General features: G+C 33.0%; 1 protein-coding gene across 2 annotated transcripts; it reads left to right on the top strand.

Moving 5' to 3' along the window:
* The first annotated feature begins 18,064 nt into the window (after positions 1–18,064).
* LOC124369342 (CTD small phosphatase-like protein 2) lies at positions 18,065–87,710 on the top strand. 2 transcript variants are annotated; one of them, XM_046827314.1, is made up of 11 exons: positions 18,065–18,157; positions 47,329–47,382; positions 50,213–50,423; positions 54,051–54,164; positions 56,055–56,208; positions 57,786–57,934; positions 65,412–65,579; positions 71,717–71,946; positions 72,875–73,001; positions 74,484–74,579; positions 86,094–87,710. In XM_046827314.1, exons 3-11 carry the CDS (start codon positions 50,235–50,237, stop codon positions 86,157–86,159), a joined length of 1,293 nt encoding a protein of 430 aa, XP_046683270.1. In that variant the 5' UTR covers positions 18,065–18,157; positions 47,329–47,382; positions 50,213–50,234; the 3' UTR covers positions 86,160–87,710. The 2 variants fall into 2 exon arrangements, with proteins under 2 accessions (XP_046683270.1, XP_046683271.1); XM_046827315.1 differs by lacking the exon at positions 18,065–18,157 and adding an exon at positions 36,587–36,725.
* Positions 87,711–115,698: the final 27,988 nt, after the last annotated feature.

The raw sequence follows: 115,698 nt of genomic DNA on the forward strand, positions 1-115,698 counted from the left end.
AAACTTTGGGTTAATGACGTAGTAAACTTTAGTAAACTTTGGGTTAAAAATAACCCATTGGATGATCTTTTAAACAAAGTCAGCAAAATTGATGAAATATCCAAAGACATTGTTGGGATTAAATCTGAGGTTACAGCAATACACAATACTTTGTCTAACCTTGAGCCAAGAGTGTCTGCAGTTGAGGGTAAGATCGTGGAACTTGAAGATAAAATAAGCACCTCACTCCAACTAAACAATTCATCTAATGCTGAAGAAACCATAGCAGAGATTAACGACCGTGCTCGTCGTGCCTCTAATCTTATGATCTACAATTTGATTAAATCAAAAGATTCCAATGTTGAAAACAGAAAAAAGCATGACACCAACACTACTACTAGTTTTCTTCGAACCTTTCTACCCAACTTTGATCCCGTTGCTTTGAAGACTTTTCGAGTTGGTAAAGTAACTAACAAAACAAAACCGAGACCTTTAAAAGTCGTACTGAGTAATGAGTCTGGTGTTAAACTGGTTCTGCAAAACTTCACCCCTGAAGCTTCTGCCGCTATGGATGACGATTTCGCTGCTGTAAAGCTCTCAAGGGACAGGACTCCACGTGAACAAGAGTATTTCCGCCTTCTGAAAAATGAAATCCACGATCGTGAATCGGGCGGGGAAAGAGGTCTTGTCACCAAATACAGGAACAATGTACCATATATTACAAAAAAAAAAAAAAAAAAAAAAAAAAAAAAAAAAAAAAAAAAAAAAAAAAAAAAAAAAAAAAAAAAAAAAAAAAAAAAAAAAAAAAACTAGAAGTCATCAACGGGCCACCAAAACTGCTGACTTGTTTTTTCCAGAATGTTAACGGGCTAAGAAGTAAGTTGAATTTGTTCTCTAGATCTGCAGCTTCCTGTGCATATGATATCATTGCTCTTGTTGAGACTAATTTGGCACCAGACATTGGCGACTCTGAACTCGGTCTGTCAGGATATTCTGTTTTCAGATGTGACAGATCTCTACTTACCAGTCGCAAATCAAGTGGAGGAGGTGTCCTGATTGCTGTGCGGGACTCTATCTACAGCTGCAGGTTATCAATAAGTATCAACACATTTGAAGGAGTTTTTGTGTCATGTGCCAAGTCCTCTTCTTGTTTTGTTATAGGCAATGTCTACATTCCCCCAAATAGCCCCTCATCTCATTACACCAATCTTTGTGATGCTTTCGAGGAGGTCTCAGCGCAGGCGGGGAACCCCGACAATGTAATGTTAATGGGTGATTTCAATTTGCCTGATCTTTATATGGATAATTTTGCCTGCTCTGGGAGCAGCGATTGCTCTCGTCCCATTATTGATCTGGCGGCTACACTTGACTTAAGACAGTACAATTCTATTCGCAATTACCGCGGTGTTTGCTTAGACCTCGTTCTATCCTCCATTCCTTCGACTAAGGTTACTGCTGCTGAGGATCTTCTGTTACATGAAGACAAACACCATCCTGCGCTTTCGATTTCCTTTTCTGTTGATTTGCCATCTGCATCAAGGGAGCCTAAACAAGTCATGGACTACAGAAACTGTGATCTTGACTCTGTTTTTCGGCAGGTACAAAGCCTTGATTACCCAAGCCTAACAGACCTATCCCAATCGGAGATAACATTCAACTTGTTCTTTTCTAAACTTAGTGAGGTAGTGATGTCAAATACTCCTCTAAAAGTAATATATCCTACTAAATTTCCAATATGGTTTACCAAGGACCTTAAAACCTTAACTTTAAGGAAGAAAAGACTTCATAAGAAGTATAAACTATCAGGAGACTTTCATGACTATGAACATTTTAAAAAGGCTAGGAGAGAGTGCAAAATACTTTCACACAAATGTCATGATGATTATATAAGTAGAATAGAGAAGAGCATCCCGGGAAACATCAAGTCCTTCTGGTCTCATGTAAATAGCCAAAAGGGCTCTTCTAATCTCCCACCAATGTTTTATGGCAATGCTGAGGCACATGAAGCTCATGGCAAATGCAATCTTTTTGCTGAATTTTTTACATCAGTTTATAGTGACTCTGATGTCATCGCACCTTCGTTCGATTTTGAATGGAATATGTCTATCTCTAATTGTCCTGTTTTTGCCACAGACATCCAACGGAAGCTTGAGTTATTGGATCAGCACAAAGGAGCAGGTCCTGACGGCGTACCCCCACTGGTACTTAAGCATTGTGCTCACATTTTGGCACCACACCTTGCTCTGCATTTTGGGGCCTTACTTAGATCAGGTGTCTTTCCTGCCGTTCTCAAGCAGAGTTATATTGTTCCGATTCACAAATCAGGTGACAAAGCAAATGTTATGAACTATCGTCCTATATCTATTCAACCTGCCATTGCTAAAGTGTTTGAAAGTGTTGTTCTCGACTTCCTCTACTTTCGGCTTAGCCGTTGTATGGTAATGGAACAGCATGGATTCATGAGAGGACGCTCGACTGTGACGAATCTTCTTCAATTCCAGGAAGTCGTCACTTCTGCGCTTGTTAGCGGTCACCAAGTGGACTGCGTCTACCTGGATTATGCCAAAGCATTTGACAGGGTTAATCATCATATTCTGCTTGCAAAGCTGCATGGATATGGGATTTGTGGGTCCTTGTTAAAGTGGCTGGAAAGTTATCTACTGAACAGAGTGTTTCTGGTCAAATGTGATGGCACTACATCAACGCCTTATCCTGTCCTTTCTGGCGTACCGCAGGGATCCCACCTTGGACCCCTGCTGTTTAATCTATTAATAAATGACATTGGAGGTGTTATTACCACTAAATTTTCCATGTTTGCTGATAACATCAAAGTTTATACCTGTGTGCTTAGTGAGCAAAATCAACTAGATCTGCAATCATCATTGATCAGTATAAGTGATTGGTGCAACAGCAACTCCATGGAATTAAATCTTTCCAAGTGCAGGGTAATGACATTCAATCGTGGCAAGAGCTGTCGTCATTTCAACTACAGCATCAATGGCAAACAGCTTGAAAGAGTGTTCAGGATGCGTGACCTTGGTGTTATTCTAAACTCTTCCCTAAGTTACAATGACCATATTTTGAACGTCACTTCTAGAGCCAATGCTCTCATCGGTTTCATTGTAAGATCTACTAGAGACTTTAGATCCCCAATCACCATGGTCAATCTATACAAGACCCTAGTACCCCCTGTTTTGGAATACGGTTCTGTAATTTGGTCACCCTATCAAATTGGCCACAATGAGATGCTGAGCAGGGTTCAGGTACGTTTTGTGCGTCTCCTCGGAATACGACTTGGATATACCTTTCTGGGTACTCCAGTGGCTGAAGTGGAGGACATGTTTGGCTTGCAGTCCCTCTCTCTCCGAAGGAAGTTCCTCGATCTTGTGTTTTTGAACAAGATCGTGAGTGGTGTGCTGGATTGCCCGGTCATCTTAAGCTACATCGACATCTCCATCCCAAGAGGTACTAGGTCGAGAGCAATCTTCCAGAGAAGATCCATGCCCTCATACTATGCATATAACTCATCGGTCCCAAGACTCCTCCGCTGTGGCAGTGACGTGGCTCCACTGATTGACTTCTTCATGAGGCCAACTGGATTTAGAAATGAACTGTTTCAAATTATTTATAAGAAACCCTAGTTGGGCTTTTTTATGGCGGTATCATAGGTATGGCAATTTCTGTTTAGGGTAAAATTTTTACACTCTTTTGTTACTTTCTGTATGCCTAACTCATTGTTTGTTTGTTATTGTCTTGGTTGTTGGAGTTTGTTCTAGGTTTATCTTTTGTTATTTCTTTAGGAAATTTAATTTTGTTATTTTTAAAAATTTTATTATATTGTTATAGTTTGTTTCAAGTTTATCTCTTGTTATTGCTTTAAAAATTTTACTGTTATAATCGTCCAAGTTTTATTTTTGATTGTTGCCCTCTTTTCTTGTCTGGACACTAGTCTTGTTACACTTGCTGTTTTGCTCACCAGCTCCTGACTTTTTTTGTCTTAGTTGTTGTCCACATATTTAATGCATATATTATTGTGTATTCATATAGTATTAGTAGGCCTATATTGTATTGTGTTATTCAAATATTATTAATTATTATTGTAAAAATGGTGGATACCGTTGATGAATAAATAAATAAATAATAAACTAGTCTACATTAGTTAAATTCATGTCATAAATGAATTTAGTTAAAATAAAATGAAATAAAAAAATACATACTAAATAAATACTAAAATAAAATGAACTTACTCTTATAAAGTAGTTGACAAACGTAAACAATTAATGACTGACTATACATTAAGGTGACTTTTTTAAAAATCAATTATTATTTTTAATACGTACTGGAATAGGAATTGGCTGTATTTATGAATTTTATTTGATATTTTATAAACCACTCGTGCACACATAGTCATACACGGACGCTTACAAGTATCAAATAAAGGAATTCTAGTTCATGGGTCACGTAACAGGCTTCATTCAGTTTCAAGTCCATGGCATCCTTGTGGGGATATTGTTCATCCCGTTACCCCGAAAGCTACCTTGACCTAAGTACTAACAGATGTATTGGTACTAATACGTCAATTTCATCAAAACAGATAATCAAGTTCCACATTATACAGTGTTGGCACACAGCTGCTTGGCTACCTGTGATTAGGGCACTGACCTAGAAGCCGCGTCAGTACTATCAACACCGACCCACAGCAACACGACCAGCTACTTTATTGCTTATCGGCACGGGACTTGGCTACAGGGGTATGATTTTTATTTGGTTTTAAGATTGTGGCTATGATAGATAAACCGTGACCCAAATTCACTACCACCCGAAATAGAATCACTGTCATAACCTAAAGGGGTTTGTGGAGGGGGGGCACGAATAGAATAACCACCCGGGACCGGTACCTGACAGACCAACTCTTCTTTGCGATCTTAACAGGCACACGACAACCCCCAATGTTCTCTGCTATATAGCAAGAACTTGGGGATCTTAGATGCACTGCGAGAAATCCGCGACAGAAGGGTTCGAATTTCCCACAAGAATTAAAATTTGCCGCGAATATCTCAACCAGATGGGATTGCTCCATTGTTCATAAAATATACAAAGTTATGAATGAATTACCTGTTATAGTTTTATAGGAAGGCTCAGATTGCACGCTTGCCAAACTAAATGTCTGTGGGTTTAGTGATTCATCATAACCTTAGGAAAAAGGGATAGGGTCGAGGAATGTTCCATCGTAACATGTTATTACCTAATCATAAGGTAACATCATTGAAAATGTATAGGTTCGTGTATCAGAAAAAGTTCAGTCTGACTAAATGACACGGCGCTTCCAATTTCATTTCTGTTTATGAGTGGTGCGTAATTCATGATTTTCTTTATATTCTATAAACCTAATGGTTGGCCCAACAGATGTGTTTTTCCGGGAACGACGTTAAGTAAGTGGAAATCCCTTTCCTAAGGCCGGGTTTACACAACTTTCTTCAGAACCAGATATTTCAGTTACAAAATCAGAAGGAAATATAAAACTGGATTAGCTTGTACCTTTATTTAGCTATATTTTATATAATACATATATTCGCAACCATGTTACTCGTTACTGGTTAATATAATTTACATCCGATGTTCTTGGAACTAAATTCTTGTTGGATTAACAACCTAATTATAACGCTTATTAATTTTTTTCTCTCAGGAACTTAGTTGCTGCCGTCCCTGCTACCGAGAAACAATCTCGCGCGCCTTGTCCACGAGTTCAACTTCGAGCCTCTTATTTAAACTTCTAGTGTCTGTTTCAACTTCGAGTCACTTTTTGTAACTTCGAGTGAGTTTTAACTTCTAGTTTACTAATCTTCACTTTTTCTTACTACAGCTGCAACGTCGAGTCACGATGCTGGCGCCCGCCATTAAGAGTTGACATCAAAGTGAAAGAAAGGCAATTTTAAAGTTTTAATAATTATTAAGTTTGTATGCACAATTTCCATAGAACATTGGAAACATTAAGCCCGCCCTTATGATATCATGTAGTTCATTATCACTCTATTTGGCAGCAACGTGGCAATACATTATACTATTTTTAACATCTAGAAGTGGTGCTTTTATGTTTATTTGCCACAATTAAACATATAAGTAAACTTTGCAAATCAAGTAATCATTACTACGACCTCAACGCGGGATGGTTTGTCACCAGTCGTACCTTGCATGGAGTACACGAGCCTTGTCTTAGAGGTATCCCCCAGCTAACCGCAATGCTAAGCAAGTTTCTGTGTTTTCATGCCCAACTACGCTATCGCTTATCTAATTATAACATGCTTTTTATTCTATTGGATTTCGTTCAGCATCTGTATGCTGTAACGCAGAAAATGTTCTACCATAAAGCGTGACACACGTGCTTTCTGTTATCAAATCGGTTCTCATCTCTTTCCACACGTCAAAAAAATATGATCGGCTGGATCCACTATCCCACTTCTTCCAGTCTTGTATTTCTTGTGAAGTAAAAGCTCCGATTGTCTCCTTTTTCATGAACCTGTTTCACTTATTCCGTTTTGCACTGATATTTGGCTCTCAAAATACCATCAGTTTTACAGTAAAGTCAGCGCAATATCACAGGAAGCCGACAAAACCTCGCTGTGCCCCCGTTTCCTAAATTTACAGTAGACATATCTCTCATACGGCCGTTGCTTACCAGTCTCCTTGTGACTACCATACTGTACATATCTTTCTAAATTTATTTTTCATTGCTTTGGTTTTTTGTCTCTTTATGAATTATATTGTACGCGCACAATGAGTACAAAGACTTTTTTATTCTGAGTACCGCCGTACATATAGCCATTCGACGGTGCACATTGCAGTACAAGCGAGGATTAGCGTACATTTTATTTACGCTATTGAAAATATCACTAAATGTGACCTTAGTAGAATTCACAAATCTATTGTTATTACATATTTTTTAATGAGATATCCTAAATAGGAAATCTAATTCTTACATCCAGGGATTCGCTGTGTTACTGAGAAGGGTGTTCTTGTAATATATAAGTTAAATAGTGTCTTGTTGTCATGGAGTCTGGGTTAGGAGACATCCTAAAATTTCCTTAGCACTCCACAAATTTAGGATTAACATCCGATAGGCTATAAGATTCAGATTTTCCTTCTAAGTTTAATTAAACTCAGATCTAAGATCAATTCTAACACTACCAAGCGTAGCATGAAGCCTTTGTGCCGTACACAGTGACATAGGCCTCAGTATAACATTGTCAACGGTCAAGAATTCAGAGATTGTCAAAGATTTCTAATACTGAACTAGCATTTGCCTAAGTGGCGTAGCTGTACCTGTGTCTCAATACTGTATTTTGATATACCAGCAACTGACGTAGTTTTGTTTAATTCCTATAAGCAACTGGCGCTTGGATCATTCGTAGTAGTCCAAGTGCAGCCATCATAATAATCGTCGGACGAATAGAAGCTGTAGTACAATTCAAACTTACTGTCTCCGAAGTTGGCGGTATTAACATTTGAGCTGACAGGATCATAGTACTCACCAGTTTTTTAAGCATAATATCACTATTGGAAAGAGAAGGTACCTTGTTGGGTTTACTTTTCATCTAACGTGATCTAACGTTTACTTCACTACTAACGTGAATAGGGATGCACGTTACGTTAATAATTTGTTATAAAGTATTGCTCGATACTCCGAAAGGTTAAAAGTTACAAAATAAATAATAACTACGTATATAAATCGAGATCAAGGGGCCCAGTCGGGAGGAACGAAATATGAAACACTAGGTTTATCATAAAACCCCCTGAAGGGCCCGCCGCATAGTACTTAGCTCATATGGAAGCAATGGACAAAAATATAAAGTACTTTCCAAACTATTGATCAAATAAATACTTTCCCATGAATTGTTCATTTTTTATCTATAGAATCTAAATTGTGAATATATATATATATAATATAATATTTATTAAATACTCACTGTAAGTTATCATTGGACATTTACTAAGTAAAATAAGTTTATTCTCCATTTCAAATTGTAATAGCGTTGTTTTATTTTCGTGAGGTAAAATATATCATTTTTTAAAACTGATTGTTATTATTATTTAGGTTGTGAGAATATATTAAGACCATAACATGATACTATTGATCGAGAATTGCAACAATACGAATAGAATAGAGAAGAAGAGAAGAGAAGAAATAGAGAGATTACAAATAAGAAAATATTAAAGTGTTATAATATTGGTAATTACTTAGATATAAGTAATAAGTGTTATTGCCCAAGAATCTTCTAGCCGTATTACCGTCATTAGTGAAACCGTATTCAGGTGTAGGGTGGTCTAGATTGAATCCCATTTTCGTTTTGAAATCTGAGTGGATTTTTGTTCAGTCAAGTCAAATTGCTATTTGGTGTTTTCTTTTACTTGGCACTGTTTAAGGGAAGTCTGTACGCAATATGTAATAGGTATCAAAAGAATATAGTATAAAGATGGAGTGTTGACAGTATAAATTGAAAATGTTCGGCTTCAAGAAATGTTTTGGCAATATCTGAATGGTTTATTACAAATGTAACACCTCGCTGCCGAAATTTTACGCTATAGTTAGTCCCATCTGACAGAGTAAATAAGATATATAATTCAATAAAAAAACTGTTTAAATCTACCAAAAGTTCAAAACAAGATAAATCAATTTAAACGTTCATTTATAATTATTTCTTCAGAACAAACTGTTTCACCATTTCTTAAAAAAAAACCAACTTACAAATGTGAAAAAAATACCTGTAAAAGAATGTTGAGGTTGAATTAATCTTTCTCCAAATAATATTACATCAATCAGTGTCTTTTAAAGTTAGCGATACCATAACGATTGCAATCAAAAACATACCTGCGTCTACTATTTCAGTAGTAAAGTTTTGTTGATATGTGCTTTCACACTTGCTGCTATCAAACCCCTATTTACAAATAATTAAAGACTACAGTCCTTGGATATATTAGCACTATTATATAGCAAGAATACTTTCAGTAGTTCCTGGAAACGAAATATGCACAAATAAATTTCAGCAGATGTTTATGTTATGTTCAACCCAATATTACGTGGTTAAAGTATCTTTTTATACTTCTGTCATTTATAATTATTGACTATAAAAGCAATTATTATGCATATTATTTAGAATCCCTGTAAGGATATAATATTTCCACTCAGAAAGATCTAAATCTAGTTATATAAAAGTATTATGTCCCGAGGAGAAGCGTGGACCTTTGCGGAAGTTTTGTGCGAAGATGAACTCGATGAATACAGGTAACAACAGTTCGCCAGAATCTCTTTGCTACCAAATCTGCAACTCTCTCCCAAATGTTCTAGTGCAAGAATCCTAAAATGGCTCACTGTAATCCTAGATGACCTTATTGTTTTAATTTTGTTTTGAAGGTTTTATGTTTACAATAACAATCCTTCCATTTATTGCTACATTAAAACAAAAGAACCGAATGCTTGCTTTGTATTTATATTTCTAAAACTCGTCAAAGTTCTTGACGTAGAAGAAGTAATAATTAAAAATGCACTCTTTACTTTTATCTGGTGCGAAGTGCTATACTTTGATAAATCTTTCTTGATAGGAATCTGACATAAACAACAAGTTTGTATAAGTAAAATATTCAGAATTCTTCAAAAGGTTTTTCAACTTATAATAATTTTAATAAACTACATATTTTTGTGAAAGAAAATAGTGGGGTGTTTGGAAAAATATTTTAAAACGTATAAAGATAGACAAATTTTAACTAAGAAACTACACCTTTAAAATAATATTTTATGATGTATATTTTGTAATTGTTATGAAATATGGTAAAGATATCAACTTCTCTTAGCACAAACTCTGTCGCTACTGAACGATACGGTTAGGGACTTAACCGTCTTATATTGATCAACTGACTCTCAAAAAGCAAATTACGTTTTATTAAGTCTTGGGTCCATTAATTATTGACCTCAGAATAATACAGGTAAAGCTGCCTGTTTGGCTCACAGTAGTTATTGTTTCATACTTTAGGCATGGTATTTAATAGAATCTAAATTAAAAATAAAGTTCTATTTTTGTCCATTGTTCAAATACTGTAGGCCGGGGCTGTAAGGAAAATCAATCTGTCAGGATTTGGTTAACTCCAAAAGTTTTATGGGCCCTGCCAGGTCTAAACGGAAAATACAATCTTCAGGTATTAGTTTATCACCAAAGGCATGAGGGATCCGCCGAGGCTCAAAGGAAAGTAAATCTTTCATATTTTGATTTGTCACCAAAAGCCCAAGAGCCCTAATAAGTAAAAGTCGTAATATTAATCTCTCTATGTTTGGTTTATCACCACAACTAAAAGGGTCCAGTCAAGACTAAATGCAAAATAAATACCGTGGTAACTAAAATCCTGTAAGTTCCACCTGGGGCAGAACCAAATTAAAATAATTTGCAGTATGTTCCAACACGGTTACTGATAATAAATAACGAAACTTGACTTGAAATATAATCAACATAATCGGAACTTTTAGTTTGGCCTTGTAACTGTGATATCTGTGACATATTATATAGTGCAGGACTATATCGATTGTTACAGTGTATGTAATATGTTGGCAATAGATATCGTATAAATAAATCCTATTGGCCAAGGGATGACGCTCCCCCCTCCTTGTCCTACCACCACCTCTAAATACCGCAGTCATGAACCGTAACCTCGATACTCCGGTCCAGTGTGTTATTCCCACGGCCGTTATTATATACTAAAAGTAGTTTCATTCACCCAGTTCCCGTTAAGTAGTACAAGATAGTACAAAGTGGCGACGAGACAATCGGAGTGTTTAGTGGTCAGTTCGGCAGTTATTGTTACAATTGCGATCTGCACCGTGTAAGCGTCGGTCGAGTCAGCGACCGCATGCATCTCAAGGCGTCAGTAAACAAAATGAGTGTTTCAGCCTAGGAGGAAGGGAAGTGAATGTACGAATTCGATATTAGTTCGTTATTCAGTGACATTGCACCAAGAAAAATGACGGGAATTATTGGTAGCGTGGGTGAGTTCGACTCCAATGAAGAAACGTGGGACTCGTACATAGAGAGGTTTGAACTATTTTTAAGTTGTAACGATATCGATCATTCTAAGAAAGTGAGTACCTTGTTGACAGTGGTAGGAGTAAAAACGTTCAAGCTATTACGGGATTTGTGTACACCCGATAAGCCTTCTACAAAATCGTACGATGATTTAGCGAAGCTATTTAAGGACCATTTATATCCGACTCCATCTTTTGTATGTGAAAGATATAAGTTCAGTTTACGTAACCAACATGACGCTGAAAGTATAGCTCAGTACATTGCTCAATTAAAAAACTTATCTAAATACTGTGAGTTCGGTGCTAGTCTAAATGACTATTTGAGAGATCGTCTTATTTGTGGAATCCGTTCAGAATCTACTAAACAAGGACTTTTGTCAGAAGCTAATTTGACCTTCGACAAGGCTGTTCAACTGACATCGCAGATTGAGATGGCAGAGAAAAGCGCGGCAACGTTGGCGTCAGGCAGCCATGACACGCCAGCCGTCTCCGTTCGCAGCGTCCATCGGCTAGCAACGTCATCGGCTAGGCGTCACTACAACGGACGTGAGTCAGCGCCGAGCGGGAGAGACAACGCTTCGCGCCACCACACCAACGCTTCGTGTCACCACGCCACGCCGAGTACCACACACGCACATCAGTCCAGCAGCACTAGTGTAGTGAAGTGTAACTGTTGTGGCGCCGTAGGTCACTTCAGTAAGCAGTGTAAATATTACAGTTGTGTTTGCCATAAATGCGGCAAAACAAATCATTTAAAGAAGGTATGCCGATCTCAGGCTAGGGGTAAGTCAGGCAACAATTATTCTCATTACAGCAATAAGGGTAATTTCAATAATGGTAAACATAATTTTGTCGAAAGTGTACTAGACAATAATGACGATGAAACAGATGTAGTAGAGTGTATTGGTAATTTGTTTGAATTAGCCAAAGTCTCTAGTAGGGTTGATCCCTTGAAAACTAATGTAACTGTTGAAAATAAAGTAGTATCTTTTGAAATTGATACAGGTGCTTCTGTAAGCGTAATCAGTGAATCCTTTTATCACGAGAATCTAAAGTTCCTTAACTTGTTACCTACTGATGTAAAGCTTAGTTCTTACACTAATGTACCCATACTTCCAATAGGTAGGTTAGAAGTAAATGTTAAGTATGAAAGTCAAAATAAAGTCCTGAGTTTATTTGTAATTAAAAATGGTGCACATCCACTCATGGGAAGAGATTGGATCAAGGAGTTAGGGGTTGTAATTTCTTTCAAGAATAAAGAAGAGTTATTTGTAGCTAAAAATGACGATGATGTAAAATATAACTTAGTAAATAAGTTAGTTTCAGAGTATCCAGAAGTGTTCTCTAAAGAGTTAGGTCAGTGTAATCGTGATCCTATCAGACTGGTGCTGAAGGAAAATAGTAAACCCAAATATACTAGTCCTAGACCATTGCCTTTCACATTAAAAGCTAAGGTAGAGCAAGAGTTAGAGCGTCTAGTAAACGCTGATGTTTTGATGCCTGTAAGTAGTTCAGAGTATGGATCTCCTATAGTTCCTGTACCAAAGAAAGATGGCAGCATTAGAATTTGTGGCGACTTTCGTTATTTAAATTCTCAGCTAGAGATAGATCGTTATCCAATACCTAGAGTAGAGGATCTTTTCTCAGAAATGCAAAAGGGTGAATTGTTCAGCAAAATCGATTTGAGTCAAGCATATATGCAATTGAGACTAGATGAGTTTTCGCAGAAATGATGTACAATTTCAACTCACAAGGGTTTGTTTGCTTATAAAAGACTTTCTTATGGAATAGCTAGTGCAGTAGGAACTTTTGAAAAAGTAATAGAGCAAACTTTACAAGGCTTACAAGGTGTGAAGTGTTTTTTGGACGATATCATCATTTCCGGTCCAAATGATGAGACTCATTTTAGTAGACTAAGAGAAGTTTGTGAACGACTTCGAAGGGTCGGTTTTACAGTAAAACAAGACAAGTGTAAATTCTTTGCTTCTAAAATAGAGTTCCTCGGATTTACAATTGACAAAACCGGACTACACACCTCGGAAGCCAAAATAAAAGCTATTGTAGAGGCTCCAGAACCTAAGAATGTAACAGAAGTAAAATCCTTTGTAGGATTAGTCAACTACTATGGCAAGTTTGTACCAAATATATCAATAGTTCTAAGACCATTGTACAAGCTGTTAAGAAAAGGTATAGAGTTTTCCTTTGATAAGGAATGTGTAAAATCCTTTAAGCAAATCAAAGAGCTATTGTGTACAGCTCCAGTGTTAGCACACTATGATCCGCAAGCTCCAGTAATACTAACGACCGATGCCAGTGCATACGGTATAGGTGCTGTATTAAGTATTGTAGATAGCAATGGACAGGAAAGACCGGTAAGCTATGCTTCACGTACGTTAAATCAAGCAGAACGTAACTACTCTCAGATTGACAAAGAGGCATTGTCATGCGTCTTTGGTGTCAAACGTTTTCACCAGTATTTGTATGGACGACACTTTACGTTAAGAAGAGATCATAAACCATTAGTCAGTATTTTTGGACCTAAAAAGGGTTTGCCAGTGTTCGCAGCAAGTAGACTTCAACGTTACTCTTTGTACCTCAGTGGTTATGACTTTGACATAAAATATGTTAAATCAGATGACAACAGCGCAGATGCTCTGAGTAGATTACCATTGACAGTGTCAAAACCAGAAGACAGTTCTGAATTGCTAGGGTTAGGGACCTATTTACATTTTGTAAAAGAGAGTTCTTTGCCAGTATCATGTGAACAAGTAAAACTTGAAACCCAGAAAGACCCAATACTAAGAAAAGTGTTAGGCTATGCTATGTATGGATGGCCAAGCCATATTCCTAAAGACAATATAGAATTGTACCCGTTCTTTGTAAGGAGAGAGGAAATAGCTGTTGAGCAGAGTATCTTGATGTGGGGTTACAAAGTAATAATTCCAAATAGTTTACGTAATTATGTTTTAAACGAGCTCCATGCTTCTCATCTCGGTATAACAAAAATGAAAGCAGTAGCTAGAGCTTATCTGTGGTATCCAAATCTGGATAAGGATATTGAAAATCTTGCTAACAGTTGTTCATCCTGTCTTCTTGAAAGACCGAATCCAAGTAAAAGTGAGTTACACCATTGGCACTATCCTAGTAAACCATTCGAGAGAATACACTCAGATCATTTCTATTATAAGAATAAATTGTATTTAATTGTCATAGATGCGTACACAAAATGGTTGGAAGTTTTTGAGACAAGTTCAACTTCCGCTAGTCAGACTATTAGTCATTTTTGTGAGTTGTTTTCAAGGTTCGGAATAACAGTCACTTTGCATAGTGACAACGGTCCACCGTACAGTTCAATTGAATTTAATAATTTCCTCAAACACAATGGTATCAAACATACAACTAGTGCCCCGTTTTACCCTAGAAGTAACGGCCAAGCAGAAAACTCAGTGGCTTATGCCAAGTCTAAACTGAAATGTGCTTTCAGAGAAAATGTAAATATTCAAGTAGCTTTAAGTAGGATATTATTTGACTATAGAAATTCAATTCATATGACTACAAATGAATCACCAGCAATGTTAATGTTTGGTAGACCACTTAGAACCCGATTAGACATTTTAAGACCTAATTTATCTAAGGTCGTTGAAGAAAAACAAGGTAAACAAAAGTTCTATGCTAGAGGTAGTAAAACACGTATTTTACCAATTAACCAAACTGTGTTAGTAAGAGATTACAGTAGATCTCAAGAGCGATGGGTAGAAGGATGTGTAGTAAAACAACTAGGTGCAACAATGTATTTAGTGAGGTTAGCGTCTGGTATTGTTTACAAGCGTCATGTTGACCAGCTGATAGCAGTCGACACTGCTCCAGTGACAGATCAAACAGCTGAGGTAATAACAGCTGAGAGCCAGCAGACAGCGCGCTCTGACTGTGCAGACGACAATCCAGTAGGCAGTAACCGCACAGCTGATGCGCCGCGGCATTCTATTTCTGTCCGCCCCAGTACAGCTATGTCACCCAACGCCTCTCATACTCACACTACCTACACTAGTCCTATTACTCAGCGTTCACCACTTGCTCGTTCCACTCCTGTTCGCAGGTATCCTCAACGAGAGCGAAAGCCAATTACAAGGCTAGATTTGTAATAGTAGTTTAGAAGTGTATTACGGATAATGAATTTATAATGTGTTTTATTCCAAATATTTTATTAATATAATTATTCCAATAGTTGATATAACAATATTCTTCTCATTTTGTATTAAAAAAGGGTATTACAGGTTGCTATTTAAAGGGGTTGCCGGGTGTGATACAGGTGGATGGGTCAGGGTACCTCTACGCTGACGATACCAACATCACAATTTCAGGTAAAAGACAAGAAGAAATTGAGCTTAAATCATTTCTATGTCTTACAACTGTAAAAGAATTTTCAGACACTACAAATCTCCTACTAAATATAAATAACTCAAATTTTATTTCATTCTGTACAAAATAAACTAGATCAAAATTAAAGCCAAATATTTATCTAGAAAATTCAAAACTGAATCAAGTAGAAAACTCAAAATTTCTTGGACTAATATTGGACCAACACTTAAGTTGCGATAAACATGTTGACCATGTAGCAAATAAAATGTCCTCTGGTCTTTACGCTCTACGACAAATGTCAAGGGTATGTAATATTGAAACCTTAAAAACTATTTATTTTGCATTAATCAATTCACACATGTCTTATGGTTTAAGAATGTATGGAGCTACAAAAAACAATCTAGACCGAATTCTTCACCAACAAAAAATGCTATTAGTATAATGTTAAATTTGGAACGCAATGAATGTGTCAAACAGCATTTTTATAAATTAAGAATCCTTACCATATATTATGGTCTAAATATTTTTCAAACTATCATGCTTGTGAAATCAAATGAAGATAGTATACCTAAATTAGGAGCAAATCATGATTATAACACTCGCCATATAAATTATCAATTAATCCCAAAACAAAACTTAGAACTTTTTATTAAAAACCCACAGTTATAGGATCCAAATTCTTGTTATTTCTTCCAGAAACGTTTCTAAAAATTTTACAAATTTGCATATTTAAAACAAAGTTAAAATCATTTTTAATTAAAAAATCCGTATACCCATTTAAAGAATATTTTGAGGTAACTTAGTTGATCTTACAATTTACTAGTTAATATGACATATTATAAATAGTGGCCAAATTGTAAAATCAGTATTGTCATTTACATAACATTTTGAGGCAAACTTCTTTATTTAATGATTTATGTAGTCACTAAATATACATATTGTAATGTAATGGTTGACGCTATTCTGTATTTATACTGTATGTGTACATTGTATAAGTCTTGAAGAAAGTTAATTTGAATTGAATCCCACCGAGTAGTTAACAATATTTTTAATATGTGGGGCTACAGACTAAGCATTACTTTGTGAATACGTATGGCGAGTACCGCTTCACGTACTAACAAAATTTAGAAGACTGACTACTTCGCATGAACTGGTCGGAAGGGCTGGTGAACTGCCATAAACTGGTGTGACTGTGTTAGTACGAGTAATTAGCCGGAGTGATCAAGACTGGCGAATGATGGGCCGACCGCTCTAGGCATGCCTCCTGCCTCGCTGCCAAACTTCCCGCTCGCAGCATCACTGTTGACTCTACTCTGCTACCCTTGGACGTAGTGTACGGCCAGAAATCTATAATACGGTCGATCCATACGGGAGGAATGTCCCAACTCAGTATCACCCAAGTTGTTGTAGTGTTGATACTCAACCTTATATTACCGTCTCTGTACCCCGTACTCCCTCTTCCCTTGTCGTCATCCTTCCTCGCACACCTTGCTCTTCCCGCCCAATCTTTACTCCAAAGGGTCTGTTCTCGCTCACGCTCGCTGCTCTGTCCCATTGCAATTATTTATATGAGCTTTATTCTTAGGGCATGTAGGCACTTCCATTTTCACTTTTTAATTTTATGATATTGAAATATCAAAATCCATAATGTTAGAAACAAGAAGAAATACTCATTATACTATGTATGTTATGTTCTGCATTAATAAGCCGAAACAAACAATTAAACAATGCAAAGACTTGTAAAATAGTATGTTAACAGAAAATATAGTTTTCTTCATAAAACTCGGGTTAAATATATAGTACACTATTAAAAGTCAATGTGTTAATTATTTTCAAAATTTAATAATATTATACAAATTTCATACAGAAAATAAATAAGGTATCTACGGTTACGATATAGTATATTCTATTATAGGTCTCTGGTACAGCCCTCGACTCAACTCACCCTGTGTCTAAATCCGCTGATTCGAGTCAAATTGACCCTCTCCCCACTGACTCATTACGAAATAGTTTGGATTAGGTTTGCAGCACTTATGACCAATCTTCTATATCCATAGTAGGAACTTAGACCATACATATCCTAGGTGATCCAGCAACCAGAAGTCTCCCAACTATATTCTCACACACGTAGCCTTTTCTTAGAGTTTTATAAGGTTTATAAGTTTCATTGAAGAATTTTCTCAGTAATTTTAATCAATCCTTTTTGAAACAAAACCTTTTCAGTGATTCTTTTTAATAAAATAAACTTTTTATATGTAGACATACTTATATAAAAATTCGAAATACAAAGTTCAGTTGAAGGGGTAGAGATATGCCAATGATCTAAAGGTGCATTTCCTAGGTGATCTTTTTCTAATAATATATGTTTAACCTCAAAACATTAAAAAGTTGAAGTTTTGTACCTTTTAAGTATATAACTTCCTTGTAAAATATTAATAATATAAATAGGCTTATATGGATATCACGGATTTACAGATCGCATTAGTTCTTTAATCGTAACAAAAGCTAACAGTAAAGAAAAAACACTAAATTAATTAAACTTGTTTTATTTTATATATATATAATATTGTAACACCTTCCTCTGCTTATTTTATGTAGTTGCGTTGGTACAGAATCGTAGTGGCCTTGACAGAAGGAGATGTTTATGTTTTGGTTTTGTTGTGATGAGCAACAACTTCTTTCAGAGACTCAACGCCGAAAAAAACTTGTGGAGCTGTTTTGTCAACTGAACACAATGTAAAACCTATGGGACAAGTAAGTTTAGAATTTTAAGTATATGCAACTTTATTATACCTGGTTGCGTGATTTGGATGATTATTTTAAATTTCGTATTCAAAAACACATCTTTGGTCTAAACTGAGTTTTAAATGTATACTGCTGTTTGGCGGGTTGAATGTTCGTTTAGTTTGACGGCCATTTTGACGTACTGAAGGTTGAAGTTCAAATATCAGGAAATGCAGAAATCTCATTTAAGTCTGTGTTACTTAATGGCCAATCCAGAAATGTTTAAAAAAAGTTAAACTAAAAACAGAATGTTGTATGTAAATAGAATTTGTTGCAATTTCTGACCAGAAACATTAATAATTGTTTAATCTGGAATGAGTTAGGCATAGCTTGTATTTATTTTATACTTCATAACATAAAGTAAGAATAGTATAAACACTTTCAAATATATTAAATGTCTTTATCGGGGATTTTAAATAAAGTAATCATATGCTATTACAGAAAAATTGAGGAACAATCCTTCTTTAGAAGGACCTTTCTCAGTATCCTTGAGTAATGACCAATATATCCTACATTCTTAACAGAAAAATGTTTGCACCTAAATAAATATTCTTAAATCATTACATTAACCTTCCATTAGTGAAGAAGCAACTTGATTTATATTTTCTACTGATCAAATATTATTCTGGTTGTTCCATTTACAAACCAATAATCAATCTGCTTATAGTGTAATTATAAGTAGGCTAATTAATACTACATGAGGCAAGTTGAGATTTTCCACTTTTTAAATATTGTTTCTCAGAATACATAAGATGAGTAAGAGAATGAAAGTACAGGATATGATTTGGACATTGAAGAATATTAAAAAAGAGAGGAAATACCTGCTTGCATGTATTGTTGCATTGATTACTATAACGGAGAGTAACATTTTAATTTGGTTTAATGATCATATTAATGCATAAACCCTAGTGTAGACAGACATACAATAATACAGAATTTGACACACAAATTACGCTCAGCCAAATTCCATGGTTAGAAATGCACCATCCTAGAACACCTTGTCTACATGAAAATGAAATTTCGTGGAAAATTTAAAGTTCAGGGACAACATTTTTCTCGGGACATCTTGTCACATCATACATTCAAATTTTTGGTCAGTAAGTTACGTTTCATAGCAGTGTTTAAATAATAAAATTTCTGGTGAGCTAGGGAGAGTACTACAATGCAAGAGTGGACTAAAATCAAACCCTGTAACCGACTTTTAACAGTGACTTTCCCCTGTATAACTTTTGTATTACCATTACTCTATGAATACAAATGTCACATGTCTCATATGATTGAACTCAATTTGTTTATAAATTTATTCTGTAATTTCTTGTTGCCATCATGGTTATCCATAAGACCAATGTAAAAGGCTTGCTTAAGAGTTATCAATAACAAGTACAGTAGACTCCCGCTTATCTGAGTCTTCGTCAATTAACCGAGGCTTCGGGTTAACTGTGGCCTTCGAGGATAAAAAATGTTTTTTTATAGACCAAGCAGTTGCAGTACAATAATAAGATAATGCATGTGTGACTAGCGGCTATATCAATTTGTGATGCGTGTACTCAGGCTGTTGCTTGGTCGAGTACTACAGCGCGCCATTACTGGCTGTTGCTAGGTCGAGTGGTGAATTCTTAGAATACGCATCCTTTTGGTGATGTAACAGTTTATTATAAATCATTTGTTTGAAGGAGGCTCGTCTGAGCGTAGCCTATAAGAATGAACTTTCACTGAGTTATACTGCAATGTTGCCATATTTCTGAAATGCCACAGACATTTCTATTAGTCAGTTGCAAAAGTTATTTGGACGTTTTCGTTTCGTTTGTTATTTTCGTTACTGTGGTCTACCCGTGTTTTTAGCTGTGGAAAGTGTACAGTGTTAGTGTTACATCATGAGTGGAAAATGAAAAAGACATGTGATTTTTTTGGAAGAAAAAATGAAAGCATTAATATGTTTAGACAACGGCGAGACAATTAAAGTGGTGTCTGTAAATCTAGAAGTTGGTGAAGTGACTATTGGTGATTGGAGATGGAACCGACAAAACATTGAGAAATTTCTTAAAAAAGTGTGAATGCGGAAAACAGTGAAGAAAGGCAAATATGAGTTGACATCAGAAGCCTTGTTTTTATGGTTTACTCAAATGCGCAGTTTGGGCAGCACTATAACCAGCGTAATACTACATCGAAGGCAATAGAATTTCATAAAAAGTTTAAGGATGGTGATGACAGTTTTACAGCCAGCGATGGATGGTTAGACAGGTGGAAAAAGCGGCACGGTATTAGACAGTTTAATATTGTTGGTGAAAAATTATCTGCAGTTTCTTTAGAAATTACAAAATTTCAAAATAAATTGGCAGAAGTTGTTTTGAAGTCTGGTCTAACATCTGACCAAATATTTAACTGCGATGAGACTGGGCTCAATTTTCATATGCTGCAGACTAAAATTTTGGCGGCTAAATCTAAAAAATCCGCACAGGATTTAAAAGAAGAGCAAAGAGCGTGTTACAACCTTAGCATGCTCCAATTTATCAGAAACATTTAAACTGATACCTCTACTGATTGGAAAGGCCCACAAACCCAGAGCCTTTAAACACATCATCAATGTTAACTGTTTGCCCACCATGTACCGAATCAAAAAAAGTGCATGGATGAACAACCAGATATTCAAGGAATGGTTTTATAAAGAGTTTGTCCCTGTTGTGAGAGTGTGTGAGAGTCCACACTTCTAACCCTTTGAAGAGTATGGACGTCATATGACGTCTTCTTTTGATAGGCTTAAATGAGTAATGGATGAAATCCAAAAAATTACCAAAAGGAGTAAAAATTTTAAATCTTTAAAATCTCTTAAAAATGTTTATTTACATTTGAAAGCTTAATAAAAAAAGGACTACACGTTCCACAAGTCAATATTTCAGTACATACCTTTTAAAAATCAAATGTCTTATTTTCTCACTACGGCAGACTCAATCAATATTGTCTGCCATTTGGACATCAGTAACAAACTAGATTGTTGCTCTACAAATATGTCACTCTCGCAAGATTTATCTGCTGTATTTATACAGCGACAGTATGCAGTATACAAGGAATGGCTACTATAATGTGGCGGCGTATTCTGACAGTAAAGCGATGCGCGTGCGACGCGACCTTGAGTCAGTGGCTTTTACCAGGTGGCTACTGTGATCTGGTGGTGAAATCAGATTACAAGTGAATGCGAGCACAAACATGGAAGTTAAGTATGTTGCTGATAGATGGAACCACTTTAAAGATAAATATACTTAAAGGCAATCAGTAATAGCAATGCATTTACGATGATATAAAAATACAGAGGCTAAACGTCAAATGACGTTCATACTCCTTTGGGCCACTTTAAGAATATATGTCATATGACGTCCTTACTCATTATGTAGAGTTTACACGCACTCCTTAAAGGGTTAAATAACAGAAAACTTCCCCGAAAAGCAATCCTATTGATGGACAACACACCTTCACACCCCGATGAGGACAAGCTTTGTAGTGGTGACATTAAAGCCATGTTTTTACCCTCTAATGTGACCTCACTACTACAGCCCCTTGATCAGTCAGTTCTTGAGACCATGAAAAAATACTGCAGACGTAGACTTCTTCCAACGCTTATTTCACGTATAGACGCTGGGATGAGTGTTACAGAATCTCTGGAAAAAAAATAATCAAAGATTCAGTTTTTTTGATTGCAACAGCTTGGGACCAAGTTCAAAGGCAACACTACAAAAATCTTGGAGAAAACTTTTTAACTTGACAGGGCGTAAAGAAAATGTATCAGCAGTCAGCAGAGGACAATGAAAGCCTATTTGAATTAGTGCAACTAGCTAATCAGCTTCCTTGTGATCAGCAAATAGAAAATGAAGATATCTGTGTGTGGTACAATGAAGATGTTCAAATGGAACTTAGTGATGACGCAATTGTGCACATTGTCAACAACCCGCAAAGAACATGAAGAACCTTACACAGACGATATCACCTCTAAATTGTCTCATTTCGATGGACTGAAGGCGATCAATACTGCCATCGAACAGCAAGAGGAGTCCACGCCTCACTTGACCTTTTAACACTGCAGCGGTGGCGCTACATCGCAGTGACCAAAAGGGGAAAGAGGTTAGTGCAAAAACCAATCAAAGGCTTTTTCACAATTTACAGATTTTTTTACATTTTCTATATTACTGTATACTATATAACAACTGTTTGTAATTAAGTGTAAATACGAATTTGGCACATATATAATAGGGTACTGTCTTTAAGATCCAACATGTTTGTTGTTATTTATAACCTATTTAACATTGTCTGTAGATTACCCGAGGTAGCCTCGGTCCCATTTGCCTTGGATAAGCGGGATTCTACTGTACAAAATTATGTAGAATAACTCGTCATTTATGAATCCGGAAAGCAGAAAGTTTTTTGCATGTCAAACTTTATATCTTTACAGTTAGAAGCAATGTTCAAATTTTCTTCTCATTAGAACAAATAAAATTTTATTTAACCACTAAATACATTCTGTATTGTGAAAACATATCCGTGATTGTTATAAAAGTGTATTTACAAAAATGTGCAATTATAAACCTAGTTTCCGTTGGGGCACTGACATCTTACACTAGGCCTAATAAAGTTCACCACTGTTGTCATGGTCTACTGGTTCACTTTCTAACAACTCTTTTATATCACTAGATTGGTCTAATAATAGTTCCTATCCATTTCAACAAATGCATACAATGTTGGTAAAACTCAACATATCAAATAAATAAAACTTGCTAAAATACAAACTAAACACTCCTAACCTAGACCTACATAGATTATGAAAGTTTTGTTATTTTTAAACAAAACACTAGTTATATGTTCCACTACATCACTCCCGTGAAAGAGAAATACTTTTCAAATCATGTTTATACCAGTTGACTAAATAATAACTATAAATATATTATTGCAAATAATATTACATACTTGCAACAAGAAACAAACTAACTAACTAACTAACCAATAAGTAAACAACAAGAAATGGCAAGAATGAAAATTAAATACGATATTCTTCTCCTGTCCGACTTGTTTTCAAAGATTGAAAAGTACTGAACTTCATACTAAACGATTCATATATTTGTCTGATATGGAATAAATCGTTACCAGTTGTTGAGAGCGATAGACCGTGGCTTCAGCGATCCTCACCAGAACCTGGGGTAATCTTCCTTCAAAAGTAAATCTTAAAAAATCGTATGATTAGTATGACTAACTGTGTTGCAGAATATACTTCTTTAAATTAACTGCAATTAAAATTTAATGTTAATAAAAAAAATCATTACAAGTTGGCTACTTTACAATAAAGTATAGACTCCGCGGGAGGTCATGTGTAAGCAAATGCATTTCCTTAAGAATGTAAATAATAAGTTGTTTGTATTTCAAGAGAAAATGTGTCCAATAAAAGAACAACGTGTGAAATGTAACTTGAATTATTGTAAGTGAGTTATTGTATTTATAAATTATATCCTTGACCAGGGAATGTCGCCGAATTGGGTGCAGGGGACAAACAAATTAATAATTTAAAAAACTAAGTGAGTAAAAGACTAAAAGATGTTAACATCTTGTGAAGAAATATCTGAGAAGAGATAAGACAAGTTCCTAAGTTGCTGATATTGTTATTCATAATAATAATAATATAGAATGTTGAAAATTGTGGTAAACTGTCATATGTGTGACCTCTGGCATGCTATATAATTTGTTAATGTCTACGCCAAGAGCTAAAAATAATACAAAGCCACATAACTGAGATCTAGGTAACTGATTACAGCGAGCAGCTCCGTGACAAACTTTGATCTTGTGATAAGAGATTATGCTGCATTTTAAATTATAAATTTAAAAATTCTGACAAATCCAATAATCAATTTATTGTAAAAAAAGCAATGAAAATAAAAATGAGGCTGCCACGGGAATAATTTTAAAACTTTTCAATGTTTGAAAAAACCTCGTAAAAGCTGTTTTACTAATAGGCGATAGTTTTCATGGCCCTCTACTGTGGATAAGTTATAGTCTAATGTAAAATAATTTCATTTAATTCTTTTGAACGTTTCCCAAACTTGTTACAGGCCAGTCTCCATATTAACTTAAAAACACACTAAATTTAACTAACCATTTTGAATTTTGTATACTTAGTAAGTGCTGAGACATAAAATAACAAACTTTTAATTGTTATCAAATCATTTCCGAAATACAGCGATGAAGATTTTCCAAAAACACAATTTCTCTTGGAGCTGTCCTAATTCACCTAGAGAGCTAGGAGGGGTGTCATTTTGCCCAATCTTTAATGCTCTTTTAGTAATATTTAATACAACATAAGAAAAACATTTTGTCAAAATACATATAAAGGTTGATTTGATTTTTTTTTCAAAAAGTATATTAAAAAAAAAAATAAAGCAAATATTAAAATGAAATGGTTTGATGTAATTCAAATTTGTCATTCTCTTGCAAATCGTAAGTAGTTGATACTTTTCATGAGTAGGTCTTCATATAGTTTCTGGCAAAACCACTGTATTATTATACACATAGATGCTTTGTTTAAAGTTTATTATTGACAATGAATGATTTTAAAAGGTAACATTTTTTCAAAATTTTCTATTGTATGTTACAAAATAGAACACTACATTTTGATATTCGGTAGAACACAAAGGAATTTATCCTCTTTTTCTGGTGTCAAAAACACTTAAGACAGGCATTAACCTTAAAAAAATTATAAACATAGCTCACAAAGAACTTGTGAAAGTCTAACTTAAATTTAGGAAAACAAGTTGGTTGTCAAATGATCAAGCATATACCTTTAATTCAGATAGTTCAGCATAAACACAAACCATGTCTTTGCCCAAAACATGTACACTTTACACATACTGCACATATCACAGAGTGTGAGAGACTTATTGTTTTGTAATATAATTTGAGTTTAAACACAACTCTTTGTTTTATAGTTTACTGACTATGATTGTTCTGATGAACTCAGTTAGATGAAATCTCTTTTATATTACAGATTGCCCTCTATTTAATACTCAACACACACACTTTCCATGCAGTAAATTTTTTTTATTATGAAAAATCTTCATCAATTTGTAACATAAGGGTTCAGATGAGGTTTATTTATCCAATAATCTAGAGTGTAATACAAATTGCATTACATTATTTCAAATTAATAATTCTACACACCTTCTTAGTTTGAAGTTTGTTTTTGATAATGGAAGAATTGTGAAGGAAACAGGATTTTTCCGGACATTTGCCATCGTTCAGTGATACAAAAAATCAGTAATCTGCAATTTGATATCTCCTTCAGGTAACTAACTAATCTACATGATTACAAACTAGGTTAAAATAAACAAATTATACCAGAGCATTGTGACACGTGTAAGTCAGGAATCACAACCACCATGTAGTGTGTCAACTTCACTAACTCATGTACTTATTAAAAAACTAAACACAACACTAATTATTAAAACTGAACTACAGAATACAGGTCATAATAGGTCTGCATTCGTCAACAGTCTGTAGTCATAGGCGGTTGGTCTTTGAATGATTGACTTCAGAAGCTTGGATATGAATGTCTTAATGCTAACAAATTGTTAAAAATACGATTCTCTGGTAATACAAATGATTTATAATTTATATTCAAAATAGAGTTTCTTATGGGAAAATTTATACTAGTTTCTATTTATAATGCAGTTTTAAACTTGAGTCCCATGTTATGAACAAAACCCCTAATACATGGCCAGTAGCTAACTAACAACCATTTTTACCAAATACCTGAACTTCCCATTTCATATACAACACACCAAGATAGTCTACTAAGCGGACTATAATAGAAGCTCTGGCAATTAAAAATCCCAAATAATACAAAAATTGCACCAGGAAAAAATTACTTTACTTATTATTATACAACAGTTTTATTGTTTATCGCAAATATTCATTATTACATTTACAACATTTTTCAATAATTTTCCATTTTATATTTAAAAATCTGGATACTTATTTATATATTTCTATACTTTTGTGCACATATCCTATGCTTAGCAATTCTCTTTAAATTTTATTTTTTTATAAATTATTTAAGTATATAGGCCAAGTTTTTTGTAATTTATTATATAACTCACTTTTGTTTTATGTTGTAATCTTTTTTTACTTGGCAGTGTTTCTGAAAATTATAAATTTCTTTTGTATAGGAGTAAAATTACAACATTATAAAAAAATTACTAATATAACGGAACACATTATTTCCCATGTAGTTGCTTTTAAAATGTCTGTTTTCAAGACAGACTTTAACACAAACTTTTTGTAGTGTCTTAAAATTTGAATACAGTTATAATTATTATGTTTTATACATGTATAATCTCTATTTGCACTAAAAAAACCCGTACCTAATATAAGGGTAGGCAAAAAAAGAAATGTGTTTTTTGGTCCACTGACCAAAGAAAGAAATAGACTGGGCATGGGCGAGTGGCGTTTGATGCCAAGCCAGAGCAATGTTACCAAAAGGAGTGGGGAGGAAATACAAGAGTCACTTTGAAAGTTTTGAGATATGTGAAGAGTTTTTGCTCATCTGTCAAATCATGAAGTACCCATTAAGAAAATTTGTTTTCTGAATTAAAAATTCACTCAATATTATTTGCATTGCTTTGGATCTAATCCCTACAGAAGCTTCAAACATTAAATATGTGCAGTGTCTGTCTTCTTGGGTCATAGCATGCACTTTTTCTTGACTTTCAGTGGTATGTTGAACGCCTGAACATTCGTCGTCTTGACATGAATTATGGTTCCTTTGAAATTCTGAATACCACCTAAAACAGTAGCACAGGATGGTGCTTCAAAATCAAGACAATTTTGAGACGTTTGACACACTCCTCTTGACTCAATTTGAAAATCATTGTCCTAAAATGCTTTCTGAATAACTTGCATGACTTCATGAAATTGATCTTTCCACACAGACAACACAAGTACACTGATGAACCCAAGTTATTGTAAGGTTCTGTTAGGCACTCAGAGAATGAGATAACATCGCCAAGATTATTGCAGTACACATTGTCTATTAAACAATGTTACTATTTGCATTCTATTTGTTAGGTAACTTTAAATCAACTGTAATTCTTTGTTTCTTACACCGTAGAAATTAAGTTTTTCAAAAAGAATTGCGTGAATAACAACATCAAAAGCCTTTGTTAGCGTGAATAACAACATCAAAAGCCTTTGTTAGGTCTATAAGGGTAGAACGAAATACCTGTTTGTCTTCTAGACCCCTTAGAATTGAATTTACTAGACATTCTATAGCCTTAGTAGTAGAGTGATTTGGCCTAAATCCAAATTAGTTTTTGTACAGTAAATTGTTTTCCATAACTATTATTTTGCTAAGGGTTGGTATAATAGTAATAGGTATATAGTTCTCGGGCATTTCTGTTCGGCCTTTTTTAAAAATAAGTGTAACTTTACAATATTTTAGACAATCTGGGAAATTCACTTACAGTTAAGATTTGGTTTATAAGTTAGGTTAGGGGTGATAAAATTTCATCAACTATATTCTTAAAGACAAAATTGGAAAGGCCATAAATATCTTCACTCCTCGATATACTTAAGTCAATTACTGCTGCTCTTTCTTCACTAGTATTAAAAGCTTCCCAACTAAAGTTACTTCTAAAACTGTTATGATGGCGAGAAAAGTTATGCAACAAATTACGGTAAGACTGAGTATTGGTTTCAAAGTTCAAGCCAAGATTAACAGGAATATTTACAAAATGATTGTTCAAAACATCAGGAGTTATTGGTATTATACTGTCTTTACTTTTGGAAATAAAATAATACAGTAGCCTTATTACATACATAATGTTATATACATTTTAAAAGTAGTAGTTCATATGAATAATAATAATAAGAAATGTCCTGTCTTTTGAATATTTTATGCAAACAACATCAAAGAATTTGTTATTTTTTAATGTAATTTGATGTTTTTATAATATTTTCTATGCTACGAAATTTGTAAAATATATACACTTCTTTGTTTTCATCACCCATACTCATCATGTAAAGGCAAAACATCACTATATTATTCCTATTAACTTCAATAGGTTTGTTATAGTACTGATATTTAATTTTAATAATTCAATATAACCATAGTTATCCAATTAGCATTTACAGATTTTAGTTCCCATTTAATTGACACATGCAGGTAAGAGAACAATTCATTGCAGAAGACTAAGATGATAGTTTGATCACGATTTAATAGATGTACAATACTAGGTTAGTTGTATTGCAGCACATTCCTGACAACCAATTCATGCTTGTAATGGCTCAGTTCCAACTGAATTTGCTGCTAAATTTCACAATTTTGAAAAATATGAAAAATACTATTCTTTATTCATTTTTTTCCAACAAATTTCCTGTTGACAAAAATTACCCCATCGGGTGCACAGCACGCTTTACAAAAGTCCAGTGTGTACCTAATCTGGTATACAACGGCAATTGTGAAAGATGGTGTTTACCCAATGGAGGACATGTTGTGAATGTGTCAAGGAAAGTTTTGTTACTAATCAGAATTTATTCTAATAAAATTGAGAAGCATACTAGACTTTCTAAATTATTTATCATCATGCGAATATAGACAAAATGAAATTAATCTTTGTTTTATTGGAAGTGAATATACTTCTGTATATGAGTAAATAATTCCAGAATGTTGTATACATATATGTTACTATGCTGTACAGCAGTGTTAATAAAATGGTGAATTGAAACTGAGTGCCAGTTTTGGACATTAGTTCATTGAAACCACCAATAAGAGGTGTTGTTCGGCTTCAATTTCTGCACGGCAGTTATAAGAGATGCCCAGTCATCTCTTTTTTAGTCTGTGGATTTTGTCAGAGAAGTTCCATCTATAGACAAATTTGAAGTAAAGTTGTAAATTTTGGTTTAGGCTGCTTTAAACCTGAATTGTTTATGGCAGCTGATTTATTCACTATCAATTGGTATTTTAATGTAAAAGTATAGTGTTAATTCATTGTGAATGTTATCAGTCATCAAAATACTGCTAGTTTGTAATCTGTTCTAATTTGTAAAATAAATTTTCTGTTGTATCTTTTTATAAAATACATACACATGGCTGTAATATTATGAAGGATACAAAACATAATATATTATAAAATATCAATATTTTATGCTAAATTTGTTAATAAATTAAACTAAGGTTTCATAAAATATTTTGTCGAGAATACGTACTTAGACTTTTATTAGATAACTTTTTATTGAAATTGGAATGGAACCAATAAGATTAGTTTTCATGATAACACAGTCTTGTGTTACAGTATTTTTGGCTGTGATTAAATTGAAGATGAACATGTTTTTCTAACTATTTCTGTTTGCCATTATTTTTGCAACAGGTAATTAATTTTTTTTTTTATTTTGTAATATAAGATGTAATGAAACAAGGTTCATTTGGGAAGTTCTTAGGGTTCAGAAAGCTATACTTTGTAGATAAACTATTATGTGGAATAGAAATATAAGGTGATATTAATTACATTTATCACATATTTATATAAATTTTATAGTTTTACAATATAAAGTATTTATTAGATATTCTTCTTAACTGGAATTGTAGACTATCACAGTGGCGGTCTTAGTATTTGCAGAGCTTTAGGCAACATTTGTAGACCCTCTGTGTGAATATAAATTGCCTTCTCCATTAAACTTACCTGACAATAAATGACATATACATCAACTGGCATGTACATGTAATATGAAAAATAAAATAAAATAGAATAAGAAAAGTTCAACGCAATTTATAATACTAATTGTATTGTAACTTGAAAACTTCAAGGGTATTTATGCTATATAGAAATACATTTTTTATCTCAAAGTACTGATGTAATTTTATACAACTGTTAGTAAATTGTTGCCTTTTAATAACTAATTTCTTTTTTAGTACTAAACTAATCAGTAAATGCTCTTTCAATAGCTAAAACGTTAAAGAAGAAGAACGGTTTTCTTGAGACATTATTGAACAAAAACCATTTTTAAGGACTAAGTTTGGGAAAGACCATTCTGCAGGGGCGACAGATACTGGTGTGAAAAAAATAAACAAATAAAGCCCCATATAAATTTGGGTATACCTACACTAAGTTCTTTTTAATCATATGCTGAACTATTTTACTGGTTTTCTATCTTCATATAAGGAAGGTCCTGCTGAACATTTTCAATTCTTGATACAATGATTGACCATCTCCATCAGAGCAACTTGTTTTTTTATCTTCATTGTAGGTGTTTCCTGAAAGCAATTATGAAAGCCAAAAGATCTTCTGAAGTATTGTGTACTTAAATCTGTAGAAGAAACCAAAGTTTTATTATATTTTTAACTAAGGCTGAATATAAATCTTGATTCAGTGCTTTGAGTTATCATATCAGTGATCATATTAAACTAGCCAATTCTAAAAAGACATGCATATGAGCTTATTTCATCTTCCTGTTCGTGAACAAGGCTAGGTTTTATTTCTAAGGTATACATGGTTTCTTAAAGTCTTTTGGAATATCCAGATCATATGCTAATTCATTTCCCGTGACTATTATTGACACTAGGCCAAATATTATTGTTTCTCCAAAATGCAAAATTGTTGTTAAGCTTGATTGTGCAAACATAAAAACTAAGTTAACTGTACAAGGTTGGAAGCATATAACCCAATTCATGTGTTAACAACAACCCCAATAAAACATTTCAACACATTTTAGAATCAAACTCAAAATCCTTCCAAATACTACTAAAGAATGCTTAAGTCAAACAATAGATCACTCCTGGTCTAATTAATTCCAAAAGAGTTTAGAAAAACTCAGAAATTTTTTTAAAACAGCCTTGTTGTAAATTGTAAGTTAAAACAAACTTTAATTTACATACCAGATTTATTCAATTTAAAAATGTACTATATTGCTTGTGAAAATTAACCAAGGCTAAATCAATGGAGCAGGTTGTGATCATAGGACTTTTTTAGTGTGGTCAATAATGCCACTGGATAATGGATGGGACACTGTTTTCGTTGGAGGGTTTCTGTGGGCACAGTTGAGTCAATTTGTGATGGGCCCTATATTTCTCAAAGAACTCTTTGGTACCATTAATGGTTTAGTTCCTGTTCACCTTCCTCTTAATGCAACATCTAGAATCGGAAAAAAGTCGACGACAAAGAAGCTTAAAACAAAAAGTTTACATAGTTTTGACATTGGAGACACCTATATTACAAAACATAAAATATAATGTAATCCATGAGAGACTTGAGACAATGAAAATGCCAATGCATCAATGACAACCCCATTATAAGAATTGACATGTAGGACCAAGGAACAAGCAGTTAGAGTATCTCTAGATGTCAGATTAGACTTTATATGTTGCTTCCAATTTTTAGAATGCTCACTTTCTACAGTGATCCAGTTCTACTCTAAGCCCTCTTCCAGGTTAAAAATAAATTACAGTGTCATTTGCAAATCCCAACAGCTGTTAAATTTACTAGAAGCCGAATGCTTCCTCCTAAGCAAAGTGAAGAAGTACTCAATATACTTTTCTTTGGTATATCTGTTATAGATTAACAAATTTTTCAGTTAAAAGTCACAGCAAGAGAAGTATATCTGTTTAGTTACTTGATGAAGACTAGTGGTATAGAATAAGCTTTTAGTAGAAAGTGAAAATTTAAAATGGGACAGATTTTCAGCCAACTGACACCATGGGTGCAAATTTCAAGAGAGTGACGGATAATTGTTGTCTTGACAGGTGTAACACCACCAAAGCAAATATCAAATTGGTTGTAGTTCTTAAGTTAAAGATGCAGGGGAGGACATCCTAACCTTAATAAAGCTGTGACAGATTCAAATGATCCATAAATCTTCTCCTTCAGGAGTGTGCAAAAATGGTACATAATGGATGTAGATGTAATGTGACGTCTGTTTTAGAAGTGGGCCAAAATAGTAAGGATATCATATGGTGTTCATAAACAGATTAGTCTGCACAGAGTTTTTATCCGTGTTCTAGACTGTTATGTTATCACCTGCTTCTGTTTGTCAGAATTTACCGCCTGTTTGCAATAGCCACTCCTTGTTTCATGGCAAATCTGCTACTGCTACTTAATTTGCATTAAATAGTGTACAATACAATGGAAAGACACCTCATACAAGTGCTGAATCTGTGGTGTCATTATATTTTTATATTTACATCCTGTTTTTAATGTAAATACACATGTTTTTGGATGATTTGAACATGTTATTTTTCACTGTTTTTGGTGAATTGGTTTGTATCAATTACTCTTTTCAAATGGACTAATGTTTGTCATATGTCATCCATATTCCTGAAATGGCCAAAAAGGAACTTTTTTTCAACACTGGGAAAAAAATTATAATCAGAAGAAAATGGAGCTGTAATTCCATCACATCGCTCATTTACATAGCCCTGAGGACTGAAATCAACCTGCATCAAAATATAATATTTTATGAATATAAAACTTCAATGACGCTTACCCAAATTCCATGCTCGGATATGCATCATCATACAGCTCATTCTTGTCTATGTAGAAATGAAGTTCATACAAAAACAGATGAAGATTTTCTCAAGATATGCCACACAATACATTCAATTTTTTTTCATTGAATTAGGTTTCATAGCAGTATTTAAATAATAAAAGTTTCGGTGAGGTAAGGAGGATACTACAATGCAAAGCTGTGCTGAAATCAAATCTTGTTACCAACTTTTAGTATTGATTTTCCATGCTATTATTTGTTATTTTTGCTGTTTCAATAAGCTACATGTATTAATATGTCATATGTTAAATTCTCACAGGATTGTACGCAGCTGATGTACAAATTTATTTATCGTGCCGTCTTGTTACCATCATGTACCAATGTAAACTCATATATATATTTATATTATATATAATATATAAGTTATATATATATATATATATATATATATATATATACAGGGGTGTATATTATGTCTGGAAACACCCAAATATATCCTTTAATAATTTAAATATAAATTTGAAACCTCTTACAATCGTGATAGAGATTGGGGCATCTACTTTTTGGAACAATGTTTTGTTATGTCACACCAACGGGGGACGTCCTGCCCGAGGGTATCGTGAATATTCTTAATGGAAAGCCTATACCTTGTGATACATAATTTTAAAGGTAATAGCTTACTGAATTGAATGCCACAAACCGCATCTCAAGGGAATTATTCTACCAGAAAATAGAGCATTTTTAGTATTGAAAATTTACTGATGTTCAACAATGTAATTTTAAACATGGTTCTTGCCACAAAATGTGTTACACTAATTTTTTAGCATTTTTTTAAATGTTCAATTAAATAAAACAAAAATTTCATTTTAAGCTGGTTCTATTAGCACAAATTTGCCAGTTTTATTACAGTACAATTATGGAAATACTTATGTTATTGATTTCTTATTACAAATAAAAAATAATGTATGCTGTTAGAAAAGTCTTTACAACAAACGTTTTACCTGCATTTGGTGTCAAAGCAATTGTTTCGAACTGTGTTCCTTCTCTACGGTTTGACAATGAGCCAATCTTGTGTAAAATGATTCGACAGAGTTTGTCTAACATTTCTTCAGTTATCAAAGCAATCTCCTCTATAATCCTGTTTCTTAGGTCTTCCAAATTATGAGGCTTTCTTCTATAAACATTGGATTTTAAATGACCCCATAGGAAATAATCGATTGGTGACAAATCCGGAGATCTTGGAGGCCATTCGATTTCTCCTCTTCGGCCAATCCATTTATGAGGAAACCTTAAATCCAAATACTCTCTTACCTGTCTCCCATAATGGGTGGAGCACCATCCTGCTGAAACCATACATTATCAAAGTATTCTCCTGATGCAATTTTGAATAGCTGGGATTATTTCATTTTGGAGCATATTGTAGTAAAGTTCGGCATTTAAATTTCCATTGATGAAAAAGGGTCCAACAATTTTGTTACCTAAAATTCCACACCATACGTTCAGTTTTTTGTGGTTGCTGTGAATGGGACTCAGTAATCCAATGTGGGTTTTTTCACTAGCCCAGTAACGGCAATTGTGCCTGTTAACATTGCCATTTAGGAAAAAAGTTGCCTCATCAGAAAATAGTATGTTGGTCAGAAAATCTCTATTGTCATCACATTTGCGCATCACAAGTTCACAAAACTCAACTCTTCTGTCGTAATCATCCTCACTTAACTGTTGGACTAAATGAACTTTAAATGGTTTGTATTTATTAATTTTCAAAATCTTACTCACAGACATAGGGTGCATATCATGTTGCTGTGCAGCTTTTCTGAGCGATGTATGTGGGTCTTCAATAAATGTTTGCAAAACATCTAGTGCATGTTCTTCATCTGTTGCAGATTGTATCCTACCCGACTTTGGGCCGATTACGTACACTCCCTGTCATTTCAAAACGCTCAATAGTTTTTGATATTGTTGAAACACTTATGGGATTCCTTTCTGGGAAAGTGTCATTAAACAAATTACAAACTTCCCGATAAGATCTTTGACGAATCGCCATATCCTCGCATTCATCAACAGAGTAATTCGTTCTCTTTCAGAACAATTCCATTAAAATGCCAAATAAAAACTGAACTACTATAATTAGATAACTTGTTGACAGCAATGCTTCAGAGACACTGATTAACTCGACAGGAATGATATGACCTTTGTCCATTTGTAATTCCCAAGCTTAGACCTGTCTAGTGAAAGCTCCATGCTCAACAAACTGAAACCTGTAGACCAGATGATTAATAACACAATAATGCTTCTCATAGGCTAGTGACCTTTGTCTCTTTAAACCTTCCTGCTGACTGGAAAACACCAAGTACAGATTCATAAGTAATCAGAGAAAGTGACTCATAAGTTTTATTTATTGTAATAAAAAACTGGTAAATTTGTACTAATAAAACCAGCTTAAAAATAAATTGTTTTATTTTATTTTAATTGAACATTTAAAAAATGCTAAAAAATTAGTGTAACACATTTTTGTGGCAAGAACCATGTTAAAATTACATTGTTGAACATCAGTAAATTTTTTCAATACTAAAAATGCTCTATTTTCTGATAGAAATAATTCCTTTGAGATGCGGTTTGTGGCATTCAATTCAGTAAGCTATTACCTTTAAAATTATGTATCACAAGGTATAGGCTTCCATTAAGAATATTTCACGATACCCCTCCGCAGGACGTCCCCCGTTGGTGTGACATAACAAAACATTGTTCCAAAAGTAGATGCCCAATCTCTATCACGATTTGTAAGAGGTTTTCAAATTTATATTTAAATTATTAAAGGATATATTTGGGTGTTTCCAGACATAATATACACCCTGTATATATATATATATATATATATATATATATATATATATATATATATATATAAAAGTTAAGGCTAAGCCACATCCCATGGAGTGACATGCACCATCATTGAAGTCAATATTGTCTATATAAAACTAAAGCTTCATGCAAAAATTCAAGTCTGTAGGTCAGTTCATTTTTGAGTTATTTTTCAGAGAGACAGAAAGAAATGAAATTTTTAAGCACTAATTGCTATACTAATACTCAGGCAATTATGAATATCCTTGTCTTTTCTGGTGTTGTTCTTTAAAAACGTTTAAAAGTAGTTAGTTGTGATAACTCTTCTTGATCATATTGGGTTATAAAATAGGTTTTATTTATATTACATAATGTGTATTAATATAAATAACTGGACTAAAATTATTTAAATGTGAGCTAAAATATGTTTTTGAGAAAACAGGGAAACAAAAGTACAAACTCCTCTCCATTGGTGATTCTTAACCCCTTGGACTAAGAGATACTCCTTTGGTTTAATAAAAATAAACATGAGAACAGAACAACTCTATCAAGGATACCAATTGACTGTTGCTCAGACAATTTTACAGTTGATTTTGTTGTATTTTACAACACAATGTTTTAACTTCTTTAAAACTAAGATTGAGTTATTTGTTATCAAATGTTATTATTTTAAATGTACTATAGATTTTTCACTGGATAATATCTTTATAAGTCTAGAAACTGTATAGATATACTCTTCTACACAAATACAACAAAGGTTCGGAAAATCTCCATTCATAAATCTTTTAAAATGACTACTTTATTATTACATGATATCTGCTCTAACTAGTGAATAAAATATTTTGGAGAAGTAAATGTGTTTTCTCTATAATGGAGGGGGAATCGCTCCAATCATTGCAATGTAGTTACGGCACTGCCAGTACAAGATGTGGCCAAGCTTAGCGAAGGTTGCGGCGTGGGGTCACGTGACGATATTACGTCACTCACTCTGTGTTTGTTGTCTCTCTATTGATTAATCTGGAGGAGTCGGTCGGTCACTCGGCCGTTTCCGTCAGTGCTCGGCTCCTAAGGTCAATCCATCAACATGGTGCTCTCTCTGTCTGTGTTTTGTATGTGTTTTACCATGAGGAATATTATTTGACTTGGCCGTGAGATCCTCTGTCTCTCTCGCTCCCCCGACTGCCAATTTTCAGTAAGACAATTCATTTTAATCAATAATCTTGTCTTTTCATTATCGCGTTATGTTGCTTTTTGGCGGGCTTCTCACGCCGCCGGTCTTTTGCGAGATCAGAATGAAATGTCACTGTTATTACTGTACTATAATCACTCATGTGTTGCTTGCTTCGCTCTCTTATCACTTATTCCTTGTTCCTTTGTATACCAATATAGCCTTCTATGCAATTCCCGTGCCTTGCAAGCGTTTATACGGTAATAACGTACACGTGTGACAAATGGAAATAATAATATTTACAATTGTAGGCCTCAAGTGCATTATGCTTTTACCATGTGTTGCTTGTTGCCAAAACAATTGTAGTAACGGTGGTATTTAAAACAGTAATTTATTTAATTTTCAAAACACTACATCGAATTATAATACTCCAGTAATTTACGAAGATAGCCTATAGGCGTTAGGTATCCACGCTTTAATGTACCATTTCCAGCGAATATTATGTTGTGGAAATGCATTTCCCGCGCTTATTTTATATCAGTGACCAATTATAGGGGACTAGTTTATATTGTAAACTTTAAGTAATCTATTTATTAAATCCAATGCGTATATTAAAAAAGGTAAGTTTTAAAGGAGTTTCAATTGTAGACAATAATACATCAGTAAAATGTTTTGAAATACGACTAAACTGTAATAGCTGTATATGAGATATCATTATAAAAATAACAAGTGACACGTTATCTGTTAAAAAAAATTTTGATTAACGAATCAGAGATTTGAGGACTAAAGTCATCATGAGATATTGTGAAAATTTTCCCTTTAATTTAAAGGGAATTAGACGGAGTTCATTAAAGAGTGTGTGTTTGTTCTTATACTGGTAATGTAAAATACTTGAAACTATATATTTTAACACAACAGATAATGCGAACAGCAAAATACAAACCTGCCAAGTAATTTTATTTTATATTTTAAAAACATTGTTTTTTCTCTGCGCGCATTGTGTAATTTAATTGTGTAGAGTCATAAAACTTTGATTAAAAACTGAAAACCGATTGCACCACATTCATTTTTACCTTTAAATTTAATGAATTCTGTTAATATTGACAGGCTTGTAAATATATGTAAACCGACACGAGGTGAAGTATCCGTCGTTTACGTTATTTAACGCCAGAAAATGGTTGGCAGATAATATTTTTAATTACAAAGAAGATATCAATGCCAATAAAAATACTAAGACTGCTTTTGTTCTAAAGAGTTCTGGTGTAGTCGTTTCCCACCTTACTGAACAAACACTTATGCACGCGTTCCAGCTGAAACAATTTAATGCGGAGCATTTTGACATGCCCGTTTAATTGTATTGCTCCGGAGTGTGCATTACGGTACAAATGGACAGACAACGACTCAAAACTATCAAAGAGATTTCAACACATGCGTCGCGTCGCGCTCTCTGTATTTTATTCCATATGTTTAATGGATTCGATATTTTGGGTGCGGATTAGGCTAGGCGACGCGTACTTGATGTGATTGTACAGTCCGACGCGAGTGCGGATTAGGCTAGGCGACGCTTGCTTGGTGCTACTGTACAGTCCGACGTGAGTCCTACCGGTGAGTGTGGATTAGGCTAGGCGACGCTTGCTTGGTGCTACTGTACAGTCCGACATGAGTCCTACCGGTGAGTGCGGATTAGGCTAGGCGACGCGTACTTGGTGTGATTGTACAGTCCGACGTGAGTCCTACCGGTGAGTGCGGATTTAGGCTAGGCGACGCTTGCTTGGTGTGATTGTACAGTCCGACGTGAGTCCTACCGGTGAGTGCGGATTAGGCTAGGCGACGCGTAGTTGGTGTGATTGTACAGTCTGAGATGTATGATGTGCCTGTTAATGCGGAATAATCGATTTTCTGTTGAATTTATTTATAAAAAAAATTGGTCACTCCCATTTCCTTAGACAAGAAATATATTAAAAAATTTTTGTGCATTCCACGAGAAACGGTGACATGTGAAGCAGAATTTCGGCGCATATTGCTTATGAGGCCTAAAAAACTGTCGAAGATAAGTATATACACTTTTTTCAGTATTTACATGGAAGATGACTGAAAGGAGTGGCATGTATTATATTAATTAAAAACAAACATTTCCTTAAAATATGTGTATAAACACGTTTTCTTAACTCGTGTTTAATTTAAAAGTATAATTTCTTTTTTTATGCAAATACAATGAGTAAAACATGTTACTCTCTAAAGTTAGAACTTACTGTGATGATTTCTTAATTGTCATCTTCATCCGTTTTTATTTGTGCCTGAAAAGAGATCGGTCTATAGATACTACAGACGTCTTTAGAAATAAGTACAGTAGAGCGTAAATAATTCGGGCACCAAAAATCCTGATTCGATTCCAGCAAAAGATGTATTATTTTAACAACGCGTCGAGCGCTGCGGTTACGAGTTACGTGCGTGATTGTGTTGGGTAGTGGCTGGAGCGGCATTTATGTCGGAAACATCATTGTTTGTTTACTTAGGCGTTTTATTTAATTTAAAGGTGATACATAAACAATAGAATCGCACGAAGACAAGCGTTGTGGTGACGTTGAAGAAGCACAGCCTACACTTTCTGAAACATTGAGATCAGCCGAGACACTGATGACATTGCTTGAAAAGTAAAGTAAGAGCGCACCAAACTGAATTTGTTTTTCTTAAACTAATAAGGGGTGTAGCTGCAAATAATTAACGACTACTTCAATTCTTAAGGGGAGACGTCACTGAAAGTGTTCCCATAAGAAATACATGCTAACTTAAAGAACATAAATATAAAGAATGGAATGAGATATGGACTAAAATGTTCCTTGGACATATTACTACATTGTGTAGCAACTTTAATAACCTGCTAGTTATTAGAAGTACTTACAAAATTTTTATACGTAATTTTTTATAACTAATTGTTTATAAAAATTACAGTTTTGTATAGCTATAATTTATTTTTCTATTGTCTAAAAACTATGATTTTGCTACCCAGTCTTCATTTACTTGTTCAAAGCACACACCTAAAATTTCAAAGCCTTATCTTGAATACTTAAAAAATATGTGTTCCTAAATAATAAAAAATACAACTTTCGGAAAACCTTAAAATAAACCAAAATGTACTATTCTTACCTTCTTAAAAGGCTCCAGGGCCATATTCTTCACTGTTTACGAAGCCCAATTTTCAATGTTCTGTAGCCAACAAAGTTAGTTTTGGAAACTCTGGCCCAAATCAAATTATTTAAACTTTCATTTGGGTTTTAGGTTTTTCCATGTGTACACTTGGCCAGCAAATTTTTGTCATATAAATCCCTGAAAATAGGTTTGATGGTTTCCATGACTGCTAGTGGCAAAGAATTTCTGTGTTCATATTTTTCATTATTTATGTTCTTACCTAAGTCATTTAGTGCAATATGTTTGTTGAACCGACACCAGCTATCTTCTCCGGAAGGGCACAAGCCATGATTGGGATCAGTGTCAGTTGAAGTTTTATGAAAATATATTGCCCAAACCTCTTTCTGCATTTTTCTTACATCTCCAACATTCCTTCTAATAGTTAGGCCATAGTAGTTTTGTAATTTATCTACCTCACTATCAGTAAGCCTACCTTTCCCTCCCAAAACCTTTCCATCTGCCAACTTATTTCCTTTCATTTTATTTTTTAATCGCCTTAGCCTCGTCCCAAGTCTTTTTTGTATATGGCCTATACATTCCAGTTTCTCAATAACAACTTCACCATAAGGTTTCTGTGCACAAACTGATGTGTAGCTGTTTGAATCACCGTCTCCAAAATATTTGAGGTAGCACACACCACGGGACTCAACGGACCGAGCAAAGATATTTTGTACGCTAACACTCTCCATTCCCCCACTAGAGCCAGAGTAGTTTTTAGAACAACCTTCCTTACACTGTTTTTTTATTTATTGCACATTTATGGCAGTATTTTGTCACACACTTTTGAACCAGTATGTGTTCAAACAGTATGTAATGTGTTTTGTAAGCAGAATATTTACTGCTGTACTCAGATGTATTTGCTGTAGCAATGCTGCTGCAAAATATGAGTTTTATGATCTCCATAGAATAACTCAATTATTTAATGCAATACTGTGCAAAATAATATTAAATGTCCATAATAACTCACATCACAATCAGACTGCAGTTGTAGTTTTACTCGTATGTTATCTAATGTTCTACTTTCCATCATCCGTTAGATGGAATTACGGTCGATTTTAGTCAGGGTTTACGTTGAAAACTTCTACCGAATTTGTATTCGATTTTTTTTTTAATCCCTATAATTAGATATTCCGTAAGGAATCTGGCACTCGGATTATTGGCGCTCTGCTGTAATGATATTTATACATTGGCGTAGACGAGTTTCTTCTGTTAAAAATTATGTCCTGCCTTGCAATATTGTCTATATTTAGTCTAACAGAATATTTCAAATTTTAATATGTCTTTACGACACATGAGTACAATGTGTTCTTGATGGTATTGTAAGGACACCACGTACGTTCACTGAGTGGCCGAGAACTGCTGTATACATTGTCGTTACCAGTACGTCAACATAAACTGTGTGCGTGTACAAAATACACGAAATTGACATGCAGTTTGTTATTAATACATTTGTTTATTTAAATTGCATTTATTTGAAGATATATCATTGCAAGCATGTACGAATTTTAAGAAGCATGGGTGTTTTCTTTGCCACAACGTTAATTTTTGTTAGGCAGTTTCATACATATCTCTATGGGAAGTTATAAGAGGGATCACTCCTTGCTCAAAAACGTATAAAATCGTTATGGCATCTTAAACGAAAGAGACCTTGTGGTAGATCCTAAAAGTTTGAAATCCTATTGTAGCATGCAATTGATTTAATAACAACTAAAATCAGCTAACCTGTCAGGACCGGAAACATTTACATAGTCACGACGCTGCGTAAGCCCAAGAACGATTACTTCCAGTTTTGGTATGCAACAAATTTTAGATATATAAGATATATGTTATTATTATGATACATTATTGGATCAGATGCTATATCAATGTGTGAATTGTTTTGTAACCGTTCCGTCTCAATAACAGGAATATTGGGAGATCCCTCTCTGCACTCGCATATTTAATTGATGAATGGGTGGGATTTATGGCCTCTACTGTATCATCTTATTACTCTTGGCCTCGCTGTGTTCGCTCGTTCCCTTACATTTTGGCATCGGTCCACGAAAGTGTATAACTTTAATTAAGACTAGTGCAGTCAGCACAGCTTGTCATGTGATCTTACGCCGACTCAATATAGCTTGTTTAGGTCTTGTTTTATATTTGTACTTTTTTGTAGTACTTGTGTTTGTTTTTTTGCCATTCAAAACGTACTTTATGCATTAACGATTAAGCCATAATCGGATTTAGAAAGATAAATCACATTATTTTGTTACCTCCACATGTGTTTGAAAATATTTTATGCTTTCGAAACATTATAAATATGACAGTAAGGGCAAAATATGTACTTTTCCTAAATCAAGGAGTCCACTTTTTTATATTTTTAGCCTCAGGTATAACATTTTGTGACCATAAAACCTAGACCAAAATGTCTGTTTCTATTATATTTATGCTGTACCGTTATGCAAAATAGACTTAATTTACGTTTCTAGAAACTTTATATTAAAGCAGTACAGTAAAAATTAGTAGTTTTACTTACATACAGTGAATTTCTTAATTTCAAGGAAGTCCCGAGGATAGAGTTTGAGATTTTATGTATATTATGATTAAGGCTGTAAGGTGCCCAATTTAATGTACTTTAAGAATATACTCTCCACTTCGAGTGATTTCCTCAAAATAGCTTTTGATTGTTTGGGGAAATTTGAGTTGTATTCACATCGAAAACGTTATGTATTTTCAATTCCCTTAATTAAGGCTGAAATTACGTTTAAATGTGTACCTGGAATGAGCACACCTCGAGATATGTATGTCAAATTTTGTATTATGATGTGCGTATCAGTTTTTATAGCTATTTGAAAATATAATTTTTGATGTTATGAACAATTTAGGGCACTGACACGTTAAAAAACCAGAATAAGTGTATTAGTTGATTTTTTACAATTTTAAATACTTTTTCCTCCCGTGCCTAGGTAATTTTTTCAAAATCAGAAAGCAAATGTATGTTCACTGGGTGGCTACCTGACCGGGAAACCAAGAATAAACCTGGAATTTCACGCACCGGGAATCTTCCTCTAGAACCGGTAAAAATCTCAAAAACAAATTTTCTGTCTCTAAGAACTTATGAAAATAAAAAATAATTTGGTAACTCCTTGAATCAGGAGTTGATTAAGCCCAAACGTCGTATTTTACGCGACGCGATCCTCGAAACTGTGAATGAAGATCGTAGACATGTGGGTAATGGACAGTGTTCGTGTTCGCGAGCTGTACTTGACGCCACGCCGGTTAATCCAAGGTTATCTCCACTAGTGTAGTGGAGTTATCTCGGTTAGTTCTACCTCTGTTTCGCGTAAGCTCCCATAAACCCAACGATCCGTTGGACGATTAAAGTCGGCCTACCGATCGTCTCAGTCTGGTCTGTGAACAAGTGACCCTCATCACGGTCCGTTTAGTCATCATGTTGCATAGGTTAAAACCATGAACGTGAGATTACTACATCCAAACCTCGTCAGAACTCATCATGTCGCCAGTCTGCAGACGATCGCTGGCCGAATTGGTCGGTGAAAATCCAAATATGTAAGAGCCAGTAACTGATTACGTGGGGCAACTGTTTGGAGGTACTGTTCGATACTGGCGTTTACTTATTCTACAGATAACGAATAAACGCACTACGGAATCTTCCGTAGCAGATAACTTACTGGTGCATTTAGTAGGCATTGTGATGTATTCGGAGCCGTGATACTTTCGCGGGACTATAACCAGTGCTGCCACCTACGATGAAAATCTGAAAAGCGTGGGTTATGCGTGAATTGTTATAATATTCATAGAATTTCTACTAGAGATGGATCGATTCCAATACCACGACTCTTTTCACTTGATTCCGATACCAACAGAAATGCTTAAAATACATGTGGAAAGTCGCGAGTTCGTAATATTGTGACCATTAATGAATGTGTTGAAGCTGAACCTCGAATGCAAAGCAGTCTGTTTGCGGACGACAGCTACGCGTTAGTACGCAAGTTACCGATAGCTAGCATGTGTTATTGTAGTGTATGAAAAGTAAATATATAAACAAATCAACAAATTACTGTAGTTTAAAATATAATATTTTTGGTTGTAATTAATTTTTATACATTTATTGTGGTGCATGTTTCCTCAGAAACAAGATGTTTCCCAAAAAAAAGGAGGAAACAGAACTGGGCCTTTTTTGTTATTGGTACATTCTAGATGAACTTCTTATTGCCATTGGCTATTGGCCTCTGGTCAGTTGCACTGGTAGATCGGTGAGTACAGACCTATTATGACCTGTATTCTGTAGTTCAGTTACAATAATCACCAAATTTTTCGCTTGAAAATGTGCCAGAAATTGCTAATGCTAATCAATATACTAAAATATTTCGGCCTCCCTGTGGAAATTCATATTCAGTCAACACATGTTGAACCAAACCGGTTAGCAATTTTTTACATATGATTTTAACAGAAAAATCTCTTGACGATAGTCTGTATATGCATTTTGTGAAGACGTTTCTATATAATTTATTACACAATTATACATAGCTGAATGAAAATCTAATTTGTATCAATCTATACAATTTCAGTACCACGTATGTACATGGGGTTTTAGGGCTTTGTTGAATATAGTGTTTATGGTAAGTTTATGGATCCATTTATTGTATGATTATGCCAACCCAAATGACAATCTGACCCTCAAACACCTTAGGTTGCACGTTTTGATTGCATTTGTCCTCTAATTTCGTTCTATAGTCATTAAAAATATTACTTATTTTTGCTTAGACAGATTTTAGTAACTTGAATCAGTACAAGATCCTTATCGTTCAAAATTTAAATGTGGAAATGTATACTATAGCACTCTATTTTTCTTTAGACACAAAATTCAACTACTTTTTGAGTTGAAGCTAAAGAGCTCTCATCAATGAGTGTTTCATACTTACTTCAATTTGAACTAATTTATTTACTATCAGTTTAATTCAGTGTGAGTGTGTACTTAATTCTTTATTTTAAAAGCACCTCATATGAGTATAAAGAACATACAGCTGCTATTTGCTACACTGGAGAAATAAAGGTTTTGGTAATTTTAGTTCTTTCAGTTGAACACTTTACCCTTTTAAGGCCTTAAAGAGGCACCTGCAGTTAAATTTATTTAAGTGACAGCCGCAATTGGCAGGCAAAACTTGCCCGCCTTTAGGTACCCATCAGATGTTTTTATTTATTGATTTATTATTTTGCCAAATACCTTACAATTCACAAAATCGCCATGGACTGAAATGAATGAGCTCCAGGAAACAATAAATATATTGCTGTTTTTAAGTTTGGACGATTCTTTAGTCAATGTGTATGCTAGTTAGTTTCTTTTGAGTGGGTTTCTGAAGAACTGAGTAACACCATAGACTACTAAATAAACATCTATATCCTCAAGGTAGTTGAAGATCAAAATAAGAAGATCAAAATAAGATGATTAGGGACTTTTGCATAGAAAAGAAAACATTTCTGATTTTAAACAGCTTCCTACTTTGATAATAGCTGCTATACAAGACATGGACTTCGTTTAAGTCACATACAAAAATATATTATGAGTAAGCTAATAAAAAATATGTTGTGTAATTATAGGAGGCATAAAAATAGTCTATAGAGGTTTGAATAGCAATAAAAAACTTGTTAGACGTCAGAGATATTTATCACTTAAAAGCCTTAAATGACAACATCTAAACTATCACTCAATCAAACAATAAATCTAAGGTAAGTGAGGTAGGTAAGTTATTTTGGAAACAAAGTTAAAAACCCCCTTTTGATGCAGTGCTATTACCGCAAGATAATAATCTAAATAAGAATTAAGAATTTCTGTCATGCTCTGCAGATATACAAATCGCAAATTTAAAATTATTTATACAGCATAAGTAGTGTTACTCAATTTGACACTATTATGCAGCATTTTGTACTTTTCACCGATATAGATAGTTCTGAGTATTAGGTATAGATATATAAATATTATAGATAGGTATAGTAGAAATACGACAATAAAATCAATTTTAAAGAGCAATTTTTTTGTGAACAGAAATGTAGGCTTCAGAGAGTAATGGCATTCAGTGTACTCATCAACATACATAGCTGACATCTACAGTAAATGAAAAGGATTATTTCTATTTTCTATTATTAATTATTTTTGTTTGTATTTTTTAGAAACCTTGTTGCTTGTTGTTAAGAGCAGTTTTTTAAAGAACAATATTTTTGTGAATAGAAATGTAGGATTCAGAGAGTAATGGCATTCAGTGTACTTATCAACATTCATAGCTGACATCTACAGTAAATGAAAAGGATTATTTTTATTTTATTATATTATTTAATTTTGTTTGTATTTTTTAGAAACCTTGTTGCGTGTTGTTAAGAACCGTTTTTAGTGAAACGAATATGAGTACTAAAAGAGTAGTGTAAATTTAAAAAACTCTCATGCCCTTTTTATATTTTAGAATTATGAGAGATTTCTCATTTATACGTGTGTGTGTGTGTGTGTGTGTGCGTGCGTGCGTCCAAATGCTTTTTAGTTTTTCTTGCAGAGTGCATTCTTTTTGAATATTTATATTATCTAATACAATTTTGGGAGTTTTTCCTGAATAACTGATAAAAAAATCATTTGGATGTGCATTAATTGTATCTTTAAAATTAAATATCTCTTATGACCCTATGACTAAAAATAAGCTTGTAAAAGTGTCTGAAGTTTATTAATTAACAGGACTAAAATCAAGGTAGCTGTCTCAAATAATTTATTAAAAAAAATCAATTAATACAAGTTTTATGATTTGTTTTTATAAACATGGATTTAATTTCTGTTCCAGCCATTGGTGAAGTAATTTAATATAATGTGAATGGTACAGTTAACTTATGCTAATGTTCACTTTTGTAGGAAACTTTACCCTGCATACTTATTTTAGTAATGTTGCTATATTTTTTATTTTTCGTCTTTGTTTATTGTTTGCAAAATATTGAACTTTTGATACGTAATAAGTAAAATATTCATTTTACTTGCTTATACTTCATTATTATTATATTTGCACTAGAATTTATATGTTATGTATAATTCGTTTTTTCACTGAACACATTTGGGCTTCAAAAATAGTTTGAAACATTGTGCACTGCATTTTCTATATGTTTTCAACAATGAAATAGGATTTTCTATAATCTTGCTTATTATAGGACATTTAACTAAAAAAGGTGTGTCATTGCATTAATTTATAATATTAATGGATTTTTTCTAGCATTGTATTAATTGTATCTTACATTAAAAATAGTCCAAATTAAAATTATTACTATGAAATGCACTAAATACGTATTTATAAAATATTGTTGTTTAATTAATGTGTACTGGATTAGAATATTAAGTGAGATTTAATTAATAAATGATGAGAAATGTTGTACATACCTTATTATTTATAACATTCCATTCTTTCAGGAAAATATGTTAGTTGACTAAGGAGCCGCCCAGGGGATCCTCCAGGCAATGAGGGTGAGTAAATCACTATAACTTTATTTTGATCAATTAATAGGTTTTACATATTTAGAGTGTGATATATACACCATTCATCTGATGTCATGTGTTTTGTGATATTTTACAAGTCATGCATCTCCTAGGTTAGGATTATTGATTAGTGAAAGAGCTTTGTACTGCTCTCTCTCTCTCTCGAGTACAACCATTACACTGTGATAACAATCACAAATTAGAAACAGTTTGGTGGAAGTATTTTGCCAAGTAACAGCTTGAGAAAATAAACAGAAAGTTTTATTCAACAACATCCTTATCGTTTTCTTGCCCATTTAAAATATTTCAATCTAGTTTTCAATATAACTTCAATATATCAATTTTCAATGTATCAAGTATATGTTTTGTTCTTGTGTTGATATATTGAAGTTATGTTGAAAACTAGATCGAGATATTTTAAATGGGCAAGAAAACGATAAGAATGTTGTTTCATTTATTTAGCTATTAATGTAAAATAGTAGACTGCAAAAATCTTAAAATACTGTACCAATTTATTATTACATCAAAAAAATTGTGAATAAATCATTGTTATTGAGATAGAAAATGTAAATTCAGATTATTTTTATGTGCATATAACTTATGGAAATTGTTAGGAATTAATCTGTGAGGTATAAAATGGCTAAACAAGATAGTATGTTTCTCAGTTACCAAACTTAGTATATACGATTTGAAAATCTAACAAAACTTAAATAATTATTTTGCTTACATTTTTAAGAAGTAAAACAAGGCGAAAACCAAAAATTGTAATACTTATATCATATGTTATTATAATTTTAACTGTAACCAAATTCCTTACTTTTTGGTCTGAGCAGTTTAATTTGATTGATTTTTACTGAATGTTGGCTCTCAAATCTCCACTTATTGGTGGAGAACCTTTAGCAATATCCAGAAGTATTAGTACTGAAATGTATTGTACATATCGTACATACAATTTATCCTTCTAAGTCTAGTGTTTACAAACACAATTTATGGTCATTAATATTAAAACCCTAAAAGGGCGGTAATTATAATATTAGAGGTAAATATGTATTTAGCTATATTTTATGTATGAGATGACAGTTTGTCAAATATATGTTTGTGTAATTCAGTACTAAATAAATTCTTGATGTGTTCTGAATAATATTGTAGATAAAATTTAATATGGTTGACTTTATTATCCCAAAGCTGTCTACTGTAATAATCAAATTAAAATTTGCAAGTTTGTTAGTCATTCTATCTGCCTATATTGAAAACATTTTAATCAATCGACTTTATTCAATAGAAGTACATGATACAATACAAATGGTGTCAATATTTAAAAAAGATTAGAGAAATTATTAAAAATGCCATTCTTGCTCTTATACTCTAAATCATTAATAATATATTTCACATTTTCTGCTTTATTAGTAATTAACATATAATAAAACAATATTTAATTTAATGTAACAAAAGATACAAATTTATAACTTTCAAAAAATTCTTCAATTTAGTATAAAGAAATATTTACCAGATATTCTTTTTAATGGATTTTAAATTTCTCAAAATTATTTTTATTTCTTAAATTACCAGTAATAGAAAAATTTAGTTCGTGCATACAATGGCTCCTTTGTAAACAGATCGTGAAAGGAAAATGCATGCTTATCACGGCTTCTGGTGTTATAATGATAGGACAAGCCAAGAGTATGTAGTTTGCTGCTGATTTGTTTTTCATAAAGCACTGTTTGATATGTATGTATATATATATATCTGTTATAAGCATATATATATATATATATATATATATATATATATATTATATATATACTGACCAAAAACAGTTAGGATCTCCAATTCTGAAAAATGGTCCTTTACAGAATCTAAACCATGTAAGTTGAGTATGATTCTGATCGCATTTTTGTTGTTGTTGTAAAACAAGTATTTCATTTAACATACTGTGCGATGTTGCATGATAGACAACGAGTCCAAAACTTATATGTGAGTGAATTAAGGAGAAATAAATTGTCCTCAAGGTTTTTTGACTACATATTTTTGACATCTGTCTCAATACATACAGCCCAGAATTTATTTGTTACAGATACCTATGACTTGAAGATTATATTATAGTACTCAATGCACTATCAATATTAACTCCCAGAAGTGTTGTGGATTGCACTTCTTCTAAGATATCGTTTCAAATTGCAATGTTAAATATATTTTTTATACTGTTCAACATAGCTGAGACATGACTGTACTTAGTTTTATTAGGATTAATTAAGAGATTGTCGGTATTAAGATACTGGTTATATCTGAAAAACATGTAAATGATGATATTTTGTGCTTTTCTTTATCATTACTGGATATTTGAACACTTATATCGTCAGCATAAAGACTAACTTTGGCTGACAGACCTACAACTCTTGGCAATCCATTTAAGTAAATAATAAAAAGCAATGGTCCAATGTAGAACCTTGCGGAACACAAAATTTCACTTTTTTGAGTGGATTGAGGATGTTACGTTTCTATTACATTCATCAAGATAAACTGAAACCAGGACTATCACTAGTCTATCATTCACACTTTTATTTGTGCATGTGCTTGAATGTAATCTTTTTAAATCTATGTTCAATATAACTAATGTTTTTTTCAGACAGAGAGAAAGCCTACAAGACTAGAAAAATCAAATTACAATCCACAATACTCATATTTAAATGTGCTAAACAAGTATTCATAATAGTTGTTTAAAAGTTTAATAGTGCAATTAAACGAGCTTTAAATTCGCCTATAATTAACAGGGTAAAAATATAAGAAGAGTAAATAATATTGATTATAATAACTACAGGAATGGTAGACCAGCCAGAGCCATGATGTGGCTGCGGAGGAGTGAGCAACGAGAGCGTAGGTGTCGGTTACGCATCGGCAAGCACCATGGTGTCCAGAAGGTGGCAGCAATTGACCACACATCAGCAAGAGTCTCGACCCACGGCTCTCGGCTTAGCCGTTGTGGTCGGGTCAGCAAGTGGAGGAGAAGAAGTGGAAGTCTTTTGAAAGAGGTTTGTTTTATATATTAGTATTTTTTTTTTATTTCCTTGTTTAACTGGATGGGTTTACCTAACTACGGGTTAATTATACAGCCTGAAATTGGTCTAGAAATTCAATTGAAAACCCCTGAATACATATGATTGAACTGAAGTTTTTTGTAATTTTGTCATTGGATTAGAATTTATGTTCTGATTCTAAAATATATTGTATTTGTTTACATAAAATAGATCACATAGACATGGAGCAGTCCAAAATGTAGCATGACTGTGTGTGATTTTTAATTGAGTTAGTTAAAGAAAAGGAAGAAAGAGTTTTATTTTTCATTGCATTATGTTAAGACATTTCATTTAATGTATAAAAAAAGTAATGAATTAGTTTTAACAAAGATATTTATGTGTTTTTTTTAATGAAAATGACCGTCTCTTGTAGTGTCTCCATTTTTATTTATTCTTGCACATTAATACATATACAGTGTATTTGAAAAGTCCCGAAATTGTTTAATAATTTTTAACCATTTAAGGGAATGAGACTTGTTACATCAATATTATCCATAAATATCTCATTTTTATGAGATTGTCATGTTTTTATCTCATCAAGGGGAGCAAGGTGTCAAAATAAAATCTTAAATTAGAGCACAAGTAGAGATGTCCTTCAAATTCAAGGTATTTTGTAATAAAACACAATGCCATGAACCGGACCTCAAATGGTTTACCTTATCCAAATGGTAGCATTTTAAAGTTTCTCCTAAATTATGGAAATTGGTATAACACATTCTATTCTATTTCTTTAAGATAACATTAATTTACTTTAGTGAAATTTAAAATCAAATACTTACAGTTACAGTAAGTGTCCAAAATGCTCTCCAAGTGTTTGTCAGTAATATCCCAGTCTGTGGTAGAATCCAGTAATAACATTTTTTAGCATTCTGAGGTATTTGCCGACTTTCTTTATTGATGTGATGAATTAGTTATTGTGTGTTGACAGGCTTTGTTATGTAAACCCTTTGTTTTAAGTAACCTCACAAAAAGAAATCTAAAGGATCTAAATCTAATGATCTAGGTAGCCACTCTATTGCTTCCCTGCGTCCTATCCAACGATTGGGAAATTCTCCATCCAGTAGCTCATGTACTTGTTGTGCATAATGAGGTGGTACCCTATCCTGTTGATACCGTACTGCGTTATAACTTTGACCCAACACAGTACATAAAGCCGTTATAATTGTATCTCTTAACATCAGTTCATATGAAACCCCATTCAAATTGCCGTTCTCTCTGTGAAGTATAAAGGTAACTTCATCTGAAAATACAACCTTTGATAAGAAATTTAGCTCCTGTACACATATACCCATCACTGTTTCACAGAATTCTATTTATCTATCTATAGTCTTCCGAAAACTCCTGAAGCAATTTCAGCTTATAATGATGATAGAGGCTTAAAAAAAATTATTAACATTAAAAATTGGCTTATACCGTCAAAAGTTGCTGCTGCTCTTGTTGATATGTGTGGTCCTTCAAGAAAACTTTGTAATACGTCTATGAATTTATCTTTTGTTTGTAGCAAATTTAAGTCTACTACTTCTTTCACGGTCTTTTACACTGTCAGTTTCTTCGTAACGTTGGACCATTCTTCATACTGTAGACTTTGATATTGGTGGCCTGTCCTGGAAACTGTCATTAAATAAATGCACAACTTTATCAAATGTTCATAAACGGTCGCCATATTCCTCTTTATAAGCAGGGTTCTTCTTTCGGTTTCAGTCAAACATCACAATAACAAAATACGCGACTAGTTTGTGTTGACGAATGCGTTAAAAACCAATTTACACTGTACAAATCTTCACTTGCTTCAAAAATTTCCTGTCTGAACGTATTCTACAGTCACATTAGATAAGATAAACAATTAATCACTTTAATATTAGAATGTTAGTAGAAATGTCATCAACTTTCCCCTACTAACAAGGATGTAAAGGCTAATGACTTTTCAGGAATAGTAAACTATCTCAGAAATCCCACTGTTATGACCATTGTTGTCAACACACAAGAACTAATTCATCGCGTCAATGAAGAAACTCAGGACCTCTGGATTTGTTAAGAAACATTAAAACGCCACCATTTTGGATAGAGCAAACCCTTTTGAGGTCCGGTTTGCAGCATTGTGTTGTATTTAAAAAAAGCCCTTTAATTTTGTAACATTTAATTTATGCTCTAATTTAAGATTTTCTTCTGACTCCTTGTGGGCCATCCCCCTTGTAGGATTAAAGACTGACAATCACGTAAAATAAGATTTATATTAGTAATATTGATATACCAAGTCTCATTGCTTTACAAGAAATGGTTTAAAAATATTAAACCATTCCGGGATTATTCAAGCACACTTTATATAATCTTATGATAAAAATAATGAAATGAATAAAATAAACATTGTTGTAGCTACTTTATTTCACTGAATCTAAATAGAAAAATGTATATGTGAAAGTAATTTTTTAGGTAAAGTAATAATTGATAGTAACGTCTCAGATAAATTGGCTTTTACAAGTTTCCATATAAACTTCCATGCTTTACCTAACAAATTCCGTAAGATTCACTAATCCCTTCATCTCAGGTACTTCTTGTTGACTAAAATAAACAATTTGGTGAAAAAATTAAAACAGTTTCATTTTTACGCAAATTACCAAAAAGCAGCAGTAATTATTTCCCTTAAGTCACAGTATAAATCCTCAGATCAATTAGTATAAGCTCAGATCAATTACAAGTGTTGAGTTCAGCTCCACTTCACCTTCTGCTTAATTGTCCCCCCATCATACGTACCTTATGTTTCAGATCGATTACCTCTCCTTAGTGAACTAGGTCCTGTTGATAGGGTCAAGATCTAATGAAAACTATACTGTATGTCATGCTTTCCACTAGCATTCCAATCGTCAACAAACAATTGTCTGTCCTCATGAACAACAGCTGATCTTATTCATCACATGCTTCATTGGATATAAAATTAGCTTCTCTTTTGTATTTTTTTGCTGACTTTCCTCCATTCTTTACTTCAAAAACTATTTATTTTAACTATAAGTTTTATTAGAATTAATGGGATGCAATGCAACTCAAGCAACCATTCTCTTCATAAGTAGTTAATGTTTAATTTTGATGTGTAAAAATACAGTGTTTCATGGCCCACTTCTTGTTCATAGCAAATTTAATTAACCTATATTTTTCATTAAATTGTACATCCCATGACAGTTGTTGACATAAATAAAACCCCTAAATATTTGTATTAATTTACTACTTCAATTTTCTCTCCATCATATTAATACTTATTTAATCATGATTTGTCCAGCAGCTGAAGGTGAAATTATAATTATGTTGTGCCATCTGGATACATAAACACATTCCCCTGGTTTTACTGATATAAACCAAAGTAAAATGGTTTAATTTGTAATTTAAAGTTATGTTCTTATTATTTTGGTAATGTTTATATTTTTTAAATAGAGATATTCAAAGGTGTGTTGTGTGTAACTTTAATTGCTTTTCCATGTATGTCATTACCAAAAGATCTGACATATAATGAAAAAAGAATTTGGTAATTAATTTAAGACTTGATATAGAAACATTAGGTTTATATATTGAAATAAACTGTTTCTTGTTTAGACCTGTAAAGAGAACGTATTGCCATATCATAGCCTGAAAAGGGGGATCTCCCGGTCCAGAAAACTCCTGCTTGAGGACAAAATGTGCTCAAAAATTTCTGATGATGAAATACAGGTAATTCCAAAATAATTTTCTTTTGTATTATATTTTTATGTATATTCATTAATATACACATATATCTTTGTATTAAAAATATTAGTATATTTTTTCATGCATTGATGTTATTGTGAAGTTGAATTTTAGTCATTGACTTGTTAATTTGTACTTTCATATTACTAAAGTATCAAAACTTAAGAATCATCTCATTCTTAATAGTTTGTAATAGGGATTGATCAGGATGTTTTTTAGTACCTTAGTTTATTCCGTTGTGTCATTTATGAAATTGTATTATTTATTATGTATGAAGATAGGTGGAAGAGAGAAATTCTTGGCAACTTTTGGTAAAAGTGTTTATATGTTTAATAATATTTATAATTAATAATATTGCCTCCAGACTATACCACTTAGGTGTATATTTGACTTTGCTGATGCATTTTGTAAGATGGCAATAAACATATATTTATTTATTTTATTTTATTCGATTTAGTTAAAGCTAAGCAAATTTAAAATTTGCTGTTAAACATTACAATAATATAGGCTCAATACTTTGGTATGCTTCTTTAAAATCATTGTGAAACCTTCACTTAAATTTTTGCAATAAAGAGAATTCCTATTTAATTGTTTGTATCACATTCAATTTATATGTTTTATTGGTTTAAGATACAGACTTGTATTTTAGATTAATATAATAACTATATAGCTTAATTAAGGAGATGCTGATCTCCTTCTAAGCCTTGTTCTGTCCGTCCTCCTGGCCCACGAGCCATCTTCCTAATGGAATAAGAGGAATAGTGGTGTTAATAAAAAGTGCTGCAGTCACAGAGATGATCTGAACCTGTGCTATCTCTAACTCAGATCCATAGTCCAACTACCTGGACCACTCGGCTACCGGCACTCCTAGTTCTTGCACTTATTTACATCTTAGAAGTTTAGGAAAATTCTTAAATTTGATTGCTTATACCCCTTGACAGGCTACGAGAGGGTGTAACTCAAAAGCTCTTTTAAGGTATATCTTTTATCATATTAATGTGTCAGGTTTAGAGAGACTTTGCTGTATTATAGCTGCAAACATTGGAACAGACATTGAAAATCAGGTAATTGACACTAATACTTGCTTGTAATTACTCAAAGTCATAGCAGCCTTATAACTTAGGTCTTAATTAAATGTTAACATGGGTGATTTAAGACTTAGGTCTTAATTAAATGTTAACATGGGTGATTTAAGAACTAAGGGGTACCATAAATTATGAAATAAAACATGTACTGATGACCTGTATATAACGTTTATGTGCCATTATTGGCATTTTTAATAGAGTCTTAGGAGGTTATGGAAGCCACAGAAAACATATAAGAGCCAATCATAGTGATTATGGTTAAGCTTCTTAAGATCACAATAAGGATAGAGAGAAGAAATGAGAAAGAAAGGTTACATTGAATGAAAACGTGACAAAATAAGAAAAAGATAAAATTAATTTGTTTGGATATGTTAAAGGACAAACGGAGATAGGATACTGAATGAATGAGCTAGGCAGGAGACCAAGAATTAGGGTAAGGTTTTGACAGAGTGAGGAAGTCTCTAAAATGTAAGTTGTGAAAAAAATTTTATTTGCAAAGCCAATGATACACTACCACATACACTCAATCAGAACATGAGTTTTCACGGTCATTCTGGAGTTATAGTTGCATTGTCATTTTTTTTCAAATATATAAAGTAGTTTTTAATACTTTATTATTATTTATTATTTTTTCATGTGTATTACATCATTCTATTTGCTAGTTTATAGTGTGTTCTCTAATTGCAAAGTTTATGTCTTGATTTGTGTCTTAAAGTCATGTTTCTCTAGTAGTTTTCATATTAGTGTCTATATTTTGGAGAAATCTTATTTCAAACCCAGATTTTTGCAGGAAAGTGAAGAAACAAAAGAGAACTGGCAAGGTCGCGGTTTCAGCAGTGGGGGTGGACTCTATCAGGGAACCAATAACCAAAATCTTTCTCTCACTCTTGTGCCAGAATTTTCCCATCTCTTGCACCAGAAACGGGAGGAGAGAGATGATGATGGTAAGTTATGATATTATACTCTAGTCATTGATACCTGATTATTAGCTTTAAGATCATAAGTTGCTGTTGTGTTCTATACATTTGCTTATGGTGAGTTAGACGAGGGAATCTGGAAAGATTAAAGTAACATTTTGAAAATAATCAATGCATAATATATATTTTTCATTGCCAGATTAACTGTCCATGAGCATCAGAAATGATAAAGACTTCAGCGCAAAATCGTGATATTGATTTTAATTTTAGTTTTTCTTGAAACCGTCAGTGGATTTTTTTTTCTTAGAAAAGAAATTGGTCATCGTCCACACTAATTTTATTGGAGCTCGAAATGGGTGGGTAACAAAAGGGTTAAAAATATGAAACAATAGTTTATTTCTCAAATTGTATTTTTTCCACTTGACCGTTACATACATAAATAATAGTTACACCACTGTCATACAACTAGATATACTGAAAATCACCACTTGAAGGGTCTGTGCATGGTTTGCTGGCACAGATTTCATATTTATATCTTTTGGTTGGTTTTAAATGTTTCAAGCTAAAAAAGTATTATCTATAAAAATTGTCATTTTTATAATTTTTAACCCTTTTGATGTAGTCTCATTTCAACCTCGACCAAAGCTAGATTGGTTTACAATCAATTTCTTTCGTTGGAGGAATTTATCTATCAATTTCAAGAAAGACTAGGTTGCTTGTTTATACAATACAAATTTGCTCCCGGTTCTTGGACTATTGGGCAAAATTGTAACTGGCTCTTATTTTGGGTTTTGTGCATGTAAGAGTACTTGTGGTTCGAATGAATTATATTATTGATACCACATTTGAGTTTGCCTTGTGCTGATAAAAAAAATGATACATATGAAGGTTTCAGAATTCTACTTCGGTCAAAAAGCGTCTACTTCTGGCCTTTGTAATCTACTATAAGTAGAGATATAAACTTTAATTTAACTCAAGTGTCAGTTGTATTACTGGAAAACATCATGAAAGTTGTGTGATGGGAGGTTACTTGCTATATTCACAGTAAGAATATATTGTTTATTAACTTTTTTCATTGTTTCATAATTTCTTATCTCTTTCACTACTACCACAGTTCTAAAACACATCTGCAATGTATTGCAAACTGTACCATAAATCTATTACAGACCTAGGTCTATGCCATTTATGGATATCTCTATTATCTCATATCAGAATATTAGTAAACCATTAACTTTTAAATAATTCTTTCTGAACTTTTCAGGTTAGACCTGTATGAATCCATTCCCAAATCATTTAAATAAAGTGCTAAGTCCCACTTATAATTTCTGTTAATTATTAAATCTAAAAAAAAAAAACGAAATTTACTTATATTTTCCCAGGGTTTAATTTACTCTGAGATGGTATTTTAAATTTTATTCTAAAATACCCTGTTATTTACGAACATTGGTTATTTACCATGATTAATAAAGACCTGGATATTTTAAAACTGTACTTAAAAGTCAGTTAACTTATCTAAAATAAAACATTGAGATAAGGACCTGATTATAATTTCATTATGTAATTTCATATGATACATTGTGATGATTTTATTATGGTTGTTGTAGTGGACCTAGAAGCACTAGAATGTGGGTACGATGACACTGACCCAGATGTTGGGCTGGACCAGTTAAAGCCCACCGATGACGAGTGCTACGTCTTCTATCCAGATGAGGAGGATGCTACCCGGGAAATACCATCCCACATTGACGCCCAGGTATAATTCCATTTTGTACTTAAGGTTTCAAGAGAGAATAACTTAAAAATCCTTATCTTGCTTGATATGTCCAAAATTGCTTCATTAATTTCATTTTAGGTAAAGTTTAAAACATCTAGGATTGCTTAGTTAATTGTACATTATACTGGTACAGGACATAATCTCTTCAAAATCTGTTGTAAGGTGCTGAAATGAATTTAAACAATTTTGTTACATTCACTGATGTGTGTTAAGATTTTTTCTAACAGTTGGGGACAGGACAGAAAGAACCATAATTAGTTATAAAAATTGGTATTGGTAGCAATTGTATGCAATAATAGTATATTTTATTACTCTGACAGCCATCAAACTGTACATTATCTCTAATACAGTAAAGTTTCAATGATCAGTTTTGGATTATTTGGCCGCACTGTTTGTAGTTAAACTATTATACACCAGTTGTGCCAAAAGTCCTACCTACATGTGTATGATACATGGAAAATATTTGTGAAACATGTTCAAATAGTATTTTAAAAGTTTTATGTAGCAAATAAACTAAACTAGGCCTAAGCTATGTGCTATTTTACAACTTACTACTTATCACTGGCAGTTGGAGTTGTAAAATTATTACACATATTCAAAACTCATAGTTTTTATTTATTGCACACAAAATAACAAAAATAAAACCTCACAAAACCACAAATTTACAAAAGTTTATAGTATGTTTATAGATTATAAAACTAAAATTTTCTACTGTATAAAAGAATTTAGTAATTTTTCATTGCACTTCTTCTTTAATCGCATTCACAGCACTTCCTCAAAACATGATGTCGACTGCTGTAGAAGTCGCCTGTTGCTCAATATAGGTTGTAGCCAGTTGCAGGGCTGCTACTCCCTCTGTTTGACTCATTTTACCCTCGTTGTCCACCCTACCGTCAATATCGTTTTCTTCATCTACAAGCTGGGTATCTTGTCCCTGTAACACCGACTGAGCTCTTTCATTAACATTCAAAACTTCTTTAACACTTGCATTAGGTAATTTTTTTCATAGTTTTGTAGCTTGACTGGAACTTCTGAAAGGAGCTTTCTGTGGTACTTCCTTTTAACACATTCAATGACCCCCTGATCCATTGGCTGTAGGAGACTTGTCACATTGGGGGAGCTGAAAATACAGATTTATTCCAGCCTCACCCTCATATACTAGTTCATCGGGTGGGTAGGCGCATTGTCGAGAACAAGAAGTACATTTATAGGAAGTTTCAAACTCTACAAATGACTTTTTACTTTAGGCACGAACTCACAAATAACTAAACCACTCTGAATGAATGAGAATCAATCCAAACTGATTTCTGTGACCGGTAGTACACTGGTACCTTTGACTTGTCCGAGTTTTTGCTGACTTACCAATGACAGAAGGAGGTAGTTTGTAGGTGCCTGAAGCATTGGAACAAAGGGCCACTGTGATTCTTTCCTTGCTTACCGTAAAGCCAGGAGCAGACTTTTCTGTTGCCGCAGCCAATGTTTTTCGAGGTAAAAGTTTGAAGTTTAACCCAGTTGAAGTTTAGGCTTAAGTTATTGTTGGCAATAGCTTTGTCTATTTTTTTTGTAAACTCACTTGTGGCTGCTGGGTCTGCTGATACTTTTCACCACAAAATCCAAGAAAATGAACGCGTACCTATGTTTCCAGCATGAAAGCCAACTATCGCTAACCACAAATTTTCCTTTCCCTTGAAGTTTTTTTGTGTAGGATAACAGCCTTTTCTTGTAAAATGGGGCCATTCATTGGTGTTTCTTTTCTATGTTCTTGCAAAAACCTCAACAATAGAGCATCATCAACTAACTCATTGTTAAGTTACTTTAAAGTGCAATGAGAGGCAAGAACTTTGTCCGTTTCAATCATTATACAAAAAGTCTCAATTGATTTTCTGTTTCGATGCCAATCATTTACCGTGCTTTTACCAAATCCAAGTTCCCTACAAATACTTTTAAACCGATTCACCTTTGTCTTTACAAAATAGCGGCACACACGCAACAACACAATACACACACAAACATTCACTGAAGAAAAGTATTACTGTACTGTAATACTATACGTCTCCACTTGATCAAATACAGAAGGCAACTGTCGTATTTAAAAAAAATGAATGAGCATTCCCGTCGCTAAATGAACTTGTGACGACCTGTCATCAATTGCGGCATCTGCGAACACAGCGGCCGAAGCCAAACGAGAGGGAGTCTACTGTATTCTATGTAGACATAATCCCCATAAAGACAATTGGTATACCATCTTGTCTAATTACAATATTAATTTAAATAATTAGTTTATTGTATTTCTTTACCATCAAAATATTATATTTAGATTATGATGGGTAAAAATGTTTAACATTTTACATGAAAAATCTACTTTGGTGTGATGAACTTCAAAACATTCATCTGGTAGAGGATGGCTTTTATCTGTTTGGTGTGGCTAAATTTGCCATTATTTACAAAACACAAAGTAAAACACTAATAATCATAAACTATAAACTAAAAGTTAGTAAATAAACGCAGAAATCAAACAATTAATAAGTAATCATACTGGTGTTTATTGCCAAAATCTACACTAGGGGACAATTGAAAATGAACAGATGTTCCTATGCATCTTTCTATGGATTGGTAATCACCATAAACAGCAGTGAAAAACCACTTTGTTTACTCCAAACTGAACAAATGAATGTCGTAACTGGTCTCTGTTGTGGATATTTTCAACAGCTAATACTTTGATTTTCATTGAGAGAGCACTCTGCATCTATAACCGCTATTTTTGTCTAGGAATCAACTCGGCTATGTATCTAGGCATTAGCTACGCTTGAATGGTTAATAAAATGTATTATATTTTTTTCTATATTAACAATTTAAATGATATTATGAATCGGATTAAATGTAGGGGAAATTAATTTAGTCAATTTTAAGAACGTTGTTTAAACAAAAAGTTCATCAATTTATTTATATGCATGTTAAGCTTTGAAAGAAGCAAGAAGTTTATTTCAGTAATATGTATTTTTTACAACTAACACAATGCAATTGTATCACCTGAAATCGTTACTTAACTTCATAAGTACATTTTGACACGCTGTATCATAGTAAAATAACCATATCATTATTAAATGCACTACTCTTGGTATGTAAATTAGTGCCGAAGAGAAAATGTTCTGATTATATATTTCTCCTTGTTGATTTGAAGTAGCCTGCTTCCTCGATTACATGGTAGGTATACATCTTAATGTATTATGCATAGTAATTGTGTCCTGAAAATTTTAGCCGCCCTGAGTTCGTCTTTATAGGTATGAAGAATACTGCAACATTTTTAATATCAATTGCCAGAGGTCAACATGTATGTTTATTGTTCTATTTAGTATTCCAGGTGCAATAGTATCTATTATTAGGTGGAAACATAACTGATAGTCCAACACTGCTTGCATCTTGCCAAATCCATCCTAAGCATAGAGTAAAGCTCTTGAGTTAACAGTTAATGCCAGACTGCGATTAGCACGTGCGTGGATGTTGTTTATCATGTGATTGATCTGTGCCAGATTGCCGTGATCTTGCTGGTGTGAACCGAGCCTTAGAACGTGTGGCTGAACCGCTGTGGAAAGTTCGAGGAGGTCCCATATTATCAAATGAAATTATTTGTAAGGGCGACTTTTACGCACGGATTGGACGTAGAAGCGTGCAGGCATGTGTTTCTCTGTGGAAAAATTGCAAGCGTTTGAACCACAGGTCATGTTATACAAGTGCTTTAACCGCTTTCTGGGTATTGACAGTAGTGCACGGTGCGGGGAACTGAAGTTCTAGTTGTTAATGGTGTGTCAAGGAAGATATTATGTTATTTGGTGAATTTTGTATTTGTTTTTTTTGCAATGTTTGATACAGAAAAGTTTACTGTTAACATTGAAAGTAGACAGCCATTGTTTGACATTTCTTTGAAGTAATACAGTAATAAGCAAATCAAAGCTCAGTGCTGGCTAGACCTTTGCCAGGAAATGGGAGATGATTGGGACAACATTCATGTAACAATCCAGTACTTAACGGTTTGCTAGAACTGGATGTGTTCTCTTTCCCCTCTTTTTTTCAGAAAATTCAATTTTACAAAAAATTCAATAAACACACGTCCATGGTAAACTGACCTTAGTATTCATGACAAACCACGTGGTTTTTCCGCTCATAACCGAACATGCAGTTAGCTTGCCCGGGATAACATAACCGAATATTACTTCAGTGGGCACGTATAAATCGCAGCATTTATCCACTAGTATAAGTTTAGTCATAGTGGATAATAGATAATCGCTTTAGTATGGTAAAAAGTATTAAACAATCAGGGGGATAAACTCGGGAAGTTTGACTCGTGCAGCATTCTGTGTGATATTACTGATAATGTAGATTAAAGAGGGCTGGTGGAAGATGACGATTCCGGCACAAATCACATGATGTCTGTCTACAGATCCTGGGCCATGACTGCACGAAACACGGCTGTAAATTCTTATAGCATATATTATTATACAATCTTTTGGTGTACAAATTATAAAGTTTACAAATCGCTAATATATACATTCCTTATTTTATTTTAAATTTAATGTAAAAAGTCAAAAGATGTAATAATGCGACAGAACAGTACCTACACGACACATCAATTATGCAGCTAGCTTGTAACTTTGTAGACCTACATAGTTTGGATTACATTAATTCCTCAAAGGAAGAAGTACCATCCACTGCTCTAACTAGCTTAACTGAACATATTGACCATCTAGAAGCACACAGCATGTGATAGCAATTTTACTAAATTACAGCAGGGCATTTGACTGCCCAGGCTATAACCTTATTTTGAGGAAACTGTCAACTGTGGTGACAGAGGGACTAGCTAAAGACTGGGAGGGCAGCTACTTGAAAGGACCTAAACAAATAGTTGAAATTCACCAAAACACAAATAGGAAAACATACAGGGTGTTCACATGAAAACGTCAAACTCGTATTTAAAGACTTATAGCCCAAGTATCAAAATTCTGTAAACTGGAGTGTATAGTACTAATTGAACACCCTGTATATACAGTTCCACACAACTCTGTCAGCAGAGGAGTGTCTCAGAGCTCTGTACTGGGTATATAGATGACACAGCTTTTGTTTACACATGATACACCACAACAACTACACTCTGATATTTTATTAGCAACAGATAAAGTACTTCAATATTTTCTTCAAAATGTAAAATATAGCTATTAATCTATCAAAAACAACACAGATAAATTTCAGCAGAAAGAATGAACAAATTCCCGAAATCCCAGAAGTCAGAGTGGAAAAAGTGTAAAACTACTTGGTCTAACAATCAATGCAGACCTCTTGGAATGAATAATAACCTGACCAAAAACCCCTCATCCAGCATTTATGTGATAAAGAGAATGAAGTGGATAGGAGGTTTGGAAACAGCAAAGACATTATACTATGCTGTGATAAAATCACATGTAAGGTATGGACTGACCTCATGGGGATGAGTATTTCTGAGGCAAACCTTAACAAAATCCTAGTGCTACAGAAAAAGGCTATTAGTGCACTCTTAAGGCTTGGCCCTATAGACAATTGCAGGGAAGCTTTTAAATCCCTAAAGCTTCCAACAGTTACAACACTCTATATCCATACAGTTGCCATGTATACAAAAAATCTGAATTTCCTGGAAATATGGATTTTCATTCATACCGTACTAGAAGAGTAAATTAATACAGTCTTCCCACCCATCACACAACACAGTTGAGCAAGAAACCCTCCTACATCCGTAAAAGCTGTAAAATCGTAAACTCGCTTTCAGACAACCCTAAGAATAGTACAGGCATTGGAATGCACAGGCAGCTTTGGGACTGCCTACTGGAATTACCAGTGTACTCAATAAATGAGTTCTTCGACCTACTAAATTTAAACAATCAAACTTAAAATCAAGAGAATAAAAACAATGTAAAGCAAGAAATATTTCAGTTATAATGACATTGTTGTATTTCTTTAAGAAATTGCAAATAAAGAATATTTTTTAATGTCTAAATTTGATTTGTAACCTGTAAGAGATAATCCCTTTGTCATTGATTTCATGATTAATAGTGTTCAAGTGTGATACTAGTCGCAAATGTAGCTCATATGCTCATATTTAGCAGACCATATCGTTAGGTGTTTGCCACCTCTGTTTGTATTGTAGCTGAGGCCTAATATGGATTTATACTTTTTAGATGCATTTGTCCATTCCTACTTGAATCTTTGATATTGTTAGTGAAATAAGGAAAAGTTTTAAAATATTAAAATATTCCGCCGAGTCTTGTCAGTGTCTCAAACTTGTTCACACCCCAACACCATTTTTTTATGGTAAACATTTTAAAAAACAATTTGATCGTGAAATTATACTTTTGCTGTTAAATGGGGAAAGAGCCATGAATTTCATTACCAAACTTGAGTAGTAACCCTGTAGTAGGCTATTATTACATTATTTTGTAGAAAAGTTCGAATTGTTATAGAAAATTTCTTGTCTATAATATGGGACACTGTCTGGACAATTAGTTACGTGTATCAAAGTAATATAATCTGGTATGATGATTTTTTAATTTAATGAACCAAAATGTTGCAAACTGAAAATAATAGGCTAATTTCCAATTTTGTTTGTTTCATATCATGTTACATCCCCCGATGTTGTGATTGATCATTTTGTCACAGTCAGTAGATGAGACAGTGTCAGGAATGATTGTTGTTGGCAGTAGTGGAATGCTCTGAAATGCTGCAGAGTACATTTCCTTCATGTTAGCACTTTTCTGTTCATTTTTAGGTGGTCAACTTTTAATATCGCCTATTATGACTAATGGGGTTTGATCTAGTTTCTAGTTGTTAATTACTGATATTAGATTTAGTTCTTCGCCAAGGTCCTGGACCAAGTGATTATGCCAATTAAGTGAAACATTTTGTCTTAAAATTCTTATTTTTAAAATGGCTATTTGCAAGCAAATCCCTGGGATACTGCTACTTTTACTGCCTTTGTTAAATGCTTAAGGTTTTTCCAGTCATAGTAGCAAACCCTAATTTTATTGTTTTTGTCCGTGTTCATAAATTTATTTTTAAAAGAGAGAAAGAAAGGACTGAGGGATTAAGAATTGCAGTTTGCTAGATTCCATTTCTCAATTCTAAATTGGAATCGATCCATCTCTACTTAAAAGATAAACAACGTTAAATTAAATCATCAAATCAAGTACAAATGCCTAATAAAATACACAGTTTACTACAGTCATGCTCTGTTGGTTGGTCTGCATAACAGTGTTTTCAGAAAATTGGCTGAATTGCTAATTTTAAAAATAGTAATATAATATTTATTTACTACTCTTTAAATAATATTTATACCGTGAAAGTTAATTTTCCTACTTTTTCAGCATCAACCTCGCCAAGTAAAGAATAGAAAAGTTTCATCTGTTAATTCAGGTTTGTTTTTTTCTGACCTTAGAGCAATATGGTGACCCAGTGTTCTACAGTGGATGAGGAGTGGGAAACGTTTGACCCATACTTATTTATCAAACACTTGCCCCCCCTCACTTCTGAAATGAGAGCTCGCTGCCCTGCCTTGCCTCTCAAGACAAGAAGTAGTCCTGAGTTCTCTCTAGTGCTAGATCTTGTAAGTAATAAAAAATATTTCAGTTTCGTAGCACATATGTATAAAGGGAATTTTGTATTTTCTATAACATACATTTGAAATACATTTTAACCCTTTAATTGCTGGATTAAAACTAACTGTAAAAGTGACCAATATGTTTTTTGGGTGTAATAAAATTAATAGGTTTTGGGCAATTTTTGAGTTTGTGTTATACTCCAAAAACTATACTGCATGGGTTTTGTTTTAGAAGTATTGATAAATAGCATTTAAAACCGTGGATAAATAATTCAAATATATATTTGATAAAAATCGCCTCCATAAAAGAATAAGGGACTTAAAAAAATCAAATTAATGTGTCTACTTTCAAGTTTTGATTTACTCTCATTTTTTATCTGTTAGTTAAATATATATTCAATGAGATACATTTTGAAAATGTAATAAAAAAGGTTTCTTGTGACTACATATCATAAAAAATATTGCTCTGTATTTTTTTTGTTTTTGATCCCCAAAAAATGAATTGTATTTTTGTTTTTGATTTTGATAGTATTTTATTAAAGGTTTATACTTGAAATTAAGTAGAAAATCTGGCCAAAATTGGCTTGTCTGTTAAGCTGCTACCGTTTCTTTAGATTATTATTTGTGTTTTGATTTTGTTGTGTCTAAAAGTTGTGGTGATGGCTTCAAAATGTAAAAAGGTGGTTGTGTCAATGGAAGAAAAACTGAAAGCCTTGAAGAAATTAGACAGTGGTTCAACTTTAGTAAAAGTGGCAAAAGGTTATAACGTGGGGAAAACAACAGTAGGAGATTGGAAGAGGAATCACAATGACATTGAAAAATGGTGTTCTCTTGGTGAGTCACATTAACTGCTTTGAAAAATCGGAAGACTATGAAAAAATGTGAGTACGAAAAAGTAAGCGAAGCTTTTTACCTGTGGTTTACTCAACATAGAGATAAAGGTGTACTGATATCAGGACCAATCTTACAACAAAAAGCTTAAAGTTTTGAAATGAACTTAAGGAAGGTAAACCTGATTTCACAGCTAGTGTAGGTTGGATGATTAGATGGAAGAAAAGATAACAGAGTTTGGCAGCTTAATATCTGTGGCAAGAAGCTTTCAGCAAACTGTGAAGCCGTTCAATCGTTTAGGGACAAACTTCATACGCTAGCGGACAATAAAAGTCTATTAGGTGATCAAATATTCAACTGTGAAGAGACTGGTTACAAACGTAGCAAAGAAAGAGTGTCAATTCTTATATGCAGTATTGCTACTGCAAATTTGAGAATGAAAATGGCTATGATAGGCAAGTAGAACAATCCGAGAAGATTTAATAATGTTTCCAAAAATGTTTTACCAGTGAAATATTACAATGAAAAAAATGCTTGGATGAACTCAGAAATTTTTAAAGAATGATTTTTAACCCTCTAAGTGGCAAGCGCCGTCTGAGACGTATGATTCACGCTGCCGCGAAGTGGCAAGCGCCGTCACAGCCATCGCTTCACATTTAAGGCCGTTGCTCTGCAACCGTCCATTATTTTTAGGCCTAGTTTGAACTATCGTATATTCCATGAAATTTCCTATACATATCATACAGTATAGTGTGTATTCATGTTACTAATGTTTGCTGGCTTAAATGATTCCGACGGTTTTCGTATGACCTGGCGGCAGACGAGAGAACAGCTGTCTACTCGTCTCGTCACTGTTTTGTTTGGCGACTTGCGTACTGTTATTGTCAGTATATTATTGTTTATCGCGTTGTTCGTGTTACCGGTTAATGATTAGGTTATTCGTTCGTCATGGAAAATGTTGGGGTACTTTGGGATTATACCGACTACACCAGTATGAGCAACACAAACAAATAAACTTATAGAAAAAAAATATTATAGAACGAAAAAGCAACTTTTCAATTACAAACTTACAATAATTATTATTTGTTAATGGGTTTCCTGTGACGCCCAGAAAGCAGCAATATCAAGGATGAGTGAGTCTAGTGGATTTCCACCTTCAGCAGCAACTGCCGACCGCAACGCATATTTTAGATGTAGACAACTAGTCATGATCTTGTAAAAAACGAATGGCCCCCTCTTCGCTCCTGGGTAAATCCCAAATTCTCATAGTGTCACCCATCACCAATCTATGACACACACAGTAAAACACGGAAGTACAACAAAGCGACAGACACTTCGGCACGAAAAGTACAAGAATGCGGCGCACAAGCTGAACGGGCGGCGAGAATCTGTAGTCACGTTATCTACTAGATCGTTCGACTTTGACCTCTGTATGAGGATGGGGAGGGGTTTGCGATAAGACAATTCCTGTTTTATATTTACGAAATATACTGTGTGACAAACTAAGCCACTATTATACTATTATAGGCCCTACACTACTGGGAGGAAAAGACAAGTCCCTTCTAGTGACTCGGGAGTACAAAAACCAGTTTATACATAGATTTAGTTTTTCCCATCTAACTTTTTTGTTGTTGTAAATAGAAAAAAATGTATAAGAAGTAATTTGTTTAGAATAAAATTGTGTATATTCTGTGAATTTGACATTATTTTGTAGTTCCAGTAGTTTCAAAGTGACGGACAGTAGAACTTAAAAATGATTTTTTCTAAAAAAATTTTTTTACACGTCTACAATGATATTAATCTGAAAATAATGGTAAGGCACCAAATATTATATTTATTCCTATTCTATAGTTCATAAGGAAAACAAAAATATATAATGTTGCTAGGTTATCACTTAGATAATATTTTCTAAAAATAAGTTTAACGATCACGGCAATTTACCCAAAAACGGCCTGCCACTGAGACCACAAATGACCGCCACTTATAGGGTTAAAGAGTTTTTGCTACAAACTGAATAGTTTTTTTAAATCCATCCTGACGAGGGCGATCATGAAGATAAGGAAATAAAGGCCATGTTTTTGCCTCCAAATGTGACTTCCTTTTGTCACCCTGTAGATCAGGGAACCTTATAGGCAGATTTGGCGACCAGAAAATGACAAACAGCGGGAAAGTAAAAGACTATCACAAACTTTTTTTGTCTAAGTTTAGTTTCGTAGTTCACTGCACTGTATATGTGCCTACTATAAGTCGTGTTTTATTACTTTGCCTTAAGTAAATTTTTGTCTACAAATAAAATTAAAAGCCCCATACACAGCGGTCGGGCATTGTGTGGTAACAGACCCAGAATCGGACGCGTCGGCAGATGTTTTTATCATTTTCCATGTTATCCAACTTTTTCGTTTATCCAATCTTGCTGCGTCTGTTATAGATTAGGTAATCAAAACTCCACTTTAATATTTTTGTAAAATTAATTAGAAACTGTTGCGTTAGTTTTCTTCATTGAGGCACTTAAAATCGAAAATTAATATACAAGTTATTCTAAAATTAAAGTTTCAAATTTATCTGTAGAAAGTTTAATAACATTAAAAAATATTTACATTACAGGTATGTGATGTCAAAATAATGTTGTAAACTCATAACATGGGGGATCATTCATGCTTGTGATCTTCGCCAAGATGGTCGAACATTGCTGAAACTAACAAACCATTTGTGTAAAAGTTGTGTGTGTATGTATTTATTGAAAATTAACTTTACCCAATAATATACAACCAACAGCTCCTAGCGCCAAAGACGTTAACTTATGTTCAAACTTCACAGGAACAGGACTTAACATGTTCAATCTTACATCTAATGAGGAAGTATTCAACACTATAAATTCTCTAAAATCCTCTTCCTCCTCAGGCTATGATGACATTTCTTCAAAAATACTGAAGTATTGCAGCTCTGTAACCTGCCAACCCTTAACGGATGTAATCAACAAGTCTCTGACTCAGGGATTATTTTCCCTCAAAATTAAAAATGTCAAAGGTATATCCACTGCATAAGCAAGGGAGTAAGCACGACATCAAGAACTATAGACCAATCTCCCTTGTGCCCACTGTATCAAAAGTTTTGGAAAAAATAGTTCTCTCGAGACTGTTAGAGCACCTTCAGCGTAACAATCTGCTGCCAAAAGGACAACATGGGTTCATCCCGGGCAAATCGACTATCACCGCCCTTGCTGAGCTCATTGAGTGTATAATTGATAATATTGAGTCTGAAAATACTGTAACAACTGTTTTTTCTCGATATGAGTAAAGCATTTGACTCACTGTCTCATAAGCTTATTTTATACAAAATCAGAACCTTGGGTGTCAGCGGTATAGCCCTGAAATGGTTCGAAAGCTACCTCTCTGGGCGACAGCAAATAGTTGAGCTGAAACACACAGCTAAGGGCTTGACGAAGGCTCTTCATTCACTTCCACAGTATGTTAGAAGAGGAGTTCCGCAAGGATCTGTGTTGGGACCCGTCCTATTCATTTTATTCACTAGTGATCTAGGTAAAACACTCGAGGCTTTTAGTCATCCTGTATCATACGCAGATGACACAGCTCTTATCACCAGCAGTTCAACAGCGGAGTCACTAGAAATCAACACGTATATATCTGTTAGCATGGCCCAACAATATTGCCTAAATAACGACCTTGTTTTCAACCCATCCAAAACAAAACTCCTTGCACTAGGCAGACATAAAGACCACATATCAGGCCCACCAGATCTAGAAAAAGTGGATGAGCTTAAACATTTAGGTATGATATTAGACCAAAATCTTACATGGAGTTGCCACATTGATTACCTTAGCTCAAAGCTCAGCTCTGCTCTCTTTGCTCTCAAAAGGATAAAAGCTACGGGCACACAACATCTGCTCTAAAAATAGCCTACCACTCTCTCTTTGAGAGCCATCTTCGGTATGGAATCATCCTTTGGGGGAGTTCTTCAAATGGTAATCTCCAGAGGGTACTAATCTTGCAGAAGCGGGCCATAAGAATCATGGCCGACCTCTCTTCCCGAGACAGCTGCAGAGAATCTTTTACTAAAACTCGACATTCTCACTGTGACTTCAATCTACATCATCGAAGTCATCATATATGCTTCCAAGCAAAACTTCCCGAGAAACAGTGAGGTGCACAACTACTACACTAGACAGGCTCAAGCTCACCGTCTACCAGCTCATAGAACAACGCTCTTCACCAAAAAAACCATCATTTGCTGGAATCAAGCTTCTGAACTCCCTTCCTGATGCCATCAAGACCGGAAACGCTAAAACTCTAAAAAGAAGACTACACAAGTGGCTGGTGAAGAACTCTATCTACAGTCTCGATGAGTTTTATGACATTCTCAACTCCTGACTTGTAATGTTTTTGTTGTTAATTTTTGTTCTTTCCTTTCAATGTTATGTTTCATAACTTATTATTTTTATTATTGATTGACAACTATTCTGTTCTTGATGATCATGAATAAAGCTTTCTGTATTCTGTATTCTGTATTCTGTATTCAGCTTGGTATTAACTAGTAATATATACCAATATTATCCAGCTAAATTACAGTGATTTTTATAGTTTAATTGCACAAATGAGGATCATAGTATAGAAATATTGTCAAATTAGGCTAAAATCTTTACAACTGAAGTACCCAAATGAAGAGGCCTTAATAACACGACTCATGTGACCTAATATTTTTTAGGCTAATACTCAAAATTTAATTGTTCATTGTTCCGGTAGAAGATATTGTCCATTTGGGTGAGATTTTGTTGGTGAAATTCCCTCACGGGGGTACTTTTCAGCACTTTGAATGAGCAAGCAGGTATCATTCAATCAAAAAAATATTGAAAAACGGGCCAACCAAATATTTTCTCAAATTTGGATAGTTGAAGATCTTAGTTGTGTTTGGATCTGAAAACTTTTGAATCTGAGAATAATATTAGATTAATTTCAAGCCCTGTGTTGGGGTATAAAATGTTATTCAAGTAATTCAACCAATTCCATATTTTTAAAATCTTATCAGTTTTAGGTTCTTATGTGCACCCACACACACTTGTGTGTTTATTTTATATTCTTTTATCCTTTCATTTTCCTCTTTTTTTCTAATTAACTTATGATTATGAGTGAATACCTTTTCTGTGATATGTTATTGAATGAATTATTTTGTATACGAGTGAGTGAGAGAGAGTCTTGCTTAGAACAATGTTAACTTCACTTTCTACTAAACCAGGAAACTTAAGTATAAATATTTTGTATGAATTCATTTATGAAACGATTGTTACCGTTGTTTAGGATGAAACATTGGTCCATTGCAGTCTTCAAGAATTAGAGGATGCTTCATTCTCATTTCCAGTCCTATTCCAAGAATGCAGCTATACTGTGTTTGTGCGCACACGGCCTTATTTCAGAGAGTTTCTTGAACGAGTTTCAGCTCTCTTTGAGGTCATATTGTTTACAGCTTCAAAACGAGTGTATGCTGATAAACTATTAAACCTTCTGGACCCATCTCGAAGATGGATCAAGTAAGTTTCCTCATTAAATAGGTGAAAATACATCAGAAAATTGTTTTCTATTGTACATTTTTATAAGTTTAAGCCACTATAATGTTTAATATAGGTAAGCAAACAAAGAGTTTTTATTGGGTCAGATGTAATAGGAGAGAATTTGGGAGGAGGCTAGTGCTAATGGTCATATAAATTTTTTTTATAATCAAATTTTATGTGGGATCTTGTCAAACAGTTGATTTACTTAAAATCGGTCTGCATGCAAGAGACAATATCGGTTGCGTGTCTCCACAGTGGGAGCTGCTGAATACCACAACCAAGTTCATTCTAGTGAGAGATTCAACATCAACTCTTCAACATCACATTTGTGGTTAGATTCTGATGTTGCACTACATTTGAATGGCTCAAAATCAATGTTTAATTTTAGGTTTTACTATCTGATCAATATATCATTAAATTTGTGTATAAACTTGTGTCTTAATAAGTATTTTAATGTGTCAAAGATTTCAATACTGCAGCCATTCAATACGCTTAAAAGTGAACAATAACTTTTTAGCCTAGTGTCAAAAATTGTAAATGTATTAGAATCTATGTAATATTGTATCTTTTCTTGATAAGTTGTAAATATTCAAGTATTTTACAAAGTTTTGAAGGTGGCAACTTCAATTTCCTATATGGTATCTTAGGCATATAAAATATAGTTGAACAGAAGAATGTGTCATCAAAATATGAAATTGTCTTTTATTTCTATATCTAGCTATTGTGTTTAGGTGATTGGTTCTCAGTGTTGATTAACTGGAATTGAGACCATGGAACTAAAGAGATGAGTTTTTAAAATCAATGTACCATTAATTGATTCATTAATCTAAAGAAGGGTGGAAAATGGGGAAAGATGTTGAAAAAAATGTTTACTGATAATAATACCAAACTGGAAATGTGTTCGCAGGTATCGGCTGTTCCGAGAACATTGTGTGTGTGTTAACGGAAACTATATCAAAGATCTGTCAATCCTGGGGCGAGACCTATCCAAGACAATCATTGTGGACAATTCTCCACAAGCTTTTGGATATCAGGTTAGTTCATTAATGTCGAAGTTATAGTATACTCAGAGGTCTTGTAATATTTCTCAATATTTTACTGCGAGATAATAGAGTTGTTATAGTGTCCATGGAATGCTAAGTATAACACTTTACTAGAACATGGTCTGGTAACAAGATCTGTAACTATTGTCATATATTTGAAGCCAATAATTTTTAAAATTTGCCTCTTGTAGTATTAAAGTTAATTATTCTGTAAATTACATTGAATTTTATTTAATATAAATGAGTTTCTATTAATACATAGCAGTATTAGTTCTCTATGTTATTAATGTATTTGATTAAATCACTTCATGTAGGATTTTAAAAGTGGTTGAGTCAACTTGAAATTAGGCTCATGAAAAAACTAAAGAAAATAACGCTATGAATTTTTACAGTAAGTACATGAAATATTTCTGAAGGGAGTGACATGGTTCAATATATAAATAAATAAATTCCTTAAGTAATATTTAATTTAAAACATATACATTTTTTAACCCTTCTACATGGTTTCATAAGACAGCCACGACCGACGAATGAAACCAAATGCAGTGAAGGTATTTTTATTCTGGTATTTGCATAAAAATACCATGTAAAATGGAGATTATTAAAAATTGACCAAAATTGCTTCACAGAAATAGTTATTAAAAATGGAATAAATCGAAATAGTTATTAAAAATGGAATAGATCTATCAAAACTTAGGTTCGTTCATTGTCAGTATCTATATCCTAGTCTCTATTATTTATATTAGGGAGATTTTGTTCTATTCAATGTTCACCTTATAAAAACTGGAGGTACTTGAGAATGATTCGTTCACAAAATTATTCACCAAATTTTCAAAATCTGGATGGTCCAGATTTGCCGTAAGTAACTAAAACACCACTGCTATTACTTAAGGAGAACATAATAAAAGCACTGTTAGAATAAAATAGGTTTGCCTGAGAAAAGACAAACATTTTTCTTATAAATGCTGGCTGCTACTGTGTTACCATGTCACTTTATTATTACACAACTATGACAAAACACTTTATTTAGTCAGAGTCAAAATGAACATATTGACCTGTACTCTAACAGATATTTACATACGAATAACACTTCACTATTTCAACATCAGAGAGCTCTGCGGTTATAAATGCTACAGCATTTAAAGCATTTAAAATCCATCCCTAGAAGTGTCAACCATGCACAAAGGATTAAAAGTCAGTCTGTAATTTATATATTAGTGTAAAATAATTATATATATATATATATATATATATATATATATATATATATATATATTAATGTCTTAATTAAAATTAATAATATTATCTTCAGCCATTTTTTTGCTTTTGTCTGATTAATCACTACCTTAAGCAATTCTTATATAAAGTAATACCTTATTGTTTCTCTTCATAATATAAGACTTAAAAATATGATCACAGTGCTGAAATACCCTCAAATGTGCATGGCATTTTATAACACTAAGATGGTTTTAGTTGGAGAATGGCATTCCAATTGTCAGTTGGTTTGTGGACCAGAGTGACTCCGAACTCATGAAACTGTTGCCTTTTTTAGAGGACTTGGTTTATATGGTAAGTTTCTTTTTTATCACTTTATATCAATGTATGAAATTACATGTTTAAATTACAGTTCCCTGGAAATATTGGTTTAGATAGTAACATTGTCTACAAAATCAGACATATACTAACCAGTTTAGAAAAAGTATTTGTTTGGACTATTTCTACGTGTGTTTTTGCTACTGAATGTATATTTATAGTAAGTTGTGTAAAAATTACTTTGCTACTATTAAAAAAAATTAAATAAGGGTGGAAATTTTAAATTTCTAATATCTAACTTATTGTTAGTTTTAGAACAAAAGTAGTTCTTTACTAAATAAAAGTGGAATAACATTCTAGCAATCACTTTTAGCAATTTTTACTATAACGCATAATAATACTGCTAGTGTGCTGTGTCTTACCCTAAAATATAATTGAATACTGAACACTTGCTCCATGTATTAATTTCAAACTAATTGAACATCAGTGTGTTGGTTAATTGTAAAATTTGTATTTGGAAATTTTAATGGAATAAAACCCAAGTTACAAAACGGCACATTTTACTAACATTCACTTACAAATATATTCTGTACAGTTCAAGCAGTGGGAATGAAACTTAGGATGTGAATTCAAGAAGTCTTCATAATAAATTCAACATAACAATCACTTGTACCTACCTTTGTATAAAGAAAACATTTAGATAAATGGTGTTCAGTAAGATGCATTAATTTTAAAATTTGATAAAAAAAGCGTTAAACGGAAATCCTTAATTATGTTGTGTCATGTTCCACATTTTTTGTGTGCAAATATATTGCAATTTGTTAAATTAAAATGAGTTTTAATCCATATGTAACTAGAATAGGATATGGAGGCTTTCAATGAAAATACACCTACATCAATTCTTAAAAATGCCTTTCTTTTAGAAGGAAATCTTAAAATACTGTGTAATTTTATACAAGATACAGTTTTTTAATGTAAGCAATGCCACAAAATGTGAATTACATGCAGGATTTCTGCTTTGCAGACAAATATTAAAATAATGTGTTACTACGTCAGCTCACTGCAAGAATACATTTCAAATTGAAAATAGAATATTGTAAAGATATTACATTTGTATTTGCACAAATTATAAAAACACTATAAAAAACTATATAAAATTGCTTTCAATGTAAACGTTGTTTCTTTGATGATATCAGCATTCAGTCAGAATTTCAGAATTATATACTACGTATTATTCCTGTTTTCATTTTGAATATTCGAAAGTAGTTTCTTATTAAAAAAATTCATCCATAAATCGTTGCTCTAATTGCATATCTTTTTAACCTGTAATTTCAGATATTTTACAATCCATTCATTCCCATAGCTAAAATCTACTTATAAAATCATCAGTTTATTGAAAAACTACCAACACAAACTACTAAAGAGTGTGTTTTGCCAAGCACTTGAAAACAATTGTTTTAATGAAAGTACAGCATTTTGTAAATACATTATTAACTATGTATTAAAAAATTATGGGTACTTTTATATAAATTTGAAATATTTTTTATTAAGGACTGTTCTACATCTACAGTTCAACATGATAAATTCTAAGTAATTTCAAATGTAGTTGATTCAAATGTGTTTTAAAGCTTAAGGCAACATTTACGTACTGCAATGGATCACATGTGCACACACACACACACACACATACACACACACACACACACACACACACACACACACACACACACACACACAATATTTATTTATTAGAACTATTTTTGTTATATATCAGATGTAACAATTTATTTAGTCTGAGAAAGTTGTTTCCTTCAACATGGATACCACTTACATGCCCATGTAATGGAAACAACTACATATTTGGTCTTCTAGATGCCATTATGGTATGCAAGATGGGTCCATTTACTCTCCCAAAAATGTTTAGATTTAAGGTTCAAAGGCATGACTCTTTCCCTCTTTGAAGCAATTTTTATTGTTTTAAAGTACTTTATTTCCAACAGATTTGAACTAAGGAAAAAGATCTGACTTGTTTAGTATTTTCTCATTATTCATGTCCAGTTAAATACTGTACATGGCAGTCGTAATTTCATTTAACATTAATTTTTTAAGACCAAATTTAAAACTTTAAAACCTTAAATGAATTCCATTTCAATGCTTTCCTTACCTGTAACACTAAGCAATTTCACATGATTTTACATTATTATAATAAAATTGTTATAATTTCTTTTGTAGTAAGATTTTAATAATTTCATTAGTAGTGTGTAATTTATCTATTGTGCAAATTACTATTAACTGGTGTTTATTATTTTGATAGAACATTAAAAAAAAAATTATAGGTATGTTTATTTAATAACACATTTTTAAGTTTAGTTAATTTTTATTTATTTTTAGTAGATAATTTCAGTGTAAGGGAAACAAGCTTACTACTGTTACTAATATACAATAGAACCACAGGAGGAAAGCTCAGAAATACCATGCCTGGGCCACATTTTAGACCATAGCTCTCTTACCTTACATCTGATTCTTTTAACCAGGGATACAAGAAGAAAAGCATTTGTACACTTAAGGTTTTTTTATATCAAGCCAATTTTGAACTTTCCATTTGAAAATTCAAAAGGCTGCCATTTGTATATTAATGAGTGGGTCTGAACAATTTTTTTAATCAATTATAAATGTTACCTTTGTAAGTCTCTTTACAAAATTTGATCAGAAAATATTGTGTAGTTTCTAACCTACTACGTGGAAAAAACTAAAAAGAAACAAAAAGTACTGCTATTGACATTCCTGTATTTTTTTAGCTAAGATTAATGTATTTGGATTTAGGTAGAACTTTGATAATCTCCTGAAAATATTAGGAGAGAGTTCAGGGATACTCTGCATATGCTAGTACTTTTATAACATACAGAATACGGACAGCTGAAGCTTATTTGGTTGTACTTTGATTCTTTTCAATTGAAACAAAATAAACTTCAAGTGATGGCTTATTCAACATTCTCTTTACTCCATTGATGAATTTTTAAACATGAGGACGTGGAGTATTAACCAGTGATTGGACTCTTCTATAAAATTGTTTGATAAACTTGTAATGATTTTGTATTTATTGTTTTCCTGACGCCTCTACTGCTCACAGTTAAATATACATAAATCAAGAATATTGAATTGAATTGGACATGGAACATTAATATTTCTTCTTCCCAGGCAGATATTGTGTAGGTGTAGTGGTAGTTTAGATTTACTCAGGTCTAACAGTGGGGAGGGATGGTAATGGTTGGGTCGGAATGTTTGGTATGTTTTGCCAAACTAGAGACAGGTTGATGAAAATAATAGAAGTGAAGTGTATTTATTGTGTTTAAAACAAATTTACATTACATCAACAGTAGCTAGATTGAAAATATTAATTTAACTTTAATTATTTATAAATATATTTATTTAATTTGAGATAAAACTTGTTATTTGTTAGTTTTGGATGATTCGAGTATAGCCGAGTCTGTAGAATCAAACTAACAGAAGAAACTACATTAATTTTTCTGATTGGTTGAGAGTTAACGAACTATCACTTGTGGCGCTGGAAAAATGTTCTTGTCTGTCTGTCTGCAAAATATCTTGAAATTGAATTAACCAATAGGCTTGAATCTTTGCATGCTTTATTTCCATGTAGACAACACTGAGTTTGATAAAAGGGCATATCATCCTATGACATTTAACTGAGAATGGGTAAATATGTTTACATTGGTCTGATGGGGTAACCATGATGGCAATGAGAAAATAGCAGAATAAATAAATTTGTAAACAAGTGAGTACAATCATATAAGATTTTGACATTTGATATATTAACACATGTAACTCATTCATATAGTAACAAGTAAAATAATAAAGTGAGAAGTTAATATTAAAAGTCTGGGACAAATTTGATTTCAGCGCACTCTTGTGTTATAGTACCCGTAAAAGCCTATCACTCAATAGGATGACAAAATTTCTCTTGTCTGCTTGGAGGATCTAAAAATTTCTTTTCTGTATGATGTCTGTCTATCTGTCTGCAGGACATCTCAATAAATAAATGAGCTATAGACTTGGAATTTTGCATGTGACCTCAGCGAAACCTGTTACTCAACACAGGGTGGCATACTCCTACCTTGTTTATTGATACTCATGTCAAAGATAGAAATCCTCACTACATATGTCATGGTGATTGGGTAGTGGTCAAGTGGAGACCAAAACAGTTATCCTTTGTCTGACTGTCCTAACAGGCCGGTGTAAAGGTAGATGATATTTATATTGTTATTTACATTTTTTTTTTAAGTGCATTTAAGTGTTCAAGTCAAGAAACCCATTTATAGCAACGACGATCAAACAGTTTTATGACAGTGTTACCAGTCAGAATAAGTAAATGAAGACAGTATCAATTTTATATTCTAAATATAATTAAAATGTATGTATAATTTACTTTCAAAACTTATTTATTCAAATTTTGAAATAATTTATTAATAGGTAAACCATTTTAAAAATTAAGATAACGGATTTATATTAGAGTTTTACTTATTTATCATTATTAATGTATATTAATTCAAATTCAATATTATTTTTACTATAAAGACTTAATTCAATATAGATTAAGAAAATAATGATCGGAACCCTATTAGGAAATTAGGATCCTCCACTGTCTCCTCTACTCACAATTTACTCATACCTGGTTTTGGTCTCATTCCTGCAGCTGTTAATGAGTTTTGAGTATTTGAATTTCCTAAGAATCTTTGCAACAATAATTACTTGGTCTTGGTGTTCATTGCCAACGAGCACATCCAGTTGTGGTGAACAAAGAGATTTGTGCACAGGAAAGTCCAAAGTGAGTGTAAACTCTGGAATTTGAGACAAGGAAAGAGGTTACAGCTGCATAAGAAGGGGTTTGTTTGTAAAAGATTTTACTGAGATTGTGTCTAGTCTTTCTCTTGATGTAGTCAGATGTGTTCAATATAAGACCGACGTAGGGTTCTCATTGAGGCAGCAGCGTAGGAACTAAAATCGTCAGGAGTTCATATCTCCTCTTTGTCGTTGTTTAATGGCTTCCGAAATGTACTGTTCATGCAGCCATCCCCATCAAGATCATCTGAAAGCAAAGCTTAAATTTAGCTTTTGATTTGTTTGTTATAATTACTTCAAGCTCTTTGTTTAAGTTTCTCATTGACGATGGATGTTTGAAAGGATAGTAGGGATTTGTACTTTTGCCATCGTTATATGTTACATATTGTATAACACCTTCAGGCTCTCTGGGATTGGCATACAGATTTATTGTGTCATTCGATAATTTGAGGTGATGGGAACAAGCACGTGTTCAAAAATGATGTAATTATATGTTTTGATTTTTGAGTTTGATTTAAATGTATTATACAAGCTAAAAGAAATACTTCACTTTATTTTTTCATAATATTTCATTTAAAAAAATAAAAATTGAATAATTGAAAATTGTTGTTGTTAAGGTTATTTTTGTAAATAAATTTAAATGGAATTGCTAGTTACAATGATAATTCTATAATCTTGCAAATCCAGTTTTGAAATAGGAATAACACAGTGTGGATGATATTATAAGTATAACTGAAGTTGTTATATAATAGGTATATCCTAGAACCTTATGGTACTTTATCTGCACAAGAGTGACTATCTTCAGTGACTCAAATCACCATGGCGGACACCCATCATTCTACATGAAAGTGATCCAGTTTTAAAGTGTGATTTAAGTGGGAAATTCAACAAAATGCCTACTTTTCTTCACAACAAACACAATCTTTAAACTGTAAGTCCATTTATTTACCAAAAAACTACACTTAGAAGAACTCGAGAATACTTTTTTCAAGGAACAAAAATTTCAAGCTACTTAAATTAATCAATCTTAAGCATAAACGTTCACTACAAAACAATTGTTTATCATTATTAATGATATTTGCAAAATATTTAATTTATATTTAATTTATACCATGAATGCACAAGCCTATAAAAATTAGACATACCATATGGAACAGTACACGCGTCATACGGTGACCTACTTTGAAACTGTGTGGTAATATATCAATGTATGACAAGTAGTCGTGAGGTGCTAACAACAACATCGCTGACTGTGCAAACATCAGCAAACTCCTCACTTGACCTACCGTACTGCTGCTGTCTGTGTGACACTGGAGCACTGACCCTGAGCTGCTGACTGTGCAACTGACAACGGCACCAACACTCTGCTGTTATTTATCTACATCTGACTTCCATCACCTATCTAGTTTAGGCTGTCTGGATCTTTCTACTTGACAAGGAACTAGATTACTCCTCAAAATCAAACAAAATTGTACACTTTTTTTTACTAATTAAGTATTAATACAGCACTCTATTCATCATGACAATAGCAATCAGGCAAAGCTAGAATAAAAAACTGTTTACCATTATTTTATTCATCAGGACAACAGCAATCAGCCAAAGCTAGAATAAAAAACTGTTTACCATTTTATCATCACCAGAACCACTATATTGACAATAGGAGCCAGCCAAACCCAGCTTAAAAAAACTGCTAACTTTATATTTCTCCAGAACCATTATATTGACAAACAGGTGCCAGAAAACCCCAGAATGTCAAAATACCCATGTGGAGCTTGCACCATAGGAGTGAAACACAAAGGAATACTGTGCACTGGAAACTGCAAACAGTGGTTCCATGCAGACTGTGTTAATCTTTCAAACAAAGAGTTTAAAAACTTGACCAAAACACATTCAACAACTTGGAAATGTAGCAGTTGTGTGGATTTTCACTCCCTACATGAAAACCGAGAATCCACTCCTGTTTCTTCAAATAAGACTTCAAACATCAAAATGACTCCCCAATGTGACTCACTTAAAGAACTTGAACAAAGTCTTGTTGAAAATGAGGAGCAAAATAGTGAAGAAAGTTTAATAATGGCAGCTAAAATAGGATCTGCACTTTTACATGAAAACAATATTCTTAAAAAAGAAAATTGTACCCTGCTAGCCCAATTAAATAGCCTTGAAGCCAAAATAGAGGAGCTGGAATACAATGAATCAAAACATATATCCAATATGGAGTCACTACAAGGAAAAATATCCGAACTTGAAGCACAGCTAACGAAAGAAAAACAATGCATGATTGAAGCACAGGATATTTTTGAAGAAAATGACAAAAAACTCTCTGAAGTGATATTTGAGTACGAAATAAAAATTAAAGACCAAAAGAAACAAATTGCAATGCTGAAAACGCAAGTATCTTATGGAAATCACACAACAGCACAACATAGCAATGTAGAAACCCAAACTGAGCTCTTTACTGATCAGACCAACTCCTCCTTCCCCCCTTCCACCTCACCCTCCCTTCTCCTAGAAATTGGCAGTTTAAAAAAAAGTCACACTTCACTTGAAGAGAAATTCTCAAGCTTAGAAGCATCCATCACGAATTTATTAAGAATTAGAAATGGCAAAGAAGAAACCTCTGAAAGGAAAATGCCAAGGCACACACACAAAACTAATCCCAAAGCCAAATATAGTGCCTCCCTTAAAGTGCAGAAGACGAAAGCATCCATCTCCCAGGCTGAGCACCCTACCAGTGAGCCCATCCCTGAAATAGCCCAACCAATTCATTCCAACAGCAACAAAGAACATCCTTCTTTCACCAGTACTGCAAACTTTACAAAGAAACTATCACCCCCTATAACAGCCATCATAAGGCCTTCAAGTCAGACTACAGAGGATTTCTTTAATGAACACATAGAATTCTTTAAAAGGAATATGCAAATTAGTTCTACAACTCATCAAATAACACTTAAGGCAAGTAACCAATGCTCAACAGCTTTTCTAGGTCAAGCTCCAAACCAACAACACACTTTTTTAGAAAAAACCAAGACAAAGATTGTGAAACCATAGTACAAATATTAAAACCAGTAACAGGAAAAAGTAAACAACACAAATTCATCATTGCTCACCAAAACATTGATGGCCTTCAGAACAAAATCGAGAGACTGACACACTTCCTACACAGCTCTAATCCAGACTTAATAATTCTTACAGAACACGGCTTAAGTAGTCAAAAGTTGGAAAACACAAGAATCCCTGGCTACAGTCTACTAGGTGGTTTTACCAGACAGCAACACCAGAAAGGTGGAGTGGCTGTTTTTGCTAGCTTAAGACTAAAAAACAAGATTACAGTAGTATCAATATCAAGCAATACATCGGAACGCATTTGTGAAACGATGCTCCTGAAAATTGAGCTGAGACAAGGATTTTTACAACTGCTAAGCGTCTACAGACCACCCTGCAGCAACTTAGAAAATGCAATAGACATTTTATCAGCTGAGCTTGACAAAATTGTAGCCATTAATGACATGGTACTGGTGATGGGGGACGTGAATGTAGACAATCTTATTGAAAGCAATGACAGAAGAAACCTGGATGAAATGCTCCTTAGCCATGGCTTGAGCAGACTTCATCTACCCGCAACCAGAATAACAAATCATAGCCAGACCTCTATAGATTTTATATGCACGAACATAAAAGAAACGGAAATAGCTACCAAAATAACACAGACAGGCCTCTCAGACCACACGGCCCAACTATGTACGATTCTCACAGATTCTACGAAACAGCCACTGACCCAAACAAAAAGAAGACAGTTTAATGCAAGAACAGTGCAAGAATTGAAGCACAATCTGGAATCCCAAGACTGGACTAAAGTCACTCTCACCGAGAATGTGGAAACTGCTTATAAAGTATTTAGTGGAATTTTTCAAACTGCATTGAACATAGCATGTCCACTCAAGATAGTAAAGAAGAAAAGAAACCCCTACAAAAATATATGGGACAATGAAAGTCAGGCCCTAAAATTATCATACTTAGAAGCACTGAATAAACAAATCATTACTGGCCACCCTGATGACAAAAAAGAAACAGCTCGAAGGAAAAAATGTTATGATATAAAACTCAAAACTCTTCGTAAACAGTGCAACTCTTCATTCATAGAACAGTCGGACAACAAATCAAAAGCTGTGTGGAATGTAATAAATAATGAAAGAAAAGAAAAATCTTCAAAAAATCCACTAGAATGCCTAAAAATAGAGGAAGAAATTGTTGACTCTCCAATAACTATTGCCAATAATTTAAATTACTTCTTTGCTACAGTCGCTGACCGAACACTCCTCAGAAATGGAACATCGACACCTGTAATAGCACCAAACAATAACAACCAAACACCAAACCTAGCCTTCTTTGAAACCAACAAACAAGAAATTGGAAAAATCATTGACTCTTTAAAAGCAAAAACATCAGCAGGGGAGGATGAGATCTCATCAAAATTGATCAAACAGTGCAAACACGAAATAATCACCCCACTGACTCACATCATTAATAAATCACTTTCACAAGGAATATTTCCAAATGAACTAAAATTCGCAAAAATCTATCCGAAATTCAAATGTGGAGCAACAAATGAAGCCACCAGCTACAGGCCAATTTCCCTAATCTCTACTTTTTCTAAAATACTGGAGCGAGTAATACTAAATAGACTACTGAGCCACCTCAAGCAGCACGATCTTCTCACCCCTAGACAACACGGTTTTATAAAAGACAGATCAACTTCAACAGCAATAGCTCAACTAATTGAAGAAATCATCGACAATCTGGAAAAAGGAAAAATTGCAACAAGCATATTTTTGGATTTTAGTAAAGCGTTTGACTGCCTTGACCATGAACTCATACTGAAAAAGTTACACTCTCTTGGAGTCATTGACAAGGAACTTGACTGGTTTAAGAGCTACTTGAGCAACAGGGAACAAGTAGTAGAACTTACTTACTTGGAGAAAAACACTGTGACGAAAGTAAAATCCAAGCCAATACCAGTAAGCAGAGGAGTACCTCAAGGCTCCGTGCTTGGACCCGTCTTGTACATTCTCCTAACAAATGACTTCCCAAACTATCTCCAAAACCACTGTGAAATTGTAATGTATGCTGACGACACAGCTTTGATTTTAGCAAATAAGAACAAATCTCAGCTAGATATAGACTCTTTTGTTGCATACAATGTGGCTAAGCAATACTGCCACCTCAATGATTTAGTCTTAAATGACTCAAAGACCCAACAGCTAGTCTTTACACCTAACCCAAACCAATATGACGGGCTCCCAGAAATAACTACAATTAAATCAGGAAAGTACCTTGGTCTAACTGTTGATCAAAACCTCTCATGGGAACCTCACATCAATCAACTCTGCCACAAACTTAATAGTAGCCTGTATGCAGTGAGAAGAATAAAACAAATCAGTAGCCCTCAAGTAGCTTTGACAGCATACCTTTCCCTATTTGAATGTCATCTCAGATATGGACTGATAGCCTGGGGAGGTACGACAATTGGAAATCTTAAAAGGGTGCTCGTTATACAAAAAAGGGCTGTCAGGACTCTAAGTGGATTAGGACCAATGGACTCATGCCGAGCAGCTTTCAGACATCTAGGAATACTGACGATCATAGGACTCTATATCCTAGAGACGATCTTATTTGCCACAAAAACAGGGCACGCAAGAACTGGCGACATCCACCCCTACAACACCAGACATAGAAACAACTTCCTCCTTGACCCTCATCATCTGACTCTGTTCGAGAAAAAACCATCGTATAAAGGAGCCATGTTCTTTAACAATCTACCTGACTACCTAAGAAAGCTTCCAGAGAAGAACTTCAAGGCCTCCTTAAGAAGCTGGCTGCTGGAGCATCCATACTACAGTGTCCAGGAGTACCTTCAGTGGAGGACAAGCGCTTTGTAATTTACATACACTGACTCATACACTGATTGTGACATAAACACTGACCTTTGTTCTATTCTCTAAGAATATGTTCAATAAAGATATATTCTATTCTATATTCTATTCTATTCTATTCTATTCAGGATATCCTATTTTTACTATTTCCATAATGATCTAAACTCACATTAAACACTTTCCCATACATCTCAACAATATGCTAATAAAGTAATAAATCAGCACTGATGTTTAAAAACCAAGTAATAGAAAAGACTGTAGTCAGCTGGGTTATAAATTAATATGGTAGTAAACAAAGTGTAATCAAATATAAAAACAGAATTAAAATATACTTACATTCTAGGTTTTTTGGTATCCTTAGCGAAAAGAAATTTTACGCCCTCATTAAAGGCCTTTTTTATATCTAAAACTTCAGCGGGGTCTGCTGGATATGCAACTTCAGAAACACGTAATTGTTATAAGAAAGAATTTGATTTTATTATCTTTCATTAATGACTGGGATATGTAAACAAAACGAATTTCAAGTTCACATAAAACAGTTTAATATCCACAAACCTCAATGTATTATGTTAGTTGAAAAAGTAGTGTTAACAATGGTTTTGAGATTAATAATGAGAAATCTAAATTTAAATTTTTGTTATTCTTTTTAGCAGTCACTTTTTTATTTCACAATTTAAGCCTTAAGTTTTAATTAGTTTTTATTAATGTACATTTTAAATTTATCAAAGTTTTTTTAACAATTGTTAATATTTTCTTTCAGAATGAAGATGTCAGACCACACATCCGGGACAAGTTTCGACTCTTCAGCTTCTTGCCTCCTGACTAAACTAACCAACGAATGCAGCTTTAGATCCTTAGGCCTTCTTTATATCGTAGTTGAGCTGAGCAGGACTTCTATTACTCTTTTGAAATACTTATATACAAGGTCATTTTCAGATCGGTTTTCTCATATAATTTGTCAAGGGCAAGGCCCTAGAGGAGAGGTCCAGGATTATGCGATGAGCCAAGGCTACCCTTTAAGATGCTTTAGTTTATGCCAAGTCAAAAAGGTGAGCACTACCAACTGTAAATAGTCTGTGCCTTTGTCTCCTCGCCTTGGTCTTGGGCCATAAAACTAGTACTCTCTATCATAGTGTATTGATATATAATTATATCAAATTTAATTTGTACAAGTAAATTTTCACATTTATATTTTAAAATGTATGAAACTTTAACCAAAGTTTACATTCTAACATTGTGCTGAAGTAGATTTGTTTTTTTTTTAGGTGTGTTTACTATTATTTTATTGTTTGTTAATGTATTAATTACAAAGCAGTAATCAAATAAGTATTTTTAATTTTACGCTTAAGTTCCATTCAAACTCTTATTTATACTTTTTAATTTTTTAACTTTAAAATGATCAAATAATATTAATTTCATAATGTTTTGTCAGGTTTAAACATTGTGTAATTTAGAATTTTATTGCTTTGGATTGATACAGTTTACTGTTCATTAACACAGCTTTTTAGTAGAAATTTGAATGTCAGCAGTAGCAACAATGTCCAGGAAAGATGAGGGCCCTGGCTAAGTCGTATTGCCCGGGATCTGTGAAAGTTGTCTTCATCCTAATTCAGGGTTCACACAGACCTAGAGTCAGGGAAAGTCAGTGAACACTTTTATAAGATCCCAAAAGTCAGGGAAATGAAGTAGAAAAATACAAATTAATGACAATTTTAAAATATTTTGATTGTTTACTTATTTAAAGATTGCCATTGTAAAAATCATAACTTGTTTAGTGCAAATGTTTAGGGATTTACTAAAGTATGAGAAAAAGTTCTGTTTATCAAAATATTATTCTACCTACTACATATATCCCTGAGCAAGAAGATTATCACTTTTGTGCTGCATTAAAAATTCAGGTATATAATGTATGATTTTTTCATAAATAGTTCTATATGGAGGTCAAATAGAGCACCAGTTTTGGTATAGCAGGGAAATTTCTTTAGTTATGTAGTCATAACAAATCTGGAAATTACATTTAACAATACTGTTTGAACCCTGTAATTTTGTATTAACCTTTTCACCGCGTTAATCGACAATAGTCGACTCACCATTTTTTCTGTTCGCCGCGTAAATCAACTTCAGTCCACAACAGCAGAAAAACTTCTCCATTGGCTGTGTAATTAGACTATAGTCCCAAGTGAGTAAACGCCATATTCACTGCCTTCTGTAAAGTGCTGCAGCTGCGCGGCAAATATTTGAACTAGACTAGTCACATTACGGTGTTGGCAGTTGTTCAGGATCACGTCTGCTGCTTTTGCTGTGTTTACTAACGTTCAACATTGGTTTTGTTTGGTTATTTGTTATGAGTTATTGTCTTCATATTGTTTAGTTTTTATTGCTTAATATTTTAATGCAAGTAAGTGGTTTAACATTAAACATTAAAAAGTGTTGTGTTACTGTAGTGAATATCTTACAGTAAAAAGGCTGTCATTGTTAGGTATGTAGGCTAGTCAGGGACAACAGTTTTTACAAATTTCTTGCCTGTTGAGGTTTTTTTTTTTTTTTCAATTCAATTCAATTCTCAATTCTTTATTCAGTTTGTACATACATACAAGAATAGTGTCATATATGTAGAATAGTACATAAATTATGTATTTAACCTAAACTACAATTTAGTTAGCTATTTTAAATCAAATAAATAAAAAATGACATTTCTGAGTTAAGATTATACTAAGTCCTATTATTTTACCAAAAAGCATCTCAAATATAAATATTTTATTGGGATTTAGGAAAAAAAACTCTTCCAATGAGTAGCAGGGGCGTTGCAGCAAATATTTCTTTAAAAAACACCGGAAGCCCTTTTCATAGATTTTGCTCTTTTATATTTGTCGGCAGGTGATTTAAAAATTTAATGCCCATATAAGTGGCTTTCTTTTTGTAGAAGAAACTAAGTTTGTGTTGGGGTAAATCTAGGTTGTTTCGGTGGTCTAGTGTGATAAGAATGAATATTACTACGCGTATCTAGTTTGTCAAGATTACTTCCTACACACCATAATGCACTCTAAAATGTATTGATCATATATTGTTGGGATTTCTAAAGTGGAAAAATTTTTCTTTTACCGAGATTCTCTCTTCTAAATTTAGAATTGTTCTTAGTGCTTTTTTTTGAAGTATCAAAATTGTGTCTAGATTTTTTTTAGATGTTCCACCATAAATGGCCAACCCGTAAGCTAAATGAGAATGCACGTGTGCATAGTAGATTGACTTTAATGTCTCAGTGCTACACAGTAAAAGACATGCGCCTCAAGATGTAGAGCCCTGATGAAATTTTGCTTCGCTAAATATTTTATGTGACCATCCCAGCTAAGATTATTGTCACATTAAGTCCTAAGGAATTTGATACTATTAATTTTTTCAATTTTAGTTTGTTTAACTGAAATTGGTATTTCTAAAATATCTTTACTTTGTACAGTGGAAAATATCATTTGATTAGTCTTGCAGCCATTTAAAAATAGACTATTTCTTTGAAAATAAGTTTGAATGGTTTTTAATTGTTCTTTACAGGCTATTTCCAGATTTTCATAAGTTTTAGCAGTCACAATTAAGTTAGAATCATTCAGCATATAAGATCAAATTACTTTTTGTACCATTAATGTTGTTTAAGATTGAGGGCATTCCTTGGATGTAGCATAAAAACAGCAATGGTCCCAAAATAGAACCCTGAGGTACTCCATGCTTGATTTTTAGTGTGCTAGATTTATGTTTTACTACTAGAGTATTTTGTTTGACGTAATCTCAACATACTGGGATCTGTCCGAGAGGTATGATCTAAACCAGTTTAGAGAAAGGTTTGATAAACCATGACTTTAAGTTTGTCAAGAAGGGACTTGGTGAGAAATACTGTCAAATGCTTTTGACAGGTCCATGAAAAACCCCTATGGACTTGTCCCCCTTGTCTATAGAATCTATTATAGTTTTCCGTAAATTCTAGCAGAGCTGAAGTAAATGGGATTTACCTTTACGGAAATCCATGCTGCTGCCTATCAAAATAAATCATTGTTTTTTAGATGATCTACTAATCGACTGTACATAACTCGCTCATAAATTTTTGACAAAGAAGGTAAAACCGATACCGGACGATAATTATTCATTTTAAATTTTTCTCCCTTCTTAAAAATTGGTATTACTCTCTAGACACTTTTAAAACTTCAGGGAAATTTCAGTTATAAGGCGACGAGTTAATTAAATGAACTAAAGGCTTCAACAAGGACTTACCAACATACTTAATTAGTTTCAGCGGAACTTCGTCATGGCCCGACGATGATTTATTTTTTAATGATGAAATAATTCTATCTAATTCCTTTTCATCTACCGGATTACACCGAAAAGGGTTTTGTATAAGATTTTGATCTAGAACATTTGCACCTGAATGACTTGCGGACTGTGGTTCCTTAGCTGTATTTTGGATTAAATCTCCTATTACATCTATGAAATAGTTATTGAAACAATTTGAGATGCTTAAAGGGTCTGATATTATTACATCATTATCATTTTTTATACAATTTATAGAACCCTTTAGGACATTAGAGCTTTTTCCAATCTCTTTATTTATAATTTGCCATGTTTTTCTTACTGATATTATCTGAGTTTCTAATTTGTCTGTCATAAAAGGTTTTTTTTGCATTAACTAGCTTAGTTTTTGTAATCTTTGGTTTTCAATTTTACAATATTTCATGAAATCTTCACTACCACTACGTTTAGCTTGTTTTGTAAGCTCAACATATCCTTCTGTTCCATAATCAATTTGTCACTAATCCAGCTGCATTTACTTTTACCAAGATATTTTTTTACTTTTTTTTTATAGGAAAAATTAAGTTAAAGTTGTATTGAAAAATACTGTTAAATACCTCAAACTTTTTATCTACATCAGCTAAATACATTGTCAACCAATTTTCATTGGACAAGACATTCTTAAAAACACTCATATTATTTTTCGAAAAGTCCCTAAACTCTACATATTCAAATTTTTTTTTCAAGACCATTCACAACTGGTAGATTGAGTTCAAAAATTTGTCCATCATGATCTGACAGTGCAGTTACAATATACCAGTCACCTGTGTTAGAGACTTATCAAAATTTTGTAACAATATTATCTATAGCAGTAGATGATTTTGAAGTAACTCTTGTTGGAAAATCTACTAAGTAATAAAAATTATGCCTTTTAAGAATATTCTTAAATTTTTGAATTTCAGATGAAAGTGTTTAGAACATTGAGATTAAAATCTCGGCTATTACACTGTTTTTTTACATCCTTAAGACCAGCTAAGGTTTCAAATAATTTGTCTAACCTATTTAAAAATTCGAGAGTTTGTAACTGTGGCTTCCTGTAAATTCCCACTAGAACAAAAGATATTTTATTTATTTTATATTTAGCCACACAACATTCAAAAAAGTTTATCTTCTGTCAACTCTTCAATCTTTTCAAGGTCTAAGAGCCTTTGAATTTAAACTCCTCTCCGACAGGATGACCACCCCGCCTCCAGTGGTGGTGGTACGACTGTACTCAGATGTAATAGAAAAGCTTTCCAGATAAAATGTTTGTAATTCATTCGGTTTCATATTGTGCTCGGTCAATACAATAATATTCGGTTTAATTAGATCTAAAATGATATCTAATGATTCTTTTCGCGATTCGAGGTGCTGAATGTTTTGGTGAAAAATTGAAAGAATATTTGTAGATTTATGCTCAGATTTACTTTTTAATGAAACATTTTGAAAGTCTAAATTGGACTTCTTTGAGCTATCAGTGGGGAGTTTAAATCCAGAGTTTGGTGTGGTGTAAAGTTACAATAACTGCCAGAAGGGCTGTTGGGTGATGAGGCTGCAATGAGGTTAGTGGTCAGCGTCAGAGCTGTGGATGGTGTTAATGATTCAGGAGACTCAGGGCTTACAGTATTACAGGTTGAGTCAGAAGGGTGAACCTGAGGTTGGGTTGAGGATTTCCTGTGTTAGGGGGTGTAGAAGGTTTATGGATCGGATTCATGGGTGAGGATACATTGTAAACATTAACAGCACTTCTCAGCGTCTTCAGAAATTCCGGGTGAGTGAGTAGACCGTTTCTCAGAACTCTGTTTAATAATGGAACAATGTTATCAATATGTTACAATGTTACAATAATGGAATAATGTTATCCTGTTTAATAATGGAACAAATAACCGATGATGAGATTAATGAATATTTGAATCATAGTAATGAAGACTCAGATTTTGAAATAGGTGATAACAATGTAGACTATTCTTCTGAAAGTGATATAGATGGTCCATTAGATGGAAATATCCCTAGAGCATCTAGGCCCAAATCTCAACAAAACAATGCTACCTTGTGGGATGAAATTCAAATAGGTTCTAACATAGTATTAGACAAAATACCTAAATTTACACTTTGTGATACACCTAAGGTCAAATTTGAAAACCTAACTCCAACCGAATCATTTCATAAATTTTTTCCTGAAGCAATCTATAAATATGTAGCTGAACAGACAAATATTTATTCTTCACAATGTTGTGATGTAACAACTGACATTCCCAAACGATCTAGACTACATCAACTAAAAGAAATTGATGAAAGGGACATGAAAGCTTTTGTAGCAACGCAAATTTCAATGGGACTCATTCATAAGCCAAACGAAGAATCATATTTTCAAGATGGCTTTTGGATGACAAAAACTCCGGCATTTTCCAAAATATTTTCTAGAGACCAATATCAACTAATCAAGTCTTTTTTGCATTTCAATGACAATAGCAATCAGGTGTCAAAGGGTAATTCTGGATATGATCCACTGTTCAAAATAAGGCCCTTGATAGATTTTGTTTCTAAAACATATCTAGACAACTATGAGCCTGGAGAAGCACTTTCTATAGATGAAAGTATGATTAAATTTAAAGGTAGGCTATCCTTCAAACAATACCTCCCAAGCAAGCCATCAACAAAATGGGGAATCAAGGTATAGCCGCTCTGTGACTCTTCAAATGGATTTCTGTTGAGATTCAAGGTGTATACTGGGAAAGAAACCGATAGTAAAGATGAGGGCCTGGGTAGTAGAGTTGTAAAAGATTTGCTACTAGGTTTTGAATCTACTAACAGAATCATATACATGGACAATTTCTACTCTAGTGTTGATTTATTCAACGACCTGAGGTTGAGTGGGTTGGGAGCATGTGGTACGGTGAGAGCAAACCGAAAAAATTTGCCTGTACAAATGAAAAATTTGAAGAAAAAGAAACGTGACTTCCCAACAACATGGATCCGAGAATCTAAGGATATGATAGCATGTTCCTGGCAAGATACAGGAAAAGTAAACATGCTCTCTACTGTAGGTGACACTGGAGTAAAATTAATTGGAGTCAGATCAAAGTCAGGCAGACGAGAAGTCACAAAGCCCAATATTCAAGTACTGTACAACAAAAATATGGGTGGAGTAGACTTATTTGACAAGTTTTGTTCTATGTATCCTTACGGCCATAAATCAATGAAATGGTATCACCCCTATGGCATTTTTTCATTGAAATTGGATTGAAAATGGCTGCATAGCTTATAACATGCAAAATGGTGTAAGATCTCTAACCTGCAAAAAGTTTCGAGAACAGGTTATTGATGGGTTACTAAGCGCATGGGAACCTAGAACTGCAATCCGACGGGGTCGAAAATTGAGTAACCCTCTTGATGACAGACTATCAGGGAAAATCCATTTTATCAGCCAATATGGAGATAAAAACCACAAACCCAACTGTGCTGTCTGTAGTGTCCTACCATCAAGCTGCACCAAAAAAGGGAAAGGTACGTGTAAAAGAAAGCAAACATCATATTTTTGTACAACTTGCCAGGATGAGCCACCCCTGTGCATAGTTCCTTGTTTTGAAGTTTATCACTCTATAAAGGTTTATAAGAAACCTTGCAATTGCTAAAAAACCAAGACAATCTTGTAAGGCTAAAAGAGAATGTTTGCATATTGGACAAAATTTTTACATTTTTTATTTTTTATGTTTAGGCCTACTAACTTGTATTTATTGTGACTTATTACTTGAAATGATTAAAAAGGAAAATTGAAGAATGAATAGTTTTAACTTTGTGTAAATAAATCTAAATGTATAAAAGTGAGTGTTGTGAGACATGGACTCCCTGCTACTTCTGCGCCTCGTGCGAATCATCACATTTTCAGCTTTACTGGTAAATTTATATTATTATGTACAAATTACTTGTTACACAATATCATATATGAGTATATGTACAATTAAACTATGATATAAAGTTCATTCAGATCACACATCAACATGTAGAATTTAATATTTTTTTTAAACAAATTTTTTGATAAATTAACTAAAAAACATTTATTATTCATCATACAAAATTTTAATTTTGCCTTTTTCGTACTAAAACATGTGTATAACATCTCAAGGAACCAAAATAATGTTTAATAATTGTAGAACAAAAATTTTTGTTGGTCAAAAAAATGTAAATCTTGGAACAGTGTTGGTATATTAATTCGCTGTGAAAAGGTTAATATAAGAAATCATGAACTGAAATGGGCAATAGTTACAGTGTATAGTGACTCCAATATTGCATTGCTTAAAGACATGTTTTAATATCATCCCTTGTTGTTTATTCATTATTATGCCAAGTGATTATCAACTGAAGATTCATATCATAACCCCATTACAGCAGATATCAAAATTTAGAATGTATAAAAGATTTAAAATGTTTTTTACACAGTATTAGCACATATTGTAGTTAACTTAGTTAATGAGTAACTAAGTGAGGACAATATCTTCTAAATTTATGTAAGATCAGGTAGAAGCCCTGCTTAACTCAGGTTTTCACACTGTCTATACTTTAGGTCTGGTAGATTCGGTATTTAGTTGTTTAGATTGTTGCCTATTGTACAAAGCTTTGTAAATCTTATGTTGTTTTGTTGAAGTTCAGTGCGAGCAGTAAAAATAATTAATTATCTATCTATATTTAGACTGTGTTATGATCATTGAGTAATTTAATGAATAAGTGATTGTTCATTTTTATCTCATACCTTCCAGTATGTAAAAGGTATATAAATTAACAGGTAAGGGAGGATTCACTTTAAACACAAGAAATATTAGAGTTCTTGTTGAACTGTTAAGTTGGTTGAAATGGGAAAAGTAAAATATGACAAATTATTAAGCACCATAGAGCCAGTTGTAACTGTGTATAGTAAGTAACTTGTAAGAGGATAAAGAACCTTATTTTTTTCCAATTTTAAGCTGTGAAAGAGTATATTAGAATCAAATAATAATCAAACTATTCAATTCAGTTTTGCTCAAAATTAAAGGATTTATGTAGCTTTGTTTAGTGCTGTGTTCAAACTTTAACTAAAATTATAATATGGCTAAAAGATTTTATTCCAGTTCCAATTGGTACCAAATTGTCAGGTTAGAATTTGGTGCTGTTGTTGTACCTGTTAATTATTCTGACTTTGGATATGTACAGTTTCAAAATTCTCATAGCTGCATATCCATGTTTTGTAGCACACCAGTACAGGTTTTGTTTTCAATAGTACAACAAATTTTCAAAATAAAACAAGTATGATATACTGTTAACCCTTTCAGGACTAACACAATTTTTTTATTTTGGTCCGTGTTTTGGCATTGCATACATGGAAAGAGTGTGATTTTGTATGCTTTTGGAAAAATAATCATATCTATACAATTATTTATTTAAAAGCTCTGGTGTTTGGTGTTATTTTTTACTTATAAAATATTCAACTGAGAAACATATACTCATGCCTATAAAAAATTGTGTGTATGTGTTAAAATATTTGAAATGTGATATTTTTATTTTATATTTAATTTTGTATAAAGGTACTAAATCTTAAAGCTCTATTATTTGAAATAAATAATCTGTGAATACATAATCCAATTAGGTATATTTGCTAAAACAAAGTTTTTATCATGATTACAGACAAAACGTTACAGCCTACTACAAAGCTGAAAATATACCTGCATATGAATGTGAGACTGCCTTTCAGATGAAATAAACACATTTTTATTTAATTTTAAAACTTGACAGTATATACACTATTTACAAAATGGCTGGACTTCTTTGCAATAGGTCTATTTACATTTTTCTTTTATGAGACAAAGAGGATGGGCAAACCTCTTTGCAACCTCTTTGCACACAGTTCTGGACTTCTTCCTGCTCTTTTTCCAAACAACCAATTTATATTACTACTATAATTATATGTAAAGAAATACATATATAATAAAAAAATAATATCGTTGTGACATGTAAATCATGAATATACATACGTTACAAAACGTGATAAAAGTCTGCCAGCGATAGATCGTTTGGCAGGTCTTTTTTGCTAAGTTCGGCCAGCGATAAATCACACGATTGGTCCTAAAGGGGTTAAGAGAAAAGATCACCACATACTTTTGTAATTGTTGCTTTTTATTGAATTTTATTAACTTTCTTTAAAACTAATGGCCAGTTTTATTTGTCTAGATTCATTCTTTGAACTTAAGTTTCTTTAATTCATGTTTATTAAATAATGCATAGTAATACATTTCTAGTTTTATATAATAGTTTTAAAACTAATTCTTGAGTGTTCCTTTTATTTAGACATAGTTTATTTAGTGTATGAGCAATCTTTGTTTTATGTTACACTTTTCAATCTTTTGAATTTTTTATTGAGTATTTTATTTTATAATAACATTTGTACTTTACAAACTAATTTGGACTGAATATCTTTTTTGAACATTAACCCTGCAACTAGCAATCATTTGTACTATTTTTACTTTTAGAATTTTTAACAATTATGCAAAGGGATTGTTTGTAAAAAGACAAATATTGTGAATGATTCTTTAGATTAGAATAATCTTAAATATTTTATAAGTTTTTAAGTGGTGGCAGAAAATACCTATAAATTGGTGTTTTACATGTATTAAGTCTATGATCAATCAATGTTTTAACTAAAGAAAAATACAGAATTTTACCTTGTGTTTCCATTACATGAGATTTAAAATTATACTGAACATAACTTTGCTTATGATTAATGTACGGTATGTCTATGAAACCTTAATTTCTCAATGACCTTGTTCAGAGTCTCCTGTCTTAGGAGAAGTCAGCATCTGCACTGGACTTGTAACACCGGCCTATACAAACTCCTTTTTGATTACAAAAATATTGATCAAAACGTTTATTTTGGCACTGTATGTATTTAAAAAAAAACCCTAAAACACCAAGTATTAAGTATTTAAAAACTTGTAAAGAAAATTGTTTTATTTCCTTGAAGATTTTCGGGTACAATAATAATAACACAATAATAATCATGTCTCAGTTGTAAAATATTTGTAAAATATTTATCAAGTTCAGTATAATTGTAGTCAGTATATTAGGTAAATTTCATAGAAATTTGCCTGTTGAAGTCACCGTCATGATGGAATTTCCTGGAGATTTTTGCATTTTCTCTGATCATGAATCCAAAATCATCGTAATCCAAAAATTTATATATGTTTGTATGTATAAATATAATAAATGGGGCTTATACAATATAATGAGAGTTTGTGAATACGATGACTGCAGTATTTTTTTGAAATATCCTGACTAAACTTAGTATAAAGGCAGTAATTTATACATAGCATGGATGAGTTAGTTAGTCAGTCTTAATAAATCAAAAAGTTTCAGGATGGCAGCCACTCGCATTGGAGCAAAAAATTTAACTTAACTAATTCCCAACATAGACCCAAAATAATACATTACGTTAACGATACATAATATAATGAGTAATTACAAACAACTTCTATTGTTCCACTTATTTCGGTATCTTTAAAGGTTTCAATTTGGTGGTCATTCAAAGTTTGGAAAAGCAATAGTTATACTGTATATTAGTTATTATAAACTCTAGCAGAAAATAAAAAAGTGTTAGAATTCTAAGGTAATTTACAATAATGTTTGCTCCAATATGTTTTCATATCTCCATATAGCATGTGTAAATATTATTAAGTAGTACACAATATTGTGGGAATAATTTGAACACCATAACTACCATAGTTCTTAATGGATTCAGATTAAATGTGGTACAGAGATAGTATTTACACATAGCTTGATTTAATATGATAGCTCTTAACCAATAAAACATTTCTGGTGGCCATTTGCATTTAAGCAAAAATTTTAACTCGACTAATTCTCAACATAGACCCAAAACGGTCAATGTTTTCGAATTTTTCAAATGTACTAGGTTATTATAAACAGCCTTTATTCTTTCACTTTTTTATATCTCTTCAGGTGTCAAGAAGGCGGACATTCAAAGTTTAAAAAAAGGTATGATTATATCATTCAAATTTATTTGCTATAAGAACATACAATTATTAGCAATGTCACCATCATGACATGCATGTCAAGTCAAAATTTCTAATTCTAACCTAAATAAATAAGAAAATATTTATTCAAATCAACATAAACACATAGATCTACACTACTTGTTTTAAAAAGGTCATCAAGACATTAAATAGATGCTTAAGAAGCCAAAGGTACCATTTTTGTTTAAATGGAAGTGAATACATTTTTGACTAAAACAATTATACACTTTTAATAATGATATTACAGATGGCTAATGTTTCTTTACAATATGTTTTGTTGTTTCACTGAACAATGGCAAATTCCTGGAAAAATCCTGTTTCCTTCACAATCCTTCCATCGTCAAAAATAAACTTCAAACCAAGAACAGTATGGCTATTGTGAATTTTGCTCAACCGATGCAAATCTATTTCAGTGTTGTTTTTCTTTGGGTATTATAACTATGGAAAGTGTGTTTAAAATTTAAGAAGTTGGGATTATTGCAGATGTAAATAGTTAAATCAAATATATACAAATTAATGAGGGTTTTAATTTGTAAATTAATGAACAGTGGTTTACAGTGATCTCGGGTACCTGAATTGCTAAGATTTGTTATTGCCTTTTTTTAGTAGAAACTCCTCAATTCTTTAACAATTACAGAAGAGAACCAATCTATACCTAAAAATAAGAAAAATATGCTGTTCTTATATAATTTTGAGGCTCAACTTTTTGGAACCTTTTTAAGAGGCTAAATTTAAAAAATAAATGTTTAGTTTTAGTACTGATAGTATTAAATAACGTGTGAAAGTCTAATACTCAAATAGTCTATGTGTGTGCTCCACGTTAGATGGTCATCAATGTAGACACCTAAAATGTTATGGAAGTAACAAATTTAGTAGGAAGAGAATTTGAATTAAATTTTAGGTTGAATAAAGGTTTTTTAGTTTTATCTGCTGGAAATTTTGTAGCTTAACCAAGAATTCATATGGATTTCCATTAGGTGAATGATAACTGGACACTATGATTAAATTAAAGTTATCAATAATTATTGCTGAGGCTTCAAAATCAAGTTCTTTACAAAAGCGGTTAATGTCATATTCCCTTTAGTCCAGTTTATTGTCAGTAAATATAGATGTTCCCCTTCTAATATGATTTGACCTGGAAAACCCAGCAATACACTGGAAACCATTTGGAAATAACAGACTAATTTCGTCCTTGGACAACCAATGCTCTACCAGACAAATCACAGAATCTCCCAAACAACTACTCAAAAAAGAGACTTAATGTTTCAGTCCTTGAATATTAGAAAGGCGAAGTCCAGGCTTGTTGAAGATTGGCTTACAAATTTGAATTTATTTCTGATGGCAAGTGACTTTCTAAAGTAAAGCTTCTAATGCTTGCTGAGTAAAACATAAATTACTACTACTTATATTACTACTTACAGAATATTTACATTACTGATAACATTTGCAATACAGGATGACAAACCAGATATACAGGAAAGACTTGAAGACACATTGACTGCTTCTTTCTCACTGACACCCAGAAGAAGCGAGATGGGACCTATTGAATGTAGAGTTGAGAGTTGGTTTGCAGACGTCATTGTAGGTGTCTCAAGTTGGGAAGTAGGGATGTCCTTGCTAATAGATAAATTTGAATTCATCTGCTGCCGGTACTGTAGATAATTGGACTGCTACAATCTTCTAAGAAACTGAATGAGTGAAGCCTTAGAATTCTTGTTGACTGCTCATCGATTGAAACAACATGTACCAAGGCACCAGTGAGTTTCTGAAAGATGACCAGTTTCGCTACAAAGTGTTCTTTCTATTGGGATGTTATCCCTGACGCAACCCATTGGTGAACAGATAAGCAGTTTGAGTTGTTTTTGTTGAAAATCCAGAAGAAGCTGTTGGAATGCCACATCATAGTCTTCTAAGCTGGGTTTATAATTGTATACATCTTTGGTGGTGAGACCGTAGACAACCGCTCCCCCAGTTCTCTAACAGGATAGATGTGTATTGATGCAGTCCTCAGGTAGGGGTCTTCGAAACTTCTTTCTGAAGACTATTGCCACTCCAGCACTCATTTGTCCCTCACTCTGAATATCTGCCGAGATGCAGTGGGCAAAAGATGCGTCTAAAATTTCTATACTCCTCTTATCACATCAGCCACATCTCTCTCTACGATCTGAAAGGGTTTGATGTGGTTTGTTTTCATTACATCTGCTGATTAACCAGCACCCTGATTACTTAATGTGTGTATTGAGCTATTTTATTTGTGGAAGATTTCATGAAGGATACTAGTGATGGTATATGCCAGTTTCATTTTCACTCTCTGATTCAAATGGAGTCCCTGATGAGAGAAGTGAGATCTATGGAGTTTTGAGTACAAATCCACCAAGGTACAAAGAGTCAATGCGATCCACTTGATCTTGGATGTAGTTATTTGCACTGTTGACTTGGGTATGAGAATAGTCTGTCCTTGGTAGGTCATATCTCTTTGGGATTGTTGCCAGCAACACTGGAGTAGTTTCACTCAAGTTTATGAGTCTTCTTTCAAGAGAAGATTACACTGGTATTAGGTTATTGTACAGAATGTTATTAGTATCACCCAGCAAAAAATGGTATCAACATTAGTGTGTGCAGCTGTATCTACAACTTGAAGGAGACCAGCATTAGGCATTACAGATCCAACCACTCCATTTTTTGAGACAATCCTCTTCCTTAGCTCAAAGAGTAAAGTGATATTCTTAGTTTTTTTTTTTTAAATTACAAGTTCTTTTTTGGGGGTTATTTGTTCTGTTAACCTGAGGCTTGAGCAAGTTTAATTTATAGGTGTGTGGCATCTGACTCAGCTGCATTGCATCATTATAATATAATGCAGAGAACACATTTGAAGTGGGAATAGGTTGTTGTGTTAGGGGAAAAAGTTTTATGTTTTTTTGTTACCATTACGTCCCTTCTGTAATCCACCCCTGGCTAACTGAACCACTGCTTTCATTTTTTTAAGTGGAAAGTGGTTCTGGAGAATTATGACGCTTATTCATCAGTGTCTTGTTTTCTATAACCAATGAGGTAACTTGATTCTGGAGAGATTCAGTTTTTTATTCGACAATACTGTGATAGGTAATCATATTCCTCAGTGTCTCCAGTTAAGTTCAGATGCTGATTCTTGCCAAACATGAGGACAAGTTGAGCTCTTTTAGTTAGAATCATAAATTGTGGCAAATCTGGGAGCATTTCTTCAAGATCAGAGATAAGGCTGCAGAGTTTTCAATGTTCCGATATGAGATATCTGCCGCCAACAACATGTATATTTTACAATCATGACTGTTTGTTTGTTGAGGTGTTTTCACTTTCATAATTTTAAAACTGATTGGACACTTATTAAAAGCATAACGTTTTTCTGAAACGGCCTGGGCAGCTTAAAGTTAAAATTTGTTAAGGAGTCAATATAGTAAAAATTATAGTTTTGGTCCCATATTAGATGACTCCAATAGGAACCGGAACCTCCTATTTGATGAATAACTGATAGAAAAGAAAACTATTTTGTTTTCTGGTAGAAGTAGTGGTTGTAAGATATTTTCAAAATCATGCAGAATTTTAATTGCCAATGTCATGCCAATTAAATCCTTCAAATATTTTGGCCTTGCTGTGGAGAGCCATCCATCTTCAGTCAACAGATGTTAAACGGAAACAACGATATGAACCGGAAAACTCTGGTGATAATATTATGACACTGGTTTTGTAAGCCAAAAAGTAAGATTGAAAATTAAGTTATTGTATGAATCTATAATGTATTTTTAATGTATCAAAAATTTCTTAAATGCTAGTTTCAGGGTTAATTAATACAAGTGGATGCTTGTCATAGAAACTAATTATAACTTCTATACTAATTATGTACAGTAATTAAAAATGTTTTGATTAATTGTAATTTTTTGTTCAAGATCTAGAATAAAATACCTATGGCTCCTCCTGTATTTATGATATATGTACAATTTTATAGATGAACTTTTTAACTATTTTATGAACTTATTATTCTTTCTTAATTTATTTATACAAATATACATTTATTTTAGTTATTTTTTAAGAATGTTGAACATTTTACATTTATTGATACAGTAGAATATTTTTATGTTAAAAAATACTTATAACTATTAAAAAATACTGTTCCTTATTTGAAAGTTTAAGTTTCCTCTTATTTTATTTAACTGTGTGGATATGTTTAATTTATCAGTATAGTTTTGTATTTGTACATACAAATTTATAAATATTAATGTCATAAACTAATAATTCCCTTCTTCTTGACTTAAAAAAGTGGTTTTCTACAATAGATACATGTTTTATGTTCAGGGAAGAGATGTTTGTGGTATCTATATACATACAAGCGCAGTACCTAATTTTTAGCTGTTGATTTACCTTATTTTTTGTGGCTTGAAAATAAATCCAAGTCTTAGCAAATAGAAGTTTACAAACACAGGATAGTGCTAAAGCACATAATACATTTTACATTTATCTATGAGTCTGAGGTTGAGATGAAGAAGAATACAAAAAGCTGTATTTGTTTGTTTATGTATTTATTAAGTAAATGTAAAAAACATTGTAATTAGTATTCTATTGGTTCTCCATTCCAATTGTTCTGGACAACGGAGCCAGTATCAAGAACTTGCAAAAGAAAGTCAGTTATTCGATTTTGGTTCCAACCAATGGTGTAAAGGTGTTTACTATTTATGAGGGAGCAAAACATGAATTTTAGTACTTTATTGGATGTATTTAAATATTAAATTCCTAAGCCATTGATTAAAAAAAATTACATTCAACATAAAATCAGGTTAATAATACTGATTATAGTTACTGTCATTAAAAGCTAACCGCAGCTTCATGCACACACCAATCACTTTTAAGATGCATACATGATGGTTACTTAAAGATATTCCAATCAGATCCGTGTTAGGATAATTTAACTTGTAGGGTAAAGAGCAGTGTTTGGAGCCCTGAATTTGAAGATTTAAACAGTGAAGTACCAATGAAATAAATCCAATTCCTCTGTAACGTTTCATATTATTTTAAATAGTTAAAACGATTTCAATAACACGTAAGGCACTGTGGTTTGTGGGCCAGTGCAGAGAAATACTGAAGTTGAAGTCCATAGCATTCTTAATGAAAGCACTTATGATGTAATATGGTGGAGCCCTATCATATTTTTCAACTGAAAGTAGGCATACATCAGGTAAATATTATGTCAGTGATAATCTGGTTAAGCAAAATTGTGACTGACTTTTATTTAAGGTTTTGCACGTGTTGGAGCACTTCTGGTTAGAATGAATTATATTTCTGACACAACAGTTGAGTTTGCCTTGTTGGCCCGACCAAGAAAATATATACATATATAAATCTTGGAAACCTATTTTGGTCAAAAAGTGTCTACTTCTAATCTTAAGATATTTCCAATGCAATGTAGTTGTTGAGTTTGCCTTGTCCCAGTCAAAAAAATATACTTGAGAACAAAACCAGCTAACTGAAATGTGTCAAGTAAGGAATATATGTAGTTAACAGTGGCAGAGTGAAGCAAATGCAACAATGAAGCTATTCAGGTACTGGACCAGAGTAAGCCTGATGTGATGATAATGGTGGGGAGCGGCACTGATAGAGTCCAACAATAAAGAGAAAGTACACAGCTGATTGGCTCCCCTCTCTGGCAGGCAATGCATAGAACCCCAACTTTCACTCTAAAAAATTAATCATATAAAGTTTTTAATAGTCTGTCTTAAAACAGTGTTTCAAATGATTGTTAAATATATCTTAGGAGTAGTAATTTCCTTAAAAAAAAACTCCACTGGAATTACATATTGAAATTTCAATTCATTATTGGGGTTTTATGTATAAAGAAAATTGTATATCAATAATTGTAATTTAGTAGTCATCTTGATATTTTGAAGTATTGACACATTTTATGTATTTTGGTCTGAAAATAAATTGGAATATTGGCTTGGAATAACAAATTTATGAAAAATTTAAATTTTTACGGTGGTATGTATAGCACCGAATGTATTAATGTATGTTACAGTCAGACATTGAATTTGATAAATGGCCAAAATATTTGCTCACAACATGTGAGCATTTCTATTTTTGGTAATTATCCAAAATGTAATATTCAAGGTGTGGGAAAACTCATTTGCTCAAAAAAACCATTTAAACCTCCATTTTGTTTTTTGAACAGATACAAATACCTATGTTTGTGTGCTTACCAGTTTGTCCATAATGTGTTGTGGGTTTTTGATTTTTCTCAAAGACTGAACACGTTATCGTAGCGGATGGACAACACTTATCTTGCCATTTTTGTTTTGTTTGTTTGTTTTTGCATTTTGGACAAACTGGGTATACATACAACGTACAAACTGGTATACTTACAACGCATAGTGGATATTTTCTATTAGCTCAGGAATCAAAATTTGCTTCTTACATCAGTGAGCAAGATAGTTTTCCCATAATGCCTTGTGGTTATTACATTTCAGACAGTGATCAAATAGAAATGCCCATAACAAGTTGTAGGTAAATAGACAAATTCCATTATGGAAAAAATTTCAGTTATTGACCAAATTCGGTGATTGGTGTTTAATAAACAGCAAAAAGATTTTACATTTTGTTAATGATTCTCTATTGATTATCTTGTTACCATTTATTGAAACCTTTTAAAATGGTTAAATAATATTACATTTTACTTTTGGATTTAAAATATTTTTATAATTTTAGTAACATACAACAAAAATAAATGTTAATTTTATTTCTGGTATATTATCGCTAACATTCATCATAAAAAGAAAGCCACCTCATGTTTACATTTAAGTTGTTGTGGATAATATCTAAAAAATTTATTTTGAAGTAGAATGTAATTTCTTTTATATAATATAAGAGTTAAAAATAATTGGTACCAAATTTTAAAAATATATAATTTGAATGGTTCAAAATGATTTAAGCTCTATTATGATGTAATAATAATCTCGTAGAGAAAAATGTCTTTTGGTTCTTCGTATGCTTTTAAGCCAGTCGCCAGGTATGTGAAGGTTCAAAAAAAATTCCAAAAATCTCAAGGTTTTGTGGCTCTTAATAGTTAAGCTAAAGGATTTCAAAGCTTCAAACTTGGTTTAATACTACTCTAGTATGTCCTAACAACATACCAAAAATTCAGTTTCCTGCAATTTATTTCGATCTGGTGCTTTTTTTGTCCACTTTGACTGGTTTGTTTAATAGATTTATAAAGTACAATAATGAATTTTGTGTGTAGATAAAGTTAATATTTTATTTGACTTATGTTAGTGCTTCACCAAAAATTGTCATTTATGCTGACAGCCATGTGCATCTTACCACTACCTTTGGTTGTTTTGTATCTGATTCTTTGCTAAGAAGACTCACTATGATTTTAGATTGATAAAATATAAAAACAGCTTTAATATGGCCATGTATTAAATTCTTTTGGATGTAGGCCTTCAATTTTCATAATTGATGTCTTCCCCTAACTGCAACTGAGAATTTATTACCTAAATACCAGTTATTAGTCTTTGTCCCTATCAAGAACTGATGGAACTGAGAACCAACTTTAGGAACAAATACATTACTAAAAGAAATCTTAATAATAATACAGTACAAAGCAGTTAAGACTAAATTATTTTCTCTAAAATAAATTTTTATTATTCAAAGTTAATTGCTTTTTATAAGAAAACATCTGATTTTGTGTGCTCAAATAATTTCTGCAATCTATTTAACTAATGAGTTTGTAGACATATGAGCCGATGCAATTGCATCAGTTTTTATTTACTTTGAAAATTATGATCAACATATGACATTTGTAAAGGTAATTTTGTTATTAAATTCAGCTGTAAAAAATATATTTTCAACCCAATCTTGTTTCGTGATCCCTAATGTGAGAATTATTATATTATTTTGTTGCACATTTTGTAAATATAATATGGACAGACTGTGTAGAGCATTACGGTTGGATTCCCTTGCATATACCAACCTTATGCCAGGGATTTTTAACTCGTTCTGTACAGTTTGGTTTAGGAACTTACTCCTTCCAAATGTAAAATATAATATTGAAGTCCGTTATTTTATATTATTGACTTTCTGCAGAAATGTACTTTTAGCTAGGTTTATGTCAATAACTGTTGTTGTTTTGTAATGTTCTAGAGGTTATAATTTAAATCACAATTTACACAAATAAGTGTTATGAAAGTATTACATTTAAATTTATAGCAGAGTTATAATGTAAACATAATTTTAAGATAATTCTAGTTATAGCATAATTGTCACCTGTCAGATTGTTATAGGGCACACACCCACATGATGAAGGTATCTGGTTTTTAACATTCTAAAAATTATATTTTAGGTTGTTACATTTTGTACATGTCAGTAAATTAGCTGTAGGTAATTCCAAATTATTTATATAACACATGTTCAATTTGGATAGTTATTTGTGAAGTAATCATGAACGTAAAATGTAAAACAGATACCTTCACATTAATGCCAAATAGTATTTAAGTTATGCTTGAATTAAGTAAATGTTTAAGAGTACAGTTGTAGGTTAATGCTGTAAGATATGCAATAATAAACAGGCAGCATATAAGTGACCACAACTGCTTACACAATCGCTCTCCACAAATGTCTACATGGACAGTTCAAGTTTAGTAGTTATCTTTATTATAACGTACAACTATTTTTATTATTATTTAATTGTGATAAATATTGTAACTCATTCTGTTTTCGGTGCAATGTGAACAGTGCCTTTGATTTTTTTAATCCTGCACTTTTTTTGAAGTCATAAATAAGGTCTTATTCTGTACTGGTATGCAACTGAAAACTTTCAAATATCTGTCAAAGCGTTTGAACTGAGTATTTGGTTAAATAACAGCATTACTATCATTACTCTTAAGTAATATGACATTTATCCCTGAATGGCCTAAACTACAGGACAGGTGGCATTTTCAAATCATTAGAAGTAAACACAGTCTTCATTTCTAAATGGATTTTATCATGCCAAGTTTCAACTTTACATTTATATTTTTTAACTAGAAGTACTTATTTACTGAGTTAGTTTAATTTAATTTCATTGTAGGTGCTGATCAATGTGCCATCAAACATGGGGAAACTGACACACATATTACTTTAGAAAAACAAACCAGCAAGATTCTCAAAAATATTGTAAATTAAATTAAACAAAATAAGTAACCTATCTAGTTCTATTCAGCTCAGCATTACATTGATCTGGAATTTGATAAAACTAATCACTCCTTATATTTTATAAATTATTAATCCTTTCTCAAACTAGAAGTCTTCTTAACCAAACACCTACTTAACCAAAGCTTGGTTTGATAAGGCAAAAGTTGGTTAAAATGAAAGTTAAATCCCTAAGCAATAACATATCATAATGAGCCTAATATTATTTGTAGCCATTATTGTTTGTTTCATAGTTACTACAACTTCTTTTGTTTCACTCCGTTCATTGTGTGGAATTATTTTACAATATACAATACATACACTTACAAAAAAGGTTCAAAATAAGTAATACTGCACACAATTGTACTACACAGGAGAAGGCAGTAGATAATCTACTTGTAGTGACTTGTTCATTAATATAGCACTGCGTGCGATGAAATAGAGATGGGACTCACTTCCTGGAACACTAACAGTCAATCCGAGAGTGGCTGAGAGGGTATTTACTGTACAGGAATTATGCAGGTGACATAAATTGCAATATGCAATTCCCAATTCTAAAACTTTTGTAATAAAAAAGTATATTAAAAATGGTTTAGTGAGGAAGAAAAATTCAAAACACTTGTAGCACTGGTCTTGAAATTTGTGGTCATCCATGGAACCACACTGTTTTTAGTGCTTTTTGAAGCATCATAATCCAGAAACTATTTAAAGTATAAAAGAGATACTTGTATTACTAAAATCTCTGTATTTTCTTCTTTATTGTGATGTAGGCATTAATATTTGTTTTTTTATTATTATAAGTATACAAAACAGTTCGATATCACTTAAAAATAATCAAATAATTATTTATAAAAAAAGCAAATTATTTCTGTTTGTAATAATTTAAAAAAATTTTTAACAGTATAACGACATAAGTATTATGTTATTAAAGGTGAAAACTTTTATGTATCCATAACATCAGCCTGAGCTTGATGGACAAAAATAAACAAACAATGCAAGTTGCCAGCTGTTTCTGTGTAAACAAGCTGATATATACAGTTCTCAGCTTGTAGTGGAGAATTGTGTTAACAGCACAATAGAGTCACAGAGTAGGCAGAACCCATCTTTCAGGAGTTTTGGCTTTCTGTAAAATTATGGGATCTGTACTCAAGTGATAAAACTTGACAAATTACAATCTCCAGAATAGAACAAATAGAATAGAAATTGATTTTGTTTTCATATGTTAACTCAATGCAATTATAGTTAACTACTGTGTAAATTAATTCTAAGATATGTTATAAACTAAATTGTAGATTTCAAAAATAATTTTCTTTCAACCATCAAGTTTTGAAAACACCTTGGGCATTACTGAGTTTTCTGTTATTTACGATTATATGTTTTAAAGGGACTTGGATTATTGGTTTTGTGTGCTCACCTGTATCTGTTTTATGGAACTAATAAGTTTTTCTTAAATATTAAAAATGTTTATACTGTACTACCATTTCAAAGTGTATGAGAAGTAATTAGTTATATATTAAAGTCTTAGTTGTTATTTAGTTGATTTAACTTGGTATTAAGTTAAATCATATTTTTATATTATTCAATGTCTATTTTAGAATTGTACTTATGGTTGATAAAATTTTTAGTGTTGTTATAATTTTTGTATTGTTAATTTTATGTACAACTAACTTATATGTTTTCCTAAAAATACAGATTAAAGTAGAAAAATAATACTTGTAGTCTTAATAAAAATTATGAGAAAGTCTTTTAAATGAGCTGTTATGTTTTATTAAACCACACTTAGACCAATACAAGTTGAAGCTATCAATGTAGATATTTGTTTGATCTATTCAGATTTACTCACTTTTAACATATACTTTTGCTAGAAATTTGCTCTGTATGAATATGTTATTCTTTTGAATTGCAATGTACAATTATTGAGCTAATTAAAACTTTTTCCTAATAACATATGATTTATCTAGTTTTCCAGTTTACATCACATAAAAACATTACTAACTTGATTATGGTTTTCTTTTTAAAGTTAGAACCGTTTGTAATGGAACAAGAAACTTTATTTATGGAAGTAAATTGTGTTAGAAACTAAAAAATATGATGTCTAGAATTGGCAGCAGATAAACAGCATTGTGTGGTACCGCCCTGCCACTCACGTCTGTCGTGAGTGTTCCCCATATGTACAACACAAACATTAAACCTTAAGTCGCCGCTCGATCCAGCGACCACCGCTTACCACTTGTATCGCGACAACCTCGGTCGATCTATGAATGATTGCTTCTCGAACACGTTCCAATTGGTCATCAGATTACATAGGTTAAAACAAAGAAAGTGATGTTATGTTTTGATATCACGGTCATATTCAAACTCTCGACTGGACTGCGTTTAAACTGGCAAAAATTGCAGTTTAAAGTCCGACTAAAAATCGTGTCTCGTGAACGTGTCAGACAGTAAAATTGTTCCTCTTGTTCACATTGTACTCTGTTGCAACAGTAGTTGTGCAAGTTTCGTCCTCAGAGCGGGATTGGTTGGATGACGGCTGGAAATCCCGTCAGTTCTCTGATCAACTATTTACCTGAACAACTTCCCTGCACACGTGACGATCAGTCGGACAATTTAATCTGTTCAAACCAAATAGTCCAACATGTATAAGGAACCTTATGTCATGTTGTTTCGTAGCCCATGACTATAATCTAACAAACACGTGACGAACCACAACCTTTGTGTGTTTATTTACTTTGTAGTTGTGTTTTGTTGTGATGAGGTGATTCTATTTTTGCATTATATTAAAGGCCGATACAAAATATTTAGGAGCCAGTAATTGATAACATCAATTGTGCTCATATTCTGGGTGCAACTCTAGAAGGTACTGATGTTTATCTACTTATTCTACAGATCACAACTAACCGCACTTCGGTAACTTTCGTAGCAGATAACTTTCAGATGATTCTTCATGTATTATCCGTCAGTGGAATTGAGAGCCATGGTACTTTCGTGGGACTCTAATTCAGGGCTATCACTAACGATGATAGTTTGGAAAAGCGTACATTACGCATGAATTTCGGACTCCGGGAAGCATGCGTGAATTTGTAGTGACCCTGGAATTTTAGTAGGGATGGATCTTTCTGATACTCGAAATGGCTCTTTTTACTCGATTCCAATTCCAACAGAAGTGCTTATATACGCTTGAAAAATCACTTGATTTCCCAATATACTACTCATAAGGGGAAGCTGAATCTCGAATCTAAAAATATCCTATTCCCGGATGACTATACTGATCGGCAGTACACAAATTACCGATTGCTAAAACATTTTTGTACTTATTGTATGAAACATGTAGATAGATTACCAAAGTAATAAACTACTGTAGTTAAAATTAATATTTTAGCCATAATTAGTATTTATTATATTTATTTGTGTGCATTGTCGAGAGTCTGCTCCGTCTATTCGTGGACAAAAAAGATCGGCAGTACGCAAATTACCTATTAGTGAAACGGGTTTTTGTAGTTCTTTGTGTGTAAATACTATTTAGAAACATATAGTAACAATATAACGAGATTTATTAATGATATTTAAACTTATGTACGTATTTTATAAGTCTATATTTGTCAACGCCATCGTGTCTCCTGGTTCTATGTGCTGAAGTTAGCTACTCAACGGAAACAGGCGATTGCTAAATTTTTATTTTAAGTATATGTCGTACTGTGTTGTACATAAATAGATTCTCTATGAATGTAAATACGGAACGCTGTGTTGTTTTTATTTGTTATGTTTGTTTATTCCGTATTGGATGTATGTATTTCCCAAACACCACAGAAAGGAAAGTTATTCTGTATACATGATTTTTGTCAACATATAGAAAGACATAGAGATAAAAACTAAGGAGCTTAAAATAGATGATAGCAATAAATCGTCACCGAATTTCTCGTACATCGCTAGCGACAAAATGCTAGAGCATTGTAGCTTTGTGGCATTTCTTGCAAATACTGCTGGTGATGATTGATAAACCATCACCGTTGAACTTGACGTAAGGGTTGAATACAGTATTACAGTTGTTTATTTGGTTTAAAAATAGACTAGACAATCGGAAATTTTCTATATGGAATTTGAAAAGAGGTTTTGAGTGGCCTATATTAACAAAATGGCGCATGCTGAAACATTTTCAAGCAAAAAAAAAAAAAAAAACAAAAACAAAAAAAAAAAAAAAAAAAAAAAGACCAGTATAGTTATAAAACATTTACAAGATACTAACTATTTTGTATTTTTTATAACAATCCCAACAGTACTTTAATCAACAAAATCTTTTAACGCATAAGTGAACAAGATCCCTTTAGAGGTATGTTTGCATAAGCTGGAAACTATAAACATTTTGTCAGTTGAAAGGTAGAAGCTGTTTTGCATCAGTTTTAAAAAATGTAAAAAATGCTTTTTTGCAATTTTTATAACAATTCAAATGGTTCAGAATCAACAGCTGATGCCTCTCCAATGTGACATGTTTGTTTGTGTGGGATTCTGTTTTCCTATGGGTGAATGAATATTCTACTGTATTCTCTGTGAAAGTCACAGTTGTAATGGAGTGAAAACCTGAAGAGATGTCAAGGAAATGAAAATCTGCATCTTCACAGACAGCCAGGCCTCATGACTCTGCCTATCAAGTGAGTTCAGGTCAAGAATCGTCTGGGATTGTTTCATTGCCATTTCCGACCTGGGTAGACTCAACAATCTCACTCTGTGTTGGGTCCTAGGACACAGGAATTAGAGGTAATGAGACCTCTGATGCATTGGCAAATAAGGTATCATCAACCAGGTTCATGGGGTCTCAGCTGTTGTGTGGGATATCCAGAAGATATGCACGTCAGGTAATCAACTATTGGGCAAAGGAAAAGCATCATGCTAAATGGGCCACCACACCAGAGCTTAGGATGAGTAAGCTTGTTTTGCTTTCTCCTTCCAGAGAGGTTGCCCTAGAGCAGTGGTGCACCTTAGGTATGTGGTACCCCTGGCAAGAATTTAAATTGCGCCCTCTAAAGAATTCCCCAGGAAGTAAAGAATGCACCACCTTATCAATACAGAGATACTGATATTTTCCTTTGTCCAAAGAAAATGTGAATGTGTTTCTTGGCAAAAAAAATATATATATACACGCAAAGATAAGTAGGCAATATTTTTCATTTAAGGAGGAATGAAACTAATTTACAGCTCAGAATCAAAGGCATTATGAAGGATTAAGAAACAGAAACACACATTTAAATACAAAAACTCATTATAGTTTAGAAATTATATTTCAAAATACATTGAGTTGCTAGGAATACCTAAATAAAATTTAACTTAACCTCAGTTAATCTATTTAAATGCTACCTTCTTAGCTTTGATTTTCGCAAAAATTATAAATTAATTCCTCTAAATTAAGTTTCGCTACGTGTTCAATCGGTAACATGGCTAAATTTTACAAACATTCCTGTCCCATGGACAATTTTAAATAATTCTTGATGATCTTTATTTTAATGAAGCTTCGCTCACAAGAGGCCATGATAGAAGTGTTAATTAAATTCTAAGAGCTATTTGGATATTCGGATACATATCTTATAAAGAAAACTCTTGAATCTTTTTAAGAATGTCAAGTCGTGTTGGCTTATTCAACATCGTTAATAAGTTTTTTAGCTTGCATTTGAAAAATTTCCAATTCGTTTGACAGCTCAATTACATCTATATCATGAGAATGTTTATTCAAAAATTCTGCAGCATTTTTAAGGAGAACATCAATTGGCTCTTTTTTAGAGCTTCTCCCATTATAAAATAGAATTCTGAAGATATTTGAAGCAATTGCCTCATACCTCATCTTGAGTTCTGTCAGGATTTGATCATAATCCAAATTTATTTCCCTCTGAAACTCCTGTTGAGGTAGTCATCATGTGTTTTTTTGTTTTATTCTGTTGTTGGCTTTTGATCTTCCATCTGTTTTCAGCAAAATTATCATCGATACCGATTTCTTGCAATTGCTTTGTTGCATGGTCAATTGCTGGACAATACCTTCATCTCGCCAAAAAGGGAGCGGAATCCACAATGGTGGGACCTCAGCCAGGTTGCGGGATAGCCTTCTCCAACATTAAAGCTCTAGTCAAAGATTGGGAAAAGAGGATAAGACACAATAATTGGAGTAGAGCCTCAGGATTAAGACTATCCAAAATGTTTATCTCTCCTTACATAAAAGGGTGGACAGCTCTCTTAGATCAGAATAAGGAAGATATAAGACTAATATTAGGAATGTTGACAGGACATGGCCCCCTAAGGAAACATCTGATGAGGGTAGACTCTGTGGAGAAGAGGAGGAATCACATTTGGTTAGATTGTCCTGCCATCTTAGAAACTCGGAAAAGATACTTGGGAGCATATCTCCTCAGCCCCAAGGATATCAGAGAACAGGAGCCCTCAAATCTGATTGGTTTTTGCAAAAGCCTCGGACTTTGAGGACACAAAATTAAAGTAAGGGAGGTGCAAAGGTCCTTTTAGGACTAACCGCAGGGACAAACTGTCCTTTTCCCTCGGGAAGGGGGAAAAAATGCCTTCATCTCAGATTTCCTTTATAATATTTGACAATACCTTTATCATTTTGCTAGCCTTGTCGACTGTAACAGTCTCTTCTTGAAGTAACTTGTTAATTTTATCAATCAAGACTAGCATCTTTTCCCATAGATGCAAACAGACGTACCCCATACAGATAAAAATCTTGAAATGTTTTGGTATCAATTCTCTGGCCTACTTAAAATTTTGAGAATCACATATTAATCAAAGGAATTGTCATATAAATCCAAAAAATTGAAAATGGAAATAGGTGTACATAACTATTTTTCTTGAAATCACTTTATTCAATTAAATTTTAATGTAATTGCCTGTAGGCTGAATAAATAAGATGTGTAAAGAGGATTTTTGATAACGGAAAATATTCCGTTGTTTTCGGCTATTTGTCAAAATGGAGAAATATGTTCTTTGAAAGGTGGGAAGTAAATTAATATAAGTATATTAAGTACATGTTTTACATTTAAAAGGAAAATAAATCAACATAGTTGTTAATTTTATTAAACAGATAAGGCGGCTATCACAACTTAATTAACTAAACTTAAGACCTCGGATCAAACTCAACTCAACACTTGGGTATAATAACTTCAAAAGCCCGAAGGAGTATCATACTCTGATATAAAAATGAATCATCTTTTGTCTTTCTGATATATTAGTAACTGAAAGAGACACATTATATTACACCTATATAACATAGTATTGAGACTTCATTCCAATATTGAAACTGTGAAGGTGATAGCTCATCTGTTAACGGACTACTTTCAGAACACAAACACAGTTGGATTGTCCTACTAAAACCAGGTGTTGCCTAGGTTGTCCGGTGGTCTTCACATTCAAATGTGCAGGCACCAGTCACAGTAAATGATCAATACCTGTTCAATTAAAACTGTGTTAAAAATTAAACATTAAGTAACGGTTTATAAAATTGCACAATCTAAGACAACGATTTTAAAAGCTCCATAATGATACCAATGCAGAATTTTTTAAATCCTGGGGGTCAAGAAATAAAGTTAATATGACATATGTATGTTATTACAACTTTTTTCATATAATTTAAAAATTACATACTCAAAAGCAGTATACTTGTACCTATCTAGTATAACAATTTGGTAATAAGATCACAAGTTTCAGAGTAATTTTCAAAGTTGCTGTTTGGTTGAAAAACACAAAACATCGGTACCTTATTTAGTTGTTAACATAGCCTACAAACTATAAGTTATTGTTTGTAATTTGTTTTTATTAACTAAACACAGAAATAAATAAAACGTAAGGCAGTCAACATCTTATTGATGAAAGTGACTACTTTTTATATATATCTTGAAAAATTTACGTTTGCAAACTATTAAATAATTATTTTTATATTTATTTTAAAATTATATGAGACACTAAATAATTTAAAATAAAACAATTTTTCATTTTCTATTAATTTTATACATATTTTTGTAAATTTTTTACATTTCATGTATTACAATGATCACTGACTTCTACCTATAAACATTTATGATATAAAATTTGATTACCTTAACTATTAACTATAGTTATTCACACTTACAAACATAACCTTTTTATTAGTAAACGATTTAGGATATTTGAGGTTATCCGAACAACATAGAATTCCAAGACTCTGTATCTCACTAAATATTTTTTCAAGAACCTCCCAAAAACAATTTCTGTTTAGAATTATGTTTATTTTGTATTAAAAAAGTACTGCCATCATGTATCTTTCCAACATTTTAAATAAATGTGATTTTATAACCTACTGAAATCGATCAAATATTATAAATTTAATAATGTAATTAATTTTCTAAAACCCAATATGGAAAACAACTTTATTTCAGTTGTATTTTCATTATCAAGTAAGATTAGTTGCACTTTTCTCGTAAATACAAGTAGGCTATGACACTAAATTTACGTATTTAATTTCTAAAAAATCCTTGAACCTGTTAATATGAATTTTTTCCAAAAAATCCCAAGAAATTTCTGTTTATAATTAAATATGTGTTGTCTAGAAAAATATTATTAGCTGAAAAAGAAATAAAAATACATTTACTATCTGTGAATCCAAATAACACACCTGAATGGAGAAACTCAAATTGGCTGTTGATAGTCCCTCCCCTAGCAGCTACAGAGCAAACATGCGTGATGCGTGACTTTCCGTCACGCAAAAAATAAGTTTTTTTCCGAGCAAAACATACATCCATAGCCTGCCGAAAGAAGTAGCCACGTCAACAAGTTAAATTT

This window comes from Homalodisca vitripennis, chromosome X (assembly GCF_021130785.1).
Source record: "Homalodisca vitripennis isolate AUS2020 chromosome X, UT_GWSS_2.1, whole genome shotgun sequence".
In the NCBI taxonomy this organism is placed as follows: Eukaryota; Metazoa; Arthropoda; class Insecta; order Hemiptera; family Cicadellidae; genus Homalodisca; species Homalodisca vitripennis.

Excerpts from the sequence above, each read along its gene's own strand:
- LOC124369342 (XM_046827314.1), top strand. The coding sequence starts at position 50,235 with ATGATGTGGCTGCGGAGGAGTGAGCAACGAGAGCGTAGGTGTCGGTTA. Across the intron at positions 71,947-72,874 it reads CCATCTCGAAGATGGATCAA|GTATCGGCTGTTCCGAGAAC; the intron begins GTAAGTTTCCTC and ends ATGTGTTCGCAG. Across the intron at positions 74,580-86,093 it reads TAGAGGACTTGGTTTATATG|AATGAAGATGTCAGACCACA; the intron begins GTAAGTTTCTTT and ends ATTTTCTTTCAG.